The following is a 144,179-nucleotide window of genomic DNA, read 5'->3' on the forward strand; positions in this document are numbered from 1 at the left end:
CAGCTATTTAATTTTCCCCAACTTATTTTAACTGTGCAGAAAAGCAGCACTGGATTTCAGATCTGTGTAATGAATCCCAGATTGCATGTGCGTGAGCTTAGCATTACCTGGTGTAGGTGCCCACCTATGTTGGGGGGGATAGCCAGAGCCATTTCCACCTCCCACTTTAATGCTGCGTACTTTGTTTCCTCTTCAGCTGTGTTAAATTGAATGGATTAAAATGAATCCTTCAAATGTCAGACAGAGGATTAAACAACTCTGAACATTTTTTGTTTGGCACATATGCAATTAATTATTACAGAATTACCCGAAAAACCAGTTGCTCTGAAAAATGTGGATCCACTTAATATGGACATCACTTGATGGAGCAACTGCTTCCATGTGACACAGAGACTGGCTTTCTGTGGTGAGGCTCGAGTTGTGAAATTAAATCATTTCATCTCTGCGTTTTTGCTTAACTCCTTTTCGGATTGATAAAGCATTTCTGCAACCCTCTCTGATTCTCGTGTGAACATAGGGCAAGGTTAGAATTGTGGGTTAAAATCGCACCAAAAAAAAAGAAGGTATTTGATCTACTTTCTCCCCTTCCCTTTTTCTTCCTCCTGTTTTCTCTGGTGTATGGTGACTCGTGGTGAGCTGCAGCTCCACAGTGCGCTGGCATCGCCCAAGTGGCCTTTCTTCATGTGTGAGTGTCTGTGGGGCTGTTTGACTGTGGAGGGAATCACCTTAGCTGAAGTATGCACTTTCCAAGCTGGATGGCAATCGAAAGTGGGAATTTGCGTTTGGTTTCCTTCGGTTTTTGACTGGGACGAGCTCAGCTGCCTCAGCACAGGCGAGAGAACAAATCTCGGACCTTCCATGGTCTGCACAGGGCAGTGAATTCACCACACTGAGCTACAGCGGGTGAGTTCCCCTTCCCCTTCCAATTGGCTTCTCTTCTCTTCACATTGCCAGCCGTGGCCAAAAAAACGAATCTGTCCAATTTCCTCGTTTCTGCTTGGCAGTTCCCCATCGCAGTGCAATTGAAATCACCGAGCTCAATGTGCGAGAGGGGGGCGGGGGATTTTGAAATATAAAGCAAAGTTTAATTTTTGAACCAATTTATTTTTTAAAAAGCGGGTCTAATTACAAGGAACTACAAAGGGAAGCAGCTCTTTAATCCGAACAATTATCCAAACTCTTTGAAATAAGTAAAATAAAGCAATAGTCCTTCAGATACTTTGTCATGGCAGGATGATATATTCACAGTGCACTTCGATCAAAAACGCAGCACACTTACATTTTTAAGCTGTGTGTCTACGGTCTTAATTTTGATAACTTTATTTGAGTAAATGAAATGATAACAAATTAAAATAAAGATGAAAAGAAATCAGTGTGATACAGAAACACCGTCGTACCATTGCGTTGCTGAGCAAACGTAAATCTGTAAGAAAAGTCATAAATGATTATAAAAGCACAAAACAAAAAACACAAGAAATGAAGAAGCTGCTGACGTTTAATTGTAATTTACAAGACTATTATTCTCCGGTATGTAATGCATCTCGTGGCAAACACCAACAGCAATGAAGCCCTATCTTAAAAAGCGTGTAACTTATAACCTTCCTAACTTGTGTTCTCAAATCTACAAAAAACAAAACTTAGTTCTTACTGAAGCTTCTCCTAAGTTTCCTAATTTGTCCAATACTCAAGGTTCATTTTCCAAATTACTCGTTAATGCTAGGTGAACATTCGAGAGGTTCAAAGATATCAGTCCCTAAAGTAATGAAGCTGCAGTGCCAGAAGGAGATGGGAGTCTTTGGAAATCGTCCAATTTCTACAGCACGTGAAATTTGATGAATATTTCAAGGATTTAAAAAAAAAAATTTTTGGAAAATGTGTTGAGGGAAGAAGTGATGATTAGCTTTTAATCCTAAACTGCAACGGTGAGCGTTTTGACCAGACGCCCAGTGGTTTTCGGACTATTCAGTGCATATCCCGAGTAGACCTGAAATTTCCAGGGGTGAACTCAGCACATTGTATCGCTCACGGTCCGGTCGGGAATGCATTTCCAAACAACATTTTCCCCCAGCCTGTGCTGTTTGTTGACGGGTGCCGTTTGTGGTTGTCAGGGGCCACCCTAACATTCGGGAATGGGGCGTGGGGAGGCGAGGGTGGTAAAGGCTTGATCAGTTTTTGTAATTTTGCAAACGACATTCCTCCCTCTCAGTTCCATCTGCTCACGCTTTTGAAGGATCTTTGTCACTCAACGTAACAACGTGACCCACTTTTCTATCTGTCTGAACATTTTTGGATGCCATCGAATCAGCATAAAAGCCACGGAATTCACCATGATACCTCCCTTTTAAATTTATTTCTCTCTCTGGCTTAATAGTCTACACTATCGTATTTATTAACAGAAAGAAATCAACAAAAAATCGTTTTTATTACGCACAGAATCTAAATAAAAGGGGGGGAAAAAAATCAAAATTCAAAAAAGAGGACATCCTATTTTATAGAAAAAAAATCAGTTTAAAACATTTTTTTTTGAAAAAGCATGTGCAAGTTCAGACGTTGTTTGATTGAAAGAACAAGACGGATAATCATTTGAAGACACCCTGGAATGTTGGACACACGTGAGTCTTCATTTTCTTCACAGCTTTTTTGACCTCCTTGCTCTTTTTGTCCCACCTGTGAATAACGGTCAGGAGATTCTGTTTGTTGACCTTGCGACCCATAATGAGGAAGTTACTGTTAAGATTATCCAGCTGGTGGCAGGGGCAGTCTGCACCATTCTTAATGTACAAGGTCAACTTCTTCAGGTCCTTTTTCTTGAGGGGTCCCAGTTTCAGAGGCTTTTTCTTCTTCTGTGGTATGATTTTCCGATCTCCATTCTCCTTCTTGACTTCTTTGATCTTCATTTTTAGAGCTGGAACAAAATAGCACATTTTACTACAGGGTTGGGGGTGGCGGGGGTGGGGAATGAGACCTTTAATAGTAATGGACAACACATTTTTGTTAACCTCCTTCCAATAGCTCAAGACTCTACGGAGTTTATGCTTGACAACATGCCTCATGGGTGGTATGAATCATGAATCTTTGTTTTCAGTGCAATTTACAATCTTGCTTAGTTATTAGAAACCTTTGGGGACTTAACTAGTCATCAAGGAGCTTTGTATGAGTGAGGTGTCAGCTCAGTGACTAACTGTAAAAAAGCTTCTTTGGACGGATAGAGCCAATGGCGTGTTTTCGAGGGACAGAATTAAAAGGTGAAGGCAAGCAACTTGGCCTCACTTATACATGGAGTTTGAGTGCACTTTGCTGATCTTTTTAAAAGGAGAACACAAGAGTTTCTCCAACATGCTTAAGCAAAATCTTCTCTCATGAGCTATGTTCGATCTGAAAATGCCAGGCTATCTGCGTGCAAACTAATTTAACAACAGTACATTGTATGGAAACATAGACAAGCAACCTGGAGGCACCAAGCTATGCGACCAGCTCACCAGTGCAGGAAGAGGTTGATAACCCGCTAGATGGTTTTGAAGAAGTTCACCAAGGAATGGTGGATGGGATGTAATATAGAGAAGTGTATGGTATTACACCTTGGTGGCGGCACTTGTACATATATAGGGAGAGGTGTTCCGTGACAAAGGTGGTAAAGATAAACATTTGGATGCCATTTGCTCCCATTCCCTGAAAGTTTCCAGGCAACACAGGTCATTGTCATCAAGGTCAATCAAATCCTAATTTGCATCGGAATGGCTTTTAATTACATATTGCAGTAACCATATACAAATTATTACTGAGCTCCCTCAGGAATATTGAATGGAATTTTCCACCTCTTAATTCATCTGCCCATGATTTTTAAAATAAATGTGAAAAATTGCAGAAGTGAAAAGTTCCAGCTGTTGTGTGTAATTTTGAACATCTTATCAACAGAAGCCAACAAATATTGTCAATACATGCGATTTTGTTGATCATTTATTGATTTTGCGCTATTCTTTTAATGCACGTGATTCAACTTGGCCTCTATCTGCCTTCTCTCCCTGTTGCATTTGAACAATAGTGTGAGCGCCAGTTCAAGTTCTACTTAACAACTGGTTGAAAAAGGCATTGTTGCCCTTTCATGCCATTTTTCTCCTGCCCCAGTTTCTGTAACAGCCCATTTTGAAGCTGCCATATTACCGGGAGATTGCTTCTGAGAACAAAAGTGGAATCAATATTGAGAAATGGCCAATGAGGCTTTTGAAATGGCCTGTTAAACTTTTTATATATATGTGTGTGTGTATATTTATATATATGTGTGTGTGTGTATATATACATATATATATATTTTTTTAGGTGTGTGTGTGTATATATATCGACGCGTGTGTGTGTGTGTATATATATATAAATATGTGTGTATATATATAGATGTGTATGTATATATTTATATATAGGTGTATATATATATAAGTGTATGTATATATTGGTGTATATGTATGGGTATATGTATAGGTGTGTATATAGAGGTGTATATGTATAGGTATATATATGTGTGTATATATATATAGGTGTGTATGCATATATATATATATATATATGTGTATATGTATATATATGTTTATATGTATAAATATGTGTGTATGTATGTGTATATGTATGTATATGTATATATATGTGTGTGTGTATATGTATATATATGTGTGTTTGTGTATATATGTATATACATATGTGTGCGTATATATGCATGTGTATATATGTGTGTGTATATATATATATGTACATATGCAGCCCCATCGTCGCTGCTGAGCTGATGGATGGAAATTTAGTAGTGTGTGTGTATATATATATATATTTGTGCGGTAATAATGAATTAAATTGATGCGAGTGTTTTGAATAAGACAAACTCAAAATTAAAGGGGGAATGAAAAGTCAAGGTATGTTTTCAGCTCTTTGCTTTCTTGGAGAAGAAAAACCTCAGGATTCAGCAGTAGCTGCATTTAATTACCATTATCTAGAGGGAAAGGACAGCTAGAAGAATCATTATTGTGTCTTACTACACACTGCTTATTGTGCCGACTTGGTGCCATTGTACTCACTTCTTGACAGTAACCTTTTCACTTTGTAGAAGCTAATTACAATCATTCACTGATAATATGGTTGGGTTTTATACAAATGGGGACAAACTGGCATCAGTTAAAAGAGTATTGAAATCACCAAAGAGAATTATATATCGTTTTCAAAGCTGGGTTAACTTGGTCTGTATCCCCCACACATTAAATGCAATTTGAAGAAACAGGACACCATATATCATTTGCAAAAGTCATTATGGCCATCTAAATTTCCCGGAAAACAGTTCTTAAATTGTAAACACAATGGGGGTAATTTTGACTTTGTGCGATGGTGTAAAACAGGTGTTAGAAAATCAGCAGCCTGTTTTACATCTCTCATTGAGGTCAATGGGGATACAAATGGGGAGAGATGTAAAAATCATTCTTATTGCTGGCAAGGGCTGCTGATTCACTATCACCCGCTTTACGCTATCGCACAAAGTCAAAATTACTCCCAATAACAGTTGATGCAACAAAAATGAACTTATTTTCATGATGGCGAGAGGGATAGTGCTCTTTTGTCCGTAAACCTGAGAATTTGGTTAGCTCCCCAATTATTGAAATAGTAACCCATTCCCTCCTACAAATCCATTCAGTTCTTTGTGAAAAGTTGTTTTGAAAAGTGTCGTTATTGCCTCCATGTAGGTTCAGTTAATGAAATAACTTGATCCAAAAAACTACTCCTGTACTTCTGGCAAATCTATCCTGCAGCAGGCTGCTACATCTGATGCAGTATTAATATTTCAACACATTTTCTTTACATTTTTAAGTGCCATTTATTAAAATTATTTTTTTCAAAAAACAAGCAGTAAAACAATTGCATCCGTGGTCCACTGATCACTAATTAGGGTCCTATTCATTTAGAATAAGCTAAGATGTCCCACAAGATGCTTTGACTTTACAACACTGTCCTTTTAATTGTTCAAGAAAGTAGTGCTTTGTTTGAAGAAATTGCTGTTGTCTTCCTGGGACAAATAGACATGATGTGGAGATGCCGTTGATGGACTGGGGTGGACAAATGTAAGGAATCTTACAACACCAGGTTTCAAATAAAACTGTTGGACAATAACCTGGTGTTGTAAGATTCCTTACATTGGGACAAATAGGTACAGAGGACATCGCTACAGGAGTTCCTCAGGGCAGCGTCCGAGGCCCAACTATCTTCAGCTGCTTCATCAATGACCTTCCCTCCATCATAAGGTCAGAAGAGGGGCTGTTCACTGATGATTGCACTGTGTTCAGCTCCATTCGCAATCCCTCAGATAATGACAGTCCATGCCTGTATGCAGCAAGACCTGGACAAAGTCCAGGCTTGGGCTGATAAGTGACTAGTAACATTTGCGCCACACAAGTGCCAGGCAATGACCATCTCCAACAAGAGAGATCCAACCACCTTCGCTTGATATTCAATGGCATTAACATCACCTTCACCTTTTTTTCTTCAAGGGCAACAAGGGAAGGGCAATAATTGCTGGCCTTGCCAGCGACGCCCATATCCCAAGAATGATTTTTTAAAAAGACGTGTTGAATTCAGACTGAAAACCTTTGGTCAGGATATAGTCTTCAGCTCCCCACCCTTGCTTGTTTTATTTCAGCTGTTGGTTCCCTTTATTCTAAACCAGCTGATACCACAATCTGTATTGCGTCTTGTTGCAAATTTTGCTGACATCTCCAGACATGCCAAGTTTCTTTTTCTTAGAATGTTAACTACGATTTAGGTTTTTTGAGGAATAAATTGTTGACCTTTTAAAATATATAATCGAACAGAGCTTGATATATTTGTTGACTGCCTTACTCTTTCACACTCTGAAAGGCCGACTCTTGGAAATGTTTGGATGTTATCAGTGAAGCATGTCACAGTTTAAGTTTGCCATGATTGATACCTTTGATGATTTCACAATGGTTTTTTTTTTGCTTGAATGTGTTGGACGTACTAAGGATTGTGAGAGCTTCCCCCAATGGCTAGCAGGGTGCATGGTGTGCTGTGGCACTGAGTTATACAGAACAGGAAGGCCCCTGGCCAGTGGTGAGTTGGCTGATCTCAACTCAACCAGGGAGGTGGTAGCAGTGCTGCAATTGGACTCAATGCCTTCAGATGTGAGGGGCAGGGGGTTAAATTGCCCAATTCTGATTTCTGCTGGAAAGTGTGCTCATTGTGCTAAGTGATTGGCATTAGCTGGATGCCTCCCACAGTTGGATAACCCACTGTCTTAAGCTCACATGAAGAATCGGCCACCGAGATGTGGTGCCAGGATATCTTTCCACCCCCTCGGAGAAACCATATTCTGGACTGAGTCTCTGTCTATGAGAAAGAAAACTGTTGCATGCTCGTGCTGTAGTGTAAATATTCTTCTGATTATTTGACATTTTGATCAGCAAATCAATCAGTTGATTTTTGAAGGGTGTTGATGCATATTCCATGCACCATGAAATGGAGTACCACATGTCTGGAGACTTCTTATGGTGCACATATTAAAGAAACATATTATTTTGGCATGGCATGGCATAGCCAAGCACCAATGTCTCATACCGTGGAGTTCTGTCAGTCCCTCCACCATGCTGAGTTGCTGCTTCCAGCTGCATTTCTGTGGGGAAACACCCAGGGGAGATCAGGAGTCTCCCAAAGGAAAGAGGGGCAGGCGGAAATTTGGAAGGAGAGTCATCTCCAAGCCGTGTTGCACACCTGGTAGCAACTGGTTGCAGAGCTGCTATGACCAGAGTCTAAGGGAAGGTTGCCTGCTGTCCATCAGCTAGATAAGGTATAGGGACATAAGAACAGGAGTGGGCCATTCAGTCCCTCGAACCTGTTCCGCCATTCAATTAGATCATGGCTGATCTGTATCTTAACTCCATTTACCTGCCTTGGTTCCTTATCCCTTAATACCCTTACATAACAAAAATCTACCAATCTCAGTTTTGAAATTTTCAAGTGCCCCCCAGCCTCAACAGCTTTTTGGGGGCGAGAGTTCCGGATTTCCACTCCCCTTTGTGTGAAGAAATGCTTCTTGGCATCACTTCTGAACGGCCGAGCTCTAATTTTAAGGTTACGCCCCCTTGTTCTGGACTCTCCCACCAGAGGAAATAGTTTCTCTCAATCTACCCTATCAACTCCTATAATCATCTCAAACACCTCAATTAGATCACCCCTTAATATTCTGTACTCAAGGGAATACAAGCCTATTCTATGCAACCTGTCCTCATAATGTGACCCTTTTACCAGGGCGTGCGGGATCCAGAAATTGAGGATAAATGGGACATACTGGAGGGTAAAATACTCTTTGAAGCAAGATTGAAACATAGCCATGGCCCTGAGGTCTCCATCTGGTGGGATCGATGAAAAACAAATGGCAGTTGGTTTCCATCAGCATTTCTCCAGGTAAATGTGACAAATGAACAAGATGCATCAAGATCTGCAATGACGAGCGTTCTTGGAATTGAGGACAGGTATCCTACCTGATGTATTTTCCGTTTGCAATAACCAGAAAATAAAATTTGCTATGATTTGAGAACTTTGAAACATTGGTCAGCTGTCAAAATAAGGCTACTTGCAGATCAGGGCAATGCAATGTGAAGTGATGTCATTATAACAGTAGACAGCAGTGAGTTAAACACAGAAATCTTTATCCTCAGTCAATACTTATATAGGGTGACGAGAACGAGCAGTTTTGTTTTTATTGGCCGAATATATTTTGCCTGCAGACTGATGGCATCCAGGCATAGGAAAGGATATGGTTGCTGTGTTGGCCAACATTTCTATTCATTGCCATATGTGTCAAAAAAGACAATAGCGGGTTCCATGGGACAATGTTATTCTGATCTCATAAATTTTATAGAGACAAAACATGTACTGCAGACTGTTCAGATCTCCATGATCTCCCATTTATGCCTCCCAATTATTAACAAACATCAAAATGCACTGTTATACTTGAATCTTAAAAGAATTTAAAATCTCTGTGGGAGTAAGAGAAAAGTAACACAGTTGCACTTTCCAACACTCCAAGGTTCATGTCCCAATCCAGAGACTCGAGCACATAATCCAGGCTGACACTCCAGTGCAGTAGTGAGGGAGTGCTGCACTGTCGGAGGTGCCGTCTTTCAGATGAGCCGTTAAACTGAGGCCCTGTCTGTCCTTTCGGATGGACGTAAAAGATCTCACAGCCCTATTTCAAAGAGCAGGGGAGTTTTCCCCGGTGTCCTGGCCAATATTTATCTTTCTACCAACATCACTAAAAAATCAGATGATCTGGTCATTATGACATTGCTGTTTGTGGGACCTTGCGTTGTTTCAAATCAAATAACTTGAACGCAGTGCTGCATGTTGATGAAGACTGGTAGATAGCTCCACCAATGTCAGCAATGCACCTCTGCCTACGATATATTTTAAAAACAAAGGCTTGTTTAAAAATTCAGGAGTTCCACTTGTACAGTCACGTTTCTCACTGCAAAGCACTTCACAATTTGAGGACTAAATGTTGACTTTCTTCACAGAGAGACTGAGAAAAAAACCAGCAGATTGAATTTTTGTCCCTGTGGAAAAATTTTGCTGGAGAAATAAATTCAAAACTCTGATCTGGAAGATTCCTTTTGGGAAGAAATGAGACTAGGGTCAATTCTTAAGATGGGATGCAGCATCAGTTCTGATTTTCTGTGCACATTGGTTCCATATTATTATTAACAGGCCATTTCACTGCCTTCTCATTATATTTGCATGTACATTCCGGGTCCAATAATTTTGTATTACCACAGCATTGTAGAGATTTGGGGGGCAGTTTTAACTCGCCCCTTCCCGGGGAAAATCGGGGTGGGGGGTAACTAAAGCGTCGCAGTTAAATCAGTCCCCGATCCATTGCAATTTTAAAACGGCTGATTTTTCAGCAGCAGCCCCATCAAACCTGGTGAGACCACCGCAGGGAGCCCTGTAAGGTTAGTTTGAATCTTTCCTTTGTGGGGCCAAGAGGAGCCCCACGAGGGAAGTGTAGACTACCCCTGCCCAGACAGCCCTCATTCCCTTTCCCCCGACCTTCCCAAACTAGTAACAGCCCCACAGCCCCAATGGCTACCCCGTTCCTTGCTAATTTTCTCTTCCTCCTGCTAGCAGATATGTTGGCTTCTGATCAGAAACTGAGTCAAGTCAGGAGAATTGAATGCACGTCCTTCACTTCTATGGCATTGAGTCTTACCTCTCCAAAGAACATCACCACCTTAACTAATTTAGTTAGTCAGGGTAAGTGGTTAGGAAAGGCTATCGATAGGGCATCGCAGTCAGGGGAGGGAAAGACAAGTCCCCAGGGGCAAGGTTCCCTTGTGGGGCCCGGAGGAGCACTCCTGATCCTCCGGACCCACAAGGAAACCAAAAAAAAAAAATAATAAATCTCCTCGTGTTTCTGGGCCTCTTCTGGCCCCGCTGTGGCTTCCCCGCGCAGGCCTGGGATTAAAATTGCAGTCAGGGCCTGATGACATCATCAGGGCCCCAATCTGCATATTTAAAGCAGGACCCCCGCTACCTGCTCCCCTGCTCAAAAGAGCAGGTTGGCATTGCAAGCCACGGGAAAGCAGCGGGATCGCAGCAGGTCAGTCGCCGTGATTTCCACCAGGGATAAGATCGATCCTAAACTATTTAGATGGACATAAAAAAAAACGCAAAACCCTTTCTCTAGAAGGAACGGGGAGTGTGCTGACAGCTAACATCATCAAAAACAGATTAACGAGTTTTTTTTGGGCAAATCGACCCCACAATACAACAGTGACTGCACTCCAAAGGAAATCATGGGCTGTGATACTCTTTGGGATATTCTGAGCGCATGAAAGGTGCCGTATAAATGCAAGTTAGTTCTTTCTTAATTGATACTGTCATTTTTGTTCCATTCCATGTCTCCACTGCCCCCCCACCCCCCCCGCCCCCTCCCACAACAGCAGTTTCAGATTTTGCATGCCAGTGCCCTTCACGCTATCAATTACCAGTGCACACTAATTAAGTGGTGCCATTACGACAGTTGATTTTGCAAAATTGTGCTCCCAGGAGGCAGCCTCGCTCACTGGGAGTCCATATCGGGAATAATAATTTTAGTTGACAGAAAATCACAGAGTGTGCACCCAAGGTTTCTCAACGTGCACTTTTGGTGGACAAGGCTCCCTAATGGGAGCACAATTATGTAAATTCATTCTTTAGGTCTTCAATTTTATAAACATTAGCAGCTGACTACTAGAAGATTTTACAGCCAATATGCCTCAAGATACATTTTTGTGAACAACTAAGTTATTTACTTCCCGGTCGCTGCCTTTGGAGGCACTGAAATCAACCGAAAACAAAGTAGTTTTTAATGATGCCTCTGAAAGCAGCACTAATCACAGCACAAATCACTGAAGGCTGGGGTCACCATATTTTCTGGCTATTGGATAGCCAGGCTGACCTGCAAAGCAATTTTTCATCGCTGGTCCACAGAAACCGTTGGAGAAAGTAGAGCGACAAAAACAATCAAGCATTTGCCATTATTTTTACATTGTGGAATCTGTCCTGCAACATAAACAGGGTGGATTCTATGGTACTGGTAGCCGAGGCTAACACTGCACATATATGTAGGTAATTAGAACTGTCAGCTGTGACTCAGTGGCAGCATTTGTGCCTCTGAATCTGAGGGTCATGGGTTCAAATCACACTCCAGAAACATGAGCACATAATCCACGCTGATGCTTCAGTGCAGTTCTGAGGGAGTGCTGCAGTGTCAGAAGTGCTGTCTTTCAGATGAGATGTTAAAGCAAGGCTCTGTCTACTCTGTCAGCTGGATGTAAAAGATCCCAAGGCACTATTCGAAGAAGAGTAGGGGAGTTTTCCCCGGTGTCCTGGCCAATATTTATCCCTCAACCCCAACATCACTAAAATAGATTATCTGGTCATTTATTTAATTGCTGTTTGTGGGAGCTTACTGTGTGCAAATTGGCTGCTGCATTTCCTACATTGCAAAAGTGACCACACTTCAAATGTTCTTCATTGGCTGTGAAGCACTTGGGGACATCTTGAGGTTGTAAATGGAAGTCTTTCTTTCATTCAGCTTTAGCTTCATTGTGGCCGAGCTCATGCCTTGCAATGCAGGCTCCTCCAGGCCAACACAGATGGCACCATCAAGCATTTGCTGTTTAAGGACAAATGTTTTCATTTAAAATTAACCGAATGAGAGAGAGAGAGAGAGAGAGTAAAACAAAAACACAGGCTGTTAAGAAAAAAACATCAATTTGCTTTTTCTCTTCATTCGGTCCATGGCACACAGAACTGCAATCACCTCTCACAAAGTTATTTTTCATTCAGAATATCATCAAAGCTTCATTTGCAAAACTTCTTCAATGTTGCAGGAGTGCTTTTAGTTTATTTGATACACAGAAGAGTTCTGTGCTGTCTGGAGTATCGCAGTGTTGCACTGTCACATGTTTGTACAGGGATTGATATTCAACAAATCAAGATCTGTTTGTGTTGATTTATCAATTTTGTGTTTACAAAATGGTGTTCTTTGCTGTAAATAATGTATATATAAAACAATCAGCGACATCAATATTGTTGATCGATGGAATTATACTGTCTACAATCCTGCAACTCTTGTAGCTGTGAGAATGTAAGATGGTGGGGTTGTCGTTCTGTGGAGATTAGGATTGTGGAGCGCTTATTACAAATTGGTCCGTGCTAACCATGTGATATTATTGTTACGTGGTCAGCGCAGACCAATCACATCTGGAAAATTTCAGGATACGACACAGTCAAATTGCTGTTTGCCAGTCTGTGATCTGCTCATTCTGCGGTCTGCCTGTGCTCTACCTACTCCTCAACCTACCCACACTTGGCTCCCCACGCACTCCACCACCGAGTACTCACTCACTTGGCCTCCTGCTTTCTGCTCTTGCCTCGCTCCCCAGCCTGCCCCAAACCCGAGCCCCTGCTCACTCCCAGACCTCTGCTCTTGGGAAATACACTGGTATCCATTATAATAAGCGTATAAAGTACAAATTTTTCCCACCACTAGGCTGGGTGTATTAACAGTGTAGCACCATTCACCCTTGAGACTGTCACAGCAAAAGACAAGCACAATCCAACAGCTAATTAAGTTAGTAAACGCAGGCATTTGCATTGACAGTTTTAGCTTCAGGGTGTTCATTCCAAAAAGAGCTGATGTTTCGGTTTTTGCTTGCATGTACAACATCTAATAAATTGTTGATTACAACTTGTACATCCATTTTTGGCTGTAATTCAAAAGCACATTTCAATCTAAGTGACAAAATCAGACTCCTGGTACAAGATTGCAAGGATCTGAAGTCTATACTACCATATTTTCATGTTGGAATCAACTATTGGCATGTTGGAGACCTTCATTGGTTTTCAGAGATGTGAAGGTTTTGATCCTGTTACATTTTCAAACAAGTGTTGCTCCGCATATATTTTGAAATGCAAGATATTATAAGACTAGAATGGAAAATTCATGGAGTCTGGACTGTGAGATATTTTTAAAATACCATACATTCTGAATCTTCAGGCATAATCTCATTCAGTTTTATTGGTGCAGAAATGCAGTGGTCGATGAGGTTTTGTAACTGTGGAAAGAAACTAAAATAAATAATATGAGAGAGCACAGCTGGGTGGAAAGGTATTACTAAACCACAAGTCACTCAATTTGTTGCCAAAACTGAGAGTGAAGCAGTCACTTGAACCCCAAACTACAATGTGAAACCAAAAATATGGATGCCAACTCCTTGGCCCAAAGCGACATGTAATGATCAAATAATACTTTTTCCAACACTCCTGATTATATATGTTTCTATAAGTTACATGGCCCCTCTGCTGACATCATTGGTATTTAGTTAATACTGACACAAAAGGTTGTCGAGCCCTGTACCACTTCTGTCATTCAACTTAGCAGAAGAAATCCTCTGCATCTTATTGTGTTAATCACGTGTGTCAGTCTGAATACCCAAAGATTATTCCTTGCTTTGTTTTCAATCTGGGCCATCAACCCAGGCAGATAATTTGCCAAAAGGATACAGCCATTCCAAAACAAAGTAATTTCACTTTTATGCAAGAAAATAATCAGCAACAACTTACATTAATACAACACTTTTAACATAGTAAAACGTCCCAAGGCGCTTCACAGGAGCGATTATCAAATAAAATTTGACACCGAGCCAGATAAGGAGGTATTAGGACAGGTGACCAAAAGCTTGGTCAAAGAGATAGGTTTCAAGGAGCGTCTTAAAGGAGGAGAGAGAGGTGGAGAGGCGGAGAGGTTTAGGGAGGGAATTCCAGAGCTTAGGGCCTCGACGGCTGAAGGCACGGCCGCCAATGGTGGGGCGAAGGAAGTGGGGGATGCACAAGAGGCCAGAATTGGAGGAGCGCAGAGATCGCGGAGGGTTATAGAGTTGGAGGAGGTTACAGAGGTCGGGAGGGGCGAGGCCTACTTAAATGACTCCCAAGACTCCAATATCGTGCCCAGAAGCCAATTTCCAGAATTATTGGTTGTCCTCCGTGTGACAAACTTACAGAGATAGGGAGGATTGCATGAAAGGCAGCTTTGTACAGGAGGTCTGATGTATTTCCAATAATAAAAACACAGCACATAATGTAATCCCCGTGTCACTTACACAGGTCACAGAGATAGGGAGGGGCAACACCATGGAATGAGAAAAAGATCTTTAACTTCTTACCCAGCAGATGACAATTACTCAAAGTTCAAAATGTCACTAGGAGTGTTTGCTTTCTACTCAACGAATGATCCCTTCAATATTAAAAGCACTTTCACTGGCCTAGAAATTGAAGTTAATGTCTGTTTGTTCAGAAAAGGCTTAACGGAGAACCAGAGCGGGACAGTTCAGCACGGCCTGCTGAGGTAGGCTTCACCAGGCGTCACAATCACATGCTCTGATCACAAGGCAGTGCTGATTTTTGAAAGGTTCCCAAATGGCAGTCATACCACTTCACTTTGGCATATAAGGGAGTGGTATCAAACATTTACTGTCACGTAATTTGCTTTTGTTAATGGATTTTGTTTGATGGAAAGGACATTCCACTTCACCAAAATGACACTGTGTACCGAAGAACACGAATGGTGAACCTTAGTCCAGATCTGGTTATTCAGTCCTGCTTATTTCCTTTCTTTAATCTTAAAAAAAAGTCTAAATAGGATCTAATTTATCTATTAGATTTAGCTTGAACTACCCCCCCCCCACCTTTCCCATCTAAATGATCTCCCCCTCCTCCCCTGAACACTGTTGGAGTCCAGTTCTGCAGCTGCTGGCATGCCTCCTGCACCCTGTCCTATCTTGTCATTCTTCATATGTGAACGAGACAGTAACGTGGCAGCAAGTCCATCCATGGGAGTACCACTGCTTTGCCTACGTGGCTAGCCTGACAATAATGGGAATTCAACACGACAGCGGGAATTTAGCTCCCAGTGCGCAGTGGGGTGCACTCTATTTGCTTCCACACTGCAACCCCAAAGTCTGTTTTAATGCACACTTCATATCACCTCTGCTCATGTAAACATGTAGATTTTGTGCAGACATTTGCTATGCAGGAACAAAAAAAAAACTTCTTGACCCTCTGTCTGCAACCACTTATGATGTCTCTTGTGCTTTGGCGTCGACATTTTCTAATAAAACACAGCTGTGCACCTCAACTCAGCCTTCAAGTTGTCCAAGGGTTCGCTTGAAAGATATCATCTGTGGAGGAGGAGTATTGTGTTTATATTGCGGGTCCACTGAATTGATGGGAAAGAAAACAAAGAAAGGCATTCTTTAGCAGCGCATCTTCATGAAAAAATATTTGGCAACATTTTTGTTTGCAAGCAGGCAAACCCATCATACAGTGCGACTTGCATGTGAGGTTGTGGGATTAAAAACGACGCGGAACCCTTCCACAATCCCAAAGGGAAAGTAATTTGCCAAACAGTTTTAAATTAATAGATACTGGCATTCACGGATTTGTAATCACCGCCTATGTCCAAGTATTTTCTTCCTGGAATCAGAAACGAATTACTGATATTAAAATTTGTCATTTTCTTTTGTTGTTACCAATTCTTTGCGTGAGAAATATGTTCCCACTGGATGAATGCAGACAAAGTAAAAACTGTGTTGCAGAAGTGAGGAAGCATATTAACATCCATCCCAATGACCAATCGAATTTTGGTGTGACAGTTCAATAAGTTCACTGTCTCGCTTCAAAAATGTACTCTTGATGAAAAAGCATTCAGGAGAAAGTTGGTTAAAGAGTGCACCAGATACCCCCGGATGGCTCGGTGGGTTAGATTAACAGGGCAAGAATGTCCCAGTCTATGCTGCGTTAGCTGGTCTCAGCCAGGGTGGTGCTGGGGACACCGTAAGGCTCATTGCCCCATGGGTCGGGTAAAGAAAATCAGCTGTGGTTCCTACTCTTGTTGCTATCCAGCAATCCCCGCTGGAAGGTGTGGGTATGTGAACATCAGACGAGTATCAGATTGAGCTCGACTGTGATAGCTCCCCTCTTTCTCTCTCTCCTCCGCTCCCCACCCCTCCCCCCACATCGGTTGAATAGACACACACATGGCTACTTGCAAAAAAAAAGTAGTAAGGATTCAGTGCCTTGCGGAGAAGGGCAGAGGAAGAGGCAAAAACCAGCAGAAAAAGCAGAGAAAAACTGCAGCTTGAGCGTTATTCATTCACACGCATTGTTTAGCAATAAGCTAATTATGGAAACTGAAATGAAAACAGAACATGCCAGAAACACACAACCAGCCAGGCCTGTCAGCATCTGCAAAGAGAAAAGGTAAGTTAATGTTTCAGGTGTTCTGATGAAGTGGCGCTAAAACGTTCACCCATCTTTTTTCTTTGACGATGCTGACGGGCCTGATGTATTTTCAGCATTTTCTGTTTTCAATTTGACGGGAATGTCAGCACGGAGAGATACTGTAGCAGCGTACAACAGGAAGTGGACTCAATTTCTTCTGCCTCTTTGAAGCCAGTGTCACGCCAAGATCTCAAGCTCATTGGTGCCATAAGTTCAGTATAAATCAGTCAGTGCAGGCAAGCGTTGACACATGTGACACCACCTGTAAGAGGTGCCCCTGCTTTATCTCTGCTGTGCACAAGCTGCATAAAGCAGTACAAATTCACCTCACCATTGGCCGCTCTCGGCCCCAAGCTCTGGAATTCCCTCCCCAAACCTCTCCGCCTCTCTCTCCTTAAAACCTGCCTCTTTGACCAAGCTTTTGGTCACCTGTCCTCATGTCTCCTTATGTGGCTCAGTGTCAATTTTTGTCTGATAATCGCTCCTGTGAAACACCTTGAGATATTTTACTACGCTAGAGTGCAGCATAAATGCAAATTGTTATTTTTTTGATTACCTTTTTTAATTCTAGCAATACAGCAAACCGCCTAACATTTCCACCAGTTCAGAGCAGACAAAATGGTGCAGTGTAAATATAGCAGATCATTTTTAACATCATCAGAATGTGGTGGGTGCAGGGTACAAAAATAATAATAAGAGCCCAAGTTTTACAGTCCCCCTCTCTGATCCCCGCCCTGTGTTCCTTCCCTTCCCTTCAAGCGCGGGCTCTTGTTGGGCTACGGTTCCACAAACACTGGAAGCCCGGCAGTATCTCGCCCCGAGTGACCTCTCCTTTACATGGGGCCAGAGACAGCGAGTGTTGGCAAGCTGTTCAACTGAGGGGCCAGGTGAGTCTGACCCCGTCCTCAGCCAATGTCCACGCACAAGCATTTTCCAGCAGGGGTCACTGGATAGCAATGAGGCGAGGGAAGGAAACCCTGTCTGATATTTCCTCTTCCTAGCCCAAGAGCACTGATACCAATTATGGTGCCCCGAGTGTTACCCTCAAATAGATCAACTAGTTCAGTACAGGCAGAGAATCGAAGATGAGTCCTTCCTGGTCCACATAGCTCTGTGCTACACAAACCAAGGGCCTTAATGTGCTTTGCCATGGAGTGGGGGGTAAGAGGTGGAGGTTAGTGTCTGAGTTGTAAGCTAGTATTATTTGCAGCAATCTTATCCTCAGATTCTGAGCTTGCAAATCCCTTTGATTAATTGAAGTATTTTTTCTAAATTATTGAAGAGTTGACACAAAAAAATGCTTTGTGATGATAAATTCCAAATTATTGATCCAAATCAAAAAGTTACATTCCAGAAATGTTCTCATTCTGAGCATCAATAAAAAAATTAAATAGTTAACAAAATGTACCGTCCAGATCTGTAAATTGACGGCTTTATGTTATGTGCTGCAATTAAGGAGCTGGAGCAGAACAATTTGACTTCATTGTACATCTGGTCCTGTGTGAAAATAAAATAGAACTTCCCATCTTCCCTTCATGCGATATGAAGCCAGAAAGAAATACTTGGTAGTATTCATGGTAACAGAAGATGGAACTTAATTCTGTGGCAACACTTCAATCAGAAAGCTCTTCGAAACAACATAGAATTACATAGAATTTACAGCACGGAAACAGGCCATTCATCCCATTACTGGTGTTTATGCTCCACACGAGCCTCCTCCCACTATTACTTCATCTCCCCCTATCAACAGAGCTTTCTTTTCCTTTCCCCCTCATGCGTTTATCCAGCTTCCCCTTAAATGCTTCTGTGCTATTCGCCTCAACCACTCTGTGTGGTTGCGAGTTCCACATTCTCACTACTCTCTGAGTAAAGAAGTGAATACTAAATACAACTGACTTGTACATGTCTTAAAATACGTTGCGATCTGGGAACTCTTGGAATTCAGGTGATTGTTGAATGAACTCCACAGCATATTAGAGCTCCAGAACCCTCTGACACTGTTTGGTCTGTATTTTTAAGGCCTTTTCTTGCAAACCCTGATCGTAATATTTTTTCTTTCCTTGTCTGGTGTGAACTCAAGATCCACATAGTCAAGCCAGGAGGTTAAATCTTGTTCAGAAGAACACCCTGCCATCTTGGGTATCTCACAAATTGATTTTGTGTATTAAGCTCCTTGTCCACCGATTCGTTATATGAAATAGAACTATTCCTAAAGTATGCAAGTTGTTTGGACACTGATCATTTGAAAGCTGTTGTGGATTTTTTTTTTGCAATACTTGTGTGGGTGGCCCAAGAAAGTGTTGCCAAATAGAGCGTTTCATGAGTGGGGTTTTATTACATGGAACACACAGAACATACTTAGATTTTGATGTGATTAGCAGGACATGAATACTGTGCAATGCAATTTATAGGTTGCAACATTTTTTTGCACTTTTTGTACTTGATATTCTGAGGGATTTTGTTGGTTTCAAATGTTTACTTGGACATTAATGAGAAAAAGCAAATTAAGAATAGACAAAACATTTGTGTATCAGTTTAGCTAAGTGGTAACACTCTCTCCCCTCTAATTCAGAAGGTCATGGGTAGAAGTCCTGTGCCAGGACATTTCAGTGCAGTGCTAAGGGAGTGTTGCATTGTTTTTCTTGGACAAGATGTTAAGCCAAGACTGTTGATTGTATCGATGTGACTTATGTCAATTGGTGTTAATTGTATTCAGGTGGTGGGTATCAATTGGGGAATCTCTTGTATCCATTTATCGGAGGTTGTGTCATGTTGATCTCTGTGAATAAAGGCTTGGAAGCAACTGAAGACCAGGCTCTCGTATTCTATCCTTCACCACCGGGCTATCGAACAACCACCTGCCTGTTCAGATGGACATTAAAGATCCATGGCGCTATTTGAAGACAAGCAGGGCGTTCTCCAGGAGTCCTGATCAAATTCCACCCACCAACCAACCCCACCAAAAACTGGTCATTCACCCCATTTGCTGTTTGTGGGACCTCACTGTTTGCAAATTGGTTGTCACATTTACCTACACAATAACAGTGTCCATACTCCCCAGAATGCTTTGGGATATCCCAAGAACGTGAAAAGTGCCGTATAAATGCAAGTTCTTTCATTTTATTACTGATGTTTCACCGCCCCATTGATTATTCTATAAAATCCCAAAGCCTGGTGCTCGAACACTCAATGTTTGTTTTTAATTCGTTCATGGGATGTGGGTGTTGCTGGCGAGGCCAGCATTTATTGCCCATCCTTAATTGCCCTTGAGAAGGTGGTGGTGAGCCGCCTTCTTGAACCGCTGCAGTCCGTGTGGTGAAGGTTCTCCCACAGTGCTGTTAGGAAGGGAGTTCCAGGATTTTGACCCAGCGACGATGAAGGAACGGCGATATATTTCCAAGTCGGGATGGTGTGTGACTTGGAGGGGAACGTGCAGGTGGTGTTGTTCCCATGTGCCTGCTGCTCTTGTCCTTCTAGGTGGTAGAAGTCGCGGGTTTGGGAGGTGCTATCGAAGAAGTCTTGGCGAGTTGCTGCAGTGCATCCTTTGGATGGTATACACTGCAGCCACTGTGCGCCGGTGGTGAAGGGAGTGAATGTTTAGGGTGGTGGATGGGGTGCCAATCAAGCGGGCTGCTTTGTCCTGGATGGTGTCGAGCTTCTTGAGTGTTGTTGGAGCTGCACTCATCCAGGCAAGTGGAGAGTATTCCATCACACTCCTGACTTGTGCCTTGTAGATGGTGGAAAGACTCTGGGGAGTCAGGAGGTGAGTCACTCGCCGCAGAATACCCAGCCTCTGGCCTGCTCTTGTAGCCACAGTATTTATATGGGTGGTCCAGTTCAGTTTCTGATCAACGGTGACCCCCAGGATGTTGATGGTGGGGGATTCGGCGATGGTAATGCCGTTGAATGTCAAGGGGAGGTGGTTAGACTCTCTCTTGTTGGAGATGGTCATTGCCTGGCACTTTTCTGGCGCGAATGTTACTTGCCACTTATGAGCCCAAGCCTGGATGTTGTCCAGGTCTTGCTGCATGCGGGCTTGGACTGCTTCATTATCTGAGGGGTTGCGAATGGAACTGAACACTGTGCAATCATCAGCGAACATCCCCATTTCTGACCTTATGATGGAGGGAAGGTCATTGATGCCCCATTGATTATTCTATAAAATCCCAAAGCCTGGTGCTCGAACACTCAATGTGTTAAAAACTGACATGCTCCCCTTCATACTCATTATTTCCATTTGGGCCCACACGTACAAAGAAAATTGTTTAAAAAACTGTTTGAAACTTCAATTACAAAAAAGTAAAATTTCATTTGAACATCAAATAATACGAACTTACTCCAGCAACAAACGGATATATGCATGGGCTGTTTTATAATCATGGTGCAGATATGAGCACGGGCTGTTTTATAATTTTAGTGCAGATATGAGCACGGGCTGTTTTATGATCATGGTGCAGATATGAGCACGCGCTGTTTTATGATCATGGTGCAGATATGAGCACGCGCTGTTTTATAATCATGGTGCAGATATGAGCACGGGCTGTTTTATAATCATGGTGCAGATATGAGCACGGGCTGTTTTATAGTCTTTGTGCAGATATGAGCACGGGCTGTTTTATGATCATGGTGCAGATATGAGCACGGGCTGTTTTATGATCATGGTGCAGATATGAGCATGGGCTATTTTATAATCATGGTGCAGATATGAGCACGGGCTGTTTTATAATCTCCATGCAGATATGAGCACGGGCTGTTTTATGATCATGGTGCAGATATGAGCACGGGCTGTTTTATAATCATGGTGCAGATATGAGCACGGGCTGTTTTATAATCATGGTGCAGATATGAGCACGGGCTGTTTTATAATTATTGTGCAGATATGAGCACGGGCTGTTTTATGATCATGGTGCAGATATGAGCATGGGCTATTTTATAATCATGGTGCAGATATGAGCACGGGCTGTTTTATAATCTCCATGCAGATATGAGCACGGGCTGTTTTATGATCATGGTGCAGATTTGAGCACGGGCTGTTTTATAATCTTAGTGCAGATATGAGCACGGGCTGTTTTATAATCTTAGTGCAGATATGAGCACGGGCTGTTTTATAATCATGGTGCAGATATGAGCACGGGCTGTTTTATAACCTTAGTGCAGATATGAGCACGGGCTGTTTTATAATCTTCATGCAGATATGAGCACGGGCTGTTTGATAATCTTAGTGCAGATATGAGCACGGGCTGTTTTATAATCTTCATGCAGATATGAGCACGGGCTGTTTGATAATCTTAGTGCAGATATGAGCACGGGCTGTTTTATAATCTTCATGCAGATATGAGCACGGGCTGTTTGATAATCTTAGTGCAGATATGAACAAGAGCTGTTTTATTTTCTCTGCACCCTTCAGTTTTAGTTTCACGAGACCATGCCAGCAGAGGTGGGAGGAGATGGGGCGTGTGGGCGGGTGAGGTGGTAGGCAGGCAACCTTTTCTGACGCCTTTGTCAATGGTGCTCTTGAATGAGTTTGTGGGACACTCGCACACTGACCCAATCTGTGACTTTTCCTCCTCTATTGAAAATTGATTGGCCTCCCACCTTGACGGCATAATGAGATCAGGGATTCATGTTGTGAGTCACAGACACATAGACGCCTCTCACCACTGTCTGGCATATTTATTCGGACACAAACGCTGCACCTGATTTCCCCACCCCCCTCTCCTTTTTAAGGTACATGTACATCCCCTATTCTTTTGAGTTGTTTTGCTCTGTCAAAGAGCAGATGGGCAAGTAGCCTCCTCCCAGGCCTCAACCTGGGCCATCAAGAGGTGCACAGGAACAGGCCCGAGACAGCTGTCCTTCTTTCTGTTGAGGAAATGCCTGATTCCCCCACTCTGCTTCCCCAAGCAATGATGCTGAGATTAGGATCTCAGCAATGCGGCAGATTATGGAGAGGAACCCTTGCCTCAAACACTCTGGCAGAACCACATTAATGTCACTTCACCTTAACTCCTAGCCATATTAAGCAGAGATGAGGAACAAGTAAGCAGCAGTTACTCGAAATTACCTTATTGCAACATACGTTCTACTTTGAAAGTCAAAGTTAAGACAAATAAAAGGTTATGACGTTTTGAGTAAAACTTTACCAAATGGCAGAATTGTGCAAGTTTCAATGTCCCGGAATTTCCTGTGATGGTGGCCAGTGAGTCATGTCATGTTTTATACACACTCCTGAATTATGATTCCACATTGCAGAGATGGAAAAGTGTGCGAGAGGAGCAAGGCAATATTTGGTCAATGTTGTAATGGTTTTGGAGCCTTGACAAATTCTCAAGCAGCAAATAAGCAGCAGCACTCATTTTGCATTTCTTAATAAATAAAATGGAATGGAAAATGATTTGCGGTAAGTTGTTCTATATCCACACCAGGGACAATAATATTTTTTCTAAAGAGCAACCTGAATGATTGTCTTCCATAAAACTGATGGTTTTAACAAGGCAACAGGTGATTACAGTTTTGTGTGTTGTAAACTGGTTTTAAATTACATTTTGTTTTTCTAACTGCGCATTACAGTGTTGTCCTTAGTTAACTCTGAAATGGTTTTAAAGATGTAAAACAGATTTTGGAATGTAAAAACAAGACATCGGGTTATAAAAGTACAAAGAAACGCAGCTGTACAGTTAACAAGTCTGGTGCCTATAGTTAGTCTTTTAAAAAAAGTTTTGATTCTGCTTCATATCAATCCGAATTATACATTGTGGTGTCACATGTAGTTATTCTCAGAGACAAACATCTGAGTTGTGTGTGTGTCTGGTTTCCATCTCGTGTCAGTGCACAACTCCAACACTTCAAGTAATTCTCAGTTGGCAATGAAAGCCGCACCCATTTAACTTGCGTAGAGCGCTTAATCTGCATTACATCTGAATTTAAATGCAAGCATATGGATGCCTTTTATTTGATTAAAATGTTGGAGACAAAGATGGTGAAACGGAATGTCAATTTCTTTTACTAATTGACTACATTTCATTGCACAAGCACCGTTGCCAAAGTGCCATATTGCTGCAGAAACAATCCAGTGGTATTTAGCAACATATCAAATTTGTGATTTAGTTAATCCCATCCTGAATGTAAAACCATTGATGCAGGATTTTTGCACCCAGGCGAGAGGAAGGATGTGAGCAGGGTTTGTATCAACTGTGGCTCAGTGGTAGCACTTTCGCCTCTGAGTTCGAAGATCATGGGTTCAAGTCCCACTCCAGAGATTTGAGCATATCATCCAGGCTGACACTCCGGTGCAGTACTGAGGGGGTACTGCACTCTCTGAGGTGCCGTCTTTCAGAAGAGACGTTAAACCAGGTGAACGTAAAAGATGCCATGGCACTATTCGAAGAAGAGCTTGGGAGTTCACCCCTGTGACCTGGCCAATATTTATCCCTCAACCAACATCACTAAAACAGGAAAGCTGGTCATTGTCTCATTACTGTTTGTGGGACTTTGCTGTGTGCAAATTTGCTGTCGGGTTTGCTGCATTGCAATGGTGACCACACTTCAAAAATGCTTCATTGGCTGTAAAGCACTTTGGGACATCCTGAGGTTGTGAAAGGCGCTATATAAATGCAAGACTTGCTGTTTTTCTTTCTGGTGGACAACTCAGGTGGAACTTTGAAGTAAAAGAGGATGGCACGCTAACCCATTCACTCCACGCATAAATTTGTAAGTTTTGGATGAAGAAGTGTGGGTCTGTGTTTGATGTGAGTATGAATAAAGAGTGTTATGAAACCGCCCAAATCATAACATCCTCATTAAAGTAGCAGACAAAGGAGTTTCCTACAAAACGAGTTAAGCATTTGTGGGCTAGTATTCCCACAGTGTAATTTCAAGGCTGAGGTGTTGCTTACAGCCACTTAAAAAAATTGTGCATGACAGTGTAAGCTTTAGCTAATCGCTGCTTTGAGGCAGAAGAGCCATGATAATATGGTGTCTCTCTTCTGAGAGCAAAATTGAGATGAGAAACTTGCCATGTGGAAAATTGCAGCCATGGAGCCAAATCCCAGCACCCTCTGTGGCATGAATCACTCAAGTCCCAACACAGTGTACCGCTGAGATGCTTTTTAAAAAAAATTGAATTCTAAAATTACTTCCGAAGTAATCCCAACATGAAGGGAAAAATAAATCATTCTCCAATTCCCTTTAATTACCAAGATAGAGCAATGTAGCAAAGCTTTTGTTTGCCTTTGGCACTGTCAGTCAGCATAGAGAGAGCATGGCTTCAGCAACACGCTGATGCCAGAATGGAACTTGTGATCTTAAACAGAGCTAACTGACAGCTTCAAAAGTAAACAGATGCAAAGGTTGCATTATTATAATCTTAGTAATTAAAGGGAATTGGAGGATTAGCTTTGTTTTGTAAAAAAAAATTCAAGTTAGGGTCATTTTCGGAAGTACTTGACAATTAACTGAGCATTAACCATGCTCCTGGCCTAGCTTAAATGGATGTTATTGTCTCATATTGTGGGGGAATAGGAATCAGCTCCAGCACTGAGGGCTTCCTCTCTACACTAGCATGTTGGTCATGAATGTGAGACCAACCTGTGACAGGACTCTTTCCTGAACAACTCCTTTATCTCAATTGCAATATCCTGAATAGAGATAACAGCCGACAGGCAGCTTTGCTCATTCGTGCTGTCACTGAAGTACATAAGATGCATGTTATCTCTCACCAGCGATCTTGAATAGCAACACGAGGCAACTAAAAGACACCTTTTTCAGTGGATATCCCTTCATTTATAACATTCAGAGATTGAGCGTGAATACAGTTGCTTGTTCAGAAAGGTGATGTCTGGATTGTGTTTATTTTTATTATTATTTTGGTGTTGAATCAGAAATCTGCTTAGATTTCCACATACTGATTTTCTTCCTGTTCAATAAACTTCGTTCAGAGAGCAATATTGTCTGCTATTTTATCGCTACAAAATTCCAACTCCACTGACCATCTAGTGGGCACTAAAGTACCGAGGCCAAAAAGCCCCAGGCTCAATTCCTAGTCTATGCTAAATTAGCTGATCTCAGTGGGGTGGCAGTTGAAAAGAAAGAAAAGAACTTCCATTTATATAGCGCCTTTCATGACCTCAGGACGTCCCAAAGCGCTTTACAGGCAATGAAGTACTTTCGAAGTGTAGTCACCGTTGTAATGTGGGAAACGCTGCAGCCAATTTGCGCACAGCAAGGTCCCAAAAACAGCAATGTGTTAATGACCAGATCATCTGTTTTAGTGATGTTGGTTGAGGGATAAATATTAGCCAGGACACTGGGGAGAACTCCCCAGCTCTTCTTTGAAATAGTGCCGTGGGATCTTTTACGTCCACCTGAGAGGGCAGATGGGGCCTCGGTTCAACGTGTCATCTGAAAGACGGCACCTTCGACTGTGCTGCACTGGAGTGTCAGCCGAGATTACCTGCTGAGGTCTCTGGAGTGGGACATCAACTCTGGAATTGGGCCTCGTTGCCCCTGATAAATGGACTCCGTTCATCTGTATGGAACATACACAACAACATAACATTACAACCACTGTTGCTGCTTGTAACGGAGAGAAACAGATCATCAATTATTGCACTTTTTATCATTATGTTCACAAGATGGACACTTGGATCATTTCTATATTGTTCAATTAGAATGTCAAATGTCAATCAGACACTTGAATATATGGATAGGTTTGAGCATTGATTCCAACAGACAGGCAAAGAATAGGTTCATCCTCCTTAACTTTTTGTATGTATGCCTCTAGTTTGGTTGTTGTTTACATAAATGAAATGGGTGATTCTGTGTAATATACTACTATGAATTATTTCTCATTAAATGTTATCTTTAAACATAAAAACAGGCTCTCCTGATGGGACGGCTGGTGAAGGCAGTGAGTGACAGCCATACAGAATAAGAGAGTCCAAGGTTCGATCACAAATCTGTGCTGAATTAGCTGATCTTGGCTGGAGGAGGATGAAGAGCTACAATTGGTTTCAAGCGCAGGGAGGGTAAAACCGCCCAGGGTTCTTGCTGCAAATTGCTATCCAGCAGCCCTCGCTGGAGGTTGCATGTGTGTGTGTGTCTAGTCACGATGGGATCAGGCTTGGTTGTAATGGCCATGGTCAAACAGCCGCCTCTTCTCTTGTGAAGGATGCTACTTGGACAAAGTATTGGAAGGCACTGGAGCTTGTGGACTCCGACACCAGCAAGGAGAAACAGAGGAGGGGAGGGGAAAAAAGCGCCAAAGCATGAAGTGGATCGATCACAATTCAGTTCTCAACAGTAATGCAATGGAAAAAGTAATCATCAGTGTGATTCAGACGTTTAAATATTGTTCTCTAGTTTTTTTGTGTTCGCTCTCATTGCAAGAGAGGTGGCATTTCAACACAGGAAAAGAAACATTTTAGCCAGTCAGACCAGACTGCAGTTAACTTTTAGCCATCACAATGACTCAGGTCCCATTCTGCACAGCCCCCTTCCAAACAGTGGGCTGAATGTCCCACATACTGCTGTGTGTTTCAGCATGTTGATCCCTTCACCCCTCCCAGCGGCCCAACTCCCTCATTTAGAAATGGTGATTTTTGAAAATATGAACCAAAACATTACTAAAAGGAAAAAAAAACCACGCACTCCATTAATATTTTGCAGCAAATGTTTGGCATTTGCATTTTAATCCATTGGCTCACCTTCCTTGCTGTCCATGAGATGGGTATTGGAAGGCCATGAAAAAGATTAAGAGGCGATTGAAGCTTTCTTCAACAAAACGTTCAAATAATTTAAGTTGATTTTGAGTCAGCTTTGTTCTTTTGCCTCTATTATTTATTATTTTTAAAAAGCACTCAATCCTTTTAATCAAATGCCTTTTGAAAGTGCTGTCCATATACCTTCAGAGTGAGATGTTTGAATCATGGATGGGTGGAGCTGGTTTATCATGCCAAAAGAAAACAGGCATCACCTTCTGGGAATGTAATTAATTAAATGAAATAAACTATTTCATTTTGTACAAATGCTACTGATGGAATTAAGAAAACTTTACACTTTATACCCATCCCAAAGTCCAAATCGTTTACTTTCCTCACTTTTGATGGGTTCAGACCATTCAGATAAATAGGTGCGCTTCAGGCCAAGTTTTGGTCAACTGACTTTCCATCTCACTGCAACAGAACCAAAGTCAAACTGCATGTTTCAACCAGTCAAATACTGATCCTCATATGAAGGGTAATCTCTCACCGCACAGTTAAAAATAAAAGGAGCATGACACATTGTCAAAACACTCTTGTTCTTTGTACTCTGGGCAGCAGCTAAAACAAAAATCAGACTTCTTACCAATGAGACATTGTTACAGCCAGAACTGATTGGTCTGTCATCAATCAAAACAGGCCTCCTACAAAGCTCAGCTTATTTTCATTGTATTAATTAATCAGTTGCACATTGACAGTGCTGAATGAGTTGTGGTATTGTATGGTATGAGTTACAGCGTGCCTTATCTTATTAGCAAAACAAACCTGGTGATCCAAAACAAGACAACATGCAACTTGTTCAGATAACTACACTGCCTTGACAACCAAATACAATGCTGAGGAATATAATTCCATGTCTTGTTATCTGCTGCGGAGAGAGGTGTGTGTGTGTGTGTGTGTGTGTGTGCAGTCGAGGGTGTAAAAGGTTTATAAGTGTAGGAACTCTTTGAACCTTAATGAAACTTAATCAGAAGGAGTAAGAACAAAAAAAATGGCTTTCGGAGCACGGGGCCACCCAGGTCTCCAAATTCCAGGCTGCGATTCCCCCCCCCTCCAAAAAAACCTCATTTGATCCGGAAGATTTTAATGGGCATCAAATGAATCAAAAATGGAAATAAAAAAGATAAAAGTGCAAGAGAGATAATTTACTTTTCTGAGCGGAATTCTTTGGAACAGATGATGTAGTGCACGGCAGATGCCTGGTGTTTTGATAGGCACAATTCCTAGAATGGTCTGCCCCAAATATTTCTGCTCTGTCTTGCTTGCATTCACTCCCAGGTAAGTTTGCGCTGGAACAGATGTAACACAAATCATAGAATTGTAGAATGATACGGCACAGAAGGAGGCCATTCGGCCCATTGTGCCTGTGCCAGCACTTCGAAAGAGCTGTCCAATTCGTCCCATTCCCCTGCTCTTTCCCCATAGCCCTGCAAATTTTCCCCTTCAAGTATTTATAAATCTTGTACAAATGTGCACATTTGTAACAATACAAATTTCTTTCTTCATTTATCTTCGTTTTAAAATGCATTTATGCTGTCACTGTGCTCTCATCCACTTTTAGATTTCAGTGAAGCACAACATAACATGGAGACAATTCATCTGTCTCACTGTTCGATTTTTTAAAATGGTATTTGCTGCAGAGGAAAGGGAAGATGAAACGAACACAGAGGGTGTATACCTCCATTCGTAATCATTAGTCCTCCACTGAGTACAAATATGACTTTTGTTTATAACGGGAAGGATAAGCCAGCATCCTTCCAAATGGACAAAATAATTGATTTGGCAGAAGTTTTTTTTTAAAGAGAAGTGGGAAATGACGCCTGGTTCCTGAAAACCACCCCACTTTCCAGAAACTGATATTTCCTTCTCTTTCAAATGCTCCCATGCCATCGGATAATACTGAGAAGGATTAAACTTTTGATCAGTTGCAGCTTGAAAGCAACTCAATGGCAACTTGTTCGAATCTGTGCACCCCTTTCCAGTTATGAATGAAGCCGGACAGCAGAAAGGATGAAACCACTATTCTCTGACGTTTCATTTTCGTTGATCATCCAGTTGCGAAAACAGCAATAATACTCTTGGGAAGGGAGGGGGTGCATGTTCAACGTAGAGTTTCTTGCCCATGAAAACTGTAAAAAAAAAGTTTCTAATTTCTCCTACCTCAAAGGACAAATTCCAGTCTTTCAGAGCAGCCCTGCAGGAGACTCACCGTGACAGGGCTCCTGGTCCGGAAAAGAAACCTGACTGGGTGAAACACGCACCAAGTCCATCTTCAGGCAGTTATTATGTTGACTGGGAAAACAGTTTCCTTCCCAGTCCTGGACGCTGATCACAATCCTGTTGAGCATTTCAGTACCAGCCAGTACTCGAGATCGAAAGCCTTTTTTTTTCTTCGCAAACTTAAACTCGCCTTTTGGATTACAACTTCAACAGAACTCCTGAATTGGATTATTGTCTTAACTCTCTGCCAACCATCCATTATCCTATTCACATTCAATTGTTCGAACCGTTTTGCACGCAGAGAAAGAAATAATCTCTCTTTGTGTTGCCATCCCTCCCATTCATTTAAGTAATACAATTTCACATCTGTTTGCTATTTTGCGAATAAAGCTCAGACCTAATTCAATAAATGCAACATAAAATAAAAAGTCAAGCAAGACCACATTCGAGTATTTTCCACAATAACCCGAACCTTTTCCACGCAACATAACCACTGGCCGAGTTTCCTCTGTAACTACGAGCGATCATTTACTGTTTCGAAGTCGTTTCAGGTCATCAAGAGGTGACTTGTAAAACAATGTTTTGAACTGATTGGCCAATTGGACGTTAACATAACGAAAAGGTATAAAATCGAGATTAACCATCACAACTGGGTTGGGGCATCAAAAGATGTCCGTCCGTAACTTGCACAGTGACTTAGTTTGGCTCTTGTGCTCAACGGAACCCCTTCCTACAGAAAAATCAATCACACTGCCCTCGCCTCGCTAACGAGAACAGAACTTTATATACATTTATCTGATCCTTTTTGTACACGCATTGGATTAGCAAAGGAATGACTGCTTTCCTCCACAGTCTTTCCTTTCTTTTGTAGCTGGTACGGTGTCTTGCTGTGATGATTAATCCATTAAACTTTAAGAACTGGCTCCAGTTATGAATGGAGTAAATCGCGGCAAGATTCCTTCTACCTCCAGGTTGTTTGACATTTCCTCTCTCTGCACACTACAAAGCGAACCACATGACAGCACAAGCCCTGAGCTGATTTCACATTCAATTTTATTTTTAAAAAACTTTTAAAAACCAAAATGTATTTGTTGTGAACTTTTTCCATGTCTTTCAAACAAACTTTTGGTGGGGCTTAATTGTTGGGATAATGGGAGTGTCCAATTATTCTGAGAGCTTTTAAACTCAGGACAGCTTATCAAAGTGCAAACATGCAGCTTGAAGTACAGGGTATTTCAAAACAGGATTCCGAGTCAGAGATGCCTGGACATAATTGGGCGGTAGTTACATTTCTTTTTTGGGTCAAGGAATTTCACTCACTAACTAACTTGGGGCCAAGATCATTTATCGTCCCCACCACTTACACCGTCTTCGCTTGTCAGCCGCCTATATCGGGCAAATGGTGCTGACCATTTGCCATCACCGTCGGGGTCAATTTGAAAGGCGCCGCTTAAACCGTGTTATGCGGGCCGGCTAGTTTGTGTAGTTCGGTAATTACCGACATGTTAAAAGCCGATTTGTTATTGCTGCCTCCACAGAGACATAAAAAGAACCAAGACATTGGAGCAGAGGTTGACCTGATCTGACTTGAACCGTCTCCACTCCCTCCCGTTGTTGTAAACAGTGCTAGCTTTAAGTGAGTTGAAAGTTTGTCCCTCCATCCAATGGCCCAGCTGTGATGTTGATTCCACACTTTCCTGATCCCACATTGTGTTCAACCCTCCATCTTGAAAAGCTTCTCGCTACACCTGACCCTTCATGTCTCATGTCCTTTCCCACTCCACTGACTCGCACTTCACCTGTAACAACATTTTAATTCCTTTCAGACTTAATTTGGTACCGATTGAAGTTCAAGTCACCTCTTTTGATGAGTGTACATTTTATTTCAGCAAGAATCAAATTGAAGTCTGACTGGCAAGCAACTTTAGTCTCGAAATTACACCGTGAATGCTCAATGCGTTTCTGTAGAATTCCTTTGTCCACATTTTTAATGGAGACATTAACCTGTATAATGTGTATGATTATGGCCCCTTTATGTAACAGACAAAGACATTTCATACAGAAGTGTCGTACTTGAAGAGCGTACAATCATTTCAACGCCTCTGGAACCTGGAGGATGGGCAGCTTTCCACAGGTCATTTCTTTCAGTGCTCTGGAGCCCTGACATTGATTAAAATCATTTAATTGGCAACTGGAGGGTTTCATCACTTTGTTAGTTAGCTGCTGCTCTGTGTAAAAACATGGTCATTTTGAGTTTAATGAACCTTCCAAACACAAACAAAAATCTTTGAAAAAAAACACTTGGCAAAAGGCTGTGGGAGACACTTTAACAGATTAGAGAGGTAAGAATGAGCCTTTAACAAATGCCACTTTAAGTGGAGATTTTATTTTAAATTGGTTCCCATTGCCCCTGTCAAATCATACCACAGTGCAGAACCATAGAAAAGATACAGCACAGAAGGGGGACATTCGGCCCGTCGTGTCCGTGCCGGCTCAAAGAACAACCAGGTGCCCATACTAATCCCACCTTCCAGCACCCGGTCCGTAGCCCTGCAGCTTACAGTACTTTAGGTGCAGGTACTTTTTAAAAGAGTTGAGGGTCCCTGCCTCTACCACCAATTCGGGCAGCGAATTCCATACACCCACCACCCTCTGGGTAAAAAAGTTTAACTCATGTCCCCTCTAATCCTTCCGCCAATCAGCTTAAATCTATATCCTCTAGTTCTTGATGAGTGTACGTCCTCTATATCCTCTAGTTCCTGCCTACTCTATCTGGGCCCCTCATAATTTTGTGCACCTCAATCAAGTCTCCCCTCGGCCTCCTCTGCTCCAAGGAAAACAACCCCAGCCTATCCAATCTCTCCTCGTAGCTGCAATTTTCAAGACCTGGCAACATTCTTGTAAATCTTCTCTGCACTCTCTCCAGAGCAATTATGTCCTTCCTGTAATGTGGTGACCAGAACTGCGCACAATACTCCAGCTGTGGCCTTACCAGCGTTTTATACAGTTCCATCATTACATCCCTGCTTTTGTATTCTAAACCTCGGCTCATAACGGAGAGCATTCCGTATGTCTTCTTCACAACCTTATCTACCTGTACTGCCACCTTCAGGGACCTGTGCACATGCACTCCAAGGTCTCTCACTTCCTCGACCCCTCTCAGTATATTCCCATTTACTGCGTATTCCCTTTTACTGTTTGCCCTCCCTAAGTGCATTACCTCACACTTCTCTGAGTTGAACTCCATTTGCCACTTTTCTGCCCACTCCACCAACCCATTGATATCTTCTTGGAGTCTACATCGATCCTCTCCACATTCAACTACACGGCCAATTTTTGTGTCATCTGCAAATTTGCCAATCATGCCCCCTACATTCAAGCCCAAATCATTAATATATACCACAAACAGCAAGGGACCCAACACTGAGCCCTGTGGCACATCACTGGAAATGGATTTCCATTCGCAAAGACATCCATCGACTTTTACCCTTTGTTTCTTGTTACTGAGCCAATTTTGGATCCAATTCGCCACATTTCCCTGTATCCCATGAGTTTTTACCTTTCTGACCAGTCTGCCATGTGGGACCTTGTCAAATGCCTTACGCAATGAAGTGAACAAATGGTGAATCTTAATTATGGATGGACTTATCATTTTTTTTCTGCTCTTGAACCCTGTAATATTTCAACCTTATCTTCAGTCTATTGGAAAGATGTTCAATGTGTCAGCCTTGGCTCAATGGTTGCATTCTTACCTCTGAGTCAGAGGGTAGTGGTCCCAAGCCCCAATCCAGAGACTTGAGCACATAATCTACGTTGACACTTCAGTGCAGAACTGAAGAAATCCTGCACTGTCAGAGCTGCCTTCTTCCTGGAGATGTTTACTACGTCAAAGGTGCTCTATGAATGCAAGTTGTTGTTGTTTAGGATGAGATGTTAAACCGAGGTCCTCTATGCCCTCTCAGGGGAACATCAAAGATTTGACAAGAGCAAATAGGTTCTCCTAGTATCCTGGCCAACATTTATCCCTCAACCTACATCAAAAGAACAGATTAGCTAGTCATTTATCTCACTGCTGTTTGTGGGCACAAATTGTCTGTTGTGTTTCCTTACATGACAACACTGACCCCACTTCATGTGAATGCAGGCCTCAATGGAGTGGTGTTGAAATTTGCAGATGAGATCAAAATAGCAGGTATAGAACACTAAAGATAGCTGCAGAGGGATACTGATAAGATGGGGGAATCAAACACTCAAAAGTGGCAGATGGAATTCTATGTTAGTAAGTGTGAGGTAATGCATTTTCATTAGACTGTGAATGGAAGTATGCTCGGTGGTGTAGAAGAGCGAGGATTTGGGGCTGTAGGTTCACAGGACATTAAAGGCAGCACTTCAAGCGGATAAGGCTATTAACAAAAAAGCTGATGAAATTCTAGCTTTTATCACAAGAGGTATAGAATGTAAAAACAAAGAGGTAGTGTGATGAGCCGATATGAAACCTTAATTAGACCTCAGTTAGAGGAGTGTGTGCAGTATTGGGCTCCACACTGTAGGAAGGATGCTGAGGCTTTCGAGAGGATACAATACAGATTCATTAGGATGCTGCCTGGTATGAGAAGATACAAATACTAAGAAAGACTTAAAAATTGGGTCTTCTTTGTTGAAACAATGTAGATTGCCGGGGGGTGGTGGGAGGTGGGGGTGATATGATGGAAGTGTTTAAAATGATGAAAGGATGGGACAGGGTGGTAATTGCAGGGTGAAGAATGAGGAGCCATAGATACTAGATGAAATGGAAGAGATTTAGAACAGGGAGCAGGAGAAACGTCTTTACACAGAGAATTGTGAGGCTGTGGAATTCACTTCCAGGGTTAGTGGTTGTGGCAGAAATTGTGTCAAGGTTCAAGGTTAGATTGGATAGGTGGATGAAGGAAAAAGGGTTGAAGGGATACGGGAACAGGGATATGTTGAGGTCATAAAAGGCGATATATAAATGCAACTTCTTTCTTCAATCAATTTAATTTCTTGTTTACTTGTGGCAACATAGCCTCAAGCTCTGGGAAACATCAGGAAACTGTTCCTAAAAATATTCTCCTGTCATCCGAATGAACGCTGCATTGTGTTTAAGGAATTCTTTAATAGATGTTGCAAAATTGTTGCTATAATGTGGAACAGGTTGTGGATCGCAAACAGACTGTGCCTTAACCTAGTGGACCCCCTGCTAAAATGTAATGGTTGACCCCCCTGCACTCTAGTGGATCATCACTAATAGTTTGGAACGGCCCTTCTGTTTCAGAATCATTGTTAAACTCATTCTATACAGCTTGAACACAGAGATATGTACATTTATATCTCCAGAATGGAAATTTTTAATGTTTTGCGTCTGGTGTTTTTAAAATGGTGAGAGATGGAAAAAGAAGGAAGCAAGTGAGTGGAAAAACCAAAGGAAAAGTTGGCCATCTTTGTCTTTTTTTTTGTGAGAATACTTTGATAAATACCTGAAGGGGAAAAATTTGCAGAGCTATGGGGAAAGTAGGACTAACTGGATAGCTCTTTCAAAGAGCCGGCGCAGGCACGATGGGCCGAATGGCCTCCTTCTGTGCTGCATCATTCTGTAATTCTAATAAGGTTAACTCCCTGAGACTGGATCTGATTGTGCTCATGAGTGTTAATGGGGAGAAAGTTTGTGCTGTTAATAAAAGTAGCATGCTTTTTAAAAGAAACATACCTTTCTGAGCCTCTTGTGGCTCCTCTTCCCGCTGTCTTCTCCCACGCAGGCCACCCGCTTAAAATTGCAGTCATTGGGACCCGACATGCATGTATAAATAAGGACTCCGTCGGCTTTTGGGTGGGTGTCCTTGCCGCCTGCTCAGTACAGCAGGTTAAAATCAGGAAAGGTCAGCTCCCAGTGGGTAAGTAACCTGGGTGATTTTAACTGCCCATCCGCCTGGCTTCTGCTGGGCGGGTAGGGTTAAAATCGCCTCCTATTATTGGAAATTATAGACATGTTGGGAGCTTAACTCCCCTGCTTAGAAAGTGTCTCCAATGCCATAATCCAAGCCCAAAGTTGGATGCGATTATATTAAATGATTAATTTTGTAAAACAAGAGGTTCAACAGACAAAACATGCAGCAGCTTGAGAAAACACAACTTGCTTTAAATACAGTCTCTCTTTTTCTTGTCCATGTTGGACAGGGTACCAAAATACTGTAGAGAGGACTGTTTTAACTCCTCACTGTCTTCATGCAAGATACATTTATTTACCCTTGTTAAACACTGAATATTATGTGCAGCCTTTAACTTTACACAGAATGTACAGCACAGAAACAGGCCATATGGCGTAACTGGCCTATGCCAGTGTTTATACTCTGCACGAGCCTCCTCCCAGTCTGATTACCTTTTTCCCACCCTACCCCCAGATCGCACTACTGCCATCTCCCTCGTGCATGCATTAAGCCTCAACTTAGACATATATTTTCTATAACTTGTCAGCAAAGCAGTGTTACAGTAAAGAACTAGTAAGCAGCAGCATAAATATAGGACAAGAACAAGCAGACTGCGATATAAATATAAGCACATAAAAGTGCTATAACCTGCCAGAGATACCATGGAGCTATAGCCCCAAGAGTTATGGCCATGTCAATGTAATGGGCAACCACTTCATGTTGCAAGGAACATGTTTTACAGCTTCCCATTATTTTTTTTTAACAGCAATGTACAATACTGTACTTCATTTTAGTACTTGGTTTTATTTTGTCTCGCAAATTTGCACTTTTACTGTACCTAAAGGCATGCTGTTCTATGCAATGAAATTGATTTAAATTGCTCTTCATTGTTATATTGAAGCCTTTTGAGTTTGGCTGTTTCAGAGTTACAAGCACCCTTTAGGTACTTGCAGCATTGTGGTTATGGTGTCTTGCAGTGAAATGCGCTGCTTCTGCCAACTGATTGCACTAACCACATAATGCATGTGCCAACCATCTGCATGAGATGAAACTAGAGGCCAAACCTCTTTGTAATGGTGGAGGTGCTAGAGGTGGGGAAACATTTAGTTCTAATGGTAAAACTGCAGCTGAGAAAGCTCGACACTGAGGTCGAGGGATGGTAGAAAGAAAGACAAAAAGAAAGAAAGATACACAGAGAAGGTGACATTTTACGAATGTGTGCTCCCAGCAAGGACCATCCAAAGCAAGTTTTTCGTCTTGGTCCTTTTCTTCACTAGCAGCGTATATTGGGAATTGGTGTGCACGCTCCCCACGATTTCTCTTCGTGGCCAGAGAAACGTGCAGGGCAAATGTGAGAATTCCCATCTTGCATTTACGGTTGGCCCAGCTGTGCCCCAGGAGCATTCATAGCATTTACCCAAAGCCTGTCGGAATGCAGGGGCACCTTGGTCAAGCTCGCTCCTGCCCTGGGCTGAGGGAATCACACACACACACACACACACACACAAATTTCCAGCAGGGGTCCCTGGATAACGAGCCGGGGGCAGGAACCTTGGCCAATTATCCTCCCCCTGACCCAGAGGACTGATGCTAATTGTCGCACCCCTACCAAGGTCGGCTAACTCAGAGCAGACCATGGATTGAAGCATATATATGGGTAGACGCAGACCTGTTGGGCCGAATGGCCTCCTTCCGTGCTGTAAATTTTCTATGATTCTATGATAATGCATTCACTGGATAAACTTACTGAGCCGTCCCAAAGCAGTTTATTTTATGAGCTTACTTTAAAAAGTAAAGGACTGTTTAAAATATGCCCAGCAAAGCTATTTGGAGTCATGACATGCGTACTGATGAAAGAGGAGTGATGGTGTATTAGAGGAGCTGAATTGGAGCACTGCACTGTAACACCCAGAAAAAAAAGATTCGTGAGGAAGTAAGACTGACCGAACCTTATTTTATCTCGAATAATCCTTATTATTAAATATAGGTTCTGGGACTCTGCCTGGTGTTTTATTGCCTTTTTTCAGCATTGTACCTTCCTTTTTTTTCCATTTTTGAACTTTTTTTTGTCACGACATCTATTTGAAATTGATTAAAAAAGTGACAGTAAATTTATTTAAAACGATTACTTCCTTTGCTGCCCACCTCCTGTCTTTCGGATGAGGCGTTAAACCGAGGCCCCGTCTGCCCTGTCAGGCGGATGTAAAAGATCCCATGGCACTATTTTTGAAGAAGGGCAGGGGAGTTCTCCCCGGTGGCCTGGGCAATATTTATCCCTCAACCAACATCCCTAAAACAGATTATCTGGTCATTATCACATTGCTGTTTGTGGGATCTTGCTGTGTGCAAATTGGCTGCCGCGTTTCCTACATTCCAACAGTGACTATACTTCAGAAGTACTTCATTGGTTGTAAAGCGCTTTGGGACGTCCTGAGGTTGTGAAAGGCGCTATATAAATGCAAGTCTTTCTTTTCCATTAGATCGTTAGCAACTCAGTCCCAGGAATGTTCATACTCCTTTCTGCCGCCCTGCCTGCCTTTCAGTGAGCATGAGCAGTCAATCCCTGACGTTCGAGTTTCTTTTCAACATCAGCAAGCTGAGAAATAGCACAAGCAATTTGCCAGCTTACAAGGGACATCAGCGCAGCTCTCTCTCTCTCTATCCCCAACCTTTCATTGTTCTTTGCTTCCTTTTCTGTGTTTGAGCCTTTCCGCCCACCTGTAGCTTTTCTCAACCACAGTATATCCATAGAATGATACAACACAAGAGGAGGCCATTCGGCCCATCGTGCCTGTGCCACCTCTTTGAAGGAGCTATCCAATTAGACCCACTCCCCTGCTCTTTCCCCATAGCCCTGCAATTTTTTTTTACCTTCAGCTATTTATCCAATTCCCTTTTGAAAGTTATTATTGAATCTGCTTCCACCACCCTTTCAGGCAGCGCATTCCAGATCAGAACAACTCGCTGCGTAAAGAAAAGTTCCTTTTTTTTAGGAGTAATCTATTCTCGCTGGGATTTAAATACCTGTTTTTTGAACTTTTGAAAATGTCAGTTTTATTGCCAATGCAGAGCCCCTGAGGGAGAGGCTCCTTCACCGCAGGGCCACTCTGGTGAAGCCAGCCCATGGGAAGTGGTGGCCTGGAGGTGTGACTCCACTGCAAACAGAGAGGTGGACTTCCAACTTCAAAAACCTGCTCTGGAGCCGGGGAAACTGTATGACAGGCTGGGAGGGGGAGGGGGTCTCAGGTTTGGCCAACCTGTGGCTGTAGTTTCCCAGGATCGAGTGACTCTGAGAAAGATTTGTACCTGTACCCCTTTTGCTGTTTGCAACAGAGCCACCCTGGGACATTCGCTGTAATTGACATCAGCGGAGCGGCCTAGCAGGGCAGGAGAGTGTGCATGTTGGCAATAAAATTAACATTGTTTAAAAAAAACAGCAATGAAATCTCAGATGAGACTTAGATTTTCTTCGATATAAAAAGACGGAGTACCTTGAACCAAAAGCTCTTCCATTGGACCTTCCTTCGCTTTTAAATGTGTTCAAAATACCCTGACTGATCAAATGTCGAGTGACTGGTTAATATACAAGAACAACAACAACAACTTGCATTTATATAGCGCTTTCAATGTAGTAAAATGTCCCAAGGTGCTTCACAGGAGCGATTATCAAACAAAATTTGACACCAAGTCACATAAGGAGATATTAGAACAGGTGACCTAAAGCTTGGTCAAAGAGGTAGGTTTTAAGGAGCATCTTAAAGGAGGAAAGAGAGGTAGAGAGGTGGAAAGGTTTAGGGTGGGAATTCCAGAGCTTCGGGCCTAGGCAGCTGAAGACACGGCCGCCAATGGTGGAGCGAAGAAAATTGGTGATGTGCAAGAGGCCAGAATTGGAGGAGCGCAGAGATCTCGGAGGGTTGTGGGGCTGGAGGAGGTTACAGAGGTAGGGAGGGGCAAGTGATAACAGTATGCCTGTAAGTTCATCTCTGAGATGCTGATACGATATTGCTGTTACGATCCCACACTTCACCTGTGGAAGGAGAAAGCCTCCGAAGGCTTGTGATTTTCAAATAAAACTGTTGGACTATAACCTGGTGTTGTATGATTCCTGACATTTGTCAACCCCAGTCCATCACCGGCATCTCCACATCATGGATATTTTTGTGTGCAGCTCAGCCTCAAGATGACCTGACAGACTGTGATTTCCTCCCCTCCCCCCCAGGTTAGTACCAGAGATTGTTCACACACTGGGAAAGTTGTTTGCCAGACGGGTCCCCCTGACTTGTTGATTAACAGGTGAAACCCACAGGAGAGATTCCCTTTTGGCATTTACACAACAAGCCTGATGTGAATCCTCTGCATCGAAATTAATGGACAACGATTTCTGTTGCAAGGGAAGATTGCTTCCTCCAGTCTCGGGAGTATTTTTGCACGTGGCTCTGACTGCAATGTGAATGCAAATTTGGTTCACACTAGACTTTACAGCCCTGGCAACAAAGATATCGAATGTAAGGAGCTAATCAAAGACAGAATCTTGGCATCAGGACCTTCTAAAAAAAAAATCAAACATTTACGCCAAGAATTCTGAATAATTTTAACATCTTTTTGTCATCTTTTCTTCCTGGCCCACAGGTAGTGACTCTTGCTGGGATTTGTTTCGACAGGTGTCATTGGCTGTCCATTTGTCAACCCCAGTCCATCACCAGCATCTCCACATCATGTCCAGTACCTGGCAGCTATTCTTCACACTGAACAATGAGTCGGTCTGCTGTTCAGCAACTGGGTCTTCACGATCAATGTGGTCATCTCCTCAGCTGACCTCCACACAAAACGCATTGTCCAGCAAAGGGGGCACTGGATAGCGATCAGGAGAGGGGGACTGATTATTTTCTCTCTCCCCCAACCCCCCCCCCGGGCACTGAGGTCAATTGTGGCACCTCTGTTGCCACCTTGACTGAGGTCAATTGTTTCAGGTCATCAAACCTGGGATATTCGTGGTCTGCAGTGTTCAGCACGACACCATATAGTGCGAACTTATTTTTTTCGTGGAGGGAACAATCTATCCATTTTTTAAACAGTCACAGTTGATGATATATTAGTGGGTGGTACGGATTGAAAGCATTACCAAGACTAACTGTTCGGGAGTTGAATTATCGTTTGTAAAGATACAGTCATCAACAAGCATTTAAGTCAGCAACAGCCTACGGGAATTCAGTCCCCTCACACTGTCATCACTAAGTAATCCCTCCCACACTCCCTGCCCATTTGTCAACCCCAGTCCATCACCATTTTCTTCACAGCAAGCTGATTAGTTCGGGTTTTTTTTTGTTGCTTTGCTTACACCAGGGAACAACTCGATCATTTCAAAGCACTATTTTTAGTGCACTGATTAATGTACCCGTGTCAGATACCTGTGCACTGCTTTAGCGAACAGCGCCCACAGGAATTTGACACAAATGCAACCACCCGCAGGCTGGCACACAGAGAGGAGTTGCAGCCACGGTGTGCCGCAGATGCATGGGGTTGAAATCGGGGCTGAAATTCTCCCGCCCTCGATTTGATCAAAGGCATTAACCCATTTAAAATAAACCAGTTAAAATTTTTGTTCAGATAGCAGACATGGCAATTTCACAGGCACACGCTCTGCTGCTAAAAGCGCACAGCTTGGGTTTGGCCCTTGTCCTTTCGGATGAATCAGGAGCAATAAGGAGATTTGGGAGGGGCAGAGATGGAGAAGCAGTTGGGCTCAGTGAGTTCGTGCCTTGACAGGAAGGTCTCAAGTTTGATCACTGGTCTGTCGTGAGGCTAAATTAGCTTCAGGCCCCTGGGTCAAGGAGGGGAAATCAGCTGGGATGCCTTTCAATCCAACTGAGTTTAATGTGACATACAGCTCTTGTGCCTCTGCAAGCGAAAAAGGTAAGTTTTTCAGTGTGCCCTTTTTTAAATGTGACCATAAAGAACAAATAAAAAGTTCATCATAACTCCTCGCGGTAGCTTTTTTTTTGAGGACGGCTGTGACAGTGAGATGTCCCTGTTATGGTACATTTAGACTTTGTCCTCTCAGATGGAATCTGGAATCCCTTTCCAGCCCCTCTGTAACCCGAACCTCTCAAAAGTCTGCAATATAATTGTGAGAGTTCCATCAGAGGTTTTGATTTTTTTTTGTTTCAGTAAAACTGGGCTGCCGCTTCTGAGACTGTTGCCTCCTGCTTCTCTGTGCAACATCTTCATCAGTGCGCGATCGCGTTAGGAGAGGTCAGTGTGAGGCTTGGTTTTCAGAGAGGGGGAAACAGCCAGATCCACATGCAATCAGGAATGATTGACAGCATTACCTTTTTACTTTCCAACGTTCAGAATCATCCGTTTGATGTCCGGCCGTTAATTCCAGAAGCTTGTCGCCACAGGCACTGCCGGTAATCCCACTGGGGACATCTCAGGGTTTTTCTTCCCTTTTTCCTTCCTCCTTCTAACGACTAGCAGTTTCCGTGATGGTTAGAGCTCGGGTTCAGGTTGGTAAGTTCCTCTCATCAGCTTAACAACGGCAACTTAACTTCTCGATTGGGCGAACAAAAAAAAACAGAGCCTCCCAATCTATGACTAACATGCATTTGCCCTCACCCCATCCCTTTAATTTTCTTCCTCCAACTATTTCCTTCTGGTTTAATCCCTTCTTCCGTTGCCAAGTTCCCCTCTCTCCGGAAGGTGCCGACCCCTTGCAGTGAACTGGTTCAGTGGCTGCCCTCTGCTGCCCCACCCAAGTGGCCATTATTTGTGTCAGCAACAACCGATTGCAAGGGGTATATCCCAGTTGAGCCCGAGCCAGTCATTGCCCACTAGTCACCCACATGCATAGAGTCATAGAGTCATAGAAGTTTACAACATGGAAACAGGCCCTTCGGCCCAACATGTCCATGTCGCCCAGTTCAACTTCAACAGGTGCTGCTGAATAATGATCAGGAGTGGGCATCCCAGCTGATTTCCCCTCCTTGACCCAGGGGCCTGAAGCTAATTTAGCGTCACTTCAGACCAGTGATCAAACTTGAGACCTTCCTGTCAAGGCACCAACTCACTGAGCCCTATCGCTTCTCCACCTCTGCCCCCTCCCAAATCTCCTTATTGCTCCTGATTCATCCTAAAGGACAAGGGCCAACCCCAAGCTTCTCCTCCAAAACAGACTGGCTCCATTCCCCCCTCCCTGCCTGAAGCACTTTGTCTCAACGATTGAGACCATCCGCTCCGCCTTCTGCTCAGCCGCCTCCACTGACTCCACTCCTTCAAGCTCCACTCTCCCTCAGCTCCCCACCCACAATATTCTGAAGCTTCTCACCTAATTTCTCCGACCAGCTCTGATCGATTGAGCACCTCCGTGAGACACACTTGATCTACTCCTGCGACCCTCTCCCAACCCACCCCTTGACCACTCAACTCTATCTCCGAGGCCCCCTACTCACAGACGTCTGCTGCTCTCTTTCCTCTCTCCCCACCCCACAGCTCATTGCTAGTTGCAACAAGGGTTAATTTATATTTTAAAAAAGACACAATTTAGGCATGGAGCATAAAATGAAATTTAAATCTGCATATTATTTTTGAGCTGATTTGGAAGAGGAAAATTGTCAAAAGAGAAAAAGCAAGTGAGATATGATTTATTCCCACTGACAAAAGCAAAGCCTGTGTCACATGTACAGAATGGATCTGAAAGGGTTGTAAAGCTGAATGTTTCCAAGGCACAGTCATATTGCACTATTCAGGCATTGATAAGAGCCAGGGATTTCGAACCATGCAAACTGGATTTTTTTTGCGATATGCTGCCAATGAATAGCAGAGCATTATTGTGAAAATGCATTTACATTCAAAAACTGGCTTTTGATATGCTTCGTGAAAACCCACTGGTATGAACATTTTACAGTGCTGCATTTGGATTTTCTTGAGCACGCAACTTCAAGGACATTTCTTGGAAACGAAGATTTTCCAACAGTTGCCTTTGCAATTTGTATTTGCCCAACTGATGTTCGGGAATTGAAAGTACTCATATTTGTGTCAGCACAATGAGCATTTACATTGGATCACCGATACACAATGCCACATAGCAGAGCTTTGCAACATCACACATTTTATTTATCTTTTACAGCACTTATTTATCTTTAAAAACACAACTTCACATCCATCTTCTCTTTGCTGAGAATAGTTGACTTAGCAGCTAATAGTTTCTTCACTTGAATGTGTGAGTATTTTATTCATTTCATCCATAAGGGCATTCACATAAATGTCCATCCCTCCCAGTTGTTGAGTGGCTGACTTGTCAGTCATAAGTTCGCTCCCTTTGCGTGAGAGCTGCCGCTGGGAGTTGGATCAGATCAGGTCAGGATCTGCCAGTGGGAGTTGGGTTAGGTTGGGGCCTGCCACCGTGAGTCGATTTGGGACAGGCCATCACACATTTCCATGCAACAAGAGAGATTTGTAAAACGGTCCTTGTTGGACTGATTTGTTAAAAGCTTTACACGCCCCACAGCTGGATGAACTAAATATTTGCCCTTTTTCCTGGTCTTGTGCCAGTTGCTGAGGCTGACAAGCTGAAGGAGTTGAATTAGCATGCACAGTTCAAATAAAGTACTGCTGATGCACCCCCACCAGGTTAATGGACTGTATCTTTGCTGTACATTCACCTCCCACACACTGTTAACATCAGTTAGTTCCTCCTTTGAGCTTGTTTTCCCTGATTCAGGCATCATCCCTCATTGATTAAAATTCAAAATGAAAAGAAAGGAAAATATGTTACTGCTAATTTGTAAACAAGAAACGATTGCTGATCGTAACAATTGCGAATAAATACATGCTGAAGTCTAACTTAGCACAAAGGTATAAAAGGGAAATTGTTGTTCATGTAGTCTGTTACAAACCAAACATTCCTGAATGTAAGTCTCTGCCAGCCATGCACTAATCAGGTATGTGATGCGATGATTTTTGAAATATATGTTGCTTACTCAGCCGTCACCTTTTCCAATGGGAGCCTGACAATGATAGTGTAGTGAATACAGATTAATGTTTCTTTACCTGCCCTGTACACTGGACAATACATCTTTCTAGCGATCCTGGACAGGATACGAGAAGAAGCTTATCTTCAAATAGACAATCCTTCTCTCACTTCAAGCCTCCAATCCCTTCTTGTTTGTAACTTTTCTTGTATCTCCCTATTTCATCAATGCTATCGTGATCTTTGTTCTTCTCCTCCGAAGCTCGAACTATGCAGTCTTATCTGCATCCTTACCGTATCGAAAATTAAGACAATTTTCACCATCTCTCACTCCAACTCATTCTTTCCCAGGATCTCAGAACTCTAGAGCTTTTTACTTACCTCTCTGTTTCATGCCTCCAGTAACTTTCAAGTCTTTGTAAAACCCAAGCTTGACGTCACTCAACTTCCTTCCCGCTTGACTCAAACTTGGTAGTGTCCCACCCCAAGGCCCTCCAACTTGCTTTCTCACTGCAAGAAAGATGTATCAACAAGCAGAGCATTTTTCATCATGTTCTGATTGAGACTAAAATGAGCTTGTTACATTTGGCACAAATGAACAGACTGTTGCATTGTCTTCAACTGTGCCAAAGACAGAAAGGAGGGTAAAGTGATAGGAATTCCACTTTGTTTCTGTCTCAATATGTGTCCTCCACCTCACTACTCCCACCACTTGATCATGCAGTAGCTTTGGCAGCAGTTTGAAATCATCCAGTTGTACGCTCATCCACAAACTGGCTGCAGTGTTTCCTACATTACAACAGTGGCTACACTTCAAAAAGTACTTAATTGGCTGTAAAGTGCTTTTGGACGTCCTGAGGTCGTGAAAGGTGTTGTATAAATGCAAGTCTTTCTTTATTTCTGATTCCACTGTGTGAAACAAAGTTGATATGAGGCACCTTCCTCTCCCTCATTTGGTCAAGGCTTATTTTCACTGGACTCAGTCACTTGCTTATGAAAATTCTCCAGCAGCCGAAATGAAATGTTGTTTATTTTGCATTAGATAAAAACAGGAACACTCTGTAGGCTGATTCAATGCGTTACTTCAGGGAGTTGAATTTTCCAATGATAAACTAAATGAAAAACCTATCTGCTCTACAAATCATTTCATGGGAAGCAGGAACTAATGTTGGTTGCAACATTAAGAATGAGCTACAGCGACCATACCTTTCAATATTTAATTGATATCAATTAATATTTTAAGACTTAAGTGTGTAAAAAAAAACTCATTTGCTTTTCAAGACTTTCCTTCATGTGATGGTTGTGTCCTTCTGCAGTATTACATTTTAACCAGTGCGGTTTCTTAATGTGTCATAATTTAATATATCAGAGTAATTGTCCCCAATAGACTACTCTGAAGCCATGCAACAGCAGTCACTGCCTGTTCCTGCTCTGAGAGAATTTTACTCCTCATTGCTGTAAATTGATGGGCTGATATCAGGACTTTTGAGCGTTCATTAAAAAGCAATATCAGGCTGACATTTTTACCGCTCTCACTATCTCCTGCACTCTGCCTGAGTTGGGGGGATGCCAAGAACATTTTTGCATTAGAATAAGAACTATTGTGATTGCTCAGGGAACAGTGAAATACAAAACAAGGTCTTTCTCTCAGGTCTGCACATTTGCTTAAATATTGGGTTTCGGTTCTTAAGAACTGCAATGCAGAGACTTGTGCTTCACTTCATAGTTAGCAATCACAATTTAGATCTTTTCTCTAAAGATTGCTTGGGATGAGGGGAGGAGATTGTAATTTGGTTACTGGGGAGGTGAGCTGCTGGATAGAATTTTTCTTTTGCTTTAATTGGAGGGGAGGGGGAGTCGTAATTTCCAAAGTCCCTTTCCTCCCCAATAAAAAACAAATTTATACTTCTGTCAGTTTAATTACAATGTACGTACTTCAAAAAGCCACAAACAAAATTACTGAGGGATTGATTGTTTCATCTCGTGACAACTTAGAGGGGGGGGATGAAGAAGAGAAAAGGTTCATGAATATTAGCTGAAAGGATAGGTTTTGTGCTCAATTCATTGCCTCTGGTGACAATTATGGCTCTTGGAGGAACTCACAAATAAGCATAGTTGTGGTTTAGAGCGAAGCGATTAAAACAGAAGGGGATGCTTGTGGTATTTAAAGTGCAACTGTAGTACATTTTCTGTGAGCCTGTCACCTAACTACTTGGGTTCAATCATAAAAAAAATACTTGGTCTAGGGTCTGAAGTGGGTCGGGACAGTCCAGGGCAGCATTCTGATTTGTTTCTAACTTGACGTTTATATTACCAGTTCTTCATTCTTTTGTGAGATTGCCAAGGTTACCTGTCCATTAGATCTTGCAAAATGATGAAAAGATATTTTTTGTTCACCTGTTTCTACTGCCATGCATTCTCAAATCACACGTGACTAAGTAAGTGCAGGTAAGTTCATCTTACATCTTAAGTTGCCATCACCATCTCTTGCTTCACTGCCTTGTCCTCTGACTGAAATATTTCTGGGTTAGGGTTGGGGGAACATGATCTGCTTTGAGGCAGTGGTTTGGGCTGCGAGTTAAGGTTGGGTTTAGTCTTAAGGTTGGACTTCGATTTATTTATTTTGGTGAATTTATTTAGCTGGAGGAGTGTTTATTTCTGTATTTGGAGCATTCTGTGGAACGAGGGGCGATCTGTTAGATGGAGTGGGGCGGGGGGTCGGGGGGAGGCAGGGAGGGGGGTGGCCTGATATATCTTCTGAAACCAGCCTTGCAACTGATGCTCTGCCTTTTATTAGCCATGCTCCCCGAGGTCAAAGTTTGCACGGTGGGGCTGGGAATCAAAAGTTGTGGGCAGAGCCAGCAATTGCAGGGCTGGCAGAAAGGTACATAAGCAGCAAAGGGGCAGGGAGAGTACCCTCTCTTGACAAATTCCATTTTAACTACTACTTGCATTTATATAGCGTCGCGAGGGTCGTAAGGGTTATGGAACCAAGCCGGGTCGATGGAGTCAAGATACAGATCAGCCATTGAGTGGCGGAACAGGCTCGAGGGGCTGAATGGCCTACTCCTGTTCCTATGATGCCACCAAAACATCTGAAAGCACTTTACGTAATTAATCAAAGAGCAGTGACTGTTACTATGTCGGCAAACATGTCAGCCATTCTGTTCCAGTAACGTTCCACTAACAGCCATGAGAAGAGTGATTGGTAATGTAATTTTTTGGTGGTGTTGATTGAGGGAGGAATGCCAGCTGGGACACAGAGAGAACTCAGTAAAACTCTCCAATTGAGCAATTCCAGTCAGTGTCGCTTCCGAGAAGGATTGAAAGATTTTATTCCACTTGCGCTCGATTGAAAAATGAAACGCTGTTGTAATTTCCAGCAGTACTGTCATGTATTATTAAATCACTGAATGATTAGAACTTTGAAATGCGTGGGCAAGTTTGAGCAAAAGCACTGAGAAAAGAATTGTCTCTTGTCACTCTGACTCAACATGTGAATAGCAACAAATGGATCTGTTGTAGCTTTTACAAACCTTATTCTTCAAAGTTTCCAGCCCAACTTGATATTCAGTTGAAAAGTTGCACCGTTTTATTAAAGAGCCAACTTGCTGCAAATCTTTTAAATCTTAAAATCCTCATAAATATTCAGCAAATGAATTAGATAGAATTTTACAGCACAGAAACGGGCCATTCAGCCCAACAGGTCTATGCCGGCGTGTATGCTCCACAAATATACAAAATATAAAATATAAAAATATAAAAGATACAAAGATTTTATTTTTTAAAAAACTTTAAGCCCTTGGGTGCCTCCTATAGAGTTAATTTCAAGTGGAAAACAATTTGTTGGCACAGTAAATAGTGTAGTGGAGAGCAGAAAGTTGCAAAGGGCCATTGATAGATTCAGTGAGTGGGCAAAACTGGGGCAGATGGAGTTCAATATGGGGAAGTGTGAGGTCATCCACTTTGGACCTAAGAAAGACAAATCAGGGTATTTTCTAAATGGTAAGAAGCTCGGAACTGTGGAGGAGCAGAGACATTTAGGGATCCATGTACAGGAAACACTTAAAGCCAGTGGACAGGAACAAAAAATAATTTAAAACGCTAATGGAATGCTAGCCTTTTATCTCAAGGGGGCTGGAATCCAAAGGGGTGGAAGTTACACTGCAGCTGTATAAAGCTCTGGTTAGACTGCGTTCAGTTCTGGGCACCGCACCTCGGGAAGGATATATTGGCCTTGGAGGGGGTGCAGTGCAGATTCACCAGAATGATACCGGGGCTAAAAGGGTTAAATTATGAGGACAGGTTGTATAGACGAGGCTTGTATTCCCTTGAATATAGAGGATTAAGGGGTGATCTAATTGAGGTGTATAAGATGATTAAAGGATTTGATCGGGTAGATAGAGAGAAACTATTCCCTCTGGTGGGGGAGTCCAGGACAAGGGGGTGTAACCTTAAAATTAGAGCTAGGCCTTTCAGGGGTGATGTCAGGAAGCACTTCTTCACACAAATCTGGAACTCTCTCCCCCAAAAAGTTGTTGAGGCGGGGGGTCAATTTAAAGTTTCAAAACTGAGATAGATAGATTTTTGTTCAGCAAGGATATTAAGAGTTAAGGAGCCAAGGTGGGTAAATGGAATTAAGATACAGATCAGCCATGATCTCACTGAATGGCAGAACAGGTTTGAGGGGCTGAATGGCCTCCTTCTGTTCCTATGTTTCCAATATTCCCAGCAGAACAGCGTTGAAAGGGTTCAGAATGTTTGAGCTGCTTTGTAGAATCAGTGGGTAAAAGTGTTGTCTGATGAAGCACTGAGATGCACAGACCGGAGAGGTTCGACCCCAGGTCTGGGCTGAATTTGCTGATCTCAGACGGGTCAGAAGAACCCCCGGTTTAGGGAAGAGGGACAAAAGAAAAATCACTCAGATTTCTCGCTCCAGATTGCTATCTGGTAAACTCTGCTTGGAAAGGAAGGTGGGATCAGACTCGACTCTAATGCCCCCTCATGACCAAATACCCTGTGACGCTCAAGCGTCAGGGTTTGCACATGAAGAATGCTAAACTTGGCACCTGACTTCAGGGGAAGGTGGGAGGGGGGGGGCTGTAACTAATTTGTTTAATGCAGCAATTAACACATTAATATTCACTTAAACACTTAGGTGTTCAGCATAAATGTGCTGACCTGATGTTTATATCTTACTCCATGAATGATTTTGTATCGCCTGCTCAGTAGCAAAGGGTGAATTCCTTCAACAGAGTTTTCAATAAAGGCCCAAAAACCCGCCCTGGAAAACTCCTTCTATCTTCCAGAGTCTCACGACACACCATGCACCACACCCAATATGAGAAGGTCACTTGCTCCCAACCCTTTTCTGATGCCGCTCTTGGTCGAGTACTGGGAGAACACAAGCCCTGATTTTAACCGTACAGAGCGGGTTAGGGTCGGACGCCCGTTTAAACCCAATGCTCTGTCAAATTGGGCAGGGTATAAAACGGGCATCCAACCCAAACGCCTGCTAGGGGGCGGGTGGGGGTGAAGTTAAAATTGGGACTCGTGTGTAGGAGCAGGTGAAGGCAACTTTACTTGTATTTACAGAGAATTACATCGAATTTACAGCACAGAAACAGGCCATTCGGCCCAACAGGTCCGTGCCGGCGTTTATGCTCCACACGAACCTCCTCCCACATCTCTTCATCTCACCCAATCAGCTTATCCTTCTGTTCCTTTCTCCCTCATGTGTTTATCTTGCTTCCCCTTAAATGCCTCTGTGCTATTCACCTCAACTACTCCTTGTGGTAGCGAGTTCCACATTCTCACCACTCTCTGGGTGAAGAAGTTTCTCCTGAATTCCCTATTGGATTTATCAGTGACTATCTTATATTGATGGTCCCTAGTTTTGGTCTCCCCCACAAGTGGAAATATCTTCTCCATGTCTCCCCTATTGAACCCCTTCATAATTTTAAAGACCTCAATGAGGTCACCTCTCCGCCTTCTCTTTTCTAGAAAAACTAAAACAATGTTATTTTTTTTCTCTCACCCAGTGGGAAACTATCCAGCCCGGTCTCAGTGCCCCGGCCCTGGAGGGAGAGCCGAGTGCAGGAGTTCACCGTGCGGAGAATCTCCCTCCTGCCAGACCAGGAGACAGTATGTTGGGGTTCCACTGCTCATTATGTTGATGCACATACTTTGCAACACAACAGTTGGCAGATTGCCTCGAACGGCTGAAATATGGTCCGTGGCGAGGTGACTGGTCCCGGCTGAGGCAGCAGTTCGAGACGCTCGAATTAACCTCAGCCTGGCTTGGTCGGGATAGCAAAGACCCCCCGGGACCCCCCCTTCCTGATTGCTGGAAAGAGTGACTGTGCTGAATTGGGGTGTCGACAGGTTGAACTTGGTTGTAATGCCCACTGGGATGTTCATTAGTCACTTTCTCAGTTCAAAATTAAATACAATATCTGACAAGCTCTTCATCACCAATCAGCACTACCCTTAACTCTAATTAGTGGAATCGGAGTTACATAAATTAAATAAAACAGGAGAGCTGGTGCATTAAATCAGCATCTCATCGTGCAGAGTGGCGGCAGGAACAGTTTGCACTGAAAACTCTTCCTAACTATCATGTTGGCTGCTTTGGAAACTCTATATTGCAGCAAACACGATGCTGGCGTGTGGCATAGAATAAACTTAACTGAAAAAAAACTGAAATCATGTTGCACGCTTATTGTCCGCTGTTTGAACCAAGGCATTGACCCTTTTGAAATAGACAGCATAATGCGTTGTTAAAATAGCGGACAAAAAGGAATTGCGTGTGAATAGATTTAATGCATTTATTAATATCATGCAGTGCGATTTTTCGTGGCCGACCCACATGTTCCTGCGACAATGTGTATATCGCAATCTGAAAAGCGAGCGGAAAGGCCTCACAATCAATTGAAACCAGAAGGACCTTTCATCCCCAAAACTATTACCTGGAAAAATTATCCTGCGCTTATTCTCTTCGTCTGACGGATTTTTGAATTTTGACTCCAGGGATTTTAATGCAAAGGTTGTGGGGTTCTTTTTTTTTTGTACGTGATGCATTGTCGCATCAAACTTTCCCTCTGAAACTTGTTTTAAGGCATGATGTGGAGATGCCGGTGATGGACTGGGGTGGACAAATGTAAGGAGTCGCACAACACCAGGTTATAGTCAACTGCCTGGTGTTGTCAGACTCCTGACATTTGTTTTAAGGCAGCAGACGTGTTTCTGATCTTCCTGATTGGATTGAAGTTGTGAGTGCCTCAATCAGCGAGGGTGCCTCTCATTCTCCTGCTGACAGGATTGAGCAGCAGTGTGGGGTTTTTTTTGTTAGTTTATTTTTGCATGTCCAGGACATGGGTATGAAGTAAAAGCAAAGCCTTCGTCTCTCTGCTGATTAAATCACGACTCCCCCTGCATGCGGACCGTGATGTCAATCTGCAGAAATAATTATTTCCATCCATTTGCCGAACTAAATGTTTTTTTTTTCGCTTGACATTTTCCGCTCCAAGAATAATTTTAATGAAGCAGCACCGAGCCAGTGTTTTAGATTGAAGCTGGTAACATTGCCTCCTAATTCCGTCTCATTCCTGGGGCATGGTTTCAGAGCAGAAATCAAAAACATCTCAGTGCCAGTATGATCCACAGCTGAACAGATCCACCACACACTCTCACCCTTTCTCACTGCTTTTTGTGGGACACACGCAATATCCTGCTCCAAATCTTTTGTCTTCTCTCGACCCTCAAATATTCTGCAGCGGAAACTGCCTGCACTACGCTACCTCACAGAAACATGTGTGAAACAGTGAGACAGTGCACCAGCAGGCTATTTGACCATGAAATGCATCACAGCTTGGCCCGATCCAGTTCTCATTTCACATCCACACATAAAGAAAGAACTTTTTTTTTATTCGTTCACGGGATGTGGGCATTGCTGGCGAGGCCAGCATTTACTGCCCATCCCTCATTGCCCTTGAGAGGGTGGTGATGAGCCGCCTTCTTGAACCGCTGCAGTCCGAGTGGTGAAGGTTCTCCCACAGTGCTGTTAGGAAGGGAGTTCCAGGATTTTGACCCAGCGGCGATGAAGGAACGGCGATATATTTCCAAGTTGGGACGGTGTGTGACTTGGAGGGGAACGTGCAGGTGGTGTTGCTCCCATGTGCCTGCTAGGTGGTAGAGGTCACGGGTTTGGGAGGTGCTGTTGAAGAAGCCTTGGTGAGTTGCTGCAGTGCATCCTGTGGATGGTACACACTGCAGCCATGGTGCGCCGGTGGTGAAGGGAGTGAATGTTTAGGGTGGTGGATGGGGTGCCAATCAAGCGGGCTGCTTTGTCCTGGATGGTGTTGAGCTTGTTGAGTGTTGTTGGAGCTGCATTCATCCAGGCAAGTGGAGAGTATTCCATCACACTCCTGACTTGTGCCTTGTAGATGGTGGAAAGGCTTTGGGGAGTCAGGAGGGTGAGTCACTCGCCACAGAATACCCAGCCTCTGACCTGCTCTTGTAGCCGCAGTATTTATGTGGCTGGTCCAGTTAAGTTTCTGGTCAATGGTGACCCCCAGGATGTTGATGGTGGGGGATTCGGCCATGGTAATGCCGTTGTATGTCAAAGGGAGGTGGTTAGACTCTCTCTTGTATTTACATAGATTCTCTCTTGCATTAATATAGCACCTTCAAAGACCTCAGGACGTCCTGCACAGCCAATTCAATACTTTTGAAGTGTAGTCGCTGTTGTAATGTTGGGAATTGCAACAGCCAATTTGTGCACAGCAAGGTCCCACACATAGCATTGACATAAATAACCAGATCATCTGTATTAGGTGTCGGTTGAGGTATAAATGTTGGCCAGTACACTGCCTTCTTCTTCGAATTGTGACATGGGATCTTGTATGTCCACCTGAGAGAGCAGACCTCTCATCCCAAAGACGGCACCTCCGACAGTACAGCACTCCCTCAGTACTGCAATGGAGTGTCAGTCTGGCTTTTGTGCTCAAATCTCTGAAGTGGGGCTTGAACCCAAAATCTTCTGGCTCAGAGGCAAGAGTGAGCCACGGCTGAAACATGTGCACTGTCTACAAGTGGAGGGTGGTGGTGGGGGCTGCACTGGAGAGTAACCAGGAGAAAGAATGTTGACTGATTTCCCCCTGCCCTCCCCAGACTGGGGTAACTAGCTGCTTTTTCTAAAAATAATTTGCTAAGATTTGTCCAAAGGTTACTTTGCAGCTGCCATTTTGCTTTATGAAGCTTTATCTGAGAACTATTCCTCACACATGCCCCGAATTGTTTTCGATTCTGTTCTCTGTTGATTCTGTTATTTCACTCTTTGGGAAATAAAGTCACTTTTTATTAAATATCGCCCTTCTGGCACTGAAATGTATGTAAAACACACTTTAAAAATAAAACACAGAATATTCACACTCACCCCTGTCCAGGGAACAGATTTGGGAAAAAAATTGGCAAACAAAATAATGACTTCTTTCAAATATTTTTCGGTAATATATACATGTGCTATTGCACTGTATATATTTCTAACTGGAGAATACAGTATAAAGCATGGCCTTTTGGCATTCAGGAATACATTTACAAGGCACGACCCTTATACTCTGCGATAAATATTGAAGATTTTAATAAACTCTGCTCCCTGTGGCACTGGTCCTCGAGATTTCGAGTGATAGTATTTTTTGGGGTGTGGAAGGACGCCTAACAATGAAACTTAGTTAGTAGAATAAGGAAAAATAATTCAGAGCTAGCTTCACAGGGGGCTGTTTGTGCCGAACTGAAAGATTGTGGACTGAAAGGGTTAACAATCGGCCAGTGAAAAGCCATCACTCTACCACCAGGGATGAGAGACTTGAGTTACGTGAGAGACTGGAGAAGCTGGGGATTGTTCTCCTTAGAGCAGAGAAGGTGTTCAAAATCACGATGGGTTTTGATAGAGTGAATAAGGAGAAACTTTGGTGGAGGAGGAGGAAAATTCCGAGCCCTTTTCTCCACAGACCGTATAAAACTTGCTCTGTCTCAAAGCTGTACACTTAGCTGCGAAGGCAACATCTTTTTCCCCTAAACTAAGTTACAAGTGGGGTGAAATTGTACTGCGTGATATCAGCATGTAATGTTTTAACATGTTCTTTCAAAAAAAGATCTTTGTCTGATATTTTAACTGAGGTGCTAAACTATCTCCTTAGCACCTTCATCAAAATCAGGGGCTTTGAGGATTTTGGTCCAAATGTGTAAACAAAGTCACTTGCTAATATCACGCAGCACAATTTCATCCCCCCCACCCCCCCCCCCCCAAAGAAAACTGTACAATGTTGACTTATTTTAAACTATTTTCTCCCCATCTGTTCTGCAAGGCAGCTGTCAGTTTAACTCCAAAGAAAATATGTAGATGACCACAGGCAGGGGCTTGGAGCTCCCATGTTATCTCTCTTTTGAGCAAATCCGTTCCTTATAAACACTGCACAGGATGTAGAAAATTGCATTACACTGAGTCGCAGAAATAAAAGCCGTAGAATACCTTCCTGGCCAAGCAAAGTCAAGCAAATGCTACTGAAGCCATCACTTTCGGTCCCAGCCATAAAATCTGTTTCCTATTCACAGATTACATCCCCCTCCTAGACATTTGCTGTGGGTGAACTGGACCATGCAAAACGTTGGCGTTCTGCTCATCCAAGAGCAGAACCGCAAGCCCAATATCCTATCCATCACGAGGCCACTTACTTCCACCTGCAGTGCGGTAAACCCTTAAGAACATGAAAATCGCATGGAGCTCTGGCGTGCTGTGCTACTCAGAAAGTACATGAGTTTACGTTTGTATCTGCCTGCATGGTAAATTTTCAATCTCAGCTGTGCCAATGTGCTTGGGAGGTGTTGACTGCAGGCCAAGCACTTACCGACAGGGAAAAAAAGATTCCCTGTTTGCTATTAATAATGGTTATAAAGGACACATTCATGGTCTTGCTACAGTTGGCATCCTATTAAAAAGTTCCTCAATGAGAGAGAGGGAGCAAAGTAAAAAAAAATCATCCACTCAGTTAAGAAAATTCTATATTGTGCTGTGAGCTCAAAAACAGTCGCATTAAAACAGTACACCAACACACTATGCCATCATTTTGCCTATTTTTCTCCTCCTTATCATTTAAAGCTTGCAATTCAAATTGGAGTACAGTTCCACAGTGCCAGCGCCTCCTCCAAGTGGCCATTCTTTACGTGTGTGCATGGACAGTTAGCTTAGGCAGGTTGTTTTGTCATGGGGGAGAGGGGCGTCACAGTCAAGTCTCATTCTGTGGTCATCCGGTGTTCGCATGCGTATATTTTCCATAAGGACTCAACGGATAATGATCAGGCAGTGGGAGGTATCATGGACTATCTCAGTCCCCAGGTGAACACCGAGTACAGATGGTGGGGGACACTCGTTGGGCAGTGGGGGGTATCATGAGATATCTCAGTCCCCAGGTGAACACCGAGTACAGATGGTGGGGGACACTCGTTGGGCAGTGGGATATATCATGGACTATCTCAGTCCCCAGGTGAACACCAAGTACAGATGGTGGGGGACACTTGATGGGCAGTGGGAGATATCATGGAGTATCTCAGTCCCCAGGTGAACACTGAGTACAGATGGTGGGGGACACTCGTTGGGCAGTGGGAGATATCATGGAGTATCTCAGTCCCCAGGTGAACACTGAGTACAGATGGTGGGGGACACTCGTTGGGCAGTGGGAGATATCATGGACTATCTCAGTCCCCAGGTGAACACTGAGTACAGATGGTGGGGGACACTCGTTGGGCAGTGGGAGATATCATGGAGTATCTCAGTCCCCAGGTGAACACTGAGTACAGATGGTGGGGGACACTTGATGGGCAGTGGGAGATATCATGGACTATCTCAGTCCCCAGGTGAACACTGAGTACAGATGGTGGGGGACACTTGATGGGCAGTGGGAGATATCATGGGGTATTTTGGCAGATACGGCAGACTTCAGGAGCACATAGACAGACTGGTGAAATGGGCACAATAGGACACTTTGTTGAATGTTCCTCTCCCTAGCCAAGTGATGCTGAATAAAATTGTACAGTCCCCAACAACATATCAGCCATGAAGGAGGGAACTGAAGTCATTAAATCTAGAGGTGACAAAAGTATGGGAAAGGTGCCCAAAGCTGCTCTGAGTATTCCATACATGGCCAAACCATCATCTTGTACAGATTCATCATTACTTCCTGCTTTGGTATTCAATGCTCCTATAGATGTAAAACCCTGAATCCCATTTGCCCTTTTTATGGCTTTTTCCATCTGTTAATCTGTCTTTAGAGATCTGTGTATTTAGTCCACCAGGTTTTTCTGTTGCTTCACTGCTTCGGGTATATTTCCATTCACAGAATCATCGAATGGTACAGCACAGAAGGAGACCGTTCAGCCCATCGTGCCTGTGCCGGATCTTTGGCAGAGCCATCCACTTCGTGCCACTCCCCTGCGCTTTCCCCAGAGCCCTGCAAATTTTTCCACTTCAAGTATTTATCCAATTCCCTTTTGAAAGTTATTGTTGAATCTGCTTCCACCATCCTTTCAGACAGCGCATTCCAGGTTATAACAATTCACTGCGTAAAAAGATTTCTCCTCATCTCCCCCCTGGTTCTTTTGCCAATTATCTTAAATCTGTGTCCTCTGGTTACTGACCCTCCTGCCGGTGGAATCAGTTTCTCCCTATTTACTCGATCAAAACCCTTCATGATTTTGAACATTTCCATTCTCATTTGCTTTTCTCCCAAAATGTACTATTTCAAACGTATCTAAGTGGAGCTGCATTTGCTGCAGTATGACCATGCTCCTAACCTATGACCTGCTGCATCCTCCAGCATTCTTACTCACAGGTCGCTGTGCCGCCATTAAATATTTTGGAAAAAAAATACTTATTTATTGACCTTGCTCGCCTGAGTCTCTGAAACTGGTCGATATAAACATTCCAACACTATCACAGAGCACACAGAGGACATCTCTCCTCATATTGTTGAGTGATTATTCGCAGAATAATCAAAGTGTGGAAGAATGGGACATGGTAATAAAATAAACTGCACTGGTGTATAAACCGCTGTTATAAGATAGGTGATTTATACTGTCGATTTTACCGTCCTTTATGAACAGCACTGTGGGAGAACCGTCACCACGCGGACTGCAGCGGTTCAAGAAGGCGGCCCACCACCACCTTCTCAAGGGCAATTAGGGATGGGCAATAAATGCCGGCCTCGCCAGCGACACCCACATCCCATGAACGAATAAAAAAAAAACTTCAGCACCCTGGTCACTGAGATGCAACACCGAGATATCAACGCTCCAGGCCAGACTGTGCAAATGAGTGTGCCAGGGACACAGAACGCAGAAAATGTTGCAGGCCTCACTCCAATTCCTGAAGTTCTGCAAGGGGCGTGCTCGAGTCTGTCCTTCTGTCTGTACATTTTATCTGCTCTGGTTGCAGTGTTTTCATAATAGATAGAGCCTTGCTTATTCTCTCAGCCCCACAGAGATTGCATTCCACTCAGGTCAGTGTGATCCCACTCTGAATCGGTCCCTCAGGGTTTACAGAAACAGCTGCCCTCGTTTACTTGATTTTGCCAAGAGGCATTAAAATTACTTACTCAATTTGTGCAGGAAGCTTGAGTTCCAAGCTGAAGAATACAGGGATGGTTTTCACCAACCTGTACCCCAGACAACAAAAAATGCTGAAATATGGCCACTTAATATTTATCATCATGTTTTACACCGAGCTCGATTTTTGTTTTCCATTGAAGACCAATTTCACCTCCCTAATTTCCAGCTGTTTTAAACTTGTTTTTCATTCATTTAAATTTGTCTGCTTCGGAAACAAATTTGACTAAAAGTGAGTTGCAATCATAAGTCATTTTGTCCCACCAGTTTAAGCCATTTTATTTATCCCCATTGTCATTTTGGAGAGACAAAACTGGCCAGATTTCAGCTTGGTGTGAACCATGATTTTATGTCCCCTCCAGCAATTGGATCTCACAGCATTTCTGTAAATGGTCAAAATTCAGTGTTGAACAATTCTCTAAAGTTTTTAAAAATTAATTCTGGCGTCGCTGGCAAGGCCGGTATTTATTGCCCATCCCTAGTTGCCCTTGAGAAGGTGGTGGTGAGCCACCTTCTTGAACCGCTGCAGTCCGTGTGGTGAAGGTTCTCCCATAGTGTTGTTCAGTAGGGAGTTCCCGGATTTTAACCCTGCAATAATGAAGGAAAGGCAATGTATGTCCAAACCAGGATGGTGTGTGACTTGGAGGGGAATGTGTAGGTGGTGGTGTTCCCTTGCACTTGCTGCCCTTGTCCTTCTTGGTGGTGGAGGTTGCGGGTTTGGGAGGTGCTGCCACAGAAGCTTTGGCGAGTTTCTGTGGTGCATCCTGTAGATGGAACGCACTGCAGCCATGGTACGCTGGTGGTGGAGGGAGTGAATGTTTAGGCTAGTGTATTTGAAAGAGATTTTTGTTGACCAAGATCGTCTCGGAGGAAGAAGTGGCAGCATTGAAAACTACACAGTATTTTTTCTGGTGAATTGCAGTCCAGCCATCGTCCCCTAAAGGTATCTGAAGTAATCTGAATTATCTGACTGTTATTACAGTCTGTCACATGCCACACTGATTGACAGGCCTGGGACCCTTTGAGAACTCCAGGTAGCAACATTCTTGCTCCAAAATATTAATAGAAGATATTTCAAACAATTAGGTTTCCTGTAATCTACTAAGTGGTCTGGTATTATTGCAGATCCTGTAACAAAATGCCTTCAGGCTTAAATCATAAAAGTCAATAATAACCATTATCCTGCTTCATGTGATTTCCTTTAATCTTCACTGACAATGGGAAACTGCATATCAACCAAATAGGCTGACAGACAGCAGCAGACTGTGTCATCAAATGATGATCAATGTCTTTGAATGAGTTGAAAGCACTAATCCAAACTCAGCATTCTGAGCCACTTCAGAAAACTCGTTCGTTATGACATCACCTAAACTGCCTCTCCAGTTAGATTCCTGCCTTTTGTCCAATGTTAGGCACCCAAAATATCCAAAAACACAAGATTTAGTTCTTTCAGAAAGTACTGCCTGAAGTCGGAAATTTGTGATTTCATACATTTCTTTCATTTTGCTTTGCAAAATTGAGTGCCCGGAATGTGTCGGACTGTGGTTCCATATGCAGGAAGCTCCGTGACTAAAACTGGGACAAAGTCAAGTGGGGTGAGGTCTTTCCTCTGTGGGAAGGGAGAGTGAGTTAGTGCACATGACTCTTTGGGAGGGACTTCTTGCACTGGGCTCGGACTGGTACTTTTACCCTGTTGATTGGGGAACGATGCTGGGCGGGAGGCAGGAAAATCAGCTGAATAAGGATGAAATAAATAATACCTTCAAAATAGGAGGAAAAAGATGCCTTGCGGAAACCATTTGCAGGGAGGCCGCAGGATAGTGAGACACACACACGGGAGCAGTCGGGGGGTGGGTTAAAAACACAGAGCGGCAGGCAAGCTTTGTTTACTGAGAGTCTGGAGTTGTGGAGCCCCTCGACGATTATAGTGGCTGTTTTTTTTGTACAACAGTAACTTAGATTTATACAGCACCTTTAACAGAGCAAAATATCCCAATTGGGGTCAGGAAAAGAGATTAAGGGACATTGGCCAATCTGTCATGGAGTAACATGCTCCATTTGTTGGTGCATTTATGGCCTCGTTTATGCTGTTGTCCCTTGATATCGTGACATTGAGTGTATTCCTCCGACGTAAACAGTTTTAATTAAAATACTCTCCTTATTGCAGTAAAGACTGTGTTCACACAAGCTGTAGGACCTCGGTTGTAATTCTAAGGTTTGTCCTGCTCTTTCATGGGGATTCAACACAAAAAGCTGATGCTTGTTAAAACAACACGGTATAAAAATATAGGCAGGCTTCTTCACACCGACAATTATGGCCAAGATTTTGGAAGAGGTGTCTCTTCCATTTTTGGGATCGCAAATTTTGAGCTCCAAAGTGAAAGAAAACCCAGATCCATGGTGTACAACATCTTATCCAATCCCAAGAGGCAGCCAACAGGGAAATTCAAGCTTCCCTGTAATTCCACACCCAATTCTTGCATTTATATCCTGCCGTTCGTGTTGAAACATCTCAAAACACTTCATGCAATCAATTACTGTTCAAAGTGACTGTTTTTATGCACACAATGTGGTTAAGAAATGTGTCCTTGGGTGGCAGCACTGAGCGAGAGGTATCGCATCTGCTGCCCGTTATACGCCCCGTTTGATATTCAATTCCAATTGAAACCCGTTTTTGTGTTACTGTCCAAGATTAATGTTTACCCCTGTGTGGAGTGACTTTGCTCCTTTCAAAAGAGTCAGTGGGCTTTCTACGGACTTGAAAGGAAATGATTCCCAATGTTTGGAGAGGATTGGCGCATCCATTGCAATGTGATTTTGAAAGTCTTGAGTGGGCTCAAAGCTGTTTTCCTCTCACCAATTCTTCCCTTCCAATTTCATCCCCTTCCCAACTCCCCCTGAAGGCATTGATCCCTTCCTGGGGTACGATTCCATGGACGTCATTCACGCCTCCGGTACTTTGTGCAAGTGGCCATTCTTCATGTGTCTGCTTTGACAGTGAGTGTTGACAGGCTGCTCAACCATGGGGTACATCACACCCTAACTCGCCTGGTGACCCAACACTTCCAGCAGGGGTTGCTGAATAGCTATCAGACGATTTTCCTTTCCCATCCCAGGGGCACAGAGTCCAATTTCAGTGGCACTATTGTGAACAGCGAACGCAGCACTGACCGGGAATAAAGTCTAAGATTTTTTTCTAAAGGGATCAAGGGATTATGGGGAAAAAGTGGGAACAGGGCACTGAGTTAGACGATCAGCCATGATCATTTTGAATGGCTGAGCAGGCCCGAATGGCTGAATGGCCTACTCTTGCTCCTATTTTCGATGTTTCGATGTTTCCAGTGTGTCTGGTTCAGCTGCTCTTGTGGAGCCAAGAAGGAAGTGAGAAAACATGTCCATTTCCCCTTTCTCCAATTTCCCCACCTCCTGTATTAAAGCAAAGTGTCTGTCCTGCTTATGGAGCTTGGGCAGTTAGGCCTGCGTTCCTCCAATTGTGGCCTCCTGTGCGTCCCCGATGGTAAGGGGGAGGAGTGAGTATAAGTATTGCTTAAGGGGTAAGAAAGGAACCAATCACCGTTATTACCCTACCCTCACCAGCCAGTGACCCTCACCACCCAGTGGGCCAGTGGCTCACCACCACCTTCTCAAGGGCAATTAGGGATGGGCAATAAATGCCTGCCTCACCAGCGACGCCCACATCCCATGAACGAATAAAAAAAAAACCCTTCCGCCACTTATTACTTCCTCCGCTTTAAGTCACGTTGCACAGGACATAAAAGAGAAGTTATATCAAACGGTGAAGAACACCGTTAAATTTGCACAGTTTAGGACACTCAATCCCAGGGAGGTTTCGGTATAACTTGCTGTCACTAATTCTGCCTAAGCACCGGGCTCAGCAGAAGCAGGAGTAAAGGAGTCGACTCTGCATCAACAGTGCCACCTCAGGCCAACCGACGAGATCTATAGCTGCTGAACTGAGCATCTCCAACAGAGTTAAGCTGTCAAAGTGCAGTCAGGCTCTGGGCAATGGGAATGTGTTCCCCTCACTCACACTCTCCCCATCCCTGCAATCTTTGTTGGATTAAAGTCCCTGCACTGCCTCTCACAGATCTGGGCTAAGTACGTGACTTTATGAAATGAGTTACTTTGAGTTTTCACACTGTCATCACAGCAACGGCAGCCTGTCCCAAGGCCACTATCATCTGACACAGAGTGTAAAGCTGCTGGGACATGCGCTGCCATCTCAGAATGCGTAGTTACAGCAAGCAATGCATCTCCAAGGATTTAAGCCAAAATATCAAACAAAAGAAATTAAATCTTCATTGTACAAAATTAAGGAGTAAAATACAAAGTATGATTTTTATCTGCTATCCGGAGATGGATTGAGTCGGTAAACTCATGAGTATGAAGTCCTCCTGTCTGTTTGATGAAATCACATCAGTGGCCAATCCAGTGGTTTAACTGATTGAGGCGCTTGATTGGTGAACCGTGCAGATTATAAAAGCCCTGGGTTCAATCCTGGCCTGTGCTACATTAGCTGATCTTTGATGAATTGGCAGTAGGGGAGCTACAGTTAGTCTTAGTGTTCCCCAGCTTAGTGAGGGGAACATCAGACTGGGTTCTTTCTCTTGTTTGCTATCTAGTGACCACTACTGGATGTGTGTGGGTGACAGCAAATCGGACCTTAACAAGCATCCAGCATCTTCAGGGGAGGAAGGAAGGCACTGGGAGAAGAATGGTGAGAAAAGGAGGAAGGGCAGGAAATCAAAATCACATCAGCCACTGGGCTGATGGGCCCACCAGCTCCAAATGGGGAACAGTCAAATGAATGGTGTAATCCAGGCCCATAGACCCATGGTTCCAGTCCTGCTTTTCACACGAATGTCATTCAAGAAAGAGTGCAGGGGAATAATACTGCTTAAACGCACAGCGAGTAACATGGAGAGAAACCCTGATTTACATTTTACCGTCTCCTTCAATTCCCAAAACATGCAGAAAGCCACGAAGGATCATGCACTGAGATGCATTCAGATCCTGGACAAAAGTTCTTGCCACCAAAATACGAAGGTGTCTCACAAATTCATATCTAGTTTTCATACAGACCAGATTATTCCCATCTTAATTCATACTCTGTGCTGAGTTAATTGATCTCAGTCAGGGGCTCGCAGTGTGGTATTTTCCTCAGAGGAGGATTATTCTGTCAGAGTTCCTGCTCCTGATCACTTCCCGGTGACACCCACCCCCGCCATTGAAAAATCTGCATGTGTGAATGCCAGGTGTGGAGAGGAGTGGGCATGTCTGTGATGCCCCCATGGTTGAATTGCCCACAAATGCTCACTGTTGAAGCTCACACATGATAAATGGCCACTTGGTTGAGGTACCTCTTGTAACTTTGCTCCAGCAATAATCAGAAGAGGGGTGGGAGGTGGCTGAAATCAGAGGGACTGGTCTGTTGAAAGCCCTTCAGTCACATGGCCCCATATCCATTTTGCTCTGGACGTACTGCTCTGCTTACATTGAATTAGAAAAAAAAAAATTCCTTTCCTGACCGAGACAAGCAAGATTGACTTGAGAACCATTGCAATATGGTATACGTCCAGGCGATAACATTTTCTGGCGCTCCATTGCAATCGTCTTTCCATGTACTTGCAGTGTTGTCAGTTGTTAAGTTTGAACATGATAGCACAACAAGGAGCAAACTGTGCGGCAACATCTGCAGTCATTGTCACCGTCCGCGGAAAATTGATTTTTTTTAAAGAAGAACTGTCCCTTTAATATTAGTAGTAATTTCAGGGTTGTACAAACTAATTTCAGGATTTATACGACATAAAGTGCTTGTGGTTTGTATGTCTTCTTAACTCCTCTATTTATTGACCATTATTTTGTGTGCCAAAATGATGTGTGCTCATGACTTTTTAAAACACTGAATCTTCAGTCATCATCAGCACAGGCCTCTGTTAAGATGGTTGAAAGCCCCATTTAACTATTCGACACAGATTTTTAAAGCCTCTAGAAACAATGACAAGGAGAAAGATATCTCCTGCCCGGTCTTTGTGACAAAAATCATAAAACGCGTTTATAGAGAACATGTTTGTGCTCTTACATGTCAGCGGTGGCTCAGTGGGTAGCACTCTAGCCTCTCAGTCAAGAGGTTGTGGGTTCAAGACCCACTCCAGAGACTTGAGCACATAATCTAGGCTGATACTCCAGAGCAGTACTGAGGGCATGCTGCACCATCAGAGGTGCCGTCTTTTGGATGAAACGTTAAACCGAGGCCCCGTCTGCTCTCTGAGGTGGGCACTATTCGGAGAAGAGCAGGGGGGAGTGCTCCCCTGTGTCCTGGTCAATATTTATCCCTCAACCAAAATCACTAAAACAGATGATCTGGTCATTATCACATTGCTGTTTGTGGGACCTTGCTGTGCGCAAATTGGCTGCTGCATTTCCTACATTACAACACTTCAAAAGTACTTCATTGGCTGTAAAACGCTTTGGATCATCCTGAGATGGTGAAAGGCGCTGTAGAAATGCAAGTCTTTATTCTTTTTTCTTTTTACAACGTGTAGCGCACAGAGGAAAATTTTATCCCCAGCAATTGGCACCAGCCACTCTTTGCTTTAAGTGAATTCTGGCTTGTAACCAAAGTTGGAGATGTTGGAGAAGTGGCGTCAGTCATGAGGAAGCCTGCATAAACATATCTGGTTCCACGTCGATACAGTTTTAAAGCTGAGAAACCAATACAGCCCTTACTTATCCCCCCGAAATAAGCAGGCACAATCTGAGGGCTATTTCAGCTGAAACAAATACATTCAGTTGTCAAGACATCAGCTCAATAAATACATGCAACCAGTTGCATGTTTCTCAAGCAGTCAGTCATGACTGGCAAGTCTTTGCAAACCAATCCCCAGGGTTGGAGTAAACAGAACGGGGAGAAGATTAATATGTCAATGCTTGCAATTCAGCTATGGACAAGGTTGTGTATTTTTTTATGTCGCCAAAGATTACCGAATATTTGGTTGGGGCAGAAAATATTTTTGTTGGTTACATTTTATATTTTGAATACTGCACTTTTGAAGCCTCAAAAATGTAACCACTTTTCCAAAGAAGAACATTTATTTTGTGCAGTTTTTGAGACAAAGCAAAATCACGAAAAGCTTTTGATTCCCAGGATTTTTTTTTGTTATTCTTGGAAGTCTGTGCACAGAGTGAACCCTGCCCATCTTAGCCCCTTTTATCACTCCCCTGTCAGCCATGAATGGGGCAAGGTGACTCGATACTAGATCTTCTCCAATTCTATTCCAGAGAGAGAGGCGACGGGAGGCTCGTGCAACAGTGTCCTCGGCAAGAGGGAAGGTAAGGACTGGGGGAAGCAAGCCACCACCATTCTTGTAGCCAGTCACTGAGCCACACTGAGAGGTTACATGTGTGCCCTCAGTCAGAGAATAATGCAATCGGACCTAAAGAGAGGAAGATAGTAAAATAAACAAAACACATGGCCAGCTTATCAAATTATGGTTAAATTGCAAAAAGCACACTGCGCATTTACTGCGGCAAGGGGGGAGGATCTGTGTGATTTACCTGTGGTTTTGCATGGACTGTGCTCGCACACGTTTTAAACTGGCACGGTTGAGGATTTGCCGATGTTTTCCTCTGATCTTTCCGCTCTTATGTGTGTTAAACTCTAACTACGCCTCTTAAGATTTGGTTTCTCCGCCCTGTGTCAATTTGTTGCACCGCCTTCCCAGGATCCCAAAACTGCGGAGCTGCAAACCTCCCGGCGTTTTCCCTCCTCCCTACAATCTGCCGGCTTTTAAAGCCCAAACTTGGCAGCAGCGAGCCACTGCTTTCAGATTGACCTCCTCTTCTATCGTAGCATTCGCACTCCACCTCCCTGGATTGGGGGGGGGGGGGCGGGGGGGCGGTGGGGCGCGGGGGGGTCGGGGTGGGGGGGGAGGTCGGTCTCCTTTAAAATGTCGAGGCAGCAAATAAAGCAGTAAATTCAAGATGTGGAACTGCATTGCGGGAAATCCTGACCGTGGCAGCATGTTTAGACTCCTGGTATGTTTGACAGAAAAAGAGTTAGACAAGTAATAAACTAGCTGACAGAAACACTCATCACGAGTGAGACTGTGGTAGGAACAAAAGTGGTTTTATTATGTTCTTGCCCAGCTTAACTGAGGGCTCTTTTCAAACTACATACAAACAGCACCTTCATTCTCACCGCACAATGTTTCATTTTTTCTGCCTGGAAAAGTACTGAATTACCAAAGTCACCAGCATTATCGGCCTACTATATATAAAAAAAAATAAATTGCAAACTGAAATGTTGATGAAATAAAGTATTTCATTTTTTTTTTGAAATCCCGTAAAGTGACTCGCTTGTAAAAATATTTCATTAGCAGCTGCATGCCCTCTTGACAGGTTTAACTGGTCTCTGTCCAAATCATATCTGCAGTATGAATATTAACTCTTGATGGTTTAACGGTTCACTGTGTACTAAAAGATTGACTTCTTTTGCCCAGTTTATTTATGCTTTGTTGATCGCCTGAGTGACCTCCTTCTTGCCTTTCGTCCCTGCGTGCACCCTCTGCATCTCATCACCAGGTTTATCTTTCCCTTCACTCCCTCTGCTCCACCACTGGTTATACATTGCAGAAATTATTTTTGAAATTCCTCCCAAAATCTGCAAAAACAAATTCAACTGTCGGACCTCAACCAGGAGACATGCGTAAAAGAGGATACGGGAAGATTCACTTTTATTCTGTCTTGTGTTCAGATTGCAGCGCACAATTCCAACTCAACAAAAGTAACTTAAAACCTGGACAGTTTTTGTTCTTAAAAAGATTTTTTTAAAAAGGCATTGAGAAATATGATTGCAAACATTGGTCGAAAACCTTTCCCTTTAAAATCTTGTGCCTGGACATGGAAATGTCAATTTTGACTGCATTTTAAAATTGGTTTGCTGAACATTTGCAGGGGTAATTTTATGATTTGACGTTCATGGTGGGGAGTCCATGCGTGTGTATCAGAAATTCGGGTACACCGTGAATGATTTTCTGACCATTATCGTGAACAGTAAGACCACATTTGTGTGCAGCGATGCACTCCGCATTATAGGAAGGACGTTGCGGCAATAGAGAGGGGACAGCACAGATTCACTCGGGTGCTGCCTGGTGTGAGGAAACACCCCCAGGATCGATCGCTCTGCCAGCACTCACTGTCAGGGCTCACAAATGAAGTGCGGCAGTATGGATGAGGCATCAATAGGGTGGCCGGCATCAGCGGAAACGCACAGCAAGGTGTCAACATCTTCTGGAGTGGAGGGAAGAAAGTCAAATAAAATAGCAACTGGACCAGAGTGTGTTCATCTCAATTCATCACCAAAACTAGGGGCCATAAATATAAGATAATCACGCATAGATCCAAGAGGGAATTCAGGAGAAACTTCTTCACCCAGAGAGTGGTTACAATGTGGAACTCGCTCCCACACGGAGTAGTTGAGGTGAATAGTATGGATTGATTTAAGGGGAAGCTCGATAAGTACACAAGGGAGAAAGGACTAGCAGGATATGTTGATAAGGTTCGATGAAATAGGGAGGGAGGAGGCTCGTGTGGAGCATAAACACCAGCAGAGACCAGTTGGGCCGAATGGCCTGTTTTTATGCTGTACATTCTGTGTAGAATGTCACCCAGGTCTGGGAGTTGTATCTGAAGTTTGCTTTTATTTCCTGTAGTTATACTTGTTTTGCCAGTGGTTTCCATTACTGTAACCTTGCCAACTGGGGCAGTCACAGACCGAATGCCAGGGCACTTCCCTACTATATATATAAGAACATCAGAGCATAAGAAATAGGAGCAAGAATAGGCCATGCGGCCCTTTGAGCCTGCTCCGCCATTCATGGCTGATCTTCAACCTCAACTGCACTTTCCTGCCCGATCCCCAATATCAGGCCAGACTGGTTCCTGGGCAGCTTCAGTGGGGGAGTGGGAAAGACTTGCTGGTTTATCTCAGACAAAAGAAATAATGTAAGTCCTAAAGAGGATATCGGAGAATATGCAATATTCTTAAAAATAGAAAGATGTTAGGGGGGCTCTTGGTGGTCCATTTGACCAAAGTACCATGGAGCGATACGAAGCCATAGCGATAAGGAAGGTCCCAAATAGATACCCCAGTCTGTGTTTGGTTAGATTAACACATGGGGGGAGGGGTAGTGGTGACAGCACTACAATTGGACGTCTGCGTCCCCCAAGCCATCCAGTGACCTCCTGGTCGAGATGGGACAGCATTGACCTCAGCTGACTTTCCATGGCTGAATAATTTGGCGAGGTGGCTTTGCCCAAGCATGAAGAACAACCGTTTACGGCAAGGTGGCAGAGAGCTGCCGGTTGGCACCTGTTTGAGCTGCGTGGCAGCACAAGAAGAGGGGGCGAAGACAAGAGAGGAGATGATGGCAGTGAAAAAAGAGAACCCTGGGCTATTGCCGTGGACAGTGCTATTTATTCCAAGCTAAATATAGGTTGGTGCTTGTGAAAGGGCTAAGAGTGAGTTATTTAAATATTATACAAAGTGTCTGAGGTAAATCAAACATTCTGTGGTTTTCATGTTGAATTCTTCTGATTTTGTTTTTCAAAAACCCAACATGTGTAGACGAACAGAAGGAGCAGTGTTCAGCGTCGTTCAGTGTGAAGCAGATTGCTGTGGCCTTCAACTGTGTGCGGCAGAATCGATCCAGACCAATTCGTCAAACGTGTGGCCACTTGCTCGGGTTACATTTCATGACTTATTTTGACTGTGGAGAGACTGTTGCCACATTTCTGATTTAACCCTTTCCCAGGCCCCACGTTAAGAACTGAGAAGTTCTCGATGCAGAATTGAAGAGGGCCTGGCTCCTCTTTTTGAAGATTGCATCCGTTTGTCTTTCTCTCCTCCTTCTCCCTTCGCCTCCTTTCCTGAAAGCACTAACTCACTCACTGGGGTGCGATGCTGTGGATGGTGGTCACTTGATTTGACCAGATCCTATTCTCACCCAACACAACAGATGGGCTGAATGGCCTGTTTGAGTGCTGCAACTTCCATGCAGTTATGTAACAACCACTCCCAGACCCAGCAGAAGTCAGCGGGAACCAACATAACATGGCAAGAGTGATTCACAACATGTGAACCATTTTGAGAGATTTCAACACGATAAGACACTACAAAAATGCAAGTATTATATAGTAATAGTGGTCAGGAATGGGGACCCTGGTCGTCTTTCCCCTCCCTAAACCGGGGGTGCTCGTGTCAATTGTAGTATCACTACCGCTGCCCAGACTGAGATTGCCTAACAGCGCAGATTCGACATCTCAGGCCCTTCTGGTCTGTACCGCACCGTGGTCTAGAAATTTACAGGCGTAAAACAGGCGCCGAAGGGTCCGATATGGCAGGGGGCAGCGCACGCTCATTCCGCGCCGGATGTGTGCCGCCCGCCATATTGGACAGGGCTCCTCGGTCAGCATCCGGGGCAGGAAACTGGCGCTAGGCCCGTTGCACATGTAAATTGCGGGGCCGAGCACCTGTTTCAGGCCGCTTTGTGAAATTGGACTGCGAGCGATTGAAGGCGTGCGCCGTGCGCGCTGCGGCAAGTTTGTTCAGGCGCACAGCTGCCACGCCAGTGGTTCTTAAAGGGACTGCTGGAGGCTGCCACCTGCAAGATAAGTTTGAAGTTTTTTAACTGACCTTATTGTGGAGCCAGGAGGAGCAGGAGTGCTCACAGTAAATGGCCCAATTTACTGGATATCAGGTCATTTACCGCACATCTGTTTTTTTTGACATAAGGTGCCAAGCTCTGATACAAGTTTAGTCAAACAACATGCCCCTGATAATGGGCACTTTCTCATTCGGATTTGCTGTTAGTTAGATGTTGTTAACTGATCTGTAACCTCTGAATGACAGTCACATCAGCGGGGAACAGACTTTTGCAGGGACAAGGGGAGGAAGCTCTGAATGTTCAGAGCAAGTTTACCAGGTCCCTTACGACAATACCACAACAAACGGGATGAGACGTTAAGCCGAGGCCCCGTCTGCCCTCTCAGGTGGGTGGAAAAGATCCCATGGTACTATTTTGAAGAAGAGGTGATGTTCATGGTTGAAGAATCTGTCAGGATGTTCGCAAAGCACACCACACGCAAAGATCCAGCAAATTGCACAGATTATTGGGTGGGTGGTCCTGATTATATAAAGTCATCACACCGAGAGGCTTATCAATTTGAGCAGATTCTTTTCAGTTGATCCCCGGTAATTTTCATTGTAACTGGCCCTGACAACCCTCTATTTTTTATAATTCGTGTTGCAATTGTCATTTCTAACTTTTAAGCCACAACAGCATGACTGAATGATAATGGGGTTAATTTGGACTGTTGACGATTGTGTAAAATGGACCATATTGATCCAGTCATTTCAACGGCAGTGAAAATCAGGAGTGATGTATAATGGGTGGCTGAATCAATATCGTCTGTTTCACATTATAGCCCAAAGCCAAAATTAACCCCATTGTGAAAACAAAGAAAGAAAGACTTGCATTTATATAGCGCCTTTTGGCACCTCAGGACGTCCCAAAGCGCTTTGCAACCAATGAAGTAGTTTTGAAGTGTAATCACTGTTGTAACGTAGGAAATGCGGCAGCCAATTTGCGCACAGCAAGATCCCACAAACAGCAATGTGATAATGACCAGATCATCTGCTTCACTGATGATGGTTGGGCGATAGGTATTGGTCAGGACAGCGGGGAAAACGCCCCTGCTCTTCTTCGAAATAGTGCCATGGGATCTTTTACAACCACCGGAGAGGGCAGACTCGGTTTAACGTCTCGTCCGAAAGACGACATCTCTGACACTGCAGCACTCCCTCAGCGCTGCACTGGAGTGTCAGCCTAGATTTTTGTGCTCAAGTCTCTGGACTGAAGTGTGAAGTCTTATGTGGAGGGTTGCAGGTATTTGGAGGGCAATTTCTGAGAGAGGGAGCCTTGTCCGCTCACAGTGCGTGACAGGAATCAAGGGCAGCAAGCCTGCAATTTCCCACCATGTACAGCCTGTGGGCAAGGCTCCATACTGTCAACGCAAATTTCAAAAATTGGACCTTTGCGTCCTTCTATCTTTCTTTCTCCCCAAGAACAAGCTTTGAGTTCATGAGGATTTGTCTGTCATGAACATCCATCAATATTCTTCTTCCTCATTGGTTCAATCTCTGTGTTTTTCTCCTTTCCAATTGGTTACTTTCTACTTATTATATTGCACAAAACCATCACCAAAAGAAAAAAATCTGCCCAATCACGTTGCAACAAAACAATCTTCCAATTGCATTGGAGCAAATAAGATTTCCGCAGGAAACAGCCTCCATGAGAGAACTCACTATGGGCCCATAAAAAGCAGCTTAAGCACATAATGAATATATGAAAAATTAAATAACCCATCAAAAAAATCACAAACTCAATGGGCTTCTCCAATTGCGATCTTCTAATCACTCCGACATATTTCTCTCTCTCCACCCACCTCCCCCACAAAATCAACAGCTTTGGCCCCACATTCCTTCCCAACAGACAACACCACACCGACCCACTCCCCCTTTAATATCTAACGTGAAGAAAGCACGCACAGGGGATCAGGTGGTTGCTGCATCCCCTCTGGCTGCTCCCTGCTCTCCAGCTCCCTCCCTTCCTGTGGCTTTTCCACTGAGCCAAGGCCCTGGTCCCATTGGGAAAGATGGCTGGGGGAATAGACAGCAATGGCACATCCCCGAAGGAAGTGGATGCAGCCGTCAGAGATTGCTGGAGGCAGCAGGAGCTGCGAGAGAGGAACAGAGATGAACAGGAAGAGACAGAAACAGCAAGAGACACAGGAAGAGAATAACAAGGACAGTGTAACAGATCATAGAATCATTGAATGATACAGCACAGAACGAGGCCATTCGGCCCATTGTGCCTGTGCCGGCTCTTTAAAAGCGCTATCCAATTAGTCCCACTCCCCTGCTCTTTCCCCATCACCCTGCAAATTTTTCCCCTTCAAATATTTATCCAATTCCCTTTTGAAAGTTATTATTGAATCTGCTTCCACCGCCCTTTCAGGCAGAGCATTCCAGATCATAACAGCTCGCTGTGTAAAAGATACGAGGGACCTCAGAGCAGCTCCATCAAGGAGCTCATAAATCTTTTGCTGCAACCATGAATCCCAGGTGTCTTCAAGACGGACACCTGAGCTGCAGCAACTAATTCTTCCCTGACCCCTAAACGTCCCTCATCTCGAAAGCAACACAACTGGATCTCGTTCGGCCTCAGCTTTGCAAGCTTAAAGCCAAGCTTCCTTAATGCTCCTTGTAAGCAAGCCTGCCCTGAGAAGCAAATGGCAAGAGCTCAGTAATTGGTTCGGTGTCAGCTTTGCTCAGTTGGGAACACTCTTGCCTCTGAGTCACCTCAGGGCTTGAGCGCATAATCTCAGCTGACACTTTAATGCTGCAATGTCGGACACATTAACCGAGGCCCCAGATAGCTGTTCAGGTGAATGGTAAAGATCCAGTGACACTGTACGAGGAGAAGCAGGGGTTCTCCTGGGGTCCTGGTCACAATCCCTTCCCAAATCGCCGCTCAAACTGGTCATTCAATGTTGCCCGTGGCACTTAGCTGTGCGTAAAATGGCTGCCAGATTTACCCACATAACAACAGTAACTGAACTTCAGACAAATTAATTGCACGTGAAACGCTTTGGAACATCTCTGTGAGGCCTGATCGATTGGCGGACGGAAACACTGTGCGCCGTGCCCTAAAATACCCGTGAGCCAATGCCCTGTGAGATCTTGCATTCTCAAGAGAATTCCCAGAGATGGAAAAGCTTATTCGCTGAAACTCCAAGACACCCGCTCACACTCCTGAACACACTTGGCCCCTGGGCCTCAGTGACTCGAAAAGTTTCCTTGCAGGTTACTGACAGCAAGGCAGGAACCAGCCCCCCCCATCCTCCCCCCACCCCGTGTCAGACACTGGCGGCAGCATTAAACCAGATATAAAAGCAGCTGTACGCAGACCCTGACAGATGGAGTCCCGTTGTTGTTGTTGAGGACCTGTCAAATGGCGTCTCCCAAAAATGGTGCTGTTAAATGTTCAGATTCTTCTCTCAGGTGCATCAGGCTGCACCCAGTCAGATATAAGATGGGGTTTTTCACCTCAGCGCTCCAGGCGAAGATCCGGGAGCACATTATCGGGAAACTGCACGGCCCCAGCCCCCTGATCTTCTTGTGCATTTCAGTGGAGAGCTGAAGAGGGAAATCTCCCCTTTTATCTGCCAAAAATATACGTGCATTGAATCACACGTGCAGGCAAGGTCGAGAATGTTGAATTCCCCGACCCTCCACAAACAAAACTGAAATCATTCGGAATTTTTTCAACGTGCCGCCGACACTCTCGAGGACGCAGCTGAAATTAAGCTGACTGAGCGAGAGAAAAAAAACACAATTCGCGAAAAGGTCAAAGTTGGGCCCGTTTTGGTGCATTAATGGTGGGTGCTACTTACCGAATTCGCTTGCACAGAGGTGATCCAGAATAATGTCTGTATTCATTTCATTGTCACAGGGTGGACACACTTCCGATGCTGCCGGACAAACAAAAAAAAAATCACAGTCAGTCGGAGCAGGATAGGTGAGAAGCAGTAGTACACAGAGATTAAAACAACAACAACAACTTGCATTTATATAGCGCCTTTAATGCAGGAAAACGTCCCAAGGCGCTTCACAGGAGCCAAATCAGACAAAGATTCACACCGAGCCAAAGAAGGAGATGTTCGGAGGGGTAACAAATAGCTTGGTCAAACAGATGGGGTTACAGGGAGGGTGACAGATGGCTGAGAGTCGGTACTGAGGCAGTAATGCATTCACGAGGTTCCATAAACTGAGAGAGAGAAAGAGAGAGAGAGACAATATCAACTCATTTGTCAGTATTATCCAATGCTCAAGTTGTACTATTACTTGAAAAGACGTTTAATCTGCCCCAGTTTTCTCCCCAATCTCTTCGAGGGGATCACTCCCTTTCTGGAGTTCTCTGAGAGTCAACACCTCACCCAGTTGGCCGGTGTCATGCGCGAGCCCAGATGGTGCGTGTCAGAGCGACGAGGACTTCACAGTTTAGCCCGTCCTGTTCTCACCCGACATGAACTTTCCAACAGGGCTCACTGGATAACGATCAGGAGTGCTGGCTTATTTTCACAAGCCTAGAAGGTGCTGAAGGCAATTATATCAGCCTCCCCTGGGCTTACATTTACCCAACAGGCCGATAGAAAGACAGACTTGTATTTGTACAGTGCCTTTAATAAGAATATAAGAACACAAGAAATAGGAGCAGGAGTAGGCCATACTGCCTCTGAGCCTACTCCGTCATTCAATCAGATCATGGCTGATCTTCGACCTCAACTCCACTTCCCCGTCTGATTCCCATATCCCTTGATTCCCCAAGAGTCCGAAAATCTATCGATCTCAACCTTGAATATATTCAACGACTGAGCATCCACAGCCCTCTGGGGTAGAGAATTCCAAAGACTCACAATCCTCTGAGTGAAGAAATTTACCTCATCTCAGTCCGAAATGGCCGACCCCTTATCCTGAGACCATGCCCCATCGTTCTAGACTCTCCAGCCAGAGGAAACAACCTCTCAGCATCTAACCTGTCAAGCCCTCTCAGAATATTATATCACCTCTCATTCTTCTAAACTCCAGAGAGTATAGGCCCATTCTACTCAATCTCTCTTCAGAAGACAACCCTCTCATCCCAGGAATCAATCTAGGCAAGTATATCCTTCCTTAGATAAGGAGACCAAAGCTGTACACAATACTCCAGGTGTGGACTCACCAAAGCCCTGTACAATTTTAGTTAGACCTCTTTACTCTTGGAATCCAACCCCCTTGCAATAAAGGCCAACATTCCATTTGCCTTCCTAATTGCTTGCTGTACCTGCATGTTAACTTTCTGTTATTTGTGTACGAGGACACCCAAATCCCTCTGAACACCAACATTTAATAGTTTCTCACTGTTCTGTTTTTCTATTCTTCCTACCAAAGTGAATAACCTCACATTTCCCCACATTATACTCCATCTGACACCTTCTCGCCCACTCACTTAACCTGTCACTATCCTTTTGCAGACTGCATGTGTCCTCCTCACAGCTTACTTTCCCACCTAGCTTTGTATCGTCAGCATACTTGGATACATGACACTCGGTCTCTTCATCTCAGTCATTAATATCGATTGTAAATAGCTGAGGCCCAAGCACCGATTCTTGCGGCACCCCACTAGTTACAGCCTGCCAACCGTTAATCCCCACTCTGTTTTCTGTCCATTAACCAATCCTCTATCCATGCTCATATCTTACTCCCAACCCCATGAGCCCTTATCTTGTGTCACAACCTTTTGTTTTCACCTAATCGAATGCCTTTTGAAAATCCAAATATACTACATCCATTGGTTCCCCCTTATTTACCCTGCTCGTTACATCCTCAAAAAACTCTAATAGACTTTCACGGCCTCAGGATGTCTTAAAGCGCTTCACAGCCAATGAAGTACTTTTGAAGTGTAGTCACTGTTGTAATGTAGGAAACGCAGCATATAATTTGCACACAATGACCAGATCATCTGTTTTTAGTTATGTTGGCTGAAGGATAAATATTGGTCAGGACTCCCCTGCTCTTCTTAGAAATAGTGTCATGAGATTTTTTGCGTCCACCTGAGAGGGCAGACAGGGCCTCGGTTTAACGCTTCATTCAAAAGACGGCACCATTGACAGTGCAGCACTCCCTCAGTACTGCATTGGAGTGTCAGCCTGGATTATATGCTGAAGTCTCTACAGTAGGACTTGAACCCACAACCTTCTGACTCAGAGGTAAAGTGTGCTACCACTGCGCCAAGGCTGACCCTCCCCTCATAGCGCTACTCTAAGGTAAACCTACTTTGTAACTGCTATTAATTCTTATCTGTGATGGACGAATAAAGTGGGTGAAGTTGAGTGCCCAGCACCCACAATGGTACCACATGACTCCGACTGAATGGTACCACACGATGTGACTGGTACTACGGTGAAATGAGCTTTCAGGGAATAATGGCATGTTGTGTACACAGGTGTTTCACTGTAATGATTCCGTCAGCTGGTGAGTAGTGAAAGATTGATTGTGCAGGGAAGGCTGATTGCAGTTTTGTTGACAGACTCTGCTCAGAGCTATTTACGTCACACACTGATACAGCAGACCTCAGCCTCTCGCTGCGTGCTGCTGTTTGTTTTACTTGTCATGCACAATTTCACAGTTAAGAAAGTAAAACTTGCTTCAGCTCTTTTCCACTCGACCCTCAGGGTGATTGTCAAACGATGGAAAAGGCATGCTCCTTTATTTTTTTCCGTCCGAGCAACTTTTACAGCTTTGAATCATAGAATGATACAGCACAGAAGGAGGCCATTCAGCCCATCGTGCCCGTGCCGGCTCTTTGAAAGAGCTATCCAATTCGTCCCACCCCACTGCTCTTTCTCCATCGCCCTGCAAATTCTTCCCCTTCAAGTCTTTATCCAATTCCCTTTTGAAAGTTACTATTGGACCTGCTTCCACCGCCAGGTTTGGAAGATTTTGCCCGGAATAAACTCTTTTCCTTCCCATGTATACGATGAAGAAAATTTCAAATCAGAATGTTCAAAAGGACCATTCTGATTTCAGTCGATAGTGTTCAACAGTACTGGTTGTTCCAAAACTCCAGTGCTGTCCCGACTGCTGCACGGAGTTGCTGTGTATTTTGCATCCCTCCTGTCTGGGGGGGCATTGCTTGGGTACCATGCAAAAAGTGGGGCCGATTTCTAACTTGGCGCCCGGGCGTGAAACGGACTTTGCAGGTTGCCCGCCCGCTGATTTCAATAGCAACTCGAATCGGGCGGTTTCTGCCTGTTTCATGCCCGGGGTGACAAGTTGGACATCTAAACCCCAGCAAGTGTTGGCATCAGAAACGAGCCAGATCCTGTCCTCACCTGTATTTGATTGAGGCTTTTTCAGGATTTTGAAAGGAACTGCTCGAGAAACTTTTTCTGCTGGTGAAGAGAGTCTAAGACAAGGGGGCATAACCTCAGAGTCAGAGCCAGGGCGTTCAGGAGAGAAGTTAGGAAACACTTCTTCAAGCAAAGGGTGGGAGAGGTGTGGAACTCTCTCCCACAAAAAACAGTCAATCCTAGCTCAATTAATAATTTTAAATCTGAGATCGAGAGATTTTTGCTAACCAAGGGCATTAAAGGATATGGAGCCAAGGTGGGTAAATGGAGTTAGGCTACAGATCAGCCATGATCTGATTGAATGGTGGAACAGGCTCGAGGGGCTGAATGGCCTACTCCTGCTCCTATGATCCTATATCCACGACCATGCACGGGCACACTCGCACGCTTGCAGACAGCAGCAGTAGGAACCTTGGCTGATTCCCTGCCCCTGCACACCCCAACCCCTCGCCCCACCCAGCCAAGGAGCACAGAGGCACCCCGACTGGTTCCCCAGCTAACTCAGCATAGAGCAGGGATCAAACCTGGGACGTTCTGGTCTACAGTGAGTGGTATGGGTACCTTCACCCACTGAGCCAGAAGGGAGCGATCAGTTCTTTGTTCTAACATAAATTTGTTTTTGATAAGACTAAAATAAATTGATGTCAATGCATCTCCAATTGCATCTTCCCTGTGGCAAGTTGAAACTGGAAGTGCTCATCCATATTTAGGATTAACCTGACGTGAGTAACAAGTCCTTCATTCCCTTGCCCTGTAAATGTTGCAGTGTCTCTTTCCCAATCCTCCCCAGGTTCACGCGAGGACATTATTCATGCGTTCGCGATCACCGAACTAGTGACCTCTACTCGAGTCCAATTTGATAGCAAGTCCAAGCCAGTAAATGGATCACCACAATAAACATTTGAAAATGGAAAAAAAAAATCATTAGAATTAAATTATTACTTCATCGTCTTATTTCAAAAAGAGCAGCAGCAACTGTGGGCTATTTAATCTTTTACACCACGAGAAGCATCTGAGGAGAGAACCGAGGAATTAACGTTTCAGGTGTGAAACTTTTGTTAATTTCAACATTTAATCCTCAGCCAATACCACAAAATCAGATGACCTGGTCACTTATCTCATTGCTGTTTCGGAACAAGAAAGAAACTCTTGCATTTCTGTGGCGCCTTTCACGACCTCAGGACGTCCCAGAGCGCTCTCCAGCCAATGAAGTACTTTCTGAAGTGTAGTCACTGTTGTAATGTAGGAAACGCGGCATCCAATTTGCGCACAGCAAGATCCCACAAACAGCAATGTGATAATGTGTTTTTTTAGTGATGTTGGTTGAGGGATAAATATCAGATAGGAAACCGGGGAAAACTCCCCTGCTCTTCTTCGAAATAGTGCCATGGGATCTTGTATGTCCACCTGAGAGGGCAGACGGTTTGATGTCTCATCCGAAAGATGGCATCTCCGACAGTACAACACTCCCTCAGTACTGCACTGAGGTTTCAGACTAGATTACATGCTCAAGTCTCTGGAGTAGAACTTGAACCAACAATCTTCTGACTCAGAGGCAAGTGTGCTACCACTGCGCCAAGGCTGACCCTCCCCCAATAGTGCTCCCCCAAAGTAAACCTACTTTGTAACTGCTATTAATTCTGTCGCCAGTCGAAATGTAGCATCAATCCTTTCCAAACCCTGTGACATGAGATGAGGAATAATTTTTTTACACAGCGAGTTGTTATGATCTGGAATCTCATTAGATTAATTCCTGGGAAGAGAGGGTTGTCCTATGAGGAGAGATTGAGTAGAATGGTCCTACGCTCTCTGGAGTTTAGAAGAATGAGAGGTGATCTCATTGAAACATATAAGATTCTGAGGAGGCTTGTCAGGGTAGTTGCTGAGAGGTTGTTTCCCCTGGCTGGAGAGTCCAGAATTAAGATCACAGTCTCAGGATAAGGGGTCGGCTGTTTAGGACTGAGGTGAGGAGGAATTTCTTCACTCAGAGGTTTGTGAATCTTTGGAATTCTCTCCCCCAGAGGGCTGTGGGTGTTCAGTCATTGAGTATATTCAAGGCTGAGATCGATAGATTTTTGGACTCTAGGGGAATCAAGGGACATGGGGATCGGGCAGGAAAGTGGAGTTGAGGTTGAAGGTCAGCCATGATCTGATTGAATGGCGGAGCAGGTTCGAGGGGCCGTATGGCCTACTCCTGCTCCTATTTCTTATGTTCTTATGGAATGCACTGCCTGAAAGGGTGGTGGATGCAGATTGAATAATAACTTTCAAAAGGGAATTGGTTAAATACTTGAAGGGAAAAAAATTGCAGGGCTAAGGGGAAAGAGCAGTGGTGTGGGACTAATTGGACAGCTTTTTCAAAGAGCCGGCACAGGATGGGCCGAATATTCTCCTTCTGTGCTGTATGATTCTATGATATATGTGACAGGCAGCCAGAACATCCCTTTTGGTCGCTGATACGCACCAAACATTCCCAAGGCCGTTGCGTGCCTTTCGTGTCAATGCAACTTGATATCAGAACACGGCAGCAGTTCCGGCAGAGTTCCTGAAACAGCTACAGGCTCAGCACAGCAGGATGGCCTGGCGGAGTCATTCAGACCCAAAGGATTTTAGCCTGGAAATTCCTCAGGGAAAATTCCCTCCTCTGCCTGGCCTCCAGTCTTCCTCACTTGCAATGTGCCGTGGCATTGGAAGAGAGAAATGCGATGGGAAGGTTTGCGCCAGAAAACATATGTGGTCTTGCTCTGATTCAGGCATGGTATGTGCCTGTGTAATCCATTGGGTGACCATCTGTTTCTTGTAACATACGCAGCAGACTCGTATGGATGACATTTAACGAAATGTAGTGTAGGGATGGATTGCTGTAATGAGCAGAATATGCAGGTAGAGTGGATGGGAAATGAGGCTGTTATTTAAGTACCGACAGAGTCTAGTATCACAAGGGGAAAGAAAGGTTCCAAGGCTTTTTTTTTAAAGGGGGACTTCCTCTCCTAAAAAGAATAAAATCAGAACTTAAATGATGCACAAATTATTGACATGAACATTCCCTTCACAGATTGTTCAATGAATTTACTGTTATGCTATTGCAACAGTCAATTCTTCATTGTGAATGTCACCCACCATCGATGATATAGACCGTTGGGGTCTGCACTATAGGCACAGAAACAAACGCCCAATCTAATATGTGAGTGAGGATGTAATATAACAGATGCCAGGGAGGGATGCCAAGCCGGCAATCTGATAGTTTCACATACTGATTATAAACCACTCAGGCTACACTTTTGTGGTTTATGATGACATTTGAATGCTTCAAATTGGATTAAAGCTTGGTAATAACTCATTGGGGGTAATTTTAACCCCCCCAGGACGGGTGGGAGAGGGTCAGGGGCGGGGGGGGGGGGCAGGTTAAATTGTTAAAAATGTTAAACCCGACCCCGACCTGCCACGAACCCGCCTACTTCCAGTTCAACCCCGGAGGGTTGAGGAGGAGCAGCCAAGAAACCTGCTCTGGAGAGGAGGGTCGGTCATTATAATATGTTCATGAAACTGCGTTCCTCAGATTTTGGGAGCCATTTGAATTTAACGGCTGAGGGCCGGGTTTCCCAGGGCTCAGGAAACCCGGCAAGTGAAGAAGGGAAATGTCGGATCCAGCAGGTAAGTACTTTTCCAGCACTGCTTGTGGGCCAGGAGGAGCAGGAGTGATTCCCCTGGCCTCTCAAACAAACCTTCTGCTGCGATCTCTCCCTCCCCTCAATCTTCAGACACCCCCTAACATGATCTCTCCCCCCAGCGATCTCTCCCCCCTGCGATCTCTCCCCCCTCCCGCAATCCCTCCCCCCGCAATCCCTCCCCCTGCAATCCCTCCCCCTGCAATCCCTCCCCCCCGCAATCTCTCCTCCCCCCCGCAATCTCTCCCCCCCGCAATCCCTCCCCCCGCAATCCCTCCCCCTGCAATCCCTCCCCCTGCAATCTCTCCCCCCCGCAATCTCTCCCCCCGCAATCTCTCCTCCCCCCCGCAATCTCTCCCCCCCGCAATCTCTCCCCCTGCAATCTCTCCCCCCCGCAATCTCTCCCCCCTGCAATCTTTCCCCCCCGCAATCTCTCCCCCTGCAATCTCTCCTCCCTCCCGCAATCTCTCCCCCCCGCAATCTCTCCTCCCTCCCGCAATCTCTCCCCTTGCAATCTCTCCCCCCCGCAATCTCTCCCCCCTGCAATCTTTCCCCCCCGCAATCTCTCCCCCCCGCAATCTCTCCCCCTCGCAATCTCTCCCCCTGCAATCTCTCCCCCTGCAATCTCTCCTCCCTCCCGCAATCTCTCCCCCCCGCAATCTCTCCCCCTGCAATCTCTCCCCCCCGCAATCTCTCCCCCCCGCAATCTCTCCCCTCCGCAATCTCTTCTCCCTCCCGCAATCTCTCCCCCCCGCAATCTCTCCCCCCCGCAATCTCTCCCCCCCGCAATCTCTCCCCCTGCAATCTCTCCCCCCCGCAATCTCTCCCCCCTGCAATCTTTCCCCCCCGCAATCTCTCCCCCCCGCAATCTCTCCCCCTCGCAATCTCTCCCCCTGCAATCTCTCCCCCTGCAATCTCTCCTCCCTCCCGCAATCTCTCCCCCTGCAATCTCTCCTCCCTCCCGCAATCTCTCCCCCCCGCAATCTCTCCCCCTGCAATCTCTCCCCCCCGCAATCTCTCCCCCCCGCAATCTCTCCCCTCCGCAATCTCTTCTCCCTCCCGCAATCTCTCCCCCCCGCAATCTCTCCCCCCCGCAATCTCTCCCCTCCGCAATCTCTTCTCCCTCCCGCAATCTCTCCCCCCCGCAATCTCTCCCCCTGCAATCTCTCCTCCCTCCCGCAATCTCTCCGCCCTGCAATCTCTCCCCCCCGCAATCTCTCCCCCCCGCAATCTCTCCTCCCTCCCGCGATCTCTCCCCCCCGCAATCTCTCCCCCCCGCAATCTCTCCCCCCCGCAATCTCTCCCCCCCGCAATCTCTCCTCCCTCCCGCAATCTCTCCCCCTGCAATCTCTCCCCCCTGCAATCTCTCCCCCCTGCAATCTCTCCCCCCTGCAATCTCTCCCCCCCGCAATCTCTCCCCCTGCAATCTCTCCCCCCTGCAATCTCTCCCCCCTGCAATCTCTCCCCCCTGCAATCTTTCCCCCCCGCAATCTCTCCCCCTGCAATCTCTCCTCCCTCCCGCAATCTCTCCCCCTGCAATCTCTCCTCCCTCCCGCAATCTCTCCCCCTGCAATCTCTCCTCCCTCCCGCAATCTCTCCCCCCCGCAATCTCTCCCCCCCGCAATCTCTCCTCCCTCCCGCAATCTCTCCCCCCTGCAATCTCTCCCCCCTGCAATCTCTCCCCCCTGCAATCTCTCCCCCCCGCAATCTCTCCCCCCCGCAATCTCTCCCCCTGCAATCTCTCCCCCCTGCAATCTCTCCCCCCTGCAATCTTTCCCCCCCGCAATCTCTCCCCCTGCAATCTCTCCTCCCTCCCGCCATCTCTCCCCCCTGCGACCTCTCCCCACCCCCCGCGACCTCTCCCCACCCCCCGCGATCTCTCCCCACCCCCCGCGATCTCTCCCCACCCCCCGCGATCTCTCCCCACCCCCCGCGATCTCTCCCCCCTGCGATCTCTCCCCACCCCCCGCGATCTCTCCCCCCTGCGATCTCTCCCCACCCCCCGCGATCTCTCCCCACCCCCCGCGATCTCTCCCTCCTGCGACCTCTTCCCCCCTGCCGCAATCTCTACCCACCCCCCGCGATCTCTCCTCCCTGCGATCTCTCCCCACCCCCCACGATCTCTCCCCCATGCGACCTCTTCCCCCCCCCGCAATCTCTCCCCACCCCCCGCGATCTCTCCCCCCTCGATCTCTGCCTCCCTCCCTCCTCGCTGCCGCGCTTCAACCACCCCCCCTCCCCGACCCCACTGACCCCCATTCTTCTCGATTGCCGGGAACCGTCCCCAATGGTCCCCGACTGCTGCCTTCTACAGCTGACCTTCCCACCCGACAGCCACCAGCCTCTCAATCTGGCCAACCGACAGGCAGGAAAACAGAGTTAAAATTATTCCAATGAGGTCCTGTCGTTAAACCCAGTATTTCCGGGTTTCCTGACCGCGGACACGCGCCCCCTGCTCCCTCCCCGCCTCCCCTTAAATGTCGGGGCCGTAGTATCCTGTGTTAGACAGTGCAGAGTTCTCACGCCAGTAAAGATGCACTTTTTTGCTGGGTTCCATGAGCTAATGTTGGATTATCCGCCTCTGCATTGAGTCATTAAGCGCATGAGTGACACTCAAGAGGTGATTATAGCATGGCTCTCCCAGGGACCAATCTGTAAGGTTAAAAGGCTAGCAGAGAGGACAGTGACGGTTTCATGGAAAGTAAGAAGAGCCTTGGGAACAGGGCCAGATGTGTGTAAAAATATTACATTTGCCACTCAAAACCTTTTCAATATTTGTGCACAACCAATTGTCTTCCAAGGGATAATGTTGTTAACATCAGTTGGAGACTCTCTGGTAAATTCAAGTATTTTTGAAGTACATTTAAAATTTAATAGTGTACCGCCAAAAGTAATTTGGAAAGATTGTGCTGGAGCAGATGGCATGGAGCTTTCCCAGTGACTGCTGTGATGGCTTCAAGGCTGACTTTCCAGCGGAGGCTGCTCGAGGAACTCGGCTGATGATGCCAACTAAAGTTTAGTTGCTTCTATTGACTTTTAAAAAATAATACAGGTGGTACAACGGCAACTTGCACGTTTGGCACCTTGAACGTAGTCAACCAGGCAACAAATATTTCTCTTCCCTCCCTCGAACTCAAGAGGGTTTCTCACCCATCTTTACATAAACTAGGCTGGTATTCCCTGCAATATAGAAAGTTAAGGGGTGATTCGATTGAGGTTTTTAGGATTTTGAAAGGAATTGATAGGATAGAGAGAGAGAGAGAGACTTTTTCCGCTGGTGAAGGGAGTCCAGGCCAAGGGGACTTAACCTTAGAGCCAGGCCATTCAGGAGAGAAGTTCGGAAACACTTCTTCACACAAAGGGTGATAGAAGTGTGGAACTCTCTCCCATAAAAAGCAGTAGATGATAGCTCAATTAATAATTTTAAATCTGAGATCGATAGATTTTTGCAAGCTGAGGGTATTAAGGGATATGGAACCAGGACAGGTAAATGGAGTTAGGATACAGATCAGCCGTGATCTCACTGAATGGAGGAACAGGCTCGAGGGGCTCAATGGCCAACTCCTGTTCCTACATTCCTATGTTCCATTCTCTCCCTCTCTGTCTCTACCTCAATGGGGACTACCCCCTCCCCCCTTCTTTTCTCCTTTTCAGCTGTTAACATCAATGGTACTGTTTTCTACAGGTAGGGAGCAGGGTGGTAGGATTCGTTTTGGATTGATTTAGCGAAGAGCCAAACAGACCTGATGACCTCCTTCTGTGCTGTAAACCTCGATGATTCTGTGGTCCTAGATGTTTCCCCTCAATAAATACTCTCTGCTCACCCCACGACAGGACGGGGTTATCTTACTCTCTCTTGCCTCCCGAGCTCAACTTGGTAACATGAGGCCATTCAGCCCCTCGGGCCTGCTCCGACATTCAATTAGATCACGGCTGATCTGCACCTCAACTCCATTTTCCTGCCTTTGCTCCATACCCTTTGATACCCTTACCTAAGAAAAAACTAGCAATCTCATTCTTGAAAGCTCCAAATTGTCCTAGAATCCACAGCCTTTAGGGGGAGAGAGTTCCAGATTTCCACTGCCCTTTGTGTGAAAGAGTGTTTCATGATTTCGCTCCTGAATGGCCTCACTTTAATATCTCTTCATCTCTTCTCAGGCACCCTCACCATCATGCTCTCTTTCCTTACTCTTCCAAACAGGAAACGCTATTCGAAAAATATAATGGAACCAACATTTTTAATTTTCTAATCAGCACTTCTTTCTTATTTTAATTCTGTAGCTCCATTTACTTCCACATTTCTGCAGCTGTTTCTATTCCAAACCACACACTGCCATTGAGAAATGAGACTGTTTTATATACCTCAAGGCAGGTCACTTGATGAATAGAGCATCCACTCACTGTGCTGTGATTAAAACCAGAACCTTAATACTTCTGCAGCACTGCTGTAAGACTCTGCTTTCTCCGTGAAAATTGAAGATAATGATCCAGCCCCCACCCATTTTATAGGTCATTTAGAAAATACAACAAACGGTTCTCTCTCGGCACTGAATACTGAGAAAATCATGGACTGAAAATATGTGTTTGTGTGTGTGTGTGTGTGTGTGTGTGTGTGCATGTGTCTGCGTGTGTGTGTCTGTCTGTCTGTGTATCTATGTATGTGTATGTTTATGTGTATGTCTGTGTATATGTGAGAATTTACATATACCTGAGGAAGGAGGAATTTACATTTACCTGAGGAAGGAGGAAGCCTCCGAAAGCTTGTGAATTTAAAATAAAATTGCTGGACTATAACTTGGTGTTGTAAAATTGTTTACAATTATATGTGAGAATGTGTACATAGCTGTGTATGTTATATATGTGAATGTGTTTGTGTGTACATAGCTTTGTATATTATATATGTGTTTGTGTACATAGCTGTGTATATTTTATACGTGAGTATGTATGCACATATTTCTGTATACACGCATAAATTGTGTTGTGCTGGTCAGATAAAGAGTCTCACTAAACAACCGACTGAGGCTAGTAAGCAGAAAAGTGCAATTCATTCACCTCATCCCATTCGCAAATTTCATTTATCATTTATTTAAAAAAATCTTCGAACTTTAACAATTCAAAATGTGCGAAAAGGACAGAAACAGTGTCCCAGAATTTAATAACGCCACCCGGTGGCTTTTTGTAACAAAGGTTTCTGCAGCAGCCTGTTCCTGGCTTCACATGGGAACTGAGCAAGTCTGCAAACGCCCCATGAAGATGACAATGCCCCTTTATTATATTTTCAGGCTTAATTAATTTCTGTTAGGGAACCACTGCAGCTGGTTTTGTGCGGTGTGAGATCTGTGCCAGCACCACCAGTTCTTGACACATTTTGTGGCACAGTCAGCTGCCACTCGCACGTAAGCCTGAGGATTTACTACGGTCAGGGGCCAGTGAAAAAACAGATTGCCGACCTTTGTGACTCCCAATAGATTGCAGCCAGCGACCTGTGCATTCGGAGCTCACAGCACTGGCATGGAGCTCACAGCACTGGCATGGAGCTCACAGCACTGATATAGAGCTCACAGCACTGGCATGGAGCTCACAGCCCTGATATAGAGCTCACAGCACTGGCATGGAGCACACAGCACTGATATAGAGCACACAGCACTGGCATGGAGCACACAGCACTGGCATGGAGCTCGCAGCCCTGATATGGAGCTCACAGCACTGGCATGGAGCTCACAGCACTGGCATGGAGCTCACAGCACTGGCATGGAGCTCACAGCCCTGATATGGAGCTCACAGCCCTGACATGGAGCTCACAGCCCTGATATGGAGCTCACAGCCCTGATATAGAGCACACAGCACTGGCATGGAGCACACAGCACTGGCATGGAGCTCGCAGCCCTGATATGGAGCTCACAGCACTGGCATGGAGCTCACAGCACTGGCATGGAGCTCACAGCACTGGCATGGAGCTCACAGCCCTGATATGGAGCTCACAGCCCTGACATGGAGCTCACAGCCCTGACATGGAGCTCACAGCACTGGCATGGAGCACACAGCACTGATATAGAGCACACAGCACTGGCATGGAGCTCGCAGCCCTGATATGGAGCTCACAGCACTGGCATGGAGCTCACAGCACTGGCATGGAGCTCACAGCACTGGCATGGAGCTCACAGCCCTGATATGGAGCTCACAGCCCTGACATGGAGCTCACAGCCCTGATATGGAGCTCACAGCCCTGATATGGAGCTCACAGCACTGGCATGGAGCTCACAGCACTGGCATGGAGCTCACTGCCCTGGCATGGAGCTCACAGCACTGGCATGGAGCTCACAGCACTGGCATGGAGCTCACTGCCCTGGCATGGAGCTCACAGCACTGGCATGGAGCTCACAGCACTGGCATGGAGCTCACTGCCCTGGCATGGAGCTCACTGCCCTGGTATGGAGCACACAGCACTCGCATGGAGCTCACAGCACTGGCATGGAGCTCACAGCACTGGCATGGAGCTCACTGCCCTGGCATGGAGCTCACAGCCCTGGCATGGAACTCACAGCATTGGTATGGAGCACACAGCACTGGCATGGAGCTCACACAGCATAAAAGCAACTTATCTGTTGTAACTGAAAAAGGAGGATAACCCAGTAGCTTAGTTGGTAACTGTTCTGCCCAGTGTGGAACTGAGCCAGACTGATCAGGAAAGTCCAAGGTTTGATCCCTGGTCAATGTTGAGTTTACTGATCTCAACTGGGCTGGAGCTACATTTGGTCTCAGTGCCCCCAGGCGATGGAGTCAGACATGGTTTCCACTTCTAATTGCTATTCAATGACCACTCCTTGAAAGTGAGCGTGTTGGCATCAAGCAAGTAAATGACTGGACTCAGAAGCCCCCTGCAGTCAAATAGCCTGCCTACACTCACTGCCTCCCCTCATAGCCACTGAGGTGAGGTAAATGAGAGTACTCAGTCCCCACGGAACCCAACTTGATTCGACACCTTTGCAAGGGGAGTGGCGAATACAAGTCGGAAAATGAACAAGAGGGTACACGCCACAGAAGTTTCTCCTTCAGAAACACAGTCTGCTCCACTGATGTGCACAACACCATGAAATATTTATTTCATGACCTCGTTCCCTTCATTCGTGTGTATGGAAGTTTGTTCTGTAAAGCAATTTACAGTTTAGTTTACAGCTAACACTCCCCGTTCACACACTCAGATGCTAATTTGTTAATAATTATTCATCAGTGCCCCAAAATCTGGCCAAGATAAACATCACGCTCACAGACCTGGAAGCAGGTCAGGCTGTCACTTTGTTGTAAATATAAACAGCATTCTTCCCATGACACGACTTTTTGTACCACTGTATACTTCATCACCGCACTCCATTCATGCTACACTTCATGACAAGGGAACATCTCTTCTATAGACATGCAAAGAAAACCTTACAGTTAAATATAAATGTTACATTTCAACCGAGCCAAGACTTTCCGATTGTTTCAAGACTGGCTGTAGCCCATGGGTTACTGCCAGTGTTAAAACCCACACCGATTGAAAAATCTCGGCTTCGGACTGTAACATTAAAATAGAACGATGTGGAGATCTTTGTTACACCAATGGCTCAACAAGTTTACGCAGTGAGCAACTGACCCATACAACAACAGCTCGCATTTATACAGCGCCTTTAACATGGTAAAACGTCCCTAGGCGCCTCACAGGAGCGATTATCAAATGAAATTTGACACTGAGCCACATGAGGAGATGTTAGGACAGGTGACCAAAAGCTTGGTCAAAGAGGTGGGTTTTAAGGAGCGTCTTAAAGGAGGAGAGAGAGAGAGAGAGAGAGGGGCGGAGAGGCGGAGAGGGCTAGGGGGGAATTCCAGAGCTTAGGGTCCAGGCAGCTGAAGGTACGGCCGCCTGTGGTGGAATAGCCTGAACACTTGTTATCAAGGCTCACAAGTAAATAATGGGCATTTGGCCAGATACAAGAAGGTGACTGGCATCTAGGGACTTGTATCCTTGGATACATAGATGTAGTGGAAGTGAGGGACCTTGGAGTGTATGTCCACAGATCCCTGAAGGTAGCACGACAGGTAGATAAGGTGGTTAAAAAGGCATACGGGACACTTTCCTTTATTAGCCGAGGCATAGAATATAAGAGCAGGGAGGTTTTGCTAGAACTGTATAAAACATTGGTTAGGCCACAGCTTAAGTTCTGCATACAGTTCTGGTCACCACACTACAGAAAAGATGTAATTACACAAGAGAAAGTACAGAGGAGATTTACGAGGATGTTGCCAGGGCTGGAGAATTTTAGCGATAAGAAAAGATTGGATAGGCTGGGGTTGTTTTTTTTTGGGAACAGAGGAGGCTGAGGGGAGATTAATTGAAAGATATAAAATTATGACAGGACTAAATAGAATGGATAGGGAGGACCTATTTCCCTTAGCAGAGAGGTCAATTAGCAGGGGGCATGGATTTAAAGTGATTGGTAGAAGGACTCGACAGGAGCTGAAGAGAATTTTTTCACCCAGAGGGTGGTGGGGGTCTGGAACTCACTGCCTGAGAGGGTGGGAGAGGCAGAAACCCTCAACTCATTTAAAAAGTACTTGGATGTGCACTTGAAGTGCCGTAACCTACAGGGCTACGGACCAAGTGCTGGAAAGTGGGATCAAGCTGGATAGCTCTTTTACGGCCAGCACGGACATGATGGGCCGAATGGCCTCCTTCTCTGCCGTAACTTTCTATGATTCTACAATTGTAAGAAGCCAATGCCTTCAGGAGAGGGAAAGAGGGGTTAAATTTGGTGGAAGAATTGCTATTGAACACCAACTACTGCACAGCAATTATTCAACAGCATTTGTTCAAAAGCCAAACCAAACAACCATTTATTTGGGTGTTTGTTGAGAGCCCGATAAATGAGTGTAAACTCTTCATTGTATTAGTTAGCTCTTTAATAAGACCAATACAGCAATTGCCCCTCTAAGACGTACAGGGTTCCACACACCCTACATTTGCTGAATGTATTGCAAAAAGGAAGGGAAAATAAAGTTTACACTGCCCAGCAGGGGGACCGTTTTGAAGGCCAATAACGTACCATTGTCATTCACAGTGTCAATGAAGTGCGATTAAATATTCAACATAAAAATGGACATTTTTTCTTTTACCAGCTTTCTCCTTTCTTTACCAGAAGGTACGGATTGTTACTGGGCTATGATTTCACAGGTGTCGTCAGATTTCTGGTACTTCAAATGGCCGTAGGCTGTTCAACCATGGGGGGAGGGGGAGGGGCATGGTCCTTACCTGATGACTGAGCATGTGCATTTTCCTGCAGTCAGGAGCAGAAGCCCTGGCTACTTTCCCCCCTCCCCGCTGACGTGCCCCAACTCTCGCTCAGCCTGGCTCAGCACAGACTGAAAATCGAACCCCAGGACTTTGTTGTCTGCACGAGTTCATGAAATACTCTCAGTTTAATTCCTTTTAGAATTGTTTAATGTGAGCCACATTTCTAAGGAAACGACTGCAATCAATATCCCAATAAAAAGCTTCAGTAATGATGTTGGTTATCCGGCAGTGTGAAAATCATCCTGCTTCGGAGAGTGACTGACAGTTGCCTCCTGCCCTTGCAGCCTGTGGCAGCATTAAAAAAAAGGAACTCCCACATCAAAATTAAAACCATGTACACATTGCAAAATAGAAGGCAGATAACTTGGAGTGGTCTCACAGCATTAATGTAATCAAAGGGCTTCGGATGATGGTTATAAATTGCTCGAGATCGTCATGTGAACCTTTTGATTGGATTACTACCTTGAAATCGCTTCCAGAGAACGGTTAACCTCGGATTTAACCACTTTCAATGCTGATTTACAAAGGGGGAGGGAGGATCAATTTCACAAAAAACAACTGTCCCTTAAAACTATTCAGGGCAAAAGAGAAAGGTTAATGGTTGGTTTCTGCCGCAGAGCTGAAATAAGTTGTGTTTGGCACACACAGAGAGAGAGAGAGAGAGAGACAGAGAGAGAGAAACCAAGAACATTTTGAGACAACTGTCGTGTTAAAATTTCCCTTCAGAATGGTGACGCTGGAAAGATCTTGCGGGACTAATGTTTAACAACTCTATCCTTGATGTACCTTGTCGCTATCCTATCAAGTACGATGGTTTCAGCGTTTCAAATTGACTGAGAGACAAAATGTGTTCCCTCTCACAACTGATCAAACAAAACAGAAAAAAAAACGCAAATGGACATTCTGAAAAGTAAAGGCAAAAGAAAAATATTTCCGGACGCACAGCACAGAAAAAACAAGCATTGTAGGGCGGGGCTGGCATCACTGTCCTCTCCTCCCCTCCCCCCAACCACCCACACCCCCACCCCAATTCCATTCTCCCCCCTCTCTCCCAAAACAAGAGAGATTGTTCTCTCTTTTCAAACTGTGCTGCAGACTAACTATTCACTGCTTCTTTTTTTTGCTGTCACATTTTGCCACCACATTTAGCACTCACTTTTGGAAGGGTCTGGATTTTTTTTCTTAAACAAGAGAAAGGTTTGCACGCATGGTCCCAGTCAGTGAGGCGGAGTGCTCAGCTCTCCCCCTGATATATTTCTCTGCGGCCCTATTTTTAAGGAGCCTTTAACTCGTTTACTTTCAATGGGTGACCTCCCGCCTTGAACATAGCGCAATGAAGAATTCAGCACAAGCGCATTTAGCCAATCGGAAAATGCAGCCCAAGAAGACATCTCAGGGGTCACTTCTGCGCTTCCGTCTGTAAAGTTACCCCTCCCCCCAAACCCCCTTTTTAAGTTTAGGCAAGTAATTCAGTCATTAACGAGTTTCTAATTGTTTTTCTTTTAACATGTAAAACTTTAGATGACAGCGAGAAGCCCGAATTGTTACCTTGCGAGTTTGTAGACAGAGTGGCATTTGGGTTTGGGAAGACGATGCACAAATCATTATCAAGTGGAAACTTATCGCACTTTAACATGTCTGGCCACGGGAAGCCAAAGAACTCCATGACAGGTGTGCAGGCGTCTCGGACCGCCATGCAGAGCGAGCGGCACGGGTAGATGGGCCTGTCCAGGCAGATGGGCGCATACAGTGAGCACAGGAACAGCTGCGTGTTGGGGTGGCAGTTCTTGTTCAGCAGTGGCACCCAGCTGCTGGCCTGTTGCTGGACCTCGTCCATGGTCTCATGGTCCAGCAGGTTGGGCAAGCTCATCTTGTGATAACCTACGTTGTTGCAGAGTCTCAGGGCAAAAGGGATATCCACGCAGTGCGGTGGCTTGATGTAGAAGCGGCTGTCCGCTTGCCAACTGGATTCCTCCTCTTCCATCGCAGCACAGCAGGCAAAGAGTCCCATGCTCAGTGTGAAAAACACAGTGTAAAAGTTCCAGCAAGTCTTGCTTGAAATAACTCTCTCTCCCATTTTCCTTTGGTTTCTTTGCTGTTGGAAAGTCCTGAACTTAGGTGTCAAGGTAACTTTTCTCTGGTTTGCGCCACTGCTGGACTTGAATCTTCAATCTCTGAGCAACAGCCTTAACAGAAAGCAGCAGTGATTGTTTTTTTTTTGTTTTAATATGTCTTCTGCTTTAGAAACAGGAAAGCCTCGAAGATATCAGTACGTGTCTCTGTTTTTTCATTATCCAGGCTAGCCAGTCTCTCTCTCTCTCTCTTTTAATTCACCTTTCAGTCTTCTGTGCACATAATGTGTATAAGGAGTGCTGATTTATGAAGCTTGCTCCACTGATGTCAGCATTCAGTTTCTAACCACAAGCTTGCACTGCTTGGAATGTGCAGCACTCTGTCTTCATCGCAGCCTATGAGCCTGGCACGGCAGCCAATCAGCCGCGGACCGTCCCCTATTACACTCCTCTGGAAGTGTCAATTACAGCCTTTATTTACCAATCAGCTTTTTGTAACTTGTGACAGGCAGCCCGCCCCCTACTCCCCCACCCCCCCCCCTCACTCCCCTCCATCTCCTCCACCCAGGCTCCAAGCCTTCCTTTCTTCCTTCAAAAATAAATATGGGCAATTGTGGTCAAATATTTAAATGAAAAAAAGGAGGGTTTTTTTTTCTTTTCGAAAAAGCTTTCAGTCCCAGTAGATGCAACAAACGTTTTAACAAATGATTGAGAAATGTGTCGCATCGTTTCTGTAAGTTTGGTTTAACTTGTCTGAAGCCCTGGCAATGTGTTTTCCCAATGACCTACTTGTCAGCTTTAGGTCAATTTCATAAATTCAACAAAAGGAAAAACAGCCCACCAGTGCTCTGGGGTCTAATTTGAACTCCTTTCACACAGTAATTGTTTTACCCACCCCTCCCGGGGAGAGAAGGGAAAGGAGACACTCTGTAATCGTACTGCCGGTGAAACCTCAGCAAAACTTTTCAAAGTACACACACACACACCCACACACACACACACACACGCACACATGCATTACTATTTGGGCTGATTTATTCCAGGAAGGCATTTTAAAAAAAAATTCTGTTCCTTTGTTTCAGCTTTCCCTAATTTGCTTGGCAGAAGTTGCACTTAAAGACTTTTTCAGTTGTCTGACCGACCCCTTGGGACAAAGCTGCTGTCTTGCCCCTGGATTCGGCAGATAAAATTGTGTTCAGAGAGCTTTAGAAGTAGAAATGCCTGCGCTCAGTATTGTGAATGAAACACCATTTACCTGACCCACATCTTAATTGGCTGAAAGAGTAGTCACAATCGGGGCCCCCTTTTCTTCAAATCAAACCACTGCAAGGATTCTGATCAATGTCAATATTCTTCAGCTCTGTGCTTTTCCTCTCCTTTCTGTGTGTGTGTGAACGCTTTAGGTTTTAGTAGCAAGAGGATGATTTACTTTTGGGGGAAATGGATGAGTTGCTGAGCCTGAGAGTGCGAGGCATTTCAGTTTACATTACCAGCGATACTGTCATTTAAAGCAGCTTGCCTTCAGTCGTCATACCATTCTGACTGTGCACTCGTTATCTCAGGTTATCAGATCTCGCCGCACATAATGGCCTGGTCTCCCACCCAAACAAGATTCACTGTTAAACAGACAGACATATATATATAAAAATCCAACTCCCCGCACTGGTCTGCTAGCTTAAATACTAATTCATAGTCCAAAGTTAAATCGTTCAGAAAGTTGCAAGTCTTGATTTGTGTTCTGTCCTGAATCGGCCGATCCCAGCTGAGGCAATAGTTGGGCGGGGGGGGGGGAGTCAGGCGGGGGGGGCCACTGCAATTGGTCACGTTAACCCATGGTTAGGAGGAGGGAAACGAGTCAGGGTTCCCACTCCTGACTGGCTACTGGTGGCCTCCTCCACTGGATGGTATACGTGTGGATATATCAGGGATTGGGCGTCACGATAAGGTTTACCCAATGGTTGAATAGATTGCTGACGCGCACTCTCTAGGTTTACATATGTAGAACGGCCATTTTTAAAAATTCATTCTCGGGGTTTATTGCCCATCCCTAGTTGCCCCTTGAGATGGTGGTGGTGAGCCTTCTGCTTGAACCTCTGCGCTGAAGGTTCTCCCACTGTGCTGTTAGGCAGGGAGTTCCAGGATTTTGACCCAGTGATGATGAAGGAACGGCGATATATGTTCATTTCCCCAATTCCAGCGTGTCACTTGCAGGAGCCTGAAAGCATGATAGATGAAAATTCAGGGATGAGAAAAGGCCATTTGGCCCATCAAACTCCATTCGAGTTGTATCAGCCCGATACAACCTCAAAGAGCTTTGATGGGCCAAATATCATATTGGACATTACGGTTTTGTCTCATCTTGTCTGTCAGATCGTTCCAAACATTTATTATTCTTAGCGTACAGAAGTTATTCCTAATATATCTGTTTTAAATTTGCTTTTCACTATTTTAAATTTATGCCCTTTGGTTCTACTTTCTTGTTTACTTTGAAGTGATATTCAGGGTTTATCTCACCAATCTCAGTTAATATTTTATATACCTTGATGATCTGCCTCTCTTGTTTATAAAATTCATACCTATCACATTCCTTCTTCAAGTTCTATCTAAATCAGTCCTGTTGTTAAATGCTCTTTCTTGTTAAATAGACACACAGTTATGGGGCGATGGATACAGGCTCTGGACGTTTGTGGTACCAGTCAATTGGCTGCCTGTGACAGACAGTTATATTGTTAGGTCACAACAAGCAAGGGCCAAAAACATTTTCCCTCTGCAGAATCTGCAGCGTGTAATTGAGACTGCAGAGAGCTGTGATAAAAAGGCACAGCGATACAACCAAACCCCCCCTGATGTGAGCGACACTTCAAGGTGACCAAATTGAAGTTTCCAAGATTATGCGGGGAATAGTCTCTCTTTCTTTCAAAAAAAAACAAACAAAATTGCTGCCAAATTGCTTATTACGGCAAAGTGTTCAAATAGCAGGAAACACGCTTTAAAAAGTAAGTGTGGAGGAAGAAGGGAATCCAGGCGCTGCTTTTTCACCCCCAGGGCAGGAGAGTTATGGAATGACTTAGTGAGGCAGGCCATTGGAGTGGACAGTGCAAATGAGTTCAAGAAACAATTCGATGCTTTTCTGGAGAGAGAAAGGATTGAGGGAATGTTGAGGTACTGACAAAGGTCCCTCATGCCCCTTGTGCTGCTACTGCCTTTCACTGTTATATCAGTTGAAGCATCTTGCTGGATCAACAAAAAAATAACTTGCATTTATATAGCGCCTTTGATATCGAAAAATGTCCCGAGGCGCTTCACAGGAGCGATTATCAAACAAAATTTGACACCGAACCCACAGAAGAAGATATTGGGACAGGTGACCAAAAGCTTGGTCAAAGAGGTAGGTTTTAAGCAGTCACATTTTGGACATCTGTGAGCAACTCCACGGGAGGTCAGCTAGTATATAATCAAAAAATTCTCTGTCAGAGTATAGGTAAGTGCATGGTAAGGGAGCGCAAGGAAGTGGAAAGCAGTGTCTGCTGGTGAAAATGTTTACAAGGTGAAGCATAATTCGGTCTATCTGTACTGCAGAGCAGTTGTGCCCATTTGGTTTTGCGAGAAAGCTCTCTGTCCAGCTGCAGTGTTGAAGTGAGGACTGTGATCAGGAAAGCCGATGATACTTAATCCATTCTTCACCCTCCTGGTTTCTCCCCCCCTCATCTCTCCTCTCCTGAAGATAGTGACTCTTGTTGGGATAACAGCTCCACCCTGGCCTCTCATCGTGGTAGCCCACTCACAATTTCCCCATATGCGCCTGGCTCCTCATCAGCAGTGCAAATTCTGCCCTCGCCTGTCACCCTGCTCTTTAGCCACGTGTGACTGCGTCCTCGCCAAACATCTGTGTGCAAGGCATTCCAGACAAGGGAATTGTAAGTGGAAAGTCTGGCTGCTTGAGACCCTCCCGAGTCTGGAGGAGAATTATAGCACCATCACTACTGCCCTCGCTGAGATCGAGTGGCTCAGGACAGACACTGACCACCGATCAGATCTGGAACCTTTCCAATAGAGTACCACACCGCATGGCACATTTCGCCACTGGAAGCCTTCAGAGGAGCCAGACGCCCATCTGTGAAGCAAATATTTTGACACATGAAAGCTACGTATTCTTCAGCGTTAACTACACTGTCCACATTGAATCACTGTACCAGGACGGAAATGATCACCATCTCAGATTGCTGGCACCCATGTCCCTGTGACTGACAATCCTCCAGGCCTATGAGTGGGTCAATTTCTCGCTTAGGGGAAGTACCATAGAGAAATCTGAGCACCGATTTTAACCTAACACGCCCGGCAGGAATGGGATGTGTTCGGGTGGGATACCTGTTTTACACCCTGCTCAATTTTACTCTCCCCATTGACTAAATCAGATGGACTGTAAAATGGGCGTCCCATGTGAACCCACCTCATTCCTGCCAGGTGGGTCAGGTTAAAATCAGTCCTCTTGTCTTTGAATCCCTCCTCGGGCCTCTCCCCTCCCTATATCTGTAACCTCTCCAGCCCTCCACAAACTCTCCATTTTCCTGATTGACTTCTTGTGTTTCTCCCCTCCTCCTCTTCTCACCCCCCCTCTTCACCATTGTCATCCAAGCCTTCGGTCCCTTAGATCTCACTGTCTGGAATTTCCTGTCTAAATCCATCGGCCTCTTTGTTTGAGAATATCCTTACAACCCACCTTTTTCACTATCCCTCCTAAACTCTCTTTCTTTGGCTCGGTGTCTGTTTTCCACAGGCCTCTGTGAAATGCGTTGGGATGCTTTATTTGGGGAACGAAAGCTTATGCCAAGTTATTTTCCTCGGAAACCGAAGGAAGTTTGAGCATGGAGTTCCCAGGCCATGTCAGTTGAATTGGAATGTCTCCATGACCACAAATCCATTGGTTTTGAATTGAACCCTCTCGCTGGCACACAAGGAATATTTATTGTGAAGTGATCAGTTCCTTCAATCACAGGGATGTTATTCATCATTTTAAGCACTGGTTATGTACACAGAATTTGTGAGGAAGGAAGATTTAAAGGATCTATTTAGTGGACCAAGACTGCATTATTTATTTTAATAAAGAATGATTTAATAGAGCTGTTCAAAATTATATGTGGTTTTGATAGAATAGATAGGGAGAAACACTTTCCACTAGCAGGAGGGTCGATAACCAGAGGACACAGATTTAAGTTAATTGGCAGAAGAACAAGTGGAGAGATGCCGATGTATTTTTTATACAGCGAGTTGTTATGATCTGGAATTCACTGCCTGAAAGGGTGATGGAAGCAGATTCAATAGTAGCTTTCAAAAGGGAATTGGATAATTACTTGAAGGGGAAAAATTTGCAGGGCTCTGGGGAAAGAGTGGGGGAGTGGGATTAATTGGATGGCTCTTTCAAAGAGCCGGCACAGGCACGATGGGCCGAATGGCCTCCTTCTGTGCTGCAAGATTCTATGATTCTATTCTAGATGGAAGCCTTGCTTGACATCCAGGGTGTTTGATGGGAATTGAAAGCCACTTCCAATAGGAATTTCTGCTGTCCAGAACTTAAGAATTATTCATGCAAACTGGCTGCTTGGCAGCATTCAACGTGGCCCTGAACAAACAGTGTTTCAAAATAACTTAAGCAACATTCCCAGGGAAGCTTCTGAGTCAAGATTGGCCTATTTGAACTTTTAGAAGAAAAAAAAGTAGCAAAATTGTTGTGGAAGGGTTGATGGCAGATTGTCAGCAAGTTGGACAGCAGTGTTCGCTTAGGCTGCTCTGTACTGTCATCAGAACTGCGTGCTCCGGGAGTTAAAAGAGATGGCAGTCATTCAGCGGGAATCAGCCACCGAGTATTCTTTTTTTAATCTGCGAAGATAAACTCCCTCTGCTTCCGTCCACAATCCCTGCCCCACCCCCCCCAACCCATCCCCACCACTATACCTCGCCTGTGATTAACAGAATGAGCAAATTGTCTGCTCCAAGGACTCTGGGTGTAGTCAAGGAAACTCCCTCTGATTGTCCTTATCTCCCTGTTGGGAATTGTTTGGCCTTGGTCAACAGTGAGGTGGCAGGGACTGCACTGTAGTGTGAGATATCAAACCTGCATCTCATCCCTGCCGTGTGGCCCAATGTTGCTTCCAAAAAGCTGTGCTGATGCATTCCCCAAGATCAGCCACCGCCTTCGTTGAAGAACCTATAAAATCCAGGATTATTGGCAAGATAAACTAGGGCTAAGGTGACAGGGTGATGTCCGAGAAGGTGAGAAGACCAGACAGTGATACAGTGAGGGTAAGAGACAACAATAACGACAACAACTTGCATTGATATAGCGCCTTTAACGTAGTAAAATGTCCCAAGGTGCTTCACAGGAGCGATTATCAAACAAAATTTGACACCGAGCCTCATAAGGAGATATTAGGACAGGTGACCGAAAGCTTGGTCAAAGAGGTAGGTTTTAAGGAGTGTCTTAAAGGAGGAGAGAGAGGCGGAGAGGTTTAGGGAGGGAATTCCAGAGCTTAGAGCCTAGGCAGTTGAAAGCACGGCCGCCAATGGTGGAACGATTAAAATCGGGGATGCGCAAGAGACAAGAATAGGAGGAGTGCAGAGATCTCGGAGGGTTGTAGGGCTGGAGGAGGTTACAGAGATAGAGAGGGGTGAGGCCATGGAGGGATTTGAAAACAAGGATGAGAATTTTAAAATCGAGGCATTCCTGGACTGGAAGCCAATGTAGGTCAGTGAGCACAGGGACGATGGGAGAACGGGATTCGGTGCGAGTTAGGATACGGGCAGCAGAGTTTTGGATGAGCTCAAGTTTATGGAGGGTGGAAGATGGGAGGCCGGCCAGGAGAGCATTGGAATAGTCGAGTCTAGAGTCAAGATGAAAGAATTTTTTAAAAAACACGTCATTAACCCCTTATGTTTAGAGAAAGCAGATTTTCCGCTAACAATGTGATAAACTACTGGAGTTGATAACTCAGTCTTGGGGAAATATGAGATAATCAGGGCCAATCAGTACAGGTTTCTAAAAGGCAAGTTGTTATTGGCCAATTTTATTGAATTCTTTGAAGAAATAACAGAGAGGATCAATAAAGAAAATGCAATGGTTGTAGCCTGTATGGGTTTTCAAAAAGCATCTGACAGCATACCACAGAAGAGACATATGGCAAAGATAAGAGGGGAATGTGGCCACAAGGATAGACAGATGATTGGAGGGCAGAAAGCAAAGGTAGGAGTAAAGTGAAGTTTCTCAGACTGGCATATGCACGAATCATGTGGACTTAGCAATTGAGGGAGCAAAATAAAAATGTAGCTCATGACACCAAAATGGGGAGTGCGGCAAATTGTGACAATGACCGTGTAAGGTTGCAGGACACAAAGAGGCTAGCAGATGTCTCAATGGTCTACTTTGCTGAAGCAACTTCCCTTGTTTAAAACACTCGGCAATTTTTGGGGGCGATTTATTTTTTGTGGGTGTTGGGGGTGGAGCGCAGAAGGAGAAGACTTTTATTTTCTGAGACTCTGATCTGAAGAGAAGCTACAGATATCCCAAAAGTCAACCTTAGTTGGATGTTTGGCTCGTGCTCGCTCTGGGTAATTGGGTCTCCGCTGGGTGGCTCCTGCAGAGGTGAAAGGGAGTGAGACCGGTGAGCAGCAAGCACTCTCTCCAAACAGGAATTGATAAAAGGTAATGCAGAAGATGGGACGGTTTTAAAGGGGATTCAGGAACAGAGAGACCTGGGGGTTCACATACACAAATCTTTGAAGATAGCAGGACAAGTTGAGAAGGCTGTTAAAAACGCATATGGGATCGATTATAAGTAGAAGCATAGAATACAAAAGCAAGGAAGTTATAGTAAACCTTTATAAAACACTGGTTAGGCCTCAGCTGGAGTATTGTGGTCAATTCTGGGCACCACTCTTTAGGAAGGGTGTCAAGGCCTTGGAGAGGGTGCAGAGGAGATTTCCTAGAATGATACCAGGGATGAGGGACTTCAGTTGTGTGGAGAGACGAGGGAAGCTGGGGTTGTTCTCCTTGGAGCAGACATGGTTATGGGGAGATTTAACAGAGGTGACCAAAATTATATGGGGTTTTGAAAGAGTAAATAAGGAGAAACTGTTTCCGCTGGCAGGAGGAGAGATAACCAGAGGACACAGATTTAAGGTAATTGGCAAAAGAACCAGAGGGGAGATGAGGGGAATTTTTTTTACGCAGTGAGTTGTTCCGATCTGGAATTCACTGCCTGGAAGGGTGATGGGAGCAGATTCAATAATAACTTTCAGAAGGGAATTGGATGTATATTTGAAAAAGAAAAATTTGCAGAGCTACGGGGAGAGAGCAGGGGAGCAGGACTAATTGGATGGCGCTTTCAAAGAGCTGGCATAAACACAACAGGCCGAATGGCCTCCTTCTGTGCTGTATCATTCTCAGATTCAAGGGGCACTGTCACAGAGCAGGTTTTCTTCAGATTCTGTGGTTCAGACCTGACTATATCAGATTAAATAAAGAAACATAAGTAACCGAAAAAAAAGCCCATCTCTGGAACCCAGTGAATAAAGCTAAGCTTGAACTTTTAATCGCAGCTCACATCAGCGCCTCTGCAAGCCAATCAGCATTATCACACTGAAAATTAATATTGGTTATTTGGACTTGGCAGTGTCGAACAGTGCAGGTTTTGTGAAAGCAACAGAGAGGCAGCATTGTGTGGCCCACGCCACAGGACGATGCGTCTCAGAGATCTGGTGATACAAGGAGCCTCTTTAGAAAAGGAGGGTTTTATTTTTCTTGCAGAGGGACATGACTCAGCAACCTCTTTTGTTTCAGGAGCACGAAGGTTTCAGTACAGGAACTCTGCAAGTCGTCGGGAACTGAATGCAAAGTCGCTTTAGGTATTTAGTGGGAATGCTCCTGATGTCCAGCTGCGTGCAGAAGAGCTCAGAACAAAATACAATGGCCAAAGATGGACAGATTTGACGCTGTTGAAGCTTTGAGAAGCAGTTTTGATGGAGATGTTTTAATTTTAAAAGTAGAAAATAGCAGCCATTATATGGAACTCTTGCTCCTCATCCACTTCTAATCTTTTAAATCTGTGGATTTTGGTTAAGTAGATTTAAAATTTACACCCCAAATTACACTGCTCACTAATCCCCATCTTATGTCACAAGTAAACCTTTTCTTGTGGGGCCCACTTCAGGAACAGGTCAATTTTCTTTTTAAAAGTTTTGTCAACTGAACGGATCCATTACTGATCCCTGAAATCTACGAAAGGAGAACTGCTGATATTTTAAAAATCATGTCAGCTAGATTGCATTTTACGGGAAAAATGAAAAGAAATGTTGAGTTCACCACAAGGAGCTGCTTAGCTCCTAAGGCCCCGCATTAACGATCTTAAATCCTTTTTAATTCTCATAAAGAAATGATTCCTGCAAAAGGATTAATCGTTGCTTTGTGCTGAGGGAATTGGGACAGTTAATGTCAGGGTGGTAAAAGCCCCCTTTGTGCTAATTGATCAGGGGCGGGGGGAGGAGGCGCTGTCAAGGGCATCTGTGTGGGGAGGGCGGGGGGCCTTGGCTTTATGCTGAGTTTGCAGTTGTTGAAAGCAGTGAATAGAAATTACAGGCACCTCCTTCGGGCCTGCAAGTTCAAAAAAGTGAAAGCACAGGCTTGTGAAATGCATGTGATTTGGCACTCACACATATTCCTTGTATCCTGTCACAACCTGAAACCGTTTCATCTGAACAGCTTTTTATTTTCCTGCCAATTTTCTCTTCTCCTGAAGACATTGCCTCCTTGCTGGGTGATAAATCCATGGGCATCCTCCTATACCTCCCCTAGTGGCCATTATTCCTGCGTGGACCGCGACAGGAACTGTCAGCACTGCCATTAAACAGCAGAGACCAATCCTCTCCTCTCCCAAGTCTGCGCACACACACACACACACACACACACACACACTTTTCAGCAGGGGCCACCAATCAGGAGCGGAACTGTGACTGATTTTTCCTCTCCCTAACCCAGGAAGTCGGAAAGCCAGCGGTATTGACCCTACTACCGTGCTGGCTGTTAATCAGTTAACTCGGCACAGGCCCGGGATCGAACTTGAGACCTCCCTCGCCTTGATTACACAGCTGCACACTGGATAAACTCACTGAATCATCAGGGGAGCTATGGATTTTTTTTTTAGTTCAGGACTTGCTGGCGCCTATCGAGTACCAATGAAAGCTGCTGGAAAATTGGAAAATAATGCAACAGAGGTTAATGGCTGGGGTGCTTGGATCGTAGACCGGTCCCTCTCTGGAAGGATCAGAAGGTGCGGACACATTCGAGAACCTTGGCAGAATGCTTACTCTTGGAATTTTCAAGCGGTCAGATCGACTTTTCCAAAGTGAACCCGTAAATTACGAGTTGCTCTCCCATGGCATTGCTCATGGGCTGTGGAAGATGCCAATCTCTGTGACTGGCTGGGCCGACTGTGAGCAAGATGGCTTCAGGCGAAGGGCAGTTCGGTTCTTACAAAAGCTTTGGAGCTTTGCGGATCAACCAGCACTTAATGTCATCATTTTTATCGCCAAAAACAGCATTGTGTCTCGTAAGATGCGATATAAGCTTGATGAAAATCATGCTGGGCTTTTCTAGAAGAAAGTAATTGGAGTTCCCTCTGCAAAATGGAATGATCCTCTTTTTGATTTCTGACTCCACAGGGACAAGTTTACAAAGCATTGACTTGCGACTGGAACACTGAGCCAAGGAATCTTTCTCATTTCCCTCTGTTCATCTCTTCACCCCTCGTTCCCCTGAGCTCTGCTGGTGTTTGGTGGGAATCCTGAAGTGCAGATTGTAAAAACAGCACACTCCCATTAAAGGAGACGGCGCATCAGAACTTTGAGATTTTTTTTCTGCTTCCACTTTTCTCCCTTCCTCCAATGAAAAGAGAGTGTTGATGGAGTCCAGCTCTGTGAAATCTCACCCAAGTAAACATGAACCTGGACAGTGAGGAGGCATTGCAGTCCAGCCCGACCCTGACCCTAGCACATATACACATGAACACACACACACATGAGCAAACGCGCACATGCATGCGCACACGCACACATGAACAAGTGCGCGCACACATGAACAAACGTGCACTCGTGAACAAACACACGCAAACACATGAACAACCACATGCACACACATGAACAAAGACGCTCACACACACATGAATAAACACGCTTGCACACACATGCATGCACACACATGAACAAACAGGCACACAAGCACACACACACACACACACTTTCCAGCGGAGGCCACAGTAGATAATTATCAAGTCATGGCGCCCTGACTGCTCCCTCTCCCCTCTAGCCAAGGGATACTGAGTCCAATTACAACCTAACCATTACCACTTGTCACTGAGAACAACAAACTCAGCACAGACAAGAGACTGAGCCTGTGACCGTGTTGATGTGTAAGGTGAAGTGCCACACTGGGTGATCCCTTTACCCACTGAATGATGGGCAAGTTGAGATTTTTTAAGATTAAAGTTCAGATTTCAATCCCCTGCACTCGATGAGAATGGGGCATGTGGTAGGGGGAGTCGCGACGAGAGGGTTTAAGATAGGGGCAAAGTACTTACTCCCCCTTTCGCGTAACGCTCTCGCTGGCTGCTATTTTAACTCCCGGGTTTCGGGAGGCACGAGAGGTGCTCGCCACAGGCAGGCAGGCAGGCCAGGGCCTCAGAAATATTGGCGTCATTCAGACCTCGAGGCAATTTTAACCCCGGGAGGCGGGAGCCCTGCATATTGCTGACCACACCGAGGAAAGCTGCCGCCCAATGGATCCATGGCGGAAGTCCATCGTGGAATATGGCGCTGAAGCCCAGGGGATACAATGGCCCATGGCTCTCTAACGTGCCAGCTTTTCGCTCGCTCATGCATCCCCCCACCCATGACGTACTTGCGTCCCGAGTTAATACCGGGGTATGTGTTTCGAATGAAAGACACAGTCCATATCGGTGAAGATGTCGTGTCCAGCTCTGTGCACAAACCTCCTGAAGCCCCATGATAGATATATGAGGAAGTGTCGTTGGCTCTTTATTGCTATGGAAGATAGTCCAAAAAGTGAACTGTTTCTTCCTGTTGCTGCTTTTAACTTGCTGAAAATTGGCCTATTGTAAGTCGTCACGCAACATATTTTTCAGAAAGCTAATTGTGCTTTGGCTAAAAACCCAGTGACATGTGTAATCCAGGTTTCAGAAAAGACTTCTCAGAAATTTGGAACCAAATTGGTACCTTGGGGAGGGGAGAGGATACAACAGTTGCAGATTGTTTCTTTTCCATGAATTAAATGCTTGGCTCTCTGATAATCACTTTGCCCTCCTTTCAGTGTTCTCTCCTTGAGTCTCTGTTGCTAGGATGTGCTTAATTGGGCACCATTCCTACTCTGGCGCATTACCCAATGGGCCATTCCTCTGGCCGACGAGCCTGGCAGCCCCATCGTCGTGCCAGCTGCGGCCGCGACCTCAACCCAGGCCAAGGACCCAACGTGAAACCTTCCTGGTCTGTGCGACTCAATACCATGTATTCATGCACTGATCTATTGGGAGAGCATCCAGTGTGCATTTAAAAGGGAATATTACTGTGGGGGCAAGGTGGGGAGGGGGTAGGGGGTCGGAGTGCTTTCAATACCACTGGATCTCTTGTGACGTTACCAACGGAAAATCAACAACAACTTTCTTCTATATAACACCTTTAACTAGTAAAACATCCCAAGGCACATTTATCAAACAAAATTTGACACCTGTGAAGCGCCTTGGGACGTTTCATTTTGTTAAAGGCACTGTAAAAATGTAAGTTGTTGTTGTCGCTGTGATGGTAGGAGCAGAGAATGGGTATCCAGGCGCTGAGGTCAATATGCCACCACGACAGCCCGCATGATTTTCCATCTACCAAGCGTCTGGGCCGTTAATCAGGTGTGCCCACTGCGAGAAGGTCCACACCCAGACCGCTAAATCGTGACGTTTACCTCAGTATTAAGGAACAATGAATTGAATTGCCATCAAAAAAATGGCCTTTGCAAACCACTCCAATGTAATGGTGCTTACTTGAAGTCAAACAATGAAACTAAACTGACCTCAATAGTTAATTCAAGCTGTATTGCAATTGTTGGAGTGTAGAAAACTCAACCTTCCCTTTCCATGACTGTTTAGCTCCTCTGGGGGCAGTTCTGTCTTTGGGCGGTTGTGTAAAACGGGCGATAGCAAAGTCAATGGAAATGAAAATCGATAGAGAGACAAAACAGGCTGCCGATTTACTGTCGCCCATTTTAGACTATCGCCCAAAGTCAAAATTACCCCCTCTCCGTCTCCTTGTCCTTTACTGTGCAGAAATGCTTCAAACTAGTTGAGTTTATGAGTGGTGAAACAGATTTGAAAGCAGAATAGACTGTATTGGTGACAGGAGAGCTACAATTTATTTGTTGAGCTTCTCCAATAGGCATGTCAGCTGTGTAAATAATACATCTTCTGTCCATGTGTAAATAGTGTACATCTTCTGTCCACGTGTAAATAGTGTACATCTTCTGTCCACATGTAAATAGTGTACACCTTCTGTCCATGTGTAAATAGTGTACATCTTCTGTTCATGTGTAAATAGTGTACATCTTCTGTCCACATGTAAATAGTGTACACCTTCTGTCCATGTGTAAATAGTGTACACCTTCTGTCCACGTGTAAATAGTGTACACCTTCTGTCCACGTGTAAATAGTGTACATTTTCTGTCCACATGTAAATAATGTACATCTTCTGTCCACATGTAAATAGTGTACACCTTCTGTCCATGTGTAAATAGTGTACATCTTCTGTCCACGTGTAAATAGTGTACACCTTCTGTCCATGTGTAAATAGTGTACATCTTCTGTTCACATGTAAGTAGTGTACATCTTCTGTCCACTGTAAATAGTGTACATCTTCTATCCACATGTAACAAGTGGACATTGTCTGTTCACGTGTAAACAGTGTACATCTTCTGTTCATATGTAAGTAGTGTATATCTTCTGTCCACTGTAAATAGTGTACATCTTCTATCCACATGTAACAAGTAGACATTGTCTGTTCACGTGTAAACAGTGTACATCTTCTGTTCATATGTAAGTAGTGTATATCTTCTGTCCACATGTAAGTAATGTATATCTTCTGTCCACATGGAAATAGTGTACATCTTCTATCCACATGTAAATAGTGTACATCTTCTGTTCATGTGTAAGTAATGTATATCTTCTGTCCACTGTAAGTAGTGTACATCTTCTGTCCACATGTAAATAGTGTATATCTTCTGTTCATGTGTAAGTAATGTATATCTTCTGTCCACTGTAAGTAGTGTACATCTTCTATACACATGTCACTGGTGTACATCGCCTGTCCACGTGTAAATAGTGTGCATCTTCTGTCCACTGTAAGTAGTGCACACCTTCTGTCCACATGTAAATAGTGTATATCTTCTATCTGCATGTAAGTAGTATACAACTTCTGTCCACTGTAAATAGTGTACATCTTCTATACACATGTCACTGGTGTACATCGCCTGTCCACGTGTAAATAGTGTGCATCTTCTGTCCACTGTAAGTAGTGCACACCTTCTGTCCACATGTAAATAGTGTATATCTTCTATCTGCATGTAAGTAGTATACAACTTCTGTCCACATGTAAATAGTGTATATCTTCTATACACATGTAACTGGTGTACATCGCCTGTCCACATGTAAATAGTGTGCATCTTCTGTCCACTGTAAGTAGTGCACACCTTCTGTCCACATGTAAATAGTGTATATCTTCTATCTGCATGTAAGTAGTATACAACTTCTGTCCACTGTAAATAGTGTATATCTTCTATACACATGTAACTGGTGTACATCGCCTGTCCACGTGTAAATAGTGTACATCTTCTGTCCATGTGTAAATAGTGTACATCTTCTGTCTAAATGACATACAACTACTGTGTACAAGTGTCAAACATACCATGGTTGCACCCCTCAATGTTAACACTTATTATGATAAAAATTATAGTAAACCTACTGAAATAAATAAGTACGAGAGTTTTTTTAACAGCATGAAAGCAGAGCCATTTTTTAAAAACTTTTTAAAAAATGTGTGATAACAAATTGAAATTCATCTCGAAGTGGGTAAAAGCAGCTCCAGTGTAAGATGCTACATTGTTCACAAGGTATTGATTTCTGTCTAATCACGGGTTCTGCAGCTGATAATTTGGCCCTGGTTTGGAAAATAGCCTTTGCCAATGAAGCAAGCTGAAACGTGACTGGATTGTCTGCTTTATAATAGGTTATTAACACATTCCTGCACTCTGATTGTGTGACTATCGGTGATTAATAGGATGCATTCTCCTGGACATTATGGTGTAAGGTCACTTTCGAGACTATTAAAATGCACAGCAGCTTAATAACGAACTGAAGTGAGGGAGCTTGTTCTTTTTTCAACAAAAAAACCCCTCCCGTTCTTTTCTCTCCTCTCCTGAATGTGTTGACTCTCGCTGGGTTACAATTCCAGAGCTGATCATAGTCATTCAATTGGCCATTGCTCGCAGGATATACATCGAACCTACAGCACAGAAACACACGGTCCAGCCCAACTGGTCTGTTCTTTAATATTTCAAAAATATACTTTATTTCATAGAATTTAAAGATACACACAATTCAATGTGAATATCACAATTCCAAACCAGTACAATTCAAACCAAAACACGACAGATCGTACACAAAGCGATCTCAATATTACAATTCAAACACAGTTTTGTTTTGACTCATGGGACTCAATTTTACACGTAAATTGCGGGTGCGTTGGGGACGGGTGGGGGGGCTGCGAAATTGCAGAAATGCAGAGCGGGTTCAGAAACCGGCTCCAAGCCGACGACTTCCGAGTTCCCCACAGACGCACCTGTGTGCACGCAGACGTCCCGAATCCGGTAGTTAAAGAGCCAAATGTACCTCATTGTGGCACTTAAGGCACTTTACTTGTGACATGGTAGGTAGTTAGAATGATTTTTTACTTACCTGGGCGGCTTTCCCACGGCTTCTGATTCACACCTGGTGAAACTTACCTTTCCACCCTATTCCGATGTCTGATGTCTCTCTCTCCGATCTCCCCCTCTTCGTCCCCCCGATCTCCATCTCTTCACCCGCGCTGATGTTCCCCCCCACCCCGATCTCCCTCTCTTCACTCCCCTGATGTCCCCCTCATCTTCTCGTCTCCCCCCCTGATCTTCCCCTCTTCCCCGCTGATCTTCCACTCTCCACCCCATATGGCCATTGTGTTGGCTTCAGTGCGCCCCGCAGCACGTACTCCTTGATCTTGGAGTGAGGCAGGTTGATGCCAGTGTTAATACTCCACACGAGCCTCCTCTCCCTCTGAATACCTCTTCCCAACCTGCCCCCATATCCCGCTATCCCCTTCTTCCTCATATATGCATTAAATGTATATAATAGAATATATTTTACAATGGGTGAGGTTTGTGTTCAAATGCTTTGTGTGCTCGTACTACGTTTATTTTAAATAGGCTCACACCTACCTAAAATAGCACATGCAGGAATGCTGCATGGGTTGGGTTGCCAACTCTGGTTGGACATATTCCTGGAGGTTTCTTCACATGTCCCCCCACCTCCAACCGCCCTGTCTTCCCACGTACCCGCCATTGGTCGCCCAACTCGTCCATCCTTGAACCCAGCCAGTTGGAAAATGAACGACCTCTTCATCACGCAATTTGATAATTGGTGACTGTCAGTCAAACAGCCTTTTTTGCGCATGTCCAATATTTTCAAAACTAATAAACGAAAGTGTTCAAAGGAAGTGAAAAAAGAACACACAATTTTTTCTCACTCCCCTCTGACGTTTCCCCGTTTGCTTGCAGTAGAGTTCAGGGGTTTAACACCCTGCCCTATGTTATTCTCCACCGACTTCACTGGAGAGTGAAATCGGACGGGGTTTAAAACCAGCGTTGCCTCCGATCCCGTCAGTTTCCCGAAGGGCGGGTTTGGCTCAATGCCTGAATTGAACTAAGTTGAACATTGAAAAAAGGAATTCAACGGTGATGGAAGTTTCCAGACCTGTTAACCGTGGCAGGAGAGAATGTAAAACAGTCCGTTCAAATGTGAGAACATACACAACTATACAACGGGTCAGTTGGACAAGCAGAATGGACTCCTGTGGGTTCTGTCTTCTTATATTCTAAGTGTGGTTTCCCACAAGAAACTCAAGGCGCCTGCTTTAGTCTGGATTCTGGGACCTGAGCCAGCTTATGGTGTTTACACTAACCAAATCCGGCCCCATTATCCCAGCAGCAGAATCACAGACCCAGTTTTGGACCACGCTTAGTTTATGAAAAGGAAGTTGATTCATACATAAATCTGGACAAATCCAATATCAGATTTTGTACACTAATTCTTTTAAACCCTCAGTCCCCGAATTGCCCCAGACCCAACTCGGCACTTGACCAGAGGACAAGAATTCTGAGGAGAAGCAGGCACTTGGATTCTACATATGTATCGGACATACCTCAAAAAAAAATCAAGCAGTTTAATAAACCTGGCTTCAAATTCATCCAATGAAGCTCACGTCCAACACAGAACTAAGAGGCTACTTACAAGCCCATGACCACTCACAGTAGCCATGCCAACTGGCCCTGTTCATTCAGCAGGGGAGGAGTTAACAGATGCCTAGGCATCCGGGCTAACCAGCACATCTCCTTGTTCCTGCCTCTCTGTGGGGATGCAATTAACTGCAAGCGGCTATCACACCCTGAGGGCATGGCACAAGGGCATGGCACAAGGGCGTGACACAAGGGCGTGACACAAGGGCATGGCACAAGGGCGTGACACAAGGGCATGGTATAAGCGCGTGACACAAGGGCATGACACAAGGGCGTGACACAAGGGCATGGCACAAGGGCATGGCACAAGGGCGTGACACAAGGGCATGGTACAAGGGGCTTTCAGAACTAGGACAATGGCTAATTGGGAGAATTCTGTAACCACTCCCTAATAGTTCACCTTCAGAGGAACATGGAGACTGATGGTAAGAAACAGTTCAGGACCATATACGCACTTGTGGTTTCCAGTGCATAAATAACAACCCTCCAGTGTGTTTGTTAATGAGATTTTTGACATGACAAATTTGTAGAGTAAGCAGTCTCTTTCAGAACAGGAAATCACACTGTACAGTTCTATATTTTTAAGGGCGTTTGGAAGTAATTATCTACCTACAAACTAGTTATGTTAAAAAAAACGCACAAAATTCAGGAATCAGTTTGTTTTGAAAACTAAAGCTGCCCGGACACTCTGTCACCACAGTGCAACACATGGGGCTACCTTTGAAATGGTCACAAAGAAGCCATCGAATTGAGGGATTCAGATAACATGCAGCATTGTGAGAGAGCAATTTAGTCCATCTAAAAACGATGGATTGATAGCTTTGGAATTGCACTCATCTTTTGTATTTAAAACAAAGTTACATTTTGAATTTGTTCTTCAGCCGCGGCTCAGTGGTGGCACTCTTGCTTCTGAGTCAGAAAGTCGTGGGTTCAAGTCCACGCTCAAGTCCAAGACTTGAGCGCATAATCTAGGCTGACACTCCCAGTGCAGTGCTGAGGGAGTGCTGCACTCTCAGAGGTGTCGTCTTTCGGATGAGATGTTAAACCAAGGCCCCGTCCGCCCTCTCAGGTGGACGTAAAAGGCCCCATGGCACTATTTCGGAAAAGAGCATGGGAGTGCTCCCGGTGTCCTGGCCAATAGTTATCCCTCAACCAATATTACTTAAGAAAAAACAGATTACCTGGTCATTATCTCATTGCTGTTTGTGGGACCTTGCCTGTGAAAATTGATTGCCATGTTTCCCATATTACAACATTGACTACACTTCAAAAGTACTTCATTGGCTGTAAAGCACTTTGGGATCTCCTGAGGTCATTAGATTGAAGGATGTATTCCTGAAAATTGGAAATGAACATCGGAAGAGATGTATAACGGATCAATATCACCCATTTTACAATATCACCCGAAGGCAAAATTAACCCCAGCGATTCTGCCCCATTGGAGGCACTTTGCTGAGGGAGTGCTGCCTTTATGATGTGGAACAGCCCATAAAGTGTTTCTGCTCTTACTGCTCTGAATTCACCACATATACATTGGGCAGAAGAATTCAGAACACTGCCAGCAACGGGGAAACAACTGAACATGCAAAGGACGGGGAACTTTATCTCATTTTTGCTCAGTTTTTGTTTTTGCCACTGGGAGCAGCTCTGGCAGACACTGATAAACTGGAGTCTCCAGGCACTTGTTACAACATCCCTTGAATGAGAGAATCCACCCTGCCGCTCTCTGCAATTTGTTTCATGTGTGCTAAACATACAAACTGTGGGGGAAGATTGCCTGTACTTGTAGGGAAATTATGAACAAGTTTTTTGATGTAGGATTTAATGATTTCTGTAAAAATAGCACAGAGCAAATCTTCCCCCATTGAGCTCACTTCTTATGGACAACTGCACAGTCACAAATCTGCCATATGCACGCAAAACGGTTGCATTTTAAGCATTCAATATCATTTCAATTATTGGCAATTTCTGTCAAGAGAAAGCTTGCATTTATATAGCGCCTTATCACATCCTCAGGACGTCCTGAAACACTTCATAACCAATGGACTACTTGCAAAGTTTTGCCACTGTTGTTGTTGCTGGCAAATGAGGCAGCTGATTTGCGTACTGCCTGGTCCCTCCTGATCAACGAACTCAGCAAAGACCAGGGATGGAATCTGGAACCTTCCTGGCCTGTACGGCCCAGCACATCAACTCACTGAGCCAGGAGGGAATAGGGTGGGAATTTCTTTTTATTTTGGAGAGTGAGGTTCCTTTTCAAAGAGCTTCCATCTCTTCCCCACTTCCTGGATTGTTTCTACCCCTTGCCCCCGGCTGAGAGGGCAAGCCCCGGGGACCCTGACTGAGGCACCCGCTCTAACAGTGTCTCCTCGTCAATTGAGGAGAGCAGCTGAGGGGGGTGATGTGGTGTGGAACTCTCTTTATTGTTTCCTCTTCCCTTCTCCTTGGAGCAGAGAAGGTGAAGGGTTTTGATAGAGTAAATAAGGAGAAACTGTTTCCAGTACACCAGAGGAAGATTGGCTCGGGTCCAGTGCAGCTCACCAGCTGCATCTCTTTATCGGAGCAGATTCACACCTCCTATTTGCTGACTCACGGCATGTTTTTTTTCTCTCTCTCTCTCTCTCTTTCTGAGGAAGATGACATAACGCAGCTCCCCTTGCCCGCTTTTCCCAGCTGGGCTGTCGACCACAACAGTGGCAGGAGGCCGAGAGGAGTCACGAAGAGAGGTTAAAAAAAGGGAGAAAGAAAGGATTGATTGTACTTTGTTCCAAGGCTCCAACTTTGCAGTTGGCTGGTTGGGGGTGGTGGGGGGGGGGGGGGGGAGAGCTAGCGAGCCTCAGTTAATGTCTCATTCTCCTCTGGCAAAGTGCTAAATCGAGGTTCTCAGTGAACAAGGGCGGGTCAGACACGTCTTCCGACCTTTAACCTTTCGTTTCACTGCTCACCATAATTACCTAACACTACCCTCTTGGTAAAAGACAATGAGACAATTTGTCACTTTGATTGTCTGTCAGTCAACACTGACCCTTTTCAGCAAGCCTGCACATGTTTTTTTAGACTGCTTTGCCAGGCTTGTCTAGCCACATTAGTACAGAAAATGGCACCTTTGTTATACTCTCCACAGCAAAGTGCACCAAGCCTTCCTATTCAGTTGCTTGTTGCACTAATTAAGGAGTCTGTGAGTGGACTGCAGATCAGATTATCTGTAGATAATTGCAAATGGGATTCGCATGACGACACGAAAAATAATTAGAGAATATTCTGTTTTTTGTAATTCCTGTCATCGTAACCTTTTTGGTATTTAAATGTTGAGACACGGTTTGGGTCCAGTTAGTGAAATAATACAAATCAGTACTGAGATAAACGACTCCCAAGATCCCTTGAAACAGGCTGCATAGAATGATATAGCACAGAAGGAGGCCATTCGGCTCATCGTGCCCGTGCCGGCTCTTTGAAAGAGCCATCCAATTAGTCCCACTCTCCTGCTCTGTCCCCGTAGCCCCTGCAATTTTTTCCTTTTCAAGTATATAATCCAATTCCCTTTTGAAAGTAACTATTGAATCTGCTTCCACCGCCCTTTCAGGCAGAGCATTCCAGATCACAACAACTCGCTGCGTTAAAAAAAATCTCCTCATCTCCCCCCTGGCTCTTTTGCCAATTATCTTTAATCTGTGTCCTTTGGTTAGCGACCCACCTGCCAGTGGAAATAGTTTCTCCTTATTTACTCTGTCACAACCCCTCATAATTTTGAACACTGTATCCAGATGTTGGGGCCCTTTGTATTTTCCTCTTTTCTCCTCCTTTCTCACCTCCGTTCCTGACACGAGCTGAGGTACTGTGGCCCCAGCAACATCAGCCCTCCAGGCTCCAGTACCTCACACGGGTGGCCATTATTCACATGTACACCTGGAGACAGTGAGTGTTGGCAGACTACTCAACCGAGGAGTCTATCACTGCTCAGCACGATCCTATCATCGCCCGATATCCACACGCACACTCATTCTCCAGCTGGAGATCACTATCAGGAGTGATATGCAGCATTTGACCCTTCTCCAGCACTCCTGAAAGAGGTGCTATCAATCCTCTCAATGCAGCATATGCCTTTATCTCTCCTGTGTCAGCTTGGCTCAGTTAGTAACACTCTTCTCGTCCAAGCGGCCCAGACAGTGAGTCTGTCCATGAAGGCAGGCGATAAGCAGTGAGAACCCTGGCTCACTTGCCTTCACGTACAAGATAACAGAGCCTGCAGTCCGTCAGAAGGCAGTGATATTTTCATGCAGTGAGATGATGCCTACTCTCAGAATGCATGCTGCCTTCGAACACGAATCAGTTCCCTTTAATAATGCAGACTCAGGATCCAGAGTCCCTCTCCCAAGTTCATTTATTTATTTTCTTTTAATCGGCTCCAAAGGTATTTCTGGGCTTTTCTTATTTTCACTGCCCCTTGTTGCTCCCTCCCCTCCTTTCGGTATGGAATTGACTCTTCAGTGGGATGCACTTCCATAAGCACTGAGTGCCTTCCAGTTCCCTCATCCCACGAGGCCACTCTTGACGTGTGAGCTTAGCAGCCGAGATGAGCAGACTGTTCGACTGCAGAGTGCCTCGTAGCCAAGCCTAATCCGAACCGAACCTAATCCTATCCGGTCGCAAGCTTGTGGCAGGGCTCATTGCACCCACGCTGAGGCCAGGGATGGAAACTGGCACCTGGCACCTGCTACATCTGTACAAAGCCCTGGTTAGACCACATCTGGAGTACTGTGTACAGTTCTGGGCACCGCACTTTACAAAGGACATATTGGCCTTGGAAGGAATGCAGTGCAGATTCACCAGAATGTTACCAGGACTCCAAGGGTTAAATTACGAGGAGTGATTACATAAACTAGGCCTGTATTGCCTGGAATATAGAAGGTTAAGGGGTGATTTGATTAAGGTTATTTTAGGATTTTGAAAGGAATTGAGAGAAACCTTTTCCGCTGTTGGGGGAGTCTAGGACAAGGGGAGAGAACCTTAAAATCAGAGCCAGGCCATTCAGGAGAGAAGTTAGGAAACACTTCTTCACACAAAGGGTGATAGAAGTGTGGAACTCTCCCACAAAAAGCAGTAGACACGGGCTCAATTCGTAATTTTAAATCTGGGATCGAGAGATTTTTGCTAGCCAAGGATATTAAGGGATGTGGAGCCAAGGGGAATGGATGGAGTTAGGAGACAGATCAGCCATGATCTAATTGAATGGCGGAACAGGCTCGAGGGGCTGAATGGCCTACCCCTGTTCCCATGTTCCTATTTTCTTGGTTCATACAGCTTAACGACTCAATTTGTAACTGTGGCATGGATCACACAGGTGTTTCAGCTGATATTGGGATTGAGCTATAACTTTTCTATTCATTTTAAGGATTAGATTTGTGTTCAGCAGTTTGTGTATGCTTGCTGGAGGAAGCTCCTGTTCCTGAGATTCAGAAAATGTAACTTTGGTTCAACATTTGTTGTACAAAGCCTCCCTCCTCTGCAGGATCACAAGTAACATCTTAAGTTGTGTCACAGGGAAGGGGAATCACCTCCTTCCCCCCTCCCCCCTCTTAACCCCCACGTCGTCTATCGACTGCAGTGCTCCATGCCGATGCAATTGGTTTCAGCAGGTTTGACTGCAGATCCCAAGAAGCAAACTCAATGGTAAATTATTGTTCTGCAGTTTTCTGCTCTTCTCTCCTGAAGGGCACTAATTCCGAGGATGAAACCATCTTTTTGTTTCCTTTATTCTTCCTTTATTGTTGGGTGTGTGTTCAGGAAGCTCTTATCCCTGAGGCTTCCATTATGGCTCGCAAGAAGGTAGAATGTCCCCGACCTCACTTAAATGATCTAATGTGTCAACCTGGGCAATTCAACCATGATGAGCATCGCAACCAAGCTTGGTCCTGTCATTGGCCAAAGTCCACAGGCGTACTTTCCGACAGGGAAATGAGAACACCATCTTTGATTCCTCTTTTCCCCTAACCAAGGACACTGAGGAGAATGCTTAAGTCCCCAGTGGGCATTCGAACAGAGGTCATCGGTTAATTCAACACAGGGACATTCCTGCTCAGTACCCAACTGTGCCGTGCATTTACAGACTGAGCAATCAAAGGAGGAACTGGCAATTGTTGACCACATCCTCTTTCCCCCTGTGATTTCATTGCTTATTTTTCAAATTAGGATGTACGCAAGATAACCATTAAACTGTCACTAAGCTAATAACAGCCATTACACTCAAGGAAGTTTACTGCCAGTTAGCTCTTGCGCAAATATGTTTTTAAGATAATTCTCTTCATAACGGTTCAAATTTTTGGTTTAATCTCCTTAACCGCAGAACTAATAAAGAGAATTCTTTGTTTTGGGGTACAGCATTGAGCGAGATTGTTTGTGCAATTTGAGTGTAATTATCTTTAAAGCTTTGGACTTGATGACAAGAAATTTTAGACTTTGGTGTAGGAGGGGGAAGGATTCATATCATAACAAATAGGCACATAGTTTCACAGTTGGTGCCAATACCACATTTTAAACAAAAACAAATAAAATGATTGGATAATGATGATTATCGTTGTCAGTGTAGAGTGGAGAATGATAATTACACACATCTGTTTCTTCCTTACCTGAGCGCAATGACTCAGTCACTAAAACGACAAACGATTCCATCATGTGATTTTTGACTGGGGGTTTTAAGCAATTAATTGCATGAAACGAGCACCTTGAGGGCAGTTTTGTCAATAACCCAAAATGATGTGATTCTCAGTGCTTCCTATGCTCCATTCACATAGTTGGCAACGCACCTCGATAAAGAGTGCGAAAGAAAGCATCATCGAGCCCAAAACACAAGTTAATTATAACTGATGGGGATCCCAATACATTCTGATGTCTGCAAATACTCACGTAGTCTGGCCCAGATGTCACTGCAGTTTCCGACACGTAGAGTTTCAAGACAGTCATCCACATTTTTGAAATGACCCAACTTTCTCCCCCCTCCCCCCATCACAACGATCCTCAAATCAGCTCGGTTTTGGGTGAGAGAGAATAAAGAAATTTATAAAGCGCTTTGTCAAGCCTCTTAGAAAAGTTTCAAAGCAGTTCACAAACAGTGAATTGCTTTAAATGGCAGACAGCAAGATCCCACAAACAGCAATGAGATGACTGGCCAATGAATGTGTTGGTTGAGGGAGGAACATTGGTCAGGGCACCGGGAGGAGTCCTCTTTAAATAGTGGCACGAGATTTCTAATGAACCGCCAGAACATGTGGACAGAGCTTTGGTTTAAGGTCTTATCAGAAAGACAACACCTCCAACAACGCACCACCTTCTCAGTACTGTTAACCGAGGTGATATCTTCATCTCCTGGAAAGGGACTCAAGTCCACGACCTCTGGCTCAGAGATGAAAGTATCATCAGTTGAGCTGAGTGTGATGAGCATGCTCCATGGCCCAAACCTTTGAACTCAGCCTGATTTCCCAACCCTCTGATACTCCACGTGGCGAATTGCCCAGAGATGGTCTTCTCATGTCCTAACGTATGACGTTTCATCTCCACATCAGCAAAAGGTCTGCTCGATTATTTTTCTGTCAAATGGGGGCAAAGAGTGATTTCTTTTCACAAATTACTCTCCTCGACTTTGGGGCTGATTTTTGGATGGCCGAGCGGGTGCATTGGGGGCGGGGGGGCTCCTAAAACGGCTCCAACCCGCTCACTTCCGGGTTCCCCAGTGACACGTTCGGGTGCGTGCGCAACTCCCGCATGTGGGACTCCCACTGGCAATTAAAGCCGCCGGGATGCTACTTTACACAGTTATTTCGATACTTGAGGTACTTGACAGACCTCATTGACTGGAGATTTTGGCAGGGGTGCAATTTTCACGGATCCTCAGCGTGTTTCCCGTGTTGTGGGAAACACTCCCTGTTGGAGCAGACGTGTTTCATCCAGCAGCCAGTGGGAGATGCAAAGGATTATTTGACAGTTGGGAAGAATACCTCATTTATTGCAGCAGGGCACTCGGTCACTTCAGACAAAGTTTTGGCTGCAACACCTTTGTCTTTCCACTCAAAATTATTAATTTATACCCTAAACTCTGCTGTGCAAACACATTTACCCACTTTGCGGACCCCCTCAAACTCACACCGTCAGGATGGGGGGGGCGCCATGGCTGCATTCATCACTTCATCCGAGGACGAGCAACATCACCAGCCTCGCCAGGCACACCATCCACCTCCGCCACGTGGAGCTCCACAACACAGTGCTGCACCACAGGCACCTGCACAAAATAGTCGTGCAACTGCACATGCATCCACTGTAGAGTGACCCAATGGGTGGCATCAAGTGTGGGTGTTCATGGTGAACCTCATGAAAGGGACTTATTACACAAGCCAGTGAAGAATGGCCAAGACGTGGCAGTATTGGTGACAATAATAATATTTAATGTGCCATTAACAAAAATCAAATATAAATAAAAAACATGACCAACCGTCAAACACTCTTGTGCATCCTCTTTGTGCTCACAAAACCTTCGCCTTTCGCTTACGAGTACTCCTATGTGGTTCTTCCCCTGTGGCTGCAGCAGAGGTAGTAGCAGGTTGCTCTTCTTCATGCCCTGACCGATTTAGATGCGTGGGCCCCTCCAAAGACTGCTCCATCTGCACCCGTGCAGGGGCAGACTCGGCCACCTGGAGAGGAGACAGGATTGCGGGTACTGTTTGAGAGGGGGGCAACGGGTGAGACGTGGGGGGCGCTTTGAGTGGCGTCCCCACTTCCATGTCCCCTTTCGCCATCATCCCTCTCCTGGGCCAGGCCGACATCACTCATACCACCCTGCTGGACGACAGTTTGGAGGACATGTGTGAAGCCTGGTAAGGCCAGTGCTAGAGTATCTGCCTGCCTGTTTAAGGTGGCAGAAAGTTGCTCACCATGAGTCCGAAGGGCCGATGTCAAGGCCTCAATGGACTCATTGTTGAGCCGTGCTTGAAGCTCGATGGAGGCTCGCCTTCCCTCCATCACAGACATTCCCGCACTTACCTGTGACACTATCTCAGAGATGCCCTCATGTCCCTGTGACAGTATCTCAGAGATTCCCTCCTGTACCTGTGCCACCATTCCACTCATGCAGGAGTTGGACTCCTCCATCCTCTGCGCGATTGTGGAGAGTGCGCGTGGCACCTGTTCCAGCACCTCGCAAATGTGCTGCTGCCCCTCGATCATTCTCCTTTTAAAGGATGGCCCCCAGGGTTCAGCATCTGTGTCCAGCTGAGCAGAGCCTGGAGAAGAGTGCTCCCACTGAGGCGGACTCTCCACAGCTGCCCCTGCCACCAGTGTCTGCTCGTGCCCACGTGTGTGGTGACTCACCATGTGCAAACCCAACTAAGTGAGGACGGGGACCCACCGAGGTGTGTGTATCTGCGCTGGTGGATGGTTCGCTCAGATGTGACGGTGCCCCCTCAGAGGCCGGCAGGTCCTCTGAGGAATCACCCTCCTTCGTCACAGCGGTCGCTGAAGGCCCTGTAAGAGAACAGAAGGTAATATTAAGCATGATGACAGATGTTGAGGTGCTGAAGATGGCAAGGCAGGTTAACATCAATTGCTATTGTGAGTGCTGAATGTTAAAGTTCTGTCACCAGCCATTTGTTGGGTCTCGGCATCCCCAACGGACAGGCATTCGAGGGTGCGGCTTCGTTCAAGAGCCTCCTGCTCCGTGTCCGTGAGGACGACCTGATGTTGCGGCCCCCCTCCGGTCTTTGCCCTCTCCCGTGCATTCTGGGCTCTCTTCTCCTTTCAGGGGAGAAAGTAGAGAGGCGTGAGTGAGGGATGGTGACGTGGCCAACCGCTGAATGCATTGGTTTGGGTGAGGCTGACCATGAAAGAGATGCATCAGAGGGTGAGTATGAGACAGAGCCATGAGATTGTATGAGGATTGGGTTGAGTGGTAGTGGTGGGATGAGTTCTGGGGAAGTGCAGGTAATTTGAGGATGAGGTTTGAGTGGGTGTGAGGAGTGATGTGATAGAGTAGTGTTGGCAGTGCAGAATGAGTTGTGGGGTGGGGGCGGAGATGTGAAGACGGAATGTAGGAGAATGAATAAGTGTGCTCACTTTGGCTGACCTAGTTAGGTCATTGAAGCGCTTCCTGCACTGGATCTATGTACGGGAGGCGTTGCTGCTGCTGGTGACCTCCTCTGCCGTCTCGAGCCACGCCTTCTTGTTGGCAGAGAAAGGCCACTTCCTCCCGTCCGCTGGGTAGAAAATCTCCCTCCTCCTCCTCACCCCATCCAGTAGGACTTGGAGTGAGGCATCGTTAAATCTGGGAGCAGCCTTTCCACTGGTCTGCTCCATTCTATAATTTTGGTTGGTTGCTGCAGGAGCAGCAGTGGAGGACTGCCCCTTAAAATAGGGCTCCTCCAGCTGACAGCCTGTGATGCAGGTGCGCAGTCCGCCCGCTGCGCAGGTTGATGATGGGAAACCTGGAAGCCACGGTAAGTGCCTTCAATTTACCCGCGATCGCATGGGGAACGGACCAATTTTACTGGGCGGGTTACCCACGCGCCCAGTCGCCCCCCTGCTTCCATCTTGCCTCCCTGGTAATATCGGGGCCTTTGTCTTGTGGCATCCTCCTCCACGGAGCCATGAGCACAAAAGAAAAAGAACGTGCGTTGAAGATCTCAGTGCTGAGTGAGTTGATTTCAGCCTCGGCAGCAGTAGAGTTACTACAATTGGACCAGAGAGGAAAAAGTTAGCCAGGGTTCCTGCTTCTGTTCACTATCCCATGGCTCCGCTAGTACCTGTGTATGTAAGCGGGTGTGTGCGCGTGTGTATGTGCATGTACGTGTGTGTGTGTGCATGTACCCTTTGTGTGTATGTGGGTGTACATTTGTGTGTGTAAGCGTGTGTGTGTGTATGCATGCACGTTTGTGTGTGTATATGTGCGTGTACATTAGTGTGTGTATGTGTGTACGTTTGTGTGTGTATGTGTGTATGTTTGTGTGTGTATGTGTGTACGTTTGTGTGTGTTTGTGTGTGTATGTGTGTGTACGTTTGTGTATGTAAGTGTGTTTGTGTGTGTATGTGTGTACGTTTGTGTGTGTATGTGTGTACATTTGTGCATGTAAGTGTGTTTGTGTGTATGTGTGTACATTTGTGTGTGTATGTGTGTGTACATTTGTGTATGTAAGTGTATTTGTGTGTGTATGTGTGTGCATGTTTGTGTGTGTATGTGTGTGTACGTTTGTGTGTGTGTATGTGTGTGTACGTTTGTGTGTATGTGTGTACGTTTGTGTATGTAAGTGTGTTTGTGTGTGCATGTGTGTGTACATTTGTGTATGTTAGTGTGTTTGTGTGTGTATGTGTGTGTACGTTTGTGTGTATGTGTGTACGTTTGTGTATGTAAGTGTGTTTGTGTGTGTACATTTGTGCATGTAAGTGTGTTTGTGTGTGTATGTGCATGTAAGTGTGTTTGTGTGTGTATGTGTGTATGTGTGTGTACATTTGTGTGTGTTTGCGTGTGTTTGTGTGTGTATGTGTGTGTATGTGTGTACGTTTGTGTGTGTTTGCGTGTGTATGTCAGGTGAGGTTAGGATCTGACTCAGCTATAATACCACCCTGATTAAATAGTCTGTCCTCACTTGTTGTCTAGACTCTCACAGGAAGAATATCAGAGGGCTGCTAATGCCCGTGGAACCATTCCCCAACAAACACCTGCATCTTCAGGAGAGGAGGAGAGAAATGTGGGGGAGAAAGGAAAATAAAATGTAAAATACTACTTGCATTATTCCATAGCAGGGATCCGATGATGTGAACATTTCCTGAATCCTTCACCAAGGGACTCATTTTGTCTCCATGTCATTTAAACAGAGTAATATTTATTATTCTTGCAGGCAATGTTCTGCAGCAGAGGCACTGTGACAGAACTGAAATTATAATGAACGCAGGTCATCAGGTACATTGTGACAGGACGACCCAGTGGCAACTTACTGGTGAATAAACTGTTGTGTATATACTGTCATGGAACTGTTCTGAACTATTTCAGAATAGTAGTAAGTACTTGCTCAGTAGTAAGCAAGCTTTATACTACTTGCTGTACCAAAACAACAAAATGAACAGTTTTAAATGCTGTCGTTTTTGGTACCATAAGGGGTGATTCCACAATCTGCTGCTCCCAACGAGGAGCACTGCCCACAGGGAGCGCACTTCAGGCAGTCCTGGGCTGCAGGCCCCGATTTCTTGACCTGTGCTCCCAGCGAACGGCGCTGTACATTGGGAGCACAGGATTGTGGGACCACCCCCTGTTCTTTGAAACATGGCAGCGTTGCCATGTGATCCCCTCACACAGATAACTTGATTTATAACAGGTACCTTTACGACTCTCAGTGCGTTCCAGGTACTGAACGGCTAGAACACATTCAGTCACTGCAATATAAATGCAGCATTATGCTCCATACAAGGAACCACATTGATGCACATCAAACACCAAAATAAAAGTGTGCAATTGGCTGGTATAACAGACATGGGCCCGATCACTCCAGTTCGGAACAGTTACTGCCAGTTACCAATTTGATCTCAAACTATCTTGTCCAAAAGGCCATTGCAATTGCTCCGTGACTCTTTGCTTAGAATTCCATTACATAGAATCCACAGCTCAGAAACAGGCCATTCGGCTCAATTGGTCCGTGCTAGTATCTATGCTCCACACGAGCCTCCTCCCACCCTACTTCATCTAACCCCATCAGCATATCCTTCTAATCCTTTTTCACTCGTGAGTTTATCTAGCTTAACCCGAAATGCATCTGTGCGATTCACCTCAACCACTCCTTGTGGCGGCAAGTTCCACATTCCAACCACTCTCTGGGTAAAGAAGTTTCTCCTGAATTCTTTGTTGGATTTATTGGTGACCATCTTCTATTTATGGCCCCCACAAGTGGAAACAGCAGATCCAGAGGACAGCACGGGTTGGATCCATGATTCTTGTTAATTGCTGGTCGCCATTGAGTTTCTTTGTCGGATTCTCTATCCTGTAATCAGAGCAAAATAAACACAGAACACTGCTCTGGTAAGCCGTTTGTGGATTTTAACTGGAGTGCCAAATGTCAGTCTGTGTTTTCATTTCAAGTCTCTCTCTTAGATCCTGAGGTTCCGATGACATTCAGTCAAACCACTTGATCTGTTACAATCTCTCAAAATGATCTGGAGTTTCTGTTACACCATATCTTAAACACACACAAGTCTTCGAAGAATGCTGTTGTGTGCTGAATGCTTCTATTCCATATTAGGTGAATTTGAACCGTATGTATCTGTTAAAGAAACCAATTCAAGCCATCCTGAGTCCAGCTTTGCTTGGCTAGAAGGTTTTTTCTCTCTCTGCATGAACTGAGTCAATGTGTCATGGGACTTTCGAATCAGCTCTGTGGTGAAGGGTCGAAGAAAGCTTACAAACAAAGCATATGGTGTGATAATGGAGCAGGCACACTGAAGGCAATGTTTAGAATTGCCCGTTCCTCTCACAAGTCGAATTTATTTACCAATTTATTCATTGCGATTTTTGTTTTTTTCTTTTTTGAGAAAAGAAAATCTTTTGAGAAAGGGATGTGTTTGTACTGATTTGAAAACTCAGACTGACTTCGGTGTAAATAAGAGATGATGAGGGGGTGGAAGTTGGACCTCCTTGTGCTCGTTTTCCAGGAGGGCTAAAAGGGACCAAATTCCCGGGGACCAATTGCGTCACTGGAACCCCAACTTTTACACATTAACGAGGCCCAGGCGGGCATCCCGACGATGCCTAAAACCTGGCCGTGGGCGGGCAGGAGCGTGTCGGGAACAGAGGGGGATGGACCCTGCCCCTATTTTAACCCTCCCCACCCCAGCTCTGCCCCGTTCCTGTCAGATGGACAGAGTTAAAAACATAAATACGCTGAGCCTCACTTGCATCTACAGTTGTATATCTCATTTAGGGTTCATTCTTTAAATTTTTAATTACCATGATTTCTTCCAAAGCTTGTAAGCTTAAAGTAAAGAGGTGAAAAGTGTAATTAATATTTAAGCATCTTCTTCAGCACACAATCTCGGCTGGTTTCGTTGTGTCAGCCTGGGCCCAGTGGAAGCACTCCCACCTCCGAATCAGAAGGTTGTAGGTTCAAGCCTAGTCGGACTTCAGCACCTCAGCTTCGCTGATTTATGAGCCTCATTGTCGGAGGTACCATCTTTCAGATGAGATGTTAAACTGAGGCCTGGTTTGGCTGGACATCAGATCCCACTGCATTTATTGAAGAAGAGCAGAGTTCTCCTGGCATTTTGACCAACAATCCTCCCTCAACCGACATCAACAAAAAAACAGATTAATTGATCGTTCATCTCTCTATGGGACCTTTCTGTGCGCAAATTGGTTGCTGTGTTTGCCGACATAACAGCAGTGACTGCACTTCAAAATAACCGTCACGACCCCCCCCCCACTTGAAATTATCCCTCCCCATATTTGGGCAGAAGTACTCAACGATCATTGTCACTCCCAACGGAAAATCCCGTAAGTGATGATGATTAGCGGGAAGATGGCAGAACAGCTCCGTGACGATTCCCTGGCCCCACCCACTCCAGATCCATCCAAATTCAGACAGAAAGGCTGTGGAAGGTCTCGCATAAATCGTCCATTTGCACTGGCTTCAAATATTACACTGCTTTTTAATTCCTATCTACTTTTTCACTAAATTTGGTGTGTCAGCTGTGGCTCAGTGGGGAGCACTCTAGCCTCTTGAGTCCAGATAGTTGTGAGTTCACAGTCCCACTCCAGGGATTTGTAGCACATAATCTGGCTTGACACTTCACTGCAGTACTGAAGGAGTGCTGCACTGTCAGAGGTGCCATCTTTCAGATGAGAAGTTAAACTGAGGTCCTGTCTGTCCTCTCTGGTGGACATAAAAGATCCCACGGCACTGTTTTGAAGAAGAGCCGAGGAGTTGTCCTGGCCAATATTTATCCCTCATCCAGCATCACTTAAAAAAAGAGTGTCTGGTCATTATTGTTGTTTATGGGATCTTGCTGTGCGCAATTTGGCTGCTGCATTTCCCACATTACAACAGTGACTACACTTCAAAAGTACTTCATTGGCTGTGAAGCGCGTTGGGACATCCTGAGGTTGTGAAAGGCGCTATATAAATGCAAGTTCCCTTTGTCTTTTAAAAGGAGGGACGAGGCGAACGTTGGGCTGGATATCTCTGGACTGAGGGGGGCAGGCAAGAGGGTCAAACTGCACCTTTCAAAAAAAAATCAGCTTCACTTTGGTTAAAAAAAATAATTAGGCGAAAAATAAACAGATTTGACACAAAGTTTGCCCTGCGCTCGGATGAGCGTCCAGCTGTGGATAGCATGGTGTCTCTGCAGCAGAGCAAGTGCAGTACCAGTGACCGAGCCTGTCTGAAGAGTCCCCACCAATGTTACAATGCCCCTTTAAGCTGAGCTTGCTGCGAGCCAGTCTGCATGCATACCAGCACATGGCATTAGAAGATTTACAGCCAGGACCTGAGGGTGAGAGAAAGGATTTGCATACCAGGACTTCACAAATCACTGCAATCAGCGGAGAAAAGGCTTGGGGGTGGGGATATTCCATCGGACCTATTATTGGGCGTGGGTAGCGTTATTTGCTATGAACCCGCGCTCAGAACTTCGTCCTGCCTCTGTCCTCACCGTCAATCTGCATTGAAATCCAGGCCTTGCACCTCAATTCAATGTAGTTTGCACTTTCCACCAGCAGGGGGAGGCCCAATCTCTAAAAGGGAGGATGTCTCTTTAAATCTCTTAAAGGTAGCCGCTACCTGTTATTTGCTAAAAATAACAGTCTGCTGTCTGCACTGAGTCTGAACGGAGATCAGACATCGCACATGTAAAACACAGATGCAGGTCCCGTCCCTCTGTTTACACACTATGTTTTGTTAAAACATTGAATTCAGGTTGCGCACTACTAAATCCCACATCCTCCAATCTGCACGCCAGACCTCACCAATCTGCCGATCTGAGTTTGTACCAGGCCTGCGAGAGTTCGTGCACCAAGGTTCTCTGCTGATGCACTACAGGCCTTGGTGCAAGAGGTGGACAGAAGGAGGGACATCCTAAATCCGCTGCGGGGCCGGGGGGGGAGGTGGTGGGGGGGCAAGAGGCCCTCCAGACAAAAATCCAAAAGGCAGTGGGAGGCAATTCCAGGCACAAAGCACCACGAACATGGATGCTGTACAGGAAGAAGTTCAATGCTTTGACACGTGTGGTTAAGGTAAGCGAGGTCAACTGTCAAGTGACGTCTCCTACCAACTGCACCTCGCACTACACCCCCACAATCACCCACATACCAACAAACTCTTTCAATCACCATTCATCTCTTCCAATCAGATGATTCCTCTCACCCTCACACATTACCACTGTTTCAAGCCGCCCGCCCACAACTCACAGGCCACACACACTGGCAGCTATTCACCCATGACAAGCACATCACCCAGACACATGTCCCGCTTTCTTGCAGAAGAAGGTGGCACATAACAGGAGGCAGCAAGTGGCGGTGACATTCAGCCCCTCGAGCCTGTTCCGCCATTCAGTGAGATCATGGTTGACCTGTGACCGAACTCCATACACCCGCCTTCGCCCTATATCCCTTAATACCCTTGGTTCACAGAAATCTATCAATCTCAGATTTAGAATTCACAATTGAGCTGGCATTAATTGCTATTTGCAGAACAGCGTTCCAAACGTCTCCCACCCTTTGCGTGTAGAAGCGTTTCCTAACTTCACTCCTGCACGTCCTGGCTCGAAATGTTAGGCCATGTCCCCGCGTCCTAGTATTCAAGTACAGGAGACCTCCAAAAACAGTTACAAATGTCCTGGCAGCCAGAAGCAATAATCCAGCCACTAACCTGTAAATCTTACATGGTCCCTTTAAATAGCGCTGGTGGGGAGTCCTCCAGGCACTCTAAGACACGTTCAGATGGTTGGGGTTAAGACGATGCGTTGAGTTAAGTTCCAAAATGGTGTCTATCACTTTAAATCAGTGTTGCATCCATTTTCTCCTTCCTTTACATGCTTCTGGCGTTCAGTATTTGCACACGCACTAACTCCTATACCCAGGTGGCTGCACGGCCCAATTTAGAGCCCATAGTGTCCGAGGCTAATCAATCTGCTTTCCCTTCCCCAGGCAGACCAGTTCAGGGTTTAATGGAAGTAAAAACCCTAAATTCATCATCCATCTGATCTGTCGTCGTGAAACTTAATTGCTTACCAACAGAGGCTGCAAGCAGAAAAAAATTCCCCAGTAAAGCAATCTCACCAAACTAGGTTGTATTCCAGCCATCCAACCCATGAGACAATCATTTTTAACCTCTTAACCAGTCCCAGTGAGTCCCATTCAAGCCATTCTCGGCCCAGCTTTCGAAAGATTCGGCAGACCGGGGAGCGGTTGCTGCTTGTCGTTCTGTCAACAGAAAAACAGAAAATGCTGGAAACACTCAGCAGGTCAGGGCAGTATCTGTGGAGAGAGAAACAGAGTTAACGTTTCAGGTCGATGACCTTTCATCAGAACTGGAAGGTGTGAGAGATGAACAGCTTTTAAGCAGTTACGGAGCCAGGGAAAAGGTTGGTGGGGGGGGGGTCAGAGGAAGAGTATAAACGAGAGAGATCCATGATAGGATGGAGGGCAGCAGATGATTCAATGGTAAAAGTGATGATGGTCCAAGGTTACAGGAGGTGATAATCAGATAAATTGCAGAAACTAAAGTTGGGTCCAGTGGAGGGATCAATGGGTCCAGCAGAGTAGCAAAAATGGAGTTGAGGTATAGATTGGCCATGATCTAATTGAATGGCGGAAGAGGCTCGAAGGGCTGAATGGCCTGTTCCTATTTTCCTGTGCATCACACTCCTGAAATTGGTTGCGGTCGAACCGCAAATTTAAGAGCTCCTTAAGACTTCCATAAAGTCTAAACTTAAACTGGGACCAGTTAAAACGCCTCAGATGGAGAAGTCCTTTTTGCTGAGCTGTGGGAAACTGGACATTCGTGAAGTGCTTTCTCCTCACAGCCTGAAGTCATTAACCTCCTCCACTCACCCACCCCCCACCCCCACCTCCCAACCTCTGCACATTCTAATGAATGATCACTTAAAAAAAGAAGTAATGTTTGGTTTGGGAAACAAGGCCTGACAGACTTCAGGAATCTAAATGAATAAACAACTTTAAAATAAACAGTAGGTCAAGCACATACGCAGAGCACCGATTCAGACAATGAATAATGACTTTGAACATATGGCCCTTTCCAACATCCATCTGAAGGCACCCCAGGGCTCAGAAAGCGCAGCCTCTCTGCTCTGCCCCTAAGTGGTGTTTCTCCATCTGGTAATTAAAACAAGAGATTGGATGCATTGTGTGATTTATCCTGATAATAAACAGGATGAGTGCAGACACGTTCCATGTGAGAATTTGTCTTTCCTCGAGTACAAAATGCCCATTGCCTTTCGGTAAATAATAATTACTCTCCGCAACTTGAAACTTTAAAAACCCTTTCTCGGCCTGCGGGGTTTATTTTATTTGCCTGCCTTCTCGTTTTTCTCCTCTGCCAATTTTTCTGCACTCCTCCCCCCCGCACTTCCCTGAAGACTAATTGCTGTGACTCACTACAAAATGCCATCAAAAGAAATATCTGTGTGAAGTTCGATGCTCCGATAATTACAGAGGTGGGAGCAAGAATGACATTGGAAAGAGGAAAGCGCCTCGTCTTAACAGTTGCTGCTTTGAATCTTCGGGCTGCTGTAACTCAGGTCTGCTGGCTACTGTTGGGGAAAACTCGACACCAAGGCTTCGAATTTATAACCGCGAAAAGATCTTTGCAGTCGAAAGCTGGGAGTGGTTTACAGGACCTTTTTAATGTTCAGGGATTCAGATCCCCTGACAGCAAATGTCAAGCAGTTTATCAATGCTGTGATCAAATCGGAAGAAAGGAACCCAAGTGGGCATCCTCCACCCCCTCACCCCAAGCCCTGTTAGCTGTTGGCCGGACCCTTTGAGACTCTATGGGGGTGAAACCGGTCTTGGGCAGTCGTGCATAACGGGCGACAGCAAATCGACGGCCCGTTTCGCACCCCGTCCGATATTCTTTCCCAGAAAGGAGTGTGAAACGGGCGGCCGATACACTATTGCCCATTCTGCCTTTCCGCCCAGTTTCACCTCCCCGTTTCCCTTTTCCTTCTAACACTCAGTTCGTCCACTTGCTTTCAGCGGGACTGGCAGTTTGGAAAAGTTTTCCTCTCCGCAGTGCTTCCTCACTGGTGGAGTTTCGGATTTATTGGCCTGTCAGAGGACAGGCCTCAACAATCAATCCCGGTCAGATCAAGCAGGGAAAACTAGTGGCAGCGCAGTGGGACCCAGTGTTGATTTTACAATATAAACCATCGATTGACACAACATCAATTTACCCTGTTCTGTCTAATAACTGTGTTATAGATCATGATAAATCATGTGTATTGGATGGATATGCAGGTAAGGCTACATGAAGTCGGGTGGGGGAGGCTCATGTGGAACATGAACACCGGCACGGACCAGTTGGGCCGAATGGCCTGTCTCTGTGCTGTAAATTCGATGTAATTCTATGTAAATAGAAATATAACCAGAGCGGAGAGCAGGAAGGTGACACTGGGGTTGGTGAACACCTCTGCATTGCTTGGTTTTTATGTGACGTCTGCTATTGGGTTCCTCTTGGTTTAATTGATAATGCGTGTTTCTGACCATCATTTTCTCAGCACGTTAAGTCAGCAGCAGCGAGTCTGATGTCGGGTCCGAGAGAGTTACGACTGATTGCGATGTCGGGCCTGTAGATTTTCAGAATCATCTAATTTATTCAGGCTTCCTGTCCGAGCACCTCCAAAGTGGCACCAGTCAAATGTGCAGCCTGAGCACAAGGCTCTTGGCTCAATTGGTGTCAACACCTAATTAAACTGTACAAAAGACAGATTCGGAGTGAATGATCTACGCCACCCTTAAAGTCTTCCAAATAAATGTGAGGGCCCAGAGGTTTGATTTCAAGTCGATTGCCTGAAACTTCTTACCTACCACCTCCTTCCACCTCTGTAACATCACCCGTCTCCACCCCTGATACTGAAACCCTCATCCATGCCTTTGTTACCTCCAGACTGGACGATTCCAATGCTCTCCTGGCTGGCCTCCCATCTTCTATCCTCCATAAACTTGAGCTCAGCCGAAACTCTGCTGCCCGTATCCTAACTCGCACCAAGACCCGTTTTCCCATCACCCCTGTGCTCACTGACCTACATTGGCTCCCGGTCCGGGAACGCCTCGATTTTAAAATTCTCATCCTTGTTTTCAAATCCCTCCGTGGCCTCGCCCTCTCTCTATCTCTGTAACCTCCTCCAGCCCTACAACGCTCCAAGATCTCTGCACTCCTCCAATTCTTGCCTCTTGTGCATCCCCGATTTTAGTCATTGCATCATTGGCGGCCGTGCCTTCAGCTGCCTAGGCCCTAAGCTCTGGAATTCCCTCCTTAAACCTCTCCGCCTCTCTACCTCTCTCACCTTCTTTAAGTCGCTCCTTTAAAACCTACCTCTTTGACCAAACTTTTGGTCACCTGTCTTAATACCTCCTTATGCGGCTCGGTGTCAAATCTTGTTTGATAATCGCTCCTGTGAAGCGCCTTGGGACGTTTTACTACGTTAAAGGCGCTATATAAATGCAAGTTGTTGTTCTCCTTCCAACGAGATAACTATTTTGCAGATTCTCTGCCAGTTGCTGTCACTTGTCACATTGGGCAAAGATCTCATCCATCAGTCTCACAATACCCTCATTTTAATGCCTCAAAGGGGTCACAGGGTAGAAATGAATCTTCAACTTTAAAGTCCTTTTTTTAAAAATGTTTTCGGTGATTCAGCCTCAAGTCGAGGTGGTTAAGAGGTGTATAGGGAAATAGAGGTATTTAAAATAGTGAATGGGATAGATCATTGCTTCAAACTAAGCTTTGAAGCAATGAGGCACAATTTCAAACCAGCAAACGGCAAATTTAAAACAGTTGTCAGGCAATTCTTCTTTACACAAAGCATGGTCAGTAAGTACAACAAGCTTTCAGGCAGGATAGCGGAGGCAAAATACCTGGAATCATTGAAGAAATAAATGATGGGATGGGGGACTGTCAAGTCTTTCTGAATGGGTGAGTTTAGATGGACTGATTGGTCTTCCTCAGTTGACCCATCTTGTGAAAATCTCATTGAACTGAAGCAAGATTTGTGAAGAATATTTCCAATTTTATATTTTTTCTCTTTCCTTTTCATTTCTTTCTTTCTGTTTGCCAAGCACAAAAAAATGGCCTTGGTTTACTGAAAAGATTTCATTGTGATCATGTGATTTTTCTGAAGGCGGTTGATTGTTATCAGAAATGCTGTCGCAAGTATCAGCTTGAGACAGTTGGCGGGACTCTCACCTCTGGGGCAGAAGGTTTATAGGTTCAAGCCCCACGCCAGGACTTCGAGGCTGACAGCGCAGTGCCAGGGAAGTGCTGCATTGTCAGAGGTCCCGTACTTCACGTGAGGTGTTAAATCAAGGCCTCGCCCACATGTTCCCGTTATTGATGATCCCATAACCCGACTGGAAAAGGAATCGGTGATTCTCTTGATGTCTTGGCCGATATTTCTCCCTCTGGCAACACCGCCTAGAGCAGATTAACTGGTCACTCATCTCACTGGGATCTTGCTGTGCACAAATGCATTTCCCTGCATAAAAACAGTCGACGCATTTCAAACAGTGCATATGAAATGCTTCAAGATGCCTAAGAGACACAGCAAGGCATGACAGAATTGCAAGTCTTTTTGCGAGGCAGACTCAGTAATGAATAGGTTAAGCGTCAGTGTACAATTACAATTTCGACCGACTGCACAGGGCTGGGTTTAAATTGTTACTTTCTGAAAATCAAAACCAGACCAGATCTGAGGGCTCCTTCAGCTTTGCTTGTCCCGAATGCCGATGTTATTGGAAGTCAGCGTGGCCACTCATGCTTTTCACGGCAGGGTTACTTTCTTGCATCGTGCCAGCACCCCGGGAGCTCATCAGACTCGACTCTAATACCATGGCCGAGTAAAGCAAGACCCACGAATCGAGCTGTCCTGAACGGTGTGCGCTTACCCTGCGATAATGAGCCCAGTGGCAAGCAAGCAACTGTAATGTGACACTGCGGTGACTCCTCTGCCCAGTCTTTGCGGCCCAGTGGAATGAATCAAACCCCACACCAAACTTGGTTTCTATTCCGTACAAATACTCATCAGGAAGCTGGGACGATTTCTCCCCCTTCCCCAGTTTAAGGATACCTAGCTCCCTACCACTGCCTAAGCTGAGGTCAGACTGGAGATCAAACTTTAGACCTTCCTTGCCTGTATGGCCCAACAGCACAATGGTGGTGCTTTTACTCACCGAGGCACCAAAGGGGCACTGAGGACGCTGAAGATTTGACTCAGCCTCGACAGGATGGTTGCATGTTTGGTGACTTCAGTCAGTAATTTCTCCAATCCTGTATTCATGTGCGTGATACTTACTACCAAGAATACCCTACAATAACTCGCGGTTTAAACTCAAATGTTTCTTTTGCCTTCATAGCTCCAGTTGTCAAAAGCACATTGTTTTATGTTGTGTCAGTGCCTTGAAACTGTGCCGTGCGAAGATTAGATTATGAATGCTTAACCTATTTGTATGAAATTCCTTTATCCCTGACCTCACTTCCTTTAAAGTTATGGCCTCTGTTAAAATGGTGAACAAGGAAATTTTATATCATAATATTTGCAATATCAAGGCTGTTGTAATCATGATGCTGTGAGGGTTTTTCAAATCCCTCCATTTTGTGGCTGTTCAGTGGTAGATCAGCAGTAATAGGTCCTCCACCATCTTAACAAGTCAACAACATGTAACCAATTAACCATTCAGTCATACTTGAGTGAGCAGCTGAAATATGATTGGCTTGAAGGACTTGTCATAACATTTGACAGGGAATAGTTGAGAGCGATTAAGGGCATCCCTCACTTTAACGACGTTTTAATGGATTCAAACAGTTGGGGGCTAAGGGGGGCCTGTGTGAGCAGGTCACTGTTTGGGAAGTTCATTAAAAATAAATTAATTGGGCTCCTCTCAGTCGTGCAACCACCACCAAAGTGATGCTTACGATGTGGGGCACCCTGCCATTCTTGTACCCGCACAGGCTCTGTGGCTGTGCTTATTCCGCAGTGTATTTTAAAATGCTCCACTGACTGATACTTTTAAACTTTCTCCAAAACTTGCGGAGTTGTATTTTGGCAGCAGTGTTCTGCTGCTTTTGAGGAATATTTTCTGAATATAATTTCACGATGCATTGAAGGTTCACGACCATTTATTAATGTCGCTCATTATCATCACAGCTGCAGTTGGTCTTTCTCCGTTCCTTATGCTTTGCACTGAACACTGGCCGATTGCCATGATCGAGCCATGAGTGCACTGAAGCTCTGTAGCTTCATTTCCTCATCAATGCAGGAAAAACAATTTTAAAGAAAGAATTTGCATTTATAGATTACACCCTCAGAACATCCCAAAGGGCCTAGCAGTTGATGAATCACTTTTGAAGTGTAGTTGCTGTCACGTAGGCAAATGTGAGAGCCAGTTTGCAAGCAGCAAGGTCCCACAAACAGCAAATCTGTTTTCCGTCGTGTTGGTCGAGCGATAAATGTTGGACACACAATCACTTTTTCTTGTGCTTTGTAACGACTGTTGAGTCAGCTGTGGCTCAGTGGGTAGCACTCTCGTCTCTGAGTCAGAAGATTGTGGGGTTAAATCCCATTCCAGGGACTTGAGCACATAATTGACTGATACTCCAGTACAGTCATACAGCACAGAAGGAGGCCATTCAGCCCATTGTGCCTGTGCTGGTTCTTTGAAAGAACTATCCAATTAGTTTTATTTCCCCACAGCTCTGCAAATTTTTCAAGTATTTGTCCAATTCCCTTTTGAAAGTCACTATTGAATCTGCTTCCACCACCCTTCCTCGAAGCAGAAACACTATCACAATATTTGAGGAATAAAAGACTGGAAGGAAACCTGCAATGCCTTCAGATTTTATGCCAGTGCATTTACTGCTGAAAGACAGTCTCCCAGATGGTATTGATTCTCTTACAATAACCCCACCTCCAGTTAATCCCATTACTCTCCCCTCCCCCTTCCCACATACTTGTATTACTCAAAATATTATTCTTTTGTTAAAAATACAGAGCAGGAGTCTTAAGTAAGCAAACGCAGGGAAAGCTTTTTTTAAAAGTCTTGTAAACTTTGTGCATTCCCAATCCAGATGGAATCCATAAAGTTTGGGTTCTTCATTGTGCTGCAGCGGAGTATTTACTTCCACATGAGTTTTCTCCCCCCCCCCCCCCCGCTCCTGAAGGTATTGACTCCTTGCTGGGCTCCAGTCCGGCAGGCCTCTGGTACTCTCCAATACTTGAGCCAAGTGGCCGCTGACGGTGCGTGTCGACAGGCTTTCCTACCGCAGGAGCATCAAACGTTCCTGCTCGGCACATGGACCCCCGAATTTAGCAGTGGGTGCAACGCTTGGGCACAGGCCGTCTCACTGCTAAGTCGGTATGCTTTGTGTCCAAAAAATGGGCATGTCTGGTTGCTCCAATAGTCAATTTACATCATGTGGCTTGAACCATGTAACATCAGGATTTTTATTTGCAGGAGAGCAGAGAAAATTATAGCTGCTGAGAGATGTTGTATGTCATAAGTCGAAGGAGCAATGCTGTACACCAAAGTGTCGCTGGGGAGTTGTATACAAGAGGGGGCAAAGGCAGTGTGACGTTGTATATTGCATCTTCGACTGTTATTGCTTCGGCAATGCTGAACGTTACCCGTACCTGCACACAACGGGAGTCCAGTGTCGCTCGGCCATGCTGAACGCATTAAAAATGGAAATGGCGACAGCACTCAAGCTAAACCAATGGAGGAACGGATGATCGAAACCTCCACAGCAGCAGATTTAATGTGGGCACCAACGTATTTTCATTCTGGGGGGCAGCTTAGCCTTTAAAGCAGGCATTCGATTCCTGCAGGAGCAGCCATTTCCCCACCCCTCCCTGCCCACCCTCCCACCCCAATGGCAAGCCTCAAAGTGCAGACGACAATGCGGCTGAAAACATGGTAACATCCCTGCAACATAGGTACGGGGGGAAGGCCATTCAGCCCCTCGAGCCTGTTCCGCCACTCAATTGGATCATGGCTGACCCGTACCTCAACTCCATTCACCAGATCCAGATCCCTTGATGCCCTTACCTAACAAAAATCTATCGATCTCAGCCTTCAAAATTTCGGTTGTTCCACAGCCTTTGTAAAATTCACTCATGACCTTGCTGGTAATTTTGAAGGGACGCTTCCACCAGTGACTGGGACGCTAAGGAAAATTACAGCAGTGTGTTCACTGTGAAGGATTGTGGAAGACTACCGCTCCAACAGAACAATAATGGATTCCCAACCTCGGAGCGACTCATCTCAGACCAAGTCATGAGTAACATTTAAACTTGGCTATCATTGCAGGATGTGTTTGAATCGTTCCTATCAGATGAGTTTCCTCCTTCTTCACCACAGTCTAAGGGTTGGGATTGAGCTGCATGCAGCCAGCCATGCCTCCTCACACAGGGAATGATAGAAAGAAATAAAGGTTCAGAGGGGAGAAAAGGAGAATTATTTTGTTACTCAGCGAGTTGTCATGATCTGGAATGCGCTGCCTGAAAGGGCGGTGGAAGCAGATTCAAGAGTAAATTTCAAAAGGGAATTGGATAAATTCTTGAAAAGAAAAAAGTTTTCAGGGCGATGGAGAAAGAGCAGGGGAGTGGAACTAATTGGAGAGCTCTTTCAAAGAGCCGGCACAGGCAGGATGGGCTGAATGGCCTCCTTCTGTGCACTGAAATTTGATGTTTCTATGAAATGACTGTGTCCTTCACCCCCCCCTGCTTTTCTCTGTTGCTCGCAGTAAGTAACTTATTTGGACATCTCATCTTGGAGCTGGTGTTGGGCAGGCTGGAGTCCCACCAGCAGCAGGCAGGCTGGAGGAGAGATCCTAAACCAGCTCAGTGCAGCCAAATGTAACTTGAACAAAGGACACAACATGTCCATTCCAATTGTGATGAGATCACATGGCTGGACTTCTCCAACGAGGCCAGACCTCCAGCTGTGGCACCAGGTGGTGCTGTGATAAGGGTCTATTTGTCAAGAGGCTTGATGCAGGACACCTTCTGGGGACAGAGAGAGTTCGTTTGAAGAGCAGACAGCAGGGGAGTAATTGGGCTTTCTCTCTTTTTCGCGAGCACAGAAGGGATTATTTTCCTCCTGGGGGCTGGAGTGTGTCCCGGAAATGCAGCTCTGTACCGTGAGAAACATCAGCATGTCCAGCGGGATTCTCCCGTCAAAGTGAGACGGCTGGCAAGTGGGCAAAAGTGGGGCGGCGAGCACAACAGCAGGGAATTTCCTGTACGACTCTCATCCTTCGCATCTCTGCTGTCTCAGGCTTACCTGAAACAAAAGGGGCTTCCTTCCAAATTTCATCTTGTTAAATTTACAAAACTAAAAACTAAAGCAAGAATGCAGCTGCACCTTCAAATATTTTGAAGCCTGGTCATTGGAAAAACAAACCTCAAGTTCATTTTCTGTTCTGGAATATTCCCATACGAAAGGCTTGCACCTTAACTGAGAGGTTAAAACTATCAGGAAATGTTAAATAGGCTGGGCTCTTAAGGCCGAGGGGTGAACTGATCGAGGTCTTTAAGATTATGAAAGGGTTTGATAGGATAGACTTGGAGAAGATGTTTCCACTTGTGGGAGAGACCAAAACCAGGGGCTATAAATATAAGAGAGTCACTAATAAATCCAATAGGGAATTCAGGAGAAACTTCTTTACCCAGAGAGTGGTTAGAATGTGGAACTCACTACCACAAGGAGTGGCTGTTTCTGTGCTGTAAATTCGATGGAATTAACCCGCTCCATTGAAAGTAATCTGAAACTCCATGGAATAAGAATTCCTCTCACGGCACGTGTAACGCAAATAAACTTGTGAAAATTTCCTCTGTTCAGTATTTCCTGTGAGATGGTAAGCACATGCTGAAAGAATGTATGATTTGGCTTCACAAGTCAAATTCTTATCTTCACACAGTTAGGGCAACAAGGATGATCCCTGCTCTGTGAGCATTGATTGATTTGATGCCTTGGGTTTGTACTCACTGGGGAGATGATGATTTAATGGGGATCTTATTCAGGTAATTCACATTGTTCAAGGCAAGGACGAGGCAGGTTTGGCTGAAATTTTCTGCTCCCCCACTCCCCAGCCCACAATTTACCACTCACTCATTTTAATGAGCAGAAAATCACAGGCTGGCGATGGAGAAATGGTAAAATCACAGCCAGTGTGTTCGAGTTGATGGGCATAGCTAAAGGTCGAGCTCACCCACATAAACTGAGCAAGCGTGTGATACTTTCCTATTTATGAGAGCAGCCATTAACACTGACTTTTCACCTAGCTAGATGTTTCGTGGCAGGTAAGAGACACTTGGTGTACCAAAGCCTGGTGTTCAGAGTCCATACAATGTCAGTTGACCCCAATCTTCTAACCCCCCCCCATTGGCTTTCAGCTCATTAGACCCCATGTAGTTTACATCTTGAGGACCTGAACTTCTTCACACGACTCTTGCTTCGCACCTCTTCCTCAGTCTCACCCAAGCCATCCCACGTTGGCTGTTCACCCAACCCTCCCGAAGGTCTCATGGTACGCTCCATGATGCCTTGCTCTCTGGCATCAGGCAGGCCACGTACCTCTGTGGACTCCAAGTCACACCCAAAGACAGACCCGTCTGGCTCCCAATCAGTGAGTCTCCTGCGAGCAACACCTATCTCCTCCTATGTTTACTGCGCTCCCGGGAAGTACCATGGGCTGGAGGAAGAGGGGGCCAGATTCCTCCTGCGGAAGAAATCAAAAGTGCTGTCTTTAGCCCCCCTTTGTATTGTTGCTGCATCTTATCTTTTTGTCTTTGGCGGTCCAAAGTGGTCCCCATACGTGTCACTAAAGTAGCCGTTATCGCTCACTTCACTGGATGTACCGACTGCCAAGGATCCACCAAGACCCTTAGAGGTCAGGGAAGTGGGAATTCATTGACTCATACAGCACAGAAGGAGGCCATTCGGCCCATCATGCCTATGCCAGCTCTTTGAAAGAGCTATCTAACTCCTGGGCTTCAGTCCACGGCCCCAGTGCCCAACCCTCCTCCCCCCCCGCCCCCCCCACCTTTATGTCAGTGGTCTTGTCGGCGATGGGCAGAATTCTGCCCCCAATAAAGGAGTGGAGGAGCTCTGGGGCAAGGTTGGGCCAGCAGTATCTAAGTCCTGACTTCGCTCGCGGCTCTTCTGCTGCATTCCTGCCAGAGTTACGATGGAAGGGCTGAGGACTTTTCATAGCCACTTGTGTGTATAAATATGGTCACAGCACCAATATGATCGATCCGCATTTTACTGAGCATTTTTCTGTCAAATGAAAGGTGAAGAAGAATGTGGCTGAGTTGTAAGCTCCAAAGCTGAGTGTCTGAAATGGCCCCATAGGAATGTTAGCCAAGCAACTACAGATGGGCACTGTGCAAGCAATTGTTTCCTACTGACTGAAGCAAGCAATTGCTGTGAGGAAGTGATTGCAGATGTGTCTCAGAGTCTGGCAACTGTTCATATCAAGAATCTTTACATTGACATCATCGCCAGCCCATCTGCTCTGAGAGGAGCTGTGAGAGTGAAAATTGGGGTAAAAAGCAATCCTTTTTTTGTGGTAAAGCTGGTGGATGTTGAGCGTCAAGGAGATGAGGGACGTAAGCAATTGGAACTTTTCCCACTTCCTTGTCCCCGAGCATTAGCAGCAGGCACCCTCAGGTAGCATGGGCCAGATACAGAGTAAAACTCCTTCTATACTGCCCCATCAATGGAGCTGGAATTCCTCTCTACCTTCAGTTTAGCCAAGAGCAGAGATCATTTCTACTTGTTTGCTGAAATTAGCAAAGGTGGCAGTTTCATCCGGAATGTTCCTTCACGACCAACCTCAGATGGGCACCTTCGATGGCACCAGTGTGACATTTCCATTCTCCCCACCAGTAACCCCGTTGGCCCGGGCGAGGCTGCCTGATCGGGCAGAGTTATGAGTAGTTTTATACTGTGGATTCCTGCGCACTTGGAGCTGTGCTCAATCATCCCACCTGTGATCCCAACAGCTGGCAGAGAACAAAGGCATTCATCCCACCTGTGATCCCAACAGCTGGCAGAGAACAAAGGCATTCATCCCACCTGTGATCCCAACAGCTGGCAGAGAACAAAGGCGTTCGTCCCACCGCAGCCTGGCCCAGATCCGTGCCCCAAGAGGCGAAAGGTTACCTCTTTAATCAACCACGCCACCTGAACCCATCTTGGAAGATGCCAAGGGCTTAAAATCTTCCAGTTCTGCCGAAAGGTCTTCGACCTGAAACGTTAACTCTGTTTCTCTGTCCACAGATGCTGCCTGATTTGCTGAGCTTCTCCAGCACTTTCTGTTTTTAGTTCCGATTTCCAGCATTGCTTTTGACTTTCTTTGGACCATTACCTTCAGTATCATTGGTTTGCCTGTTTGGCTCTTCATCAAGCATTGAAGTCACAATGTGGCATTAAATACCAATCAGCATCTGCTAGGCATTCCACCTCCTCAAACAGAGCTCCTTTATTATAGGAAAAGAAAGGCATTGCATTTCTGTAGCGTCTTTCACAACCTCAGGACGTCTTAAAGCGCTTCACAACAACAACAACAACAACAACAACAACGTCTACTACTACTTCAACTACTTGCATTTATACTGCGCCTTTAATGTCGTAAAACGTCCCAAGGCGCTTCACAGGAGCGATTATCAAACAAGATTTGACACCGAGCCACATAAAGAGGTAGGTGACCAAAAGCTTGGTCAAAGAGGTAGGTTTTAAGAAGCGTCTTAAAGGGGGAGAGAGAGGCGGAGAGGTTTAAGGAGGGAATTCCACAGCTTTGCGCATTGACAGCTGAAGGCACGGCCGCCAATGGTGGGGGGGATTAAAATCGGGGATGCGCAGGAGGCAAGAATTGGAGGAGCGCAGAGATCTCGGAGGGTTGTAGGGCTGGAGGAGGTTACAGAGATAGGGAGGGATTTGAAAACAAGGATGAGAATTTTAAAATCAAGGCGTTCCCGGACTGGGAGCCAATGTCGGTCAGCGAGCACAGGGGTGATGGGAGAATGGGACTTGGTGCGAGTTAGGATACGGGCAGCAGAGTTTTGGATGAGCTCAAGTTTATGGAGGGTGGAAGATGGTAGGCCAGACAGGACAGCATTGGAATAGTCAAGTCTGGAGGTAACAAAGGCATGGATGAGGGCTCCAGCAGCAGATAAGATGAGCCAGGGGCAGAGACAGGCGATGTTACGGAGGTGGAAGTAGGCGGTTTTGGTTATGGAGTGGATATGTGGTCAGAAGCTCATCTCAGGGTCAATTAGGACCCCAAGGTTCCAAACGGTCTGGTTCAGCCTCAGACAGTGGCCAGGGAGAGGGATGGAGTCGGTGGCTCGGGAACTTTTTGAAGTGTGATCACTGTTGTAATGTAGGAAATGCGGCAGCCAATTTACGCACGGCAAACTCCTACAAATAGCAATGTTATAATGACCAGATAATTTTTTTTTTCAGTGATGTTGGTTGAAGGATAAATATTTTTTTTATTCGTTCATGGGATGTGGGCGTCGCTGGAGAGGCCGGCATTTATTGCCCATCCCTAATTGCCCTTGAGAAGGTGGTGGTGAGCCGCCTTCTTGAACCGCTGCAGTCCGTGTGGTGAAGGTTCTCCCACAGTGCTGTTAGGAAGGGAGTTCCAGGATTTTGACCCAGCGACGATGAAGGAACGGCGATATATTTCCAAGTCGGGATGGTGTGTGAATGGAGGGGAACGTGCAGGTGGTGTTGTTCCCATGTACCTGCTGCTCTTGTCCTTCTAGGTGGTAGAGGTCACGGGTTTGGGAGGTGCTGTCGAAGAAGCCTTGGCGAGTTGCTGCAGTGCATCCTGTGGATGGTACACACTGCAGCCACAGTGCGCCGGTGGTGAAGGGAGTGAATGTTTAGGGTGGTGGATGGGGTGCCAGGATACTGAAGAGAAGTCCCCTGCTCTTGTTCGAATAGTGCCATGAGATTGTTTACGTTTACCTGAAGAGGGGAGGCAGGGCCTCGGTTTAACTTCTCATCCGAAAGACGGCACCTCTGACAGTGCAGCACTCCCTCAGTCAGCCGAGATTATATGCTCAAGTCCCTGGAGTGGGACTTGAAGCCATAACCTTCTGACTCAGAGGTGAGGGTGCTACTACCACTGAGCCATGGTTGACGCTGTAACATAAAATTGTTATTTCTGCACTCCGTTTATTATCTAAATTGTGTTACCCGCACCCTGGACTCAATATATAATCAAGTGCGAAGCAGTACGAGAAAGGCTCAGTCTATTACTACTCTTCTTCAATAGTTTTCAACAGCCATTTCATCTTGAATAGGCCACACAGCATTGTTACTATCGCTCATTATGCAGCCGACTCAACTCACTCATCTGGTGACCGGAAGCTTTGGGTATTTAGGTGAACGCCTGTGAAAGGGCAAAGTTGGAAGAGGTTTGGAGGGGGTGAACAGTGATAAAAACTGTCAAATAAAAATGTGCGCACAATGGCTAAAACTGGCCTGTCCGTCTGCCCTCAATTGGCTGTAACAAAATACATCGGCTTCTGTCTGCGCCGCTCAGTAAATTGCGTGCAGAATCCTTAAACCAGCAGCCTGACTGACAGCTCAAAAGAGCCTCTTTGCCTTTCACTCACAATGAAGACAGTCAAAGATTGGAGTCCTGGGTAGAGATGCACAAAATATCGAACCTGCACTGAAACAACGCTCAGATAACATGATAGCACTGTCCGTCAATCATCAGTGGTGGAACTGAGATGCCTCCCTTGGTTCAAATTGGTTCTTTTCGAACAGGGCTCTTCTGTCAAGCACTCAGTTGGCGATGTTGACAAGAGATATGCAGTGCTGCGAAATTGAGAAATCGGAGAGTTCTCACATATATTTTCTCCTTTGCATTGTTAAAACATCTCCATCCTCATGTATAATAGCAGAACCTGTGTGTGCGAGAACATGTTGTCAATAGTGGACATACGTTGGGGTTCTTATTGGATTCAATATTCCAATCGGCAGGTTCAGCCAAATAATGCACAGATGCTGAGGTCACAAGGGTTTTACGGATTTGTATCCACTTGATGCAGCTCATTTTTATTTTCACCGAAAGGTTTTCCTGGAAAAAAAAGCCATAGTGGGGTATCTTGTCACGGTTGTGCTGCAATTATACTTGCATAGGAGCATAGGAACAGGAGTAGGCCATACAGCCCCTCGAGCCTGTTCCGCCATTCAATTAGATCATGGCTGTTCTGCATCTTAACTCCATCTACCTGCCTTGGTTCCATATCCCTTAATACCCTTGCCTAACAAAAATCGATCAATCTCAGTTTTGAAATCTTCAATTGACCCCCAGCCTCAACAGCTTTTTGGGGGAGAGAGTTCCAGATTTCCACTCCCCTTTGTGTGAAGAAGTGCTTCCTGACATCACCCCTGAACGGCCGAGCTCTAATTTTAAGGTTATGCCCTCTTGTTCTGGACTCTCCCACCAGAGGAAATAGTTTCTCTCTATCTACCCTATCAAATCCTTTAATCATCTTAAACACTTCAATTAGATTAATCTTTAAGCTTCCATATTCAAGGGAATACAAGCCTAGTCTATGCAACCTGCCCTCATAATTTAACCCTTTTATCCCCAGTATTATTCTGTGCATCATGCAGTGGCATGTCATGCCCAATTCAAATACAAATTGCAGCAGTAAAACTCGGATCCAGTGGGTCAGCAGGCCCAGAGAACAACCTCAAAACTCACTCTCTTTGGAGCCTGATTATCATTTAACAACCCTAGATTGTGAGATTTTCAGTAAATGTGGCTTTGTTTCGATCTGTGCATGCTGTAAGTCAGGCTGGAATACTGTACTTTGCTGTTACTGTATTACATCGTAAGCTCTATTTTTGGTCTGGCTCATCCAGACTGAGTCATAAGGTGTAGGGGAGATTTTTGTCTTTACCGCCTGCAAGGGGAATCTAGCTGGGAGGATCGCACGCCCTTTACAGAGCCAACTATTGGGTTCTGTTACTGCCCGAGGGATTACTGCAAAAATCTACCGCTGTGGGTTCGAGCCCCACTACCCATTGAAGAGCGTAATCTCAGCTGACACTTCAGAGCAGGACTGCAGGAGCGCTGCATTGTCAGAACCTGCCGTTTTCCACTGAAACCTCACACAGTCTGCGTGCACCCAGCAAAAGCAGTTTAACTGATTATTCATTTCATGTGCTGTTTGCGGTACCTGGCTGTTATATTTGCCGACACAGTGCACTTCAAATGTAATCCAATTGGTAATAAAGCACCTTGGGATGTCCTAAGAATGCAGTAAAGCACTGTATAAATACAGGTTCTTTCTTTTAGGCTTATAGATAAACTGGTGGTACCAGGGGACTGCAGAATAATCCGGCTTTGTTTTCTTCAGCCAGCCTGGAACTTGCAGATATATGGAGTAATCTTGACCTTTGGCGATAGTGTAAATCAGATTGACCACCCCTTATACACCTCTTGCCATTTTCGTTTCCACTGAAGTCACTAAAAATGAAAATTAGGAGAGACGTAGAATGGGCTATCGCCCAAAGTCGAAATTACTCCCATTGGCTCAAGAGATCGAAGGAATAGAGAAAGGGATGGGGAAGGGGGCATAATTCTGTATTATGATCCTGTATTATAGAGCAGCACTGAACACAATTACAGTTCACGGGCCACTGGACTATGGGAAGATTTGGGAGTAACAGGACCCCTCTGACACCTCCCCCGGAGGGATTGAAATTCCTGTCTGTGCTATTTTAATGAAGTC

At 45.1% G+C, this 144,179-nt stretch overlaps 1 protein-coding gene across 1 annotated transcript; it reads right to left on the reverse strand.

Annotated features, from left to right (window-relative positions):
• Nucleotides 1–1,083: 1,083 nt before the first annotated feature.
• On the reverse strand, nt 1,084–92,902 carry LOC137335793 (secreted frizzled-related protein 1-like). Its single transcript, XM_068001207.1, has 3 exons — nt 91,992–92,902; nt 73,950–74,027; nt 1,084–2,905 (listed from the first exon to the last, which is right to left on the reverse strand). The coding sequence occupies exons 1-3, from the start codon at nt 92,518–92,520 to the stop codon at nt 2,580–2,582; spliced, it is 933 nt and encodes a 310-aa protein (XP_067857308.1). The 5' UTR covers nt 92,521–92,902; the 3' UTR covers nt 1,084–2,579.
• Between the last annotated feature and the right edge of the window lie 51,277 nt (nt 92,903–144,179).

Source organism: Heptranchias perlo, chromosome 20, assembly GCF_035084215.1.
Source record: "Heptranchias perlo isolate sHepPer1 chromosome 20, sHepPer1.hap1, whole genome shotgun sequence".
NCBI classification, from domain to species: Eukaryota; Metazoa; Chordata; class Chondrichthyes; order Hexanchiformes; family Hexanchidae; genus Heptranchias; species Heptranchias perlo.

Bases quoted from the DNA above. Each gene is read 5' to 3' on its own strand.
- LOC137335793 (XM_068001207.1), bottom strand. From the start codon at position 92,520: ATGGGAGAGAGAGTTATTTCAAGCAAGACTTGCTGGAACTTTTACACT. The intron at 74,028-91,991 runs GTAACAATTCGG...TTTGTCCGGCAG, and splicing joins TCTGTCTACAAACTCGCAAG to CATCGGAAGTGTGTCCACCC. The intron at 2,906-73,949 runs GTAAGTAGCACC...ATTTTGTTCCAG, and splicing joins CCTCTGTGCAAGCGAATTCG to CTCTAAAAATGAAGATCAAA.